Source organism: Oncorhynchus gorbuscha, linkage group LG22 (genome assembly GCF_021184085.1).
Source record: "Oncorhynchus gorbuscha isolate QuinsamMale2020 ecotype Even-year linkage group LG22, OgorEven_v1.0, whole genome shotgun sequence".
Classification (NCBI taxonomy): domain Eukaryota; kingdom Metazoa; phylum Chordata; class Actinopteri; order Salmoniformes; family Salmonidae; genus Oncorhynchus; species Oncorhynchus gorbuscha.
This window is the reverse complement of record NC_060194.1, coordinates 34,641,485-34,785,663: the sequence shown is the minus strand read 5'-3', so window position 1 is coordinate 34,785,663 and position 144,179 is coordinate 34,641,485. Positions and strand designations below refer to the sequence as shown.

Here is a 144,179-nt window from a genome sequence, read left to right as displayed (position 1 = left end):
ACTGTTTCATCATTGTTGGTGATAAGGCCTACCACTGTTGTGTCATCAGCAAACTTAATGAGGGTGTTGGAGACGTGCCTTTGCCGTGCAGTCATGAGTGAACAGGGAGTAAAGGAGGGGACTGAGCACACACCGCTTAGGAGCTCCCGTTTTGAGGATCAGTTTGGTGGATGTGTTGTTACCTACCATTACCACCGGGGGGCGGCCCGTCAGGAAGTCCAGGATACAGATGCAGAGGGAGGGGTTTAGTCCCAGGGTCCTAAGCTTAGTGATGAGCTTTGAGGGCACTATGGTGTTGAACGCTGAGCTGTAGTCAATGAATAGCATTCTCACATAGGTGTTCCTTTTGTCCGGGTGTGTAAGGGCAGTGTGGACTGCAATAGAGATTGAATCATCTGTGGATATGTTGGAGTGGTATGTAAATTAGAGTGGGTCTAGGGTTTCTGGGATAATGGTGTTGATGTAAGCCATGACCAGCCTTTCAAAGCATTTCATGGCTACAGATGTGAGTTCTGCGGGTCGGTAGTCATTACCTTAGTGTTCTTGGGCACAGGGACTATGGTGGTCTGCTTGAAACATGTTGGTATTACGAGGTTGAAAATGTCAGTGAAGACACTTGCCAGTTGGTCAGCGAATGTTCGGAGTACACGTCCTGACAATTTGTCTGGCCCTGAGGCCTTGTGAATGTTGACCTGTTTAAAAGGTCTTACTCACATCGGCTGCGGAGAGTGTGATCACAGTCGTCCAGAACAGTTGATGCTCTCATGCATGTTTCAGTGTTAATTGCCTCAAAGCGAGCATAGAAGTTAGTTAGCTCGTCTGGTAGGCTTGTGTCACGTGGGCAGCTCTCGGCTGTGATTCCCTTTGTAGTCTGTAATAGTTTGCAGGCCTTGTCACTTCCCACGAGCGTCGGAGCCTCTTTAGTACCATTCGATCTTAGTCCTGTATAGATGCTTTGCCTGTTTGATGGTTCGTCAGAGGGCAAAGCGGGATTTATTATAAGCTTCCGGGATAGAGGCTCGCTCCTTGAAAGCGGCAGCTCTACCCTTTAGCTCAGTGCAAATTATGCCTGTAATGATTAATCTATAAGCAGACCTTAATGTTATGTTAGCAATATGTTGAGTTTGATTACATTCCAAGCTGTTCTGCAAGGGCTTTGATAAAAAAATCTCCCCCACAGATTCTGTCTGGCCATACAGATACTATGATGATAGGTCAACTGATGATGTTTACGCACCACACTTTTAGAAAAAAAGGTGCTATCTAGAAACTGAAATGCTTCTTCGGCTGTCCCCATAGGAGAAAACTTTGAAGAACCCTTTTAAGTTCCATGTAGAATGCTTTTGGTTCCAGGTAGAACCCTTTTGGGTGCTATGTAGAACCCTTTCCACAGAGGGTTACACATGGAACCCAAAAGGGTTCTACTTGGAACTAAATAGGGTCCTACCTGGAACCAAAAAGGTTTCTTCTATGGGGACAGCCGAAGGACCTTTTTGGAACCCTTTTTTCTAAGAGTGCAAGGTGGCCAGGAAACTTGGAAAGTAGTGATAACTCTGGTCATAATATATATGAAAAATAAGATTATTACTAACCAGATTAATCATTGGTTATTATTAGAGTTGTGTTTTGTGTTGCTGTGGGTTTTTATCTGACAAGTGATGTAGCTACTCATTTTGTCAGCTCAGGTTATTTAGACCTCTCTGCGTGCACACACGCAAACACAAAGGATGGTGCTGCAGTGATACATTTTGTGTGTGTTTTTAAACTGATCCTAACGTATTTTGTACATAATGTATCCTCCATCATTTCATATGACCAAAAAACAGTTTCTGGACATCAGAACAGTGATCAATAACATTGATTTGGATGACAACTTCTACTTCAATGAGTTGACAGCTCTGTACATTCTGCTAACTCCGTACCAGGCCCATCCATGGGATTTGAAGGAGGAAGAAACAGCACAAGCGAGAAGGATGAGCCGGTAACCTAACAAAACTACACTGGTGAGCAAGTAAACCACCTTTACCTTACGTTCTATTGGCGAAACATTAGACAATAAACTGGACGTGCTCTGTTTGAGACTATCCTATCGAAGGGATCAGAAGAACTGTAATATTCAATGTTTCTGGCTGAATAAGGACATGGACAATATAAAATGTACAGTTTTTTCCATGCATAGTCAAGATCGGTCAGCAGCCTTGGGTAAGAAGGGGTAGGGGTGTGTCTCTTTATTAACAACAGCTGATGTGCAAATCTCTAATGTTAAGGAATTCTCCATTCTTTCTCGTCTAAGTTAGAATACCTTTTTTTTTTCAAATCAAATCAAATTTTATTTGTCACATACACATGGTTAGCAGATGTTAATGCGAGTGTAGCGAAATGCTTGTGCTTCTAGTTCCGACAATGCAGTGATAACCAACAAGTAATCTAACTAACAATTCCAAAACTACTGTCTTATACACAGTGTAAGGGGATAAGGAACATGTACATAAGGATATATGATAATAATAATATAATAATATATGCCATTTAGCAGACGCTTTTATCCAAAGCGACTTACAGTCATGTGTGCATACATTCTACGTATGGGTGGTCCCAGGGATCGAACCCACTACCCTGGCGTTACAAGCGCCATGCTCTACCAACTGAGCTACAGAAGGACCACAATGAATGAGTGATGGTACAGAGCAGCATACAGTAGATGGTATCGAGTACAGTATATACATATGAGATGAGTGTGTAGACAAAGTAAACAAAGTGGCATAGTTAAAGTGGCTAGTGATACATGTGTTACATAAGGATGCAGTCGATGTTGTAGAGTACAGTATATACATATGTATATGAGATGAATAATGTAGGGTAAGTAACATTATATAAGGTAGCATTGTTTAAAGTGGCTAGTGATATATTTACATAATTTCCCATCAATTCCCATTATTAAAATGGCTGGAGTTGGGTCAGTGTCAATGACAGTGTGTTGGCAGCAGCCACTCAATGTTAGTGGTGGCTATTTAACAGTCTGATGGCCTTGAGATAGAAGCTGTTTTTCAGTCTCTCGGTCCCAGCTTTGATGCACCTGTACTGACCTTGCCTTCTGGATGATAGCGGGGTGAACAGGCAGTGGTTCGGGTGGTTGATGTCCTTGATGATCTTTATGGCCTTCCTGTAACAACGGGTGGTGTAGGTGTCCTGGAGGGCAGGTAGTTTGCCCCCGGTGATGCGTTGTGCAGTCCTCACTACCCTCTGGAGAGCCTTACGGTTGAGGGCGGAGCAGTTGCCGTACCAGGCGGTGATACAGCCCGCCAGGATGCTCTCGATTGTGCATCTGTAGAAGTTTGTGAGTGCTTTTGGTGACAAGCCGAATTTCTTCAGCCTCCTGAGGTTGAATAGGCGCTGCTGCGCCTTCTTCACGACGCTGTCAGTGTGAGTGGACCAATTCAGTTTGTCTGTGATGTGTATGCCGAGGAACTTAAAACTAGCTACCCTCTCCACTACTGTTCCATCGATGTGGATAGGGGGTGTTCCCTCTGCTGTTTCCTGAAGTCCACAATCATCTCCTTAGTTTTGTTGACGTTGAGTGTGAGGTTATTTTCCTGACACCACACTCCAAGGGCCCTCACCTCCTCCCTGTAGGCCGTCTCGTCGTTGTTGGTAATCAAGCCTACCACTGTTGTGTCGTCCGCAAACTTGATGATTGAGTTGGAGGCGTGCGTGGCCACGCAGTCGTGGGTGAACAGGGAGTACAGGAGAGGGCTCAGAACGCACCCTTGTGGGGCCCCCGTGTTGAGGATCAGCGGGGAGGAGATGTTGTTGCCTACCCTCACCACCTGGGGCGGCCCGTCAGGAAGTCCAGTACCCAGTTGCACAGGGCGGGTCGAGACCCAGGGTCTCGAGCTTGATGACGAGCTTGGAGGGTACTATGGTGTTGAATGCCGAGCTGTAGTCGATGAACAGCATTCTCACATAGGTATTCCTCTTGTCCAGGTGGGTTAGGGCAGTGTGCAGTGTGGTTGAGATTGCATCGTCTGTGGACCTATTTGGGCGGTAAGCAAATTGGAGTGGGTCTAGGGTGTCAGGTAGGGTGGAGGTGATATGATCCTTGACTAGTCTCTCAAAGCACTTCATGATGACGGAAGTGAGTGCTACGGGGCGGTAGTCGTTTAGCTCAGTTACCTTAGCTTTCTTGGGAACAGGAACAATGGTGGCCCTCTTGAAGCATGTGGGAACAGCAGACTGGTATAGGGATTGATTGAATATGTCCGTAAACACACCGGCCAGCTGGTCTGCGCATGCTCGGAGGGCGCGGCTGGGGATGCCGTCTGGGCCTGCAGCCTTGCGAGGGTTAACACGTTTAAATGTCTTAATCACCTCATGATAAGATGCAGACCATACTATTTAGGAAAGAGTTTTCACCTATACTTTTCATAGCTGTCTATTTACCACCATAAACTGATGCTGGCACTAAGGCTGCGATCAATGAGCTATATAGCGCCAAAAGCAAACGCAGAAAATGCACATCCAGAAGCGACGCTTCTTGTGGCCAGTGATTTTAATGCGGTGAAATCTGTTTTACCTAATTTTTACTGGCATGTCACCTGTGCAACTAGATGCAACAAAACTCTAGATCAGCTTTACTCCACACACAGAAAAATACATGGCTCTCCCTCACGCTCCCTTTGACAAATCTGACCGTAACTCGATCCTCTTGATTCCTGCTGACAAGCAAACACTCAAACAGGAAGTACCAGTGACACGCTCAACACAGAAGTGGTCAGATGAAATGGATGCTAAGCTATGGTACGATTTCGCTAGCACATTAAATAACACTGTGGGGTTTACCACATCAGTCACGTGCTTCATTAATGAGTGCATCAATAACATCGTACCGACAGTGACCATACGCACATTTCCCAAACCGAAGCCATGGTTTACAGGGAACATCCGCACTCAGCTAAAGGTTAGAGCTACCGCTTTCAAGGAGCGGGAAACTAATCCGGACGCTTAAAAGGATTCCAGCTACATCTCCGACAAGCAATCAAAGAGGCAAAATGTCAATACAGGACTAAGATTGAATCCTACTATGCCGGCTCCAAAGCTCATTGGCTGTGGCAGGGCTTGCAAGATATCACGGATTACAAAGGGACACAGCTGCGAGCTGCCCAGTGACGCCAGCCCAACAGACAAGCTAAATGCCTTCTATGCATTTAGCAGGCAAAACTGAACCATGCATGAGAGCACCAGCTGTTCTGGACGACTGTGTGATCTCGCTTTCCGCAGCCTTTAAAGTAAGACCTTTAAACAGGTGAACATTCACAAGGCCGCGGGACGAGACAGATTACTCAGAGCATGCCATAACTAGATGGCAAGTGTCTTGTCTTCACTGGCACTCCTAGATGTCCCATAATCACTATTGGGTCTTTTTTTCGATTAAATCGGTCCATATATAGCCTAGATATCGTTCTATGTAGACTGTATGATAAACGGAAAAAAAGAGCGTTTCATAACGTAACGTCATTTTTTAAAATTCAAAAAGTCGACGATAAACTTTCACAAAACACTTCGAAATACTTTTGTAATGCAACTTTAGGTATTAGTACACGTTAATAAGCGATAAAATTCATCAGGAGGCGATGTAACTTCTATACTGTCGTCTGGAAAAAACATGGCCGAGAGAGCTCGACCAAAACATCCGGTCGGAGAACGGAGGGAAGGAGTTCCCTTGAACCGGTTAGACCAAGAATCAATTGCGAATCAAATGACAAGACTCTAGACAACGTGTGGTAGCTGTAGGCGCTGAAACCTCGGTTTCATGTAATTCGGTTCACTTTGAACAGTTCCTGGAAGTAAGCGCAAGGATATTTATTTCCATTTTCAGTGATCAGGTTTTCCTGCGCTATTCAATGAAACTCACGCTCTGTTAAAGTCACAGCCGTGTTTAACCAGTTTTAGAAATGTCAGAGTGTTTGTTATCCACACATACTAATCATATGCATATACTATATTCCTGGCATGAGTAGCAGGGCGCTGAAATGTTGCGCGATTTTTAACAGAATGTTCGAAAAAGTAGAGGGTCGACTTAACAAGTTAAAGAAGAAGTTACAGGTCTGTGAGAGCCAGAAATCTTGCTTGTTTGTAGGTGACCAAATACTTATTGTCCACCATAATTTGCAAATAAATTCAATAAATGTGATTTTCTGGATTTTTTTTCTCATTTTGTCTGTCATAGTTGAAGTGTACCTTTGATGAAAAATCCAGGCCTCTCTCATCTTTTTAAGTGGGAGAACTTGCACCATCAGTGGCTGACTAAATACTTATTTTTTTATATCAACAAAGAGGGGACCAACTCCATATTAATGTCCATGATTTGAAATGAGATGTTCGTCGAGCATTAGCAGTAGTGTATCTACCTCAATTATCTCGTGCCCCTGCACATCAAGTCAGTACTGGTACTTCATGTACAGTATATAGCCAAGTTATCATCACCCATTTTGTATTTATTATTGTTATTGTTTTTCTACAATTTTGGGAAGAGCTAGTAAGTAAGCAGTTCACACACACACACACACACACACACACACACACACACACACACACACACACACACACACACACACACACACACACACACACACACACACACACACACACACACACACACACACACACACACACACACACACACGAACACAGTGTTCATCCGACACTGGTGTGGTAGTGATGTGTCTGTGGTCACATGTTCTTTGGCCAGGCCCCCAGGTGTGACTCTGTAAGAACAGAAGACGCATGTGTTAGTGGAAGAGACAAGCTCGTCCTTTCCTTTACAAGAAAGGCAGTGGTGCGAGTATTGGTGATCGTTGTTGGTCAACTCAGTCATTCCATAATTCTTTTGCATAAAATAAGTACCAACACATTTAAAGAAGTAGGTACAGGAAGATATGTAAACAGCATTCACACTTTTGATTGACAGGCTTGTTTTCAAATTGCTGTGCGTTTTGTTGCTACCTGACAACTTTACGGGTTTCACTTTTTAATTACCGTTCATATATTTATTTTTTCCTCGACTTTTTCACTCCGGACGCTTTATCTGGACACGATTCGTCAGGACCTCCAACAGCCGAAGCTAAGTAGTAACATTAACATGATGCCTTCTAATTGCAGCCGCTGTGCTCGCCTTACGGCGAGGATAGCTGTACTGCAAGCCCAGCTTCAGACGCAATCGTTAGGCAAGGGTAATTTCAGTGTAGGAAAGGATGAAACAGCGTCTGTGCCACCAGTAAGTACAGATAGTAGTATAAATCCCCTGGCACAGTCCCCGCAGCCGGACAACTTTCTCACGGTTTCTGGAAGGAAATGCTGTAGGAACGCTCAACCGGTGTCGCTCATTCAGCAGACAGAAACTTTCAACCGGTTCTCCCCATTAAGCAGCGGGTCGGTGTCAGAGGCCGAGTCTTCTCTGGTCTCTACTCCTCCCGTTACGGGGTCTGAGACGCCGAAGCTTCCCACCATTAGCTCTGACAAATTGAAAACTCTAGTCATTGGCGACTCCATTACCCGCAGTATTAGACTTAAAGCGAATCATCCAGCGATCATACACTGTTTACCCGGGGGCAGGGCTACCGACGTTAAGGCTAATCTGAAGATGGTGCTGGCTAAAGCTAAAACTGGCGAGTGTAGAGAGTATAGAGATATTGTTATCCACGTCGGCACCAACGATGTTAGGATGAAACAGTCAGAGATCACCAAGCGCAACATAGCTTCTGCGTGCATATCAGCTAGAAAGATGTGTCGGCATCGAGTAATTGTCTCTGGCCCCCTCCCAGTTAGGGGGAGTGATGAGCTCTACAGCAGAGTCTCACAACTCAATCGCTGGTTGAAAACTGTTTTCTGCCCCTCCCAAAAGATAGAATTTGTAGATAATTGGCCCTCTTTCTGGGACTCGCCCACAAACAGGACCAAGCCTGACCTGCTGAGGAGTGACGGACTCCATCCTAGCTGGAGGGGTGCTCTCATCTTATCTGCCAACATAGACAGGGCTCTAACTCCTCTAGCTCCACAATGAAATAGGGTGCAGGCCAGGCAGCAGGCTATTAGCCAGCCTGCCAGCATAGTGGAGTCTGCCACTAGCATAGTTAGTGTAGTCAGCTCAGCTATCACCATTGAGACCGTGTCTGTGCCTCGACCTGGGTTGGGCAAAACTAAACATGGCGGTGTTCGCCTTAGCAATCTCACTAGGATAAAGACCACCTCCATTCCTGTCATTACTGAAAGAGATCATGATACCTCACATCTCAAAATAGGGCTACTTAATGTTAGATCCCTTACTTCAAAGGCAATTATAGTCAATGAACTAATCACTGATCATAATCTTGATGTGATTGGCCTGACTGAAACATGGCTTAAGCCTGATGAATTTACTGTGTTAAATGAGGCCTCACCTCCTGGCTACACTAGTGACCATATCCCCGTGCATCCCGCAAAGGCGGAGGTGTTGCTAACATTTACGATAGCAAATTTCAATTTACAAAAAAAAAATGACGTTTTCGTCTTTTGAGCTTCTAGTCATGAAATCTATGCAGCCTACTCAATCACTTTTTATAGCTACTGTTTACAGGCCTCCTGGGCCATATACAGCGTTTCTCACTGAGTTCCCTGAATTCCTATCAGACCTTGTAGTCATTGCAGATAATATTCTAATCTTTGGTGACTTTAATATTCACATGGAAAAGTCCACAGACCCACTCCAAAAGGCTTTTGGAGCCATCATCGACTCAGTGGGTTTTGTCCAACATGTCTCTGGACCCACTCACTCTCACAGTCATACGCTGGACCTAGTTTTGTCCCATGGAATAAATGTTGTGGATCTTAATGTTTTTCCTCATAATCCTGGACTATCAGACCACCATTTTATTACGTTTGCAATTGCAACAAATAATCTGCTCAGACCCCAACCAAGGAACATCAAAAGTCGTGCTATAAATTCACAGACAACACAAAGATTCCTTGATGCCCTTCCAGACTCCCTCTGCCTACCCAAGGACGCCAGAGGACAAAAATCCGTTAACCACCTAACTGAGGATCTCAATTTAACCTTGCGCAATACCCTAGATGCAGTTGCACCCCTAAAAACTAAAAAAATGTCTCATAAGAAACTAGCTCCATGGTACACAGAAAATACCCGAGCTCTGAAGCAAGCTTCCAGAAAATTGGAACGGAAATGGCGCCACACCAAACTGGAAGTCTTCCGACTAGCTTGGAAGGATGGTACCGTGCAGTACCGAAGAGCCCTTACTGCTGCTCGATCGTCCTATTTTTCTAACTTAATTGAGGAAAATAAGAACAATCCGAAATTCCTTTTTGATACTGTGGCAAAGCTAACTAAAAAGCAGCATTCCCCAAGAGAGGATGACTTGCACTTTAGCAGTGATAAATTCATGAACTTCTTTGAGGAAAAGATTATGATTATTAGAAAGCAAATTACGGACTCCTCTTTAAACCTGCGTATTCCTCCAAACCTCAGTTGTCCTGAGTCTGCACAACTCTGCCAGGACCTAGGATCAAGAGAGACGCTCAAGTGTTTTAGTACTATATCTCTTGACACAATGATGAAAATAATCATGGCCTCTAAACCTTCAAGCTGTATACTGGACCCTATTCCAACTAAACTACTGAAAGAGCTGCTTCCTGTGCTTGGCCCTCCTATGTTGAACATAATAAACGGCTCTCTATCCACTGGATGTGTACCAAACTCACTAAAAGTGGCAGTAATAAAGCCTCTCTTGAAAAAGCCAAACCTTGACCCAGAAAATATAAAAAACTATCGGCCTATATCGAATCTTCCATTCCTCTCAAAGATTTTAGAGAAGGCTGTTGCGCAGCAACTCACTGCCTTCCTGAAGACAAACAATGTATACGAAATGCTTCAGTCTGGTTTTAGACCCCATCATAGCACTGAGACGGCACTTGTGAAGGTGGTAAATGACATTTTGATGGCATCGGACCGAGGCTCTGCATCTGTCCTCGTGCTCCTAGACCTTAGTGCTGCTTTTGATACCATCGATCACCACATTCTTTTGGAGAGATTGGAAACCCAAATTGGTCTACACGGACATGTTCTGGCCTGGTTTAGGTCTTATCTGTCGGAAAGATATCAGTTTGTCTCTGTGAATGGTTTGTCCTCTGACAAATCAACTGTACATTTCGGTGTTCCTCAAGGTTCTGTTTTAGGACCACTATTGTTTTCACTATATATTTTACCTCTTGGGGATGTTATTCGAAAACATAATGTAAACTTTCACTGCTATGCGGATGACACACAGCTGTACATTTCAATGAAACATGGTGAAGCACCAAAATTGCCCTCGCTAGAAGCATGTGTTTCAGACATAAGGAAGTGGATGGCTGCAAACTTTCTACTATTAAACTCGGACAAAACAGAGATGCTTGTTCTAGGTCCCAAGAAACAAAGAGATCTTCTGTTGAATCTGACAATTAATCTTAATGGTTGTACAGTCGTCTCAAATAAAACTGTGAAGGACCTCGGCGTTACTCTGGACCCTGATCTCTCTTTTGAAGAACATATCAAGACCATTTCGAGGACAGCTTTTTTCCATCTACGTAACATTGCAAAAATCAGAAACTTTCTGTCCAAAAATGATGCAGAAAAATTAATCCATGCTTTTGTCACTTCTAGGTTAGACTACTGCAATGCTCTATTTTCCGGCTACCCGGATAAAGCACTAAATAAACTTCAGTTAGTGCTAAATACGGCTGCTAGAATCCTGACTAGAACCAAAAAATTTGATCATATTACTCCAGTGCTAGCCTCTCTACACTGGCTTCCTGTCAAAGCAAGGGCTGATTTCAAGGTTTTACTGCTAACCTACAAAGCATTACATGGGCTTGCTCCTACCTACCTCTCTGATTTGGTCCTGCCGTACATACCTATACGTACGCTACGGTCACAAGACGCAGGCCTCCTAATTGTCCCTAGAATTTCTAAGCAAACAGCTGGAGGCAGGGCTTTCTCCTATAGAGCTCCATTTTTATGGAACGGTCTGCCTACCCATGTCAGAGACGCAAACTCGGTCTCAACCTTTAAGTCTTTACTGAAGACTCATCTCTTCAGTGGGTCATATGATTGAGTGTAGTCTGGCCCAGGAGTGGGAAGGTGAACGGAAAGGCTCTGGAGCAACGAACCGCCCTTGCTGTCTCTGCCTGGCCGGTTCCCCGTTTCCACTGGGATTCTCTGCCTCTAACCCTGTTACGGGGCTGAGTCACTGGCTTGCTGGGGCTCTCTCGTGCCGTCCCTGGGGGGGATGCGTCACCTGGGTGGGTTGATTCACTGTTGTGGTCGGCCTGTCTGGGTTCCCCCCCACCCCTTGGGTTGTACCGTGTCGGAGATCTTTGTGGGCTATACTCGGCCTTGTCTCAGGATGGTAAGTTGGTGGTTGAAGATTTCCCTCTAGTGGTGTGGGGGCTGTGCTTTGGCAAAGTGGGTGGGGTTATATCCTTCCTGTTTGGCCCTGTCCGGGGTGTCCTCGGATGGGGCCACAGTGTCTCCTGACCCCTCCTGTCTCAGCCTCCAGTATTTATGCTGCAGTAGTTTATGTGTCGGGGGGCTAGGGTCAGTTTGTTTATCTGGAGTACTTCTCCTGTCCTATTCGGTGTCCTGTGTAAATCTAAGTGTGCGTTCTCTAATTCTCTCCTTCTCTCTTTCTTTCTCTCTCTCGGAGGACCTGAGCCCTAGAACCATGCCCCAGGACTACCTGACATGATGACTCCTTGCTGTCCCCAGTCCACCTGGCCATGCTGCTGCTCCAGTTTCAACTGGCCTGGGCCCTAGGACCATGTCCCAGGACTACCTGACATGAGGACTCCTTGCTGTCCCCAGTCCACCTGGCCATGCTCCTGCTCCAGTTTCAACTGTTCTGCCTTACTATTATTCAACCATGCTGGTCATTTATGAACATTTGAACATCTTGGCCACGTTCTGTTATAATCTCCACCTGGCACAGCCAGAAGAGGACTGGCCACCCCACATATGCTCTCTCTAATTCTCTCTTTCTTTCTCTCTCTCGGAGGACCTGAGCCCTAGGACCGTGCCCCAGGACTACCTGACATGATGGCTCCTTGCTGTCCCCAGTCCATCTGACTGTGCTGCTGCTCCAGTTTCAACTGTTCTGCCTTATTATTATTTGACCATGCTGGTCATTTATGAACATTTGAACATCTTGGTCATGTTCTGTTATAATCTCTACCCGGCACAGCCAGAAGAGGACTGGCCACCCCACATAGCCCGGTTCCTCTCTAGGTTTCTTCCTAGGTTTTGGCCTTTCTAGGGAGTTTTTCCTAGCCACCGTGCTTTTACACCTGCATTGTTTGCTGTTTGGGGTTTTAGGCTGGGTTTCTGTACAGCACTTTGAGATATCAGCTGATGTACGAAGGGCTATATAAATAAATTTGATTTGATTTGATTTATCCTATTCACACTGTAAATGCAAGTAAGGCAGACCATGTAGATACATACAGTGTAGGCATGCATGCATGTGTCTGTGTAGAACATAAATAAAGGATGAGAAAAAGAGAGAGTGAAAGAGAGAGAGAAAGAGAGCGAGAGAAAGAAAGCGAGAGAAAGAGAAAGAGAGCGAAAGCAAGCCTGTGAGAACAAGAGTGAAAGAGAGCAAGAGAGATCAGAGGACCGAGGTGTAGACTCACCACAAACATGTAGGCCCAGGTGAGTTCAGTGTGTAGGAGAGACTGGAACTCTATAGTCTGTTCTAACAGTCAGTGTTTGATCAAAGAAAAACTGCATGTTGCCCACACACACACACACACACAGGCTTCTGTTCCAAGGCTGGTGGTTGCGCTCTGGCTGAGAGACACAGAGAGTATAGCCTCGGGGTTAGTCTATGTTAATGTGCCTCCAGGCTACATTAGCTAAGTCAGATTTAACATATTACATGTGCAGAACAACTCAACTGCAATAGAATTATCGCTGGCCGTCTTTCATCATATAACAGTCTTTGTAACTGTATCTCCCTGTCTGTTCTAGTTCTGTCTGTCTTGGGATTCCTATGGTGGCATAGACATTAGGACACTGTGTGCATAACTTCCCCTCTATCTTTCTTGTCCTTCCCTCTCTACTATCTTTGTTGTTGTTATCAAATGTTTATTTTATTTACATTGAAAAGGGGTACAAAGAAAACAACTGAAACTGTGCACATGTGAACAAGCAGTATAACTCTTCCTGAAAATTGGAGGAGGAATAATGGTTTGAGACTGTTTTTAATGGTTCGGATTAGGCCTCTTAGTTACGGTGAAGGGAAATCTTAATGCTACAGAATACAATGACATTCTAGACAATTCTGTGCTTCCAACTTTGTGGCAACAGTTTGTTTCAGCATGACAATGCCCCCATGCACAAAGCGAGGTCCATACAGAAATGGTTTGTTGAGCTCAGTGTGGAAGAACTTGATTGGCCTGCACAGAGCCCTGACCTCAACTCCATCCAACACCTTTGGGATGAATTGGAATGCTGACTGCGAACCAGAACACATTGTAAATAAGAATTTGTTCTTAACTGGCTTGCCTAGTTAAATAAATAAAATTAAAATAAATAAATACAAATATATACTGCTTACACAGACACGTTATATTTACATGATTTAGCTCATTCATTATTCATAATTAATTAATTAATGTTTAATGACTGACCAATACCTCACAAGGCTTCTTCTCGCCAAGCTGAGACCTTGAAACTGAGATATCCCTTTCCATTCTCCCCCAAAAATCTGGGCGTACTGCCAAATTGCAGATACTTATAGTGAGGATTCCTCTCAGGCACGTTCAGTCAGTCACATGCATGAACACAGAAATTGGTTATTAGAAATGCACAAATGATCATGTGTTTGTATGTGGCTTCTATGAAAAGGATCAGGATTGTTGTCACGCCCTGACCATAGAGAGCCCTCAGGGGTCCCGCTCCATGGCCAGAGCCTTCCTCTGTGCCGGTGCCCAGTCTGGCCACGGCGTTCAGCCCGGCTCCATGTCTGGATTCGCAGTCTGAGCGGGTGCTACGTCCCGCACCCCAACCCTCCCCATCTAGTTTCTGGTTTTGCGGTCGGAGTCTGCACCTTTGGGGTGGGTGGGGAGGGGGGGGTGTACTGTCACGCCCTGACACAGGGGTTCTCTATGGTGTAATAGGTCAGGGCGTGACTAGAGGTGTTTCTAGGTATTATATTTCTATGTTGGTGCCTTCGATACTGTGAACCATCAGATCCTCCTCTCCACCCTCTCCGAGTTGGGCATTTCCGGCGCGGCCCACGCTTGGATTGCGTCCTACCTGACAGGCCGCTCCTACCAGGTGGCGTGGCGAGAATCTGTCTCCTCACCACGCGCTCTCACCACTGGTGTCCCACAGGGCTCTGTTCTTGGCCCTCTCCTATTCTCGCTATACACCAAGTCACTTGGCTCTGTCATAACCTCACATGGTCTCTCCTATCATTGCTATGCAGACGACACACAATTAATCTTCTCCTTTCACCCTTCTGACGACCAGGTGGCGAATCGCATCTCTGCATGTCTGGCAGACATATCAGTGTGGATGACGGATCACCACCTCAAGCTGAACCTCGGCAAGACGGAGCTGCTCTTCCTCCCGGGGAAGGACTGCCCGTTCCATGATCTCGCCATCACGGTTGACAACTCCATTGTGTCCTCCTCCCAGAGCGCCAAGAACCTTGGCATGATCCTGGACAACACCCTGTCGTTCTCAACCAACATCAAGGAGCTTGCTCCTACCTACCTCTCTGATTTGGTCCTGCCGTACATACCTACACGTACGCTACGGTCACAAGACGCAGGCCTCCTAATTGTCCCTAGAATTTCTAAGCAAACAGCTGGAGGCAGGGCTTTCTCCTATAGAGCTCCATTTTTATGGAACGGTCTGCCTACCCATGTCAGAGACGCAAACTCTGTCTCAACCTTTAAGTCTTTACTGAAGACTCATCTCTTCAGTGGGTCATATGATTGAGTGTAGTCTGGACCAGGAGTGGGAAGGTGAACGGAAAGGCTCTGGAGCAACGAACCGCCCTTGCTGTCTCTGCCTGGCCGGTTCCCCTCTTTTCACTGGGATTCTTTGCCTCTAACCCTGTTACGGGGGCTGAGTCACTGGCTTGCTGGGGCTCTCTCGTGCCGTCCCTGGGGGGGGGTGCGTCACCTGGGTGGGTTGATTCACTGTTGTGGTCGGCCTGTCTGGGTCCCCCCTTGGGTTGTACCGTGTCGGAGATCTTTGTGGGCTATACTCGGCCTTGTCTCAGGATGGTAAGTTGGTGGTTGAAGATTTCCCTCTAGTGGTGTGGGGGCTGTGCTTTGGCAAAGTGGGTGGGGTTATATCCTTCCTGTTTGGCCCTGTCCGGGGTGTCCTCGGATGGGGCCACAGTGTCTCCTGACCCCTCCTGTCTCAGCCTCCAGTATTTATGCTGCAGTAGTTTATGTGTCGGGGGGCTAGGGTCAGTTTGTTTATCTGGAGTACTTCTCCTGTCCTATTCAGGTGTCCTGTGTGAATCTAAGTGTGCGTTCTCTAATTCTCTCCTTCTCTCTTTCTTTCTCTCTCTCGGAGGACCTGAGCCCTAGGACCATGCCCCAGGACTACCTGACATGATGACTCCGTGCTGTCCCCAGTCCACCTGGCCATGCTGCTGCTCCAGTTTCAACTGGCCTGGGCCCTAGGACCATGTTCCAGGACTACCTGACATGAGGACTCCGTGCTGTCCCCAGTCCACCTGGCCATGCTGCTGCTCCAGTTTCAACTGGCCTGGGCCCTAGGACCATGTTCCAGGACTACCTGACATGAGGACTCCTTGCTGTCCCCAGTCCACCTGGCCATGCTCCTGCTCCAGTTTCAACTGACCTGAGCCCTAGGACCGTGCCCCAGGACTACCTGACATGATGGCTCCTTGCTGTCCCCAGTCCACCTGACTGTGCTGCTGCTCCAGTTTCAACTGTTCTGCCTTATTATTATTTGACCATGCTGGTCATTTATGAACATTTGAACATCTTGGTCATGTTCTGTTATAATCTCTACCCGGCACAGCCAGAAGAGGACTGGCCACCCCACATAGCCCGGTTCCTCTCTAGGTTTCTTCCTAGGTTTTGGCCTTTCTAGGGAGTTTTTCCTAGCCACCGTGCTTTTACACCTGCATTGTTTGCTGTTTGGGGTTTTAGGCTGGGTTTCTGTACAGCACTTTGAGATATCAGCTGATGTACGAAGGGCTATATAAAGAAATTTGATTCGATTTGATCAAGGCGGTGGCCCGTTCCTGTAGGTTCATGCTCTACAACATCCGCAGAGTACGACCCTGCCTCACACAGGAAGCGGCGCAGGTCCTAATCCAGGCACTTGTCATCTCCCGTCTGGATTACTGCAACTCGCTGTTGGCTGGGCTCCCTGCCTGTGCCATTAAACCCCTTCAACTCATCCAGAACGCCGCAGCCCGTCTGGTGTTCAACCTTCCCATGTTCTCTCACGTCACCCCGCTCCTCCGTTCTCTCCACTGGCTTCCAGTTGAAGCTCGCATCCGCTACAAGACCATGGTGCTTGCCTACGGAGCTGTGAGGGGAACGGCACCTCAGTACCTCCAGGCTCTGATCAGGCCCTACACCCAAACAAGGGCACTGCGTTCATCCACCTCTGGCCTGCTCGCCTCCCAACCACTGAGGAAGTACAGCTCCCGCTCAGCCCAGTCAAAACTGTTCGCTGCGCTGGCCCCCCAATGGTGGAACAAACTCCCTCACGACGCCAGGACAGCGGAGTCAATCACCACCTTCCGGAGACACCTGAAACCCCACCTCTTTAAGGAATACCTAGGATAGGATAAGTAATCCCTCTCACCCCCCCCTTTAAGATTTAGATGCACTATTGTAAAGTGACTGTTCCACTGGATGTCATAAGGTGAATGCACCAATTTGTAAGTCGCTCTGGATAAGATTGTCTGCTAAATGACTTAAATGTAAATGTAATGTAAATGTGTGTGTATGGTTCCCAATTGGAGGAAGCTGATAATCATTGCCTCTAATTGGGGATCATACTTAGTGTGTCCTTTTTCCCACCTGTGATGTGGGGTATTGTTTTGTTTTAGTGCCAATGTGCGCCACGTATTTCACAATTGTTATATCTTTGAAGTTTCACTATCATTAAAATGTGGAACTCTATTCACGCTGCGCCTTGGTCCAATTATTCATACAACGGTAGTTACAAGTGTATTCATTTCGCCAATTTTTCGGTTGAAAAACATTTCTTCAACGGAAGCAAACTGAACGAAATGGGGATAAACATACCTACATTTGTCCAATAGAAACTCTACTTTGCAACTTTTGGACTAATGATTACACCCTACATCAGCTAAATGCAGGCCAGGAAGTTTAAGGCGGTATTGAATATGTCACTGCACTGTCTCTCTATGAGGTTAAATCATTGACATAATGATTTGAGCGTGTAGAAAATATATATAGTTGTGAACACAATTTGCATGTGTGTAGCTGATGAGTTGTGAACATTAAATAATCTGTAGTTATAAACGTATTCTTAAATGTGTAACTGATGAGTTGTGAACATTAAATAATCTGTAGTTATAAACGTATTCTTAAATGTGTAGCTGATGAGTTGTGAACATTAAATAATCTGTAGTTATAAACGTATTCTTAAATGTGTAACTGATGAGTTGTGAACATGAAAAAAATGGATGTGTAGCTAAATATTTGCAAGCGATAATTGCATCTGTTCATCAGAGCATGTCAATTTCGCACGCTCAGACTGTTGACAGTGCTTTAGTGCCCTACCGTGACAAAAAGATTTGTAGATGTGCAAACAGCGATTTGCAAGCAAGGAGAGAGAGAAGGAGAGCAGGAGCTCTGGGATCTGGGACCTGTTTCTTCTAACCAATCAGATGAGGATTTCATAGACCAACAAACTCTGCACTTGTTGGTTGGTGACAGCTCATATTGGCTGTGTCGTCAGCCACAGCCACCTGTAAATAGTGACGTGCATTACCAGGTTACTACTGACTGATTTTGCAATATACACCAAAGAAGCCCAGCTGTTTGCTATCATGGTGGTTAAGTTTAAATGTCAAAAAATCAAATCAAACTTTATTTTTCACATGCGCCAAATACAAGTGTAGACCTTACCATGAAATGCTTACTTACAAGTCCTTAACCAACAGCGCAGTTCAAGAAGAGTTTAGAAAATATTTACCAAATTTACTAAATTAATAATAAAAGTAACCCAATAAAATAACAATAACAATGCTATATACAGGGGGTACCGGTACTTAGTCAATGTGCGGGCGTACAGGTTAGTCAAGGTCATTTGTACATGTATGTAGGGGTGAAGTGACTATGCATAGATAATAAACAGAGAATAGCAGCAGAGTACAAAACAAATGCAGGGGGTGTCAATGTAAATAATCTGGTGGCCATTTGATTAATTGTTCAACAGTCTTATGGCTTGGGGGTAGAAGCTGTTAATGAGCCTTTCGTACCTAGACTTGGCTCTCCGGTACCGCTTGCATTGCGATAGCAGAGAGAACAGTCTATGGCTTAGGTGACCGGAGTCTCTGACAATTTTTTGTGACTTTCCTCTGACACCAGGTCAGGTCCTGGATGGCTGGAAGCTTGGCCCCAGTGATGGACTGGGCCTTACGCACTACCTTCTGTAGCGCCCTGCGGTCAGATGCTGAGCTGTTGCCATACCAGGCAGTGATGCAACCCGTCAGGATGCTCTCGATGGCGCAGCTGTAGAACTCTTAGAGGATGTCTCTCTATGTCTCCTGAAGGGGAAAAGGTGTCATGCCCTCTTCACAACTGTCTTGGTGTGTTTGGACCATGATAGTTCGTTAGTGATGTGTTAAAACTACAGTCAGATTTTGTAGCTATGCAGGAATCCCTTGCTGATTTATCAAACTTCATTTGGCCAAAACTAAATAGATGTTGCTTTTAAACTTTTGTAGGAATTTTTCAGATGAACGACATGTTTACTTATTAGATGGTTCTCTAATGGAACATGTTCACACATATAAATACTTAGGCATTTGTATATATATGGATAATATGTTTAAAAAATATATAGTTGAGTTGGTTAAGAAGCTAAGATTTTAAGTTGGCTTTTTCTATAGAAACAGATTGTGGCTTTCTCTAAGCAGTAGGAAGCAGGTTCAGTCAACCTTTTATCTGTTCCTTACAATGGTGATATTATTTATCAAAGTGCAGCTGCTACTACTCTTAACACTTCAGATGCCATCTACCATAAAGCCCATCATTTTGTTACAGTTGACAGTTTTGATAATCACTGCATCCTGTATGAAAAGGTTGTCTGGACTTCACTAAAGACTCATAGATATTTCCATTACTCCCCTATTGTTTTCAATGCCCTACTTCATGAACTTCCGTCTTATCTAACTGTGCTGTTGAAGTACAGACACCTGAGTGGCCTAACCCGTTCACAGGATTGGTTAACTCTGGAGGTTCCTAGGGTCTCCACCAAGCTAGGGAAACCCGTTCACAGGGTTGGTTAACTCTTGAGGTTCCTAGGGTCTCCACCAAGCTAGGTAAACCCGTTCACAGGGTTGGTTAACTCTGTAGGTTCCTAGGGTCTCCACCAAGCTAGGTAAGTCTTCTTTCTATTTGAATGCACCATATCAATGGGACTAAATTCATTTCATCTTGATGTTCTGGTGCCGCTCGGGCACTTTAAAGTATTGATTGGTAAATTATTTGTGGAGGAATGTAACTGTTTTCTTGGAGATTTGTGGGGTTATTTATTTGTGCTTTATTTGTGCTTACCATGAACATGTTTTTTGTATTTTAATATATATATATACAAAAGTATGTGGACACCCCTTCAAATTAGGACTATTTCAGCCACACCTGTTGCTGACAGGTGTATAACATCGAGCACACAGCCGTGCAATCTCCATAGCAAACATTGGCAGTAAATGGCCTTACAGTGACGTTCAATGTGGCACCATCATAAGATGCCACCTTTCCAACATTCAGTTCGTAAAATGTCTGCCCTGCTAAAGCTGCCCCGGTCAAATGTAAGTGATTTTATTGCGAAGTGGAAACGTCTAAGAGCAACAACGGCTCAGCTGCAAAGTGGTAGGCCACACAAGCTCAGAGCATGGCACTGCCGACTGCTGAACCGAGTAGCGCATACAAATAGTCTATCCTCAGTTGCAACATTCACTACCGTAGTCTACCTAAATACATATTCTTCAGGTTCTCCACGGCTGAGGCAATCTGACTGTGTTGCAGGATGCAACCCGGCATATTTTACGTCCTTCAGGTTTTCAATGGTGTTGGTGCTTTGCCTCCAGTCATTGCTGACTTCTGCCAGGGAGTTCTGGATGTTCTTCACATCCCCCGGGGCATTGTGGAGCTGATGGAGGCCTAATGGACCCCATCTAAATGGGATTGGATTGCTGCCTGGAGAGTGGAGACAGACAATTGTAAATGGTTTAGCTGGGGCTTTAAATTAATCCAAGGCCAGTGCAGATTCATAGAATACAGCCAATGTCAAAGCTAAACAAATTATTTTCTACCTTCAGTCGTGCTTCCACTAAAACTCCATAGCTAGCAATTCTGTATGGATCCATACAGCATAAAGCTAGCTAGTTAGCTTAAAAAATAGCTTGCAAAATAACTTGACTTAGCTAATCGACTTCGGTAGCTAGTATCTGACAACAATGTTAGAGTTATAAACACTTAATAGCAATGACTTGGAAAATAGCTTCCAATGACACATTACAAAGAAGAAAAAAAAGTTTGCTACCTAGCCATAAAATAAACACATTTAAACACACTAGCCATGACAGCTAACAGTTGGGGTTTGGTGGACATTGCACATTCGGTCTCAGCGGTATCCTGGTAATGTACGTTGTGATTGACCGGTGGTTGTGCCAGACAACATGGACCATGTGAGCTGTCACCAACCAACCAGTGCAGAGTATTCTAGTGTACTGAAAGCCTCATCTGATTGGTTAGAAGAAAGAGGTCCCACCTTCCAGAGCTCCTGCTTTCTCTCGCCCTCTTTGCTTGCAAATCACTTTTCACATCTACAAATCTTTTTGTAATGGTAGGGTGTTAAAGTACAACCCAAGTCTTAGCACATGAAATTGACATGTGCAGGTGTACGGATGCAATTATTGCTTGGAAATGTGAAGTTAACAGTTTACAAATGCAATTATATCTATAAATGAGGTTTTTTTTCATGTTCACAACTAACCAGTTACAGGTTTGAGAATGTGTTTACAACTACAAATATATAAGCTCAAATCATTATAAACTTCATAAATCTCACATCAAGTTCCATTTTTATACATACCAACTTGTGTAAAAACTGGCGCATGCATGTTGTGGGGTATATTTCTTACGTACACAACATTTAAAAATGAGGCTCCTGAATGCAGAACCTTTACCCTCACACCTTAGTGTAGGTTACAATGTAGGTTTTTTAGTTTTTAGTCAACCATGTCCCTTAGTTTTATGCTACTTATCATTTTATCTATACAATATCTCACGCAACTAGTTACATCTATTTGTACTACTTTACACATTTATTTTGGGATTCCACCCCTGTAAACATCATTTGCACGATGACGTGGAAGTACCAGCACATTTGTTTCCACATTTCCTCTCCTCACCACCTCTCCTCAATTACCTTGAACCTTTTTCAAAAGGATCCAAGGAGAGGATGGAGGAGGGGACGAGAGGAGTCAAGCGAAACCAATTGAGAATCTGCCAAGGAAATACAAGTAAGATTCACCCATAGAGAATGATACTAGGACTCTAGTGCCCAAAAGCCCATTTTAGCATGGGCAGCACCATTGAGGACTTTCACCATTTTAATGTAGTCAATTGGGTGGGAATTCCAATCAGATAAGGGAGAGTCACATAATTCCCTCCATGTCATAAGGAGGGATCAGCCATTAATTATACTAGTGAGCAAACATTGCTTAACTGCAGGCGGCAGTAAATCTCCAACCTTGGCTTTAACCGGTTTAAACAACACACTAGAGGTGGCAGTAAATCTCCAACCTTGGCTTTAACCAGTTTAAACAACACACTAGAGGTGGCAGTTTGCACCCTTTCAGTTTGTTCAGCAACTCATAGAAGTACTAGATGAAAAAATGCACTACTTAAAAATGGAGATGGTCTCAACTGTGCTTCCATTGCGCTCAGACACACAAGGAGATCTACAGGACAGATACAAAGATGAGTCCTCTATGGATTCACCCTTTGTCTTTCCCGCAGGGAGGGAGGAGAGCAAGCCTAGAGTGCACCCTGGTGGCAGTGGTGCAATTCCCAATTCCCCACTCCTGCCCAGTCCTTCACCTCCAAGGCCAACAAACAGTGAATGGAGCAAGAGAGAGTTAAAGCAGCTTTGACTCTGTGGAAAATGTTAAAGGAGAGGACCTCTATTTTTAAGAGTAAGACAAATAAAACACTAGTGACAATAACATTGAGAATGTGTTTACACAATTACACAAACATACATGCTTAGTTGAATGGCCTATTTTGTCTGCAGAATTACCTTCTTAAAAAACTAAATCTATCTTATATTGACAATGAAGAGGTTATATGGAAGTATTGCCTCGGTGTGCTCATTAGCTAAAAGGGGTTGCCTACATGGGCAGAAATATTGCCCAGAAATGAACTCATTGGACAGAAAGGGGCACACCTACCCATGCCTATTAGCAAACACATATTGTTGGTCTAATAACTAAGGATTCTGCAGTTTCATGATTTGAAACATAGATTTTTGTTATATTACATATGAAACACAGGCAACACTCAAGCCCAAATGTGACGTAAACAATTAGCTGTTAAATTTCCACACAGCCTCTTTAAATGTTGTGTTGCTTGTTTCAGGTCCACATCTCTGGAGGATCCAGAGGACTAGTTATCTGTCCTCCCTCAACCCAGCCCTGATTAGACATTTCTGGATGGGGCTCCCACTGGAACCAACAAGATTGATGCCTTTTACGAGATGAAGAGCAACAGCTGGTAATCCCTCCCCATTTCAGTCTGTTCTCTTCCATTTGGTGCTGAGAGTCAGAGTTTAAAAAACATCAGAACTAAGCCATACTACAGTGGCTAATATCCTTATGAATGTGGTTGTTCTTGTGTTGTAAATCAAAGGTTTCCCTCCTCCTTTCTATGCCTGTGTAGGTGCTCAGTACTGGGTGTTCAAAGACGCTGTGGCCCTCCCCAGACCTCTGGCAGAGTAGGGGATGAGGTCCAACAATGACAAGGTGGTGGAGAGAGCGGAGGCTGCCTTTGTGTGGGCCCACAACAGGAACACCTACCTGTTCAGCATGGGCGAGTTCTGGACGTTCCGGGAGAGCCGCAGGGAGGATAGGAGGAAGCCGAAGAGGGGCTACACCAGAGCTGCCGGCCTCTAGAGAGGAGTGCCCATGGACACTGATGACAGCATCAGCTGGAGAAAGACTTGAGACTTGATGAGCTCAAGTGATAATATTGAAAATGTGACACCCCCAGACCCCACAAGTGCCCACACCCCACCTTCTAGCAAATCATCATCTATGTGGAAGAGACTAGAGCGGATCCTTGAGCAGAGCATCTGCAAGGCCCATTTGCAGTTGGCTGATCTGATACAAATACAGTGTCTCTCACCTTAGTATTCACCCACTGTAAGGGTTTTTCTCCTCTTCATCTGAAGAGGGGGTGTAGTAGCAAGGATCGGACCAAGATGTGGCGTGGTAAGGTTGTTTATTTAAAAACATCAACTGAACACTCAATGAATACAAAACAATAACCGTGAACAAAACCGAAACAGTACCGTGTTGCAAACAGACACGGAAACAATCACCCACAAAACAACAGTGAAACCCAGGCTACCTAAGTATGATTCTCAATCAGAGACAACTAACGACACCTGCCTCTGATTGAGAACCATACTAGGCCGAACACAGAAAACCAACCTAGAAACACAAAACATAGAATGCCCATCCAACTCACGTCCTGACCAACTAAAACAAACAAATAACACAATAACTAGGGTCAGAACGTGACACCCACTGGATTTGTTTTAAAGGTGCAACACGCAGAAATTGCTGCGGCATTTCGCTTCTTGCTAAAATTCTAATGGTTTGCCTAATTTCAGTTTATGTGACAAAACAAGCAATGTATAGTGTAAAGACTCAAAGTACCATCTGAACTGCTGTGAAATATATTTTCAATAACCAGAAATATTGTATTTTCAGCTGTTTGAAGCTGGTGTATAAAACTGAAAGTAAAAGATGCAAAAATGAAACTCAAGAATGGGAACCATAGAAATAGCGCACACAGAACATATATTCTTAGACTTACTTTCAATGAGAATGACAGATCTATAATTCACATTTCTATGTGAATTTGGTCGGGTCGTCCCAAAAAGGTACATACTGCAGCTTTAAATTAAAGAGTTGGTAGTGTAACACAGTCATGTCTACTCCTTTGGGGAATGTTGAATGATCATTTCAAATGGATGTTTTCAATAAAGAGGGATTCTCTCTCTCTCTTCTGTAGTCCTGCCCTTGTACCACTGGAGGGTAACATTGTCCTTCAAGGTAACACATAGGCAAATTTGCAAATTACTAATGATTTTTGAATGTATCCTGTCCTGGGGTGTGTTTCCTAATCTTTAACATTATTTATCTTAAGAGATATTTTAAAGTCCCCAAAAACATCTGAACCCTATGTTAACCCTATTTCATTTGGAGAAAAAACAAACATTTCAACCCCTCACATCATGCTTATATGGTTTCACTCTCCTACTGTGAAGCATTTTATTATATTGTGTGTAAAAGGTCATGTTTTAAAACAAGACAGAAACACTGCAGTCTCCCAACTCCTTAACAACAGCGTGGCCTTATGTTTGGGGCCCGATATAGCCATGTAGGACAGGTCTCAAGCCCTTTTCACACTATTGTGCAAACCTGAACCAAACTGTGCTGGCTAAGGTTCATCCAGCAACCAGTTATTTACTTTTGTTATTTTACCCAGTTTGCTGTCCCAGTCTCTCTCCTAATCTCTATTTTATTTATTTTATTTAATCATTCTTAGTCAGTTAAGAAAAAAATCTTATGACGGCCTACCAAAAGGCAAAAGGCCTCCTGCGGGGACGGGGGCTGGGATTAAAAATAAAAATAAATTAAAGAACAATAAAGGACAAAACACACATCACGGCAAGAGAGACAACACAACATTACATAAAGAGACCTAAGACAACAACATAGCATAGCAGCAACACATGACAACACAGCATGGTAGCAACACAACATGACAACAAAATGGTGGCAACACAACATGGCAGCAGCACAACATGGTAGCAGCACAAAACAAGGTACAAACATTATTGGGCAAACACAACAGCACAAAGGGCAAGAAGGTAGAGATAACAATACATCACACAAAGCAGCCACAACTGTCAATAAGAGGGTCCATGATTGAGTCTTAGAATGAGGAGATTGAGATAAAACTGTCCAGTTTGAGTGTTTGTTGCAGCTCGTTCCAGTCGTTAGCTACAGCGAACTGAAAAGACGAGCGACCCAGGGATGTGTGTACTCTGGGGACCTTTAACAGAATGTGACTGGCTGAATGGGATTTGTATGTGGAGGATGAGGGTTGCAGCAGATTTTTCAGATAGGGGGGAGTGAGGCCTAAGAGGGTTTTATAAATAAGCATCAACCAATGGGTCTTGTGAGAGGTATCAGAGATGACCAGTGTACAGAAGAGTATAGAGTGCAATGATATGTCCTATAAGGAGCATTGGTGGCAGATCTGATGGCCGAATGGTAAAGAACATCTTTCTGCTCGAGAGCACCCTTACCTGCCGATCTCTAAATGATGTCTTCGTAATCTAGCGTGGGTAGGATGGTCATCTGAAGCGGGGTTAGTTTGGCAGCTGGGGTGAAAGGGGAGCGATTACAATAGAGGAAACAAAGTCTAGATTTAACTTTAGCCTGCAGCTGTCAAAGATTCTCCCGCTTCTATAAATAACTGTAAACCTTCATTTTAAATCCGAACCAAGCCAGACTGTCCTTTCGGAAATACAGTGAAAACCAAATATAAATGCAACGTTAAACAATTTAAAATATTTTACAGAGTTAAAGTTCATATAAGGGAATTAGTACATTTTAATACATTTGTGGTTACAGATACCTTTAAAAAATAAGGTAGGGGTGTGGATCAGAAAACCAGTTAGTATCTGGAGTGACACATCTCCTTCCCATAGAGTTGATCAGGCTGTTGATTATGGCCTGTGGAATGTTGTCCCACTCCTCTTCAATGGCTGTGAAAAGTTGTTGGATATTTGCGGGAACTGGAACATGCTATCGTACATGTCAATCCAGAGTATCCCAAGCATGCTCAATGGGTGACATATCAGCTAAGTATGCAGGGCATGGAAGAACTGGGAGATTTTCAGCTTCCAGGAATTGTGTACAGGTCCTAGCGACACGGTGCTGTGCATTATCATGCTGAAACATGAGGTGATGTGGCGGATGAATGGCACGACAATGGGACTCAGGATCTCGTCACGGTATCTCTGCACATTAAATTGCCATCAATAAAATGCAATTATGTTTGTTGTCCGTAGCTTATGCCTGCCTATACCATAACCCCACCGACACTCTGTTCAAAATATTGACATCAGCAAACCGCTCGCCCACCCGACGCCATCTGTAGCGTAGAGTTGAAACCTGGATTAATCCGTGAAGAGCACACTTTTCCAGAGTGCCAGTGGACATCGAAGGTGAGCATGTGCCCACTGTTACAATGCAGAACTGCAGTCAGGTCAAGACCCTTGAGTACGACAAGCTTGCTTCCCTGAGACAGTTTCTGACAATTTATGCATAAATTCTTTAGTTATGCAAACCCACTGTTTCATCAACTGTCCGGGTGGCTGGTCTCAGATGATCCCGCAGGAGAAAATGCCGGGTGTGGAGGTCCTGGGCTGGCGTGGTTACAGGTGGTCTGCGGTTGTGAGGCCGGTTGGACGTATTGACAAATTCTTTAAAATGACTGTGTCTCTAACTGACAATGAATGGGTGACATAAACCAAACAGAAACTGATAATTGAGCACAACTTCAAAATTGAATTTTAATTAAGTTCAATTCCTCTGTCCTGCAGCGCACACCCGGAAAAATACACATATTTGTTTGTTACTACTTGTTAGTATTACTTACTAAAACTGTTATTAAAAGGTTTTAATTCTAAGAGTAATTTAGACTACAATTAGGGTGTGGGAATATTAGGATTACCTTGCTCTTACTGTAGTTCTGTAGCCTATTCCCTACAGCTCATGTTGTACATTGCCAGAGTAGTGCAGCGGTCTAAGACACTGCATCCCAGTGCAAACTGAATTGCTACAGATGCTGGTTCAATACCTGTCTGGCTGTGACTGGGAGACCCATGAGGTGATGGTAGGCTTTTTATTTCTCTCCCACTAAAAACAGAAATAAATCATTCTAACTAAAAAACTGCCCTAATTTACAAATTATTAACAATGTCTCACCCCGTGTTCGAGAAGGGCCTTTTTCTCGCTCACTTCACGTAATTTGAAAACAAAATAATATCCAAAAGATCGTTATTTTTAAAACAAAGCTATTATTGTTATTATTATTATTCATTCATTTAGAATTATATAAAAGCCCCTTAGATATTCTCACAGATATATTATTTACCCTGTTTTTCAGAAGCATAGCAGGCTGTGAATTCTTTAAACAACGTTTTTAACAGGACAATATACAGTGGGGAGAACAAATATTTGATACACTGCCGATTTTGCAGGTTTTCCTACTTACAAAGCATGTAGAGGTCTGTAATTTTTATCATAGGTACACTTCAACTGTGAGAGACGGAATCTAAAACAAAAATCCAGAAAATCAAATTGTATGATTTTTAACCTCTCTACGGTATGTGGGACAGGTTGAGGTTGCAGAGCGCCAAATTCAATTACAGAAATGCTCATTATAAAAATTCAGAAAACAAAACATATTTTACATAGGTTTAAAGATTAAATTCTTGTTAAACCAACCACAGTGTCAAATTTATAAAATGCTTTTCAGCGAAAGCATACCTAGCCCAGAACATACTTAGACCAGAACATACCTAGCCCAGAACATAGCCCAGTTGACAAATTATTACAAATAGTAACCAGCCAAGCAGAAGTGTTTCCAAACTCAGAAATATAGATAAAATTAATCCCTTACCTTTGATTATCTTCATATGGTGGCAATCAGAAGACATTCATTTACTCAATAAATGTTCATTTTGTTCGATGAAGTCTCTTTATATCCAAAAACCTCAGTTTTGTTAATGCATTTTCTTCAGTAAGGCTCAGGCTCAAACTCAGTCAAAACAATTAGACACAAAATCCTAATTGTATCTGTAAAGTTCATAGAAACATGTCAAACAATGTTTATATTCAATCAGGTTGTTTTTTTAGCATAAGTGATCTATAATATTTCAACTGGACAATAACGTTGTCAATATAAAAGGTAAACAAGAAATGCACATGCACCTGAAAAAACTCTGCATCACGTTAGGGTCCACTTGTTCAGACTGGTCTTACTCTAGAGGAAGGCATAGGAACTGCATGGAGTCCTAAATCAATGGATACTTTAATGGCATTGAATAGAAAACTACAAAACCACAAAAAGAAACAACTTCCTGAATGGATTTTTCTCAGGTTTTCACATGCTAAATCAGTTCTGTTATACTCACAGACACTATGTTATCAGTTTCGGAAACGTTAGAGTGTTTTCTATCCAAATCTACCAGTTCTATGCATATCATATCTTCTGGGCCTGAGTAGCAGGCCGTTTAATTTGGGCATGCTTTTCATCCAAAACTTCGAATGCTGCCCCCTACCCTAGAGAGGTTAAGTAATTAATTTGCATTTTATTGCATGACATAAGTATTTGATACATCAGAAAAGCTGAACTTAATATTTGGTACAGAAACCTTTGTTTGCAATTACAGAGATCATACATTTCCTGTAGTTCTTGACCAGGTTTGCACACACTGCAGCAGGGATTTTGGCCCACTCCACAGACTCCAGATCCTTCAAGTTTCGGGGCTGTCGCTGGGCAATACGGACTTTCAGCTCCCTCCAAAGATGTTCTATTGGGTTCAGGTCTGGGCTAGGCCACTCCAGGACCTTGAGATGTTTCTTATGGAGCCACTCCTTAGTTGCCCTGGCTGTGTGTTTCGGGTCGTTGTCATGCTGGAAGACCCAGCCACAACCCATCTTCAATGCTCTTACTGAGGGAAGGAGGTTGTTGGCCTAGATCTCGCGATACATGGCCCCATCCATCCTTCCCACAATACGGTGCAGTCGTCCTATCCCTGTTGCAGAAAAGCATCCCCAAAGAATGATGTTTCCACCTCCATGCTTCACTGTTGGGATGGTGTTCTTGGGGTTGTACTCATCCTTCTTCTTCCTCCAAATACGGCGAGTGGAGTTTAGACCATAAAGCTCTATTTTTGTCTCATCAGACCACATGACCTTCTTCCATTCGTCCTCTGGATCATCCAGATGGTCATTGGCAAACTTCAGAGGGGCCTGGACATGCGCTGGCTTGAGCAGGGGGACCTTGCGTGCGCTGCAGGATTTTAATCCATAACGGCGTAGTGTGTTACTAATGGTTTTCTTTGAGACTGTGGTCCCAGCTCTCTTCAGGTCATTGACCAGGTCCTGCCATGTAGTTCTGGGCTGATCCCTCACCTTCCTCATGATCATTGATGCCCCACGAGGTGAGATCTTGCATGGAGCCCCAGACCGAGGGTGATTGACCGTCATCTTGAACTTCTTCAATTTTCAAATAATTGCGCCAACAGTTGTTGCCTTCTCACCAAGCTGCTTATCTATTGTCCTGTAGCCCATCCCAGCCTTGTGCAGGTGTACAATTTTATCCCCGATGTCCTTACACAGCTCTCTGGTCTTGGCCATTGTGGAGAGGTTGGAGTCTGTTTGATTGAGTGTGTGGACAGGTGTCTTTTATACAGGTAACGAGTTCAAACAGGTGCAGTTAATACAGGTAATGAGTGGAGAACAGGAGGGCTTCTTAAAGAAAAACGAACAGGTCTGTGAGAGCCGGAATTCTTACTGGTTGGTAGGTGATGAAAATACTTGTCATGTCATGATGTCATGATATAAAATGCAAATGAATTACTTAAAAATCATACAATGTGATTTTCTGGATGTTTGTTTTAGATTCCGTCTCTCACAATTGAAGTGTACCTATGATAAAGTAGGTACACTTTAGGAAGGAAAACCTGCAAAATCGGCAGTGTATCAAATACTTGTTCTCCCCACTGTATATTGGTCATATTGGTCATGACTCCCGAGTAGCTCACAATGGGATTGCCTTGCAGTTATCCAGCTTTATCCACTGAGATAGTGGTAGGCACACGCGGTTCAAGGCATGAGGGCAGGAGGCACCTGACTGGCTGCATAGCAGCACACAGAAGACGGACCTACCCCATGGAGAAGGGAGGAGGAAGGGGGAAGTGGACCCCCACCCCGCCCCACTGGGTAGCACAGAGCAACACTTTAAGGGGCATGACATTAACTTTTTATAACTAGGGGGCAGTATTTTCATTTTTGGATAAAAAACATTCCCGTTTTAAACGGGATATTTTGTCACGACAAGATGCTCAACTATGCATGTAATTGAAAGCTTTGGATAGAAAACACTCTGACGTTTCCAAAACTGCAAAGATATTGTCTGTGAGTGCAACAGAACTGATGTTACAGGCGAAACCCAGATGAAAATACAATCAGGAAGTGCCGGATTTTTAAAAACCACCTCATGCCAATGACTCCCAATATGGCTGTGAATGAGCTACGCATGAGTTTACGTTTTCTACGTATTCCCCAAGGTGTCTACGGTATAGTGACGTCTTTTTACGCATTTATGTTAAAGAATAGCCGTAAGGGACCACATTTAGCAAGTGGTCACATGATGGCTCCCGCAGAAAATATTGCGTAAAGTACACAAGTAGCCATTTTTCCAATCGCTTCTTATGAGAAACCAATTGTCCCAATGGATATATTATCGAATATATATGTGAAAATTATTATGGAGCGAATTTGGAAAAAAGTTTGGCGTTGTAGAGACTGCATTTTCCGGTCGATTTCTCAGCCAAACGTGAAGAACAAACGGAGCTATTTCGCCTACAACAATAATAATTTTGGAAAAAAGGAACATTTGCTATCTAACTGAGAGTCTCCTGAGTGAAAACATCTGAAGTTCTTCAAAGGTAAATTATTTAATTTGATTGCTTTTCTTATTTTCGTGAAAATGTTGCCTGATGCTAGCATAGCCTAGCTGAAGACATACCCAAATCTAACTGCCTGTAGCTCAGGCCCAGAACCAAGGATATACATATTATTGGTTTCATTTGAAAGAAAACACGCTGAAGTTTGTATAAATGTGAATTGAATGTAGAAGAATATAACACAATAGATCTGATTTAGATAATACAATGAAAAAACATACATTTTACATTTTATTGTTGTATTATCATCTTTGAAATGAACAAGACAAAACAAACATTCAGATAGGATGATGGAGACAATTTCATAAGAGGGCAACAGTACTTGTGCAATGTTTCAGAATGATAACTTCCAAAATGAGTGTGCTACATGACATTTATCATGAAGTCACCCAGGTGTCCCACACAAGTAGCCCAAATGTACCCAAGTGGCCAAATTGGTGAAGTTATACATTTTGAATGGAATAACTATATACAAAATGCCAAAATGGTATTCTAACACCCCCCCCCCAAAAAATGGAGAAAAAACATGAAAAAAATATATATACATTTACAAAATAACACTTTCAATATTTGGAAGACCCTCACTCCTCTACTCAATATTGTGCTGCTGATGCCAGGTGCCATAGCAGTCTCTTTCTGCTGTAAAGCAGAGGGTCACCAAGCATGTGGTGCAGGTGATGGGGACTTCATTTTGCGAAGAACACAGCGACGCCTCCATGCTGTGCCCTTTTGGCCCTGAGGCACATCCATGCCTGCAGAAATACATTTGGGCAGATGAACACCACTTGTGGCAGGAGCAGAAGGGACAGAGGTAGAGGGGCCAGAATGTGGTGCAGTGGTGCTGTGGTGCTGTAGCCAGCAAGCTCCTTGATGAGCAGCTATCTGAAGGCTAGCATTGAGATGGGGGCTTTCCACATAAAACTGTGAAGGACCTCGGCGTTACTCTGGACCCTGATCTCTCTTTTGAAGAACATATCAAGACCATTTCGAGGACAGCTTTTTTCCATCTACGTAACATTGCAAAAATCAGAAACTTTCTGTCCAAAAATGATGCAGAAAAATTAATCCATGCTTTTGTCACTTCTAGGTTAGACTACTGCAATGCTCTATTTTCCGGCTACCCGGATAAAGCACTAAATAAACTTCAGTTAGTGCTAAATACGGCTGCTAGAATCCTGACTAGAACCAAAAAATTTGATCATATTACTCCAGTGCTAGCCTCTCTACACTGGCTTCCTGTCAAAGCAAGGGCTGATTTCAAGGTTTTACTGCTAACCTACAAAGCATTACATGGGCTTGCTCCTACCTACCTCTCTGATTTGGTCCTGCCGTACATACCTATACGTACGCTACGGTCACAAGACGCAGGCCTCCTAATTGTCCCTAGAATTTCTAAGCAAACAGCTGGAGGCAGGGCTTTCTCCTATAGAGCTCCATTTTTATGGAACGGTCTGCCTACCCATGTCAGAGACGCAAACTCGGTCTCAACCTTTAAGTCTTTACTGAAGACTCATCTCTTCAGTGGGTCATATGATTGAGTGTAGTCTGGCCCAGGAGTGGGAAGGTGAACGGAAAGGCTCTGGAGCAACGAACCGCCCTTGCTGTCTCTGCCTGGCCGGTTCCCCTTTTCCACTGGGATTCTCTGCCTCTAACCCTGTTACGGGGGCTGAGTCACTGGCTTGCTGGGGCTCTCTCGTGCCGTCCCTGGGGGGTGCGTCACCTGGGTGGGTTGATTCACTGTTGTGGTCGGCCTGTCTGGGTTTCCCCCTTTGGGTTGTACCGTGTCGGAGATCTTTGTGGGCTATACTCGGCCTTGTCTCAGGATGGTAAGTTGGTGGTTGTAGATTTCCCTCTAGTGGTGTGGGGGCTGTGCTTTGGCAAAGTGGGTGGGGTTATATCCTTCCTGTTTGGCCCTGTCCGGGGGTGTCCTCGGATGGGGCCACAGTGTCTCCTGACCCCTCCTGTCTCAGCCTCCAGTATTTATGCTGCAGTAGTTTATGTGTCGGGGGGCTAGGGTCAGTTTGTTTATCTGGAGTACTTCTCCTGTCCTATTCGGTGTCCTGTGTAAATCTAAGTGTGCGTTCTCTAATTCTCTCCTTCTCTCCTTCTTTCTCTCTCTCGGAGGACCTGAGCCCTAGAACCATGCCCCAGGACTACCTGACATGATGACTCCTTGCTGTCCCCAGTCCACCTGGCCATGCTGCTGCTCCAGTTTCAACTGGCCTGGGCCCTAGGACCATGTCCCAGGACTACCTGACATGAGGACTCCTTGCTGTCCCCAGTCCACCTGGCCATGCTCCTGCTCCAGTTTCAACTGTTCTGCCTTGCTATTATTCAACCATGCTGGTCATTTATGAACATTTGAACATCTTGGCCACGTTCTGTTATAATCTCCACCCGGCACAGCCAGAAGAGGACTGGCCACCCCACATATGCTCTCTCTAATTCTCTCTTTCTTTCTCTCTCTCGGAGGACCTGAGCCCTAGGACCGTGCCCCAGGACTACCTGACATGATGGCTCCTTGCTGTCCCCAGTCCACCTGACTGTGCTGCTGCTCCAGTTTCAACTGTTCTGCCTTATTATTATTTGACCATGCTGGTCATTTATGAACATTTGAACATCTTGGTCATTTTCTGTTATAATCTCTACCCGGCACAGCCAGAAGAGGACTGGCCACCCCACATAGCCCGGTTCCTCTCTAGGTTTCTTCCTAGGTTTTGGCCTTTCTAGGGAGTTTTTCCTAGCCACCGTGCTTTTACACCTGCATTGTTTGCTGTTTGGGGTTTTAGGCTGGGTTTCTGTACAGCACTTTGAGATATCAGCTGATGTACGAAGGGCTATATAAATAAATTTGATTTGATTTGATTTGATCTTAGCCATTTCCTTGTGTAGGATGAATGCATTCACCACAGCAATGTCGATGAAATGATAGAAGAAGGTCTTGTACCATTTCATCGTCTTATGGAGAACATTGTAATAGCCTATCAGAGCATCTGACAGGTCCACACCTTCCATGCTCTTGTTGTAGTCCTTTATTGCAGTTGGAATGAGGATATTTTTTGCGGTCCATGCCCTGAGACACCAGGTATAATAAACATATATATATAGAGTACAGGGAACATAAGGTTGAATATATTATTATAGAACTGCTCGATCTACTGTCTCATTTATATTATGACAGACCACCTAGATCTACTGTCTATTTTATATTATGACATTTCAGCTAGATCTACTGTCTCTATTATATTATGACAGACCAGCTAGATGTTATCAGGGTTATAATTACCCCATTGCATTTTTTGCCTAAATCATTATACATTTAGCAGTGTAGACCTCAATCAACCTGAAACCCCACCATAACAGTTTCAGACAAGACTAAATCATTTACGGGCACAGTTGACGCCCCCCCATCCACCGGCACTCAATCTTCTGGCATTTCTTCATTTTCTTCTTCAGATAGCTTCACAGTTCAAAGTGGATGGCCCATGACAATGTCTCAATTTGAATGTCTCACCTGAACCCAACCACAACTCATTATGTCTTGTCCATTTGCCAACCAGTATACCAGCAATATGAGAGAAGTTTGGAAGGGATCTTTCTCTATGCTCCCTTCACGTGGACTTCTGTTGCACTCCTGAGAGAAAAGACAGTCGATAACTTCAACTTGATGCTTTACACCGGTTGCTGGCTCAGACTCAGGTCTCTCGATAGAAGTGGTGCAGGACAAGGCCGTAGTGAATGCCATTTCTTCAGCCGGTTTCGAGGGGGTTTTGAGGTCCATACCGTTTTTGGTTAAATTGTCCCTGCTATTGCTCAAGACACCATCTGCAGTAACCTTTAGAGAGACAGCATATCAGAACAACAGTTTAGTTCAGTGCATTTCTGATTCAAGAAATCCAAACAAATTATCTACTGCATGACAAATTATTACTACTACCTCTTTTCCTAATGCAAATCTCTAAAGCACATGTCAACGAAAAAAATAACATAACATTATGTTGTTGAAACAATGTTTCAAATTTTTCTTAACTGACTTACCTAGTTAGATAGAGGTTAACAGGAACAATCTAAGGTGAAACAGCTATTACATATGTTGTTGGTCAGTGGTCTAGAAATGATGCCAAGATAATCTTACATGATTATGGTTATGGAAAAGAGAGACCAGTCATATAATAAGGGAATGAATTGTTAGACTCGGTGGCGAGATACATGTTGTCGTGTCTAAACTATGTATGATATGAGGGAGTACAGTGGGCTTATTGTTATCATGTTTTGTTTGTAGTTAGAACCTTTTGGTTTCCGATTATGATATTAGTATAGTGAATGCTAAAGCAATTGGCATTTATCTTCCAGGAGAATGGGGGTAATCAAATCAAATCAAATCAAATGTATTTATATAGCCCTTCGTACATCAGCTGATATCTCAAAGTGCTGTACAGAAACCCAGCCTAAAACCCCAAACAGCAAACAATGCAGGTGTAAAAGCACGGTGGCTAGGAAAAACTCCCTAGAAAGGCCAAAACCTAGGAAGAAACCTAGAGAGGAACCGGGCTATGTGGGGTGGCCAGTCCTCTTCTGGCTGTGCCGGGTAGAGATTATAACAGAACATGACCAAGATGTTCAAATGTTCATAAATGACCAGCATGGTCAAATAACAATAAGGCAGAACAGTTGAAACTGGAGCAGCAGCACAGTCAGGTGGACTGGGGACAGCAAGGAGCCATCATGTCAGGTAGTCCTGGGGCACGGTCCTAGGGCTCAGGTCCTCCGAGAGAGAGAAAGAAAGAGAGAATTAGAGAGAGCATATGTGGGGTGGCCAGTCCTCTTCTGGCTGTGCCGGGTGGAGATTATAACAGAACGTGGCCAAGATGTTCAAATGTTCATAAATGACCAGCATGGTTGAATAATAGTAAGGCAGAACAGTTGAAACTGGAGCAGGAGCATGGCCAGGTGGACTGGGGACAGCAAGGAGTCCTCATGTCAGGTAGTCCTGGGACATGGTCCTAGGGCTCAGGTCCTCCGAGAGAGAGAAAGAAAGAGAGAAGGAGAGAATTAAAGAACGCACACTTAGATTCACACAGGACACCTGAATAGGACAGGAGAAGTACTCCAGATAAACAAACTGACCCTAGCCCCCGACACATAAACTACTGCAGCATAAATACTGGAGGCTGAGACAGGAGGGGTCAGGAGACACTGTGGCCCCATCCGAGGACACCCCCGGACAGGGCCAAACAGGAAGGATATAACCCCACCCACTTTGCCAAAGCACAGACCCCACACCACTAGAGGGAAATCTTCAACCACCAACTTACCATCCTGAGACAAGGCCGAGTATAGCCCACAAAGATCTCCGACACGGTACAACCCAAGGGGGGGGGACCCAGACAGGCCGACCACAACAGTGAATCAACCCACCCAGGTGACGCACCCCCCAGGGACGGCACGAGAGAGCCCCAGCAAGCCAGTGACTCAGCCCCGTAACAGGGTTAGAGGCAAAGAATCCCAGTGAAAAGAGGGGAACCGGCCAGGCAGAGACAGCAAGGGCGGTTCGTTGCTCCAGAGCCTTTCCGTTCACCTTCCCAATCCTGGGCCAGACTACACTCAATCATATGACCCACTGAAGAGATGAGTCTTCAGTAAAGACTTAAAGGTTGAGACCGAGTTTGCGTCTCTGACATGGGTAGGCAGACCGTTCCATAAAAATGGAGCTCTATAGGAGAAAGCCCTGCCTCCAGCTGTTTGCTTAGAAATTCTAGGGACAATTAGGAGGCCTGCGTCTTGTGACCGTAGCGTACGTGTAGGTATGTACGGCAGGACCAAATCAGAGAGGTAGGTAGGAGCAAGCCCATGTAATGCTTTGTAGGTTAGCAGTAAAACCTTGAAATCAGCCCTTGCTTTGACAGGAAGCCAGTGTAGAGAGGCTAGCACTGGAGTAATATGATCAGATTTTTTGGTTCTAGTCAGGATTCTAGCAGCCGTATTTAGCACTAACTGAAGTTTATTTAGTGCTTTCATAGTCATGTTCTCTCTCTTAGAAACGTTTCCTGAGGCTATGGTCTTGGTAGAGCAGTGAGTGAAATTCTGCAGTGTAGTTAGTATAAAGGTATCCAGATTAGGCCGTAAACTAAGAAATGAAATACGGCCTGGCCATTTTTGTTTGTTTTTGCCATATGATTTACCACACACACACCAGCACACACACACACAACTTACTGGTTATGATATGGGTTAGTGGCGAGGTATTTGAAAGACACACACACATTGACCTCGTGAATGATTTTGATAAGAAATGTATTGAAGAAACTTACTATAAACGTGGGATACGAAATATATGAAATGATTTGACTGGATCAGTCTAAAACTTCGCACATACACTGCTGCCATCTAGTTGCCAACTTCTAAATTGTGCCTGGGCTGGAATAATAGATTATGGCCTTTCTCTTGCATTTCAAAGATGATGGTACAAAAAATATATTTTACCAGATTTAATGTGTTATATTCTCCTACATTCATTTCACATTTCCACAAACTTCGAAGTATTTATTTTCAAATGGAATGCATATACAGTATATATACAGTGGGGAGAACAAGTATTTGAAACACTGCCGATTTTGCAGGATTTCCTACTTACAAAGCATGTCGAGGTCTGTAATTTTTATCATAGGTACACTTCTGTGAGAGACGGAATCTGTGAGAGACGGAATCTAAAACAAAAATCTAAAACAAAAACCCAGAAAATCACATTGTATGATTTTTAAGTGATTTTTATGACTTTCTGTCATTTCCCCAAGGTGTCTGCAGCATTGTGGCGTATTTGTAGGCATATCATTGGAAGATTGACCCTAAGAGACTACATTTACCAGGTGTCCGCCCGGTGTCCTCCGTCAAAATTATTGCGTAATCTCCAGGTCCATGCGCGTTCCATTTTCTTCAGAGGAGAAACCAAACTGCCACGAATGATTTATCATCGATAGATATGTGAAAAACACCTTGAGGTTTGATTCTAAACAATGTTTGCCATGTTTCTGTCGATATTATGGAGTTAATTTGGAAAAACGTTTGCGTTGTAATGACTTAATTTTCAGGTTTTTTCTTACCCAAATGTGATGAACAAAACGGAGCGATTTGTCCTACACAAATAATCTTTTTGGAAAAACTGAACATTTGCTATCTCACTGAGAGTCTCCTCATTGAAAACATCTGAAGTTCTTCAAAGGTAAATTATTTTATTTGAATGCTTTTCTTGTTTTTGTGAAAATGTTGCATGCTGAATGCTAGGCTTAATGCTATGCTATGCTATCAATACTCTTACACAAATGCTTGTTTAGCTATGGTTCAAAAGGATATTTTGAAAATCTTAATGACATTGTTGTTAACAAAAGGCTAAGCTTGAGAGCTAATATGTTCATTTCATTTGCGATTTTCATGAATAGTTCATGTTGCGTTATGCTAATGAGCTTGAGGCGATAATTAAACTCCTGGATACAGGTTTTTTTCATAGCCAAACGTGATGAACAAAGCGGAGCGATTTGTCCTACACAAATAATATTTTGGGAAAAACTGAACATTTGCTATCTAACTGAGCGTCTCCTCATTGAAAACATCTAAAGTTCTTCAAAGGTAAATTATTTTATTTGAATGCTTTTCTTGTTTTTGTGAAAATGTTGCATGCTGAATGCTAGGCTTAATGCTATGCTAGGCTATCAATACTCTTACACAAATGCTTGTTTAGCTATGGTTCAAAAGCATATTTTGAAAATCTGAGATGACAGTGTTGTTAACAAAAGGCTAAGCTTGAGAGCAAATATATTTATTTCATTTCATTTGCGATTTTCATGAATAGTTAACGTTGCGTTATGGTAATGAGCTTGAGGCTATAAATAGGATCCTGGATACGGGATTGCTCGTCGCAACAGGTTAAGAACACTCTTATCAACTCTACTCAGTCCTGCTAGTCACCTCAGCTGTGGCCCTCTTAACCTCTTGCTCCTATCTGACACGCAGGTGTCCCATCTAGACATCTGGAAATGCAAATGCGCTACGCTACATGCTAATAGTACTAGTTAAAACTCAAACGTTCATTAAAATACACATGCAGGGTAATGAATTAAAGCTACACTCATTGTGAATCCAGGCAACAAGTCAGATTTTTAAAATGCTTTTCGGCGAAAGCATGAGAAGCTATTATCTGATAACATGTAACACCCCAAAAGATCCGCAGGGGACGTAAACAAAATAATTAGCATAGTCGTCGCTACACAAACCGCACAAATAAAATATAAAACATCCATTACCTTTGACCATCTTCTTTGTTGGCACTCCTAGATGTCCCATAATCACTATTGGGTCTTTTTTTCGATTAAATCGGTCCATATATATTGTCAGAGCATCTTACAGATTACTGCACCTGTACATAGCCCAACTATAATTTAGCCCAAACAACTACCTCTTTCCCAACTGTATTTAATTTATTTATTTATTTTGCTCCTTTGCACCCCATTTATTTATTTCTACTTTGCACATTCTTCCATTGCAAAACTACCATTCCAGTGTTTTACTTGCTATATTGTATTTACTTTGCCACCATGGCCTTTTTTGCCTTTACCTCCCTTATCTCACCTAATCTGCTCACATTGTATATAGACTTGTTTATACTGTATTATTGACTGTATGTTTGTTTTACTCCATGTGTAACTCTGTGTCGTTGTATCTGTCGAACTGCTTTGCTTTATCTTGGCCAGGTCGCAATTGTAAATGAGAACTTGTTCTCAACTTGCCTACCTGGTTAAATAAAGGTGAAAAAAAATAAAAAAAAAAATAAAATATAGCCTAGATATCGATCTATGAAGACTGTGTGATAAACGAAAAAAAATATCGTCTTATAACGTAATGTCATTTTTTTTAATGAAAAAAGTTGACGATAAACTTTCACAAAACACTTCGAAATACTTTTGTAATGCAACTTTAGGTATTACTAAACGTTAATAAGCGATCAAATTGATCACGAGGCGAAGTATATTCTTTAGCTGTCCGTCAGGAAATAATGTCCGGTAAATCCCAACCAAAATATCCGGTCGGTGACCGGAAGAAATGCGCTGCCTTGCGTCTGTTTGACCAAGAAACAAAGCCTCGGCAAATGACAAAACTCTAGACGACATGTGGAAGCTGTAGGTATTGCAACCTCAGCCCCATTAAATGTGGTTCACCTTTATCAATGGGTTCAAGTGGCGCATGGATATATTTTTCCATTTTCAGTGATCAGATTTTCCTGCACTTTTCGATGAAACACACGTTCTGTTATAGTCACAGCCGTGATTTAACCAGTTTTATAAATGGCTGAGTGTTTTCTATCCACACATACTAATCATATGCATATACTATGTTCCTGGCATGAGCAGCAGGGCGCTGAAATGTTGCGCGATTTTTAACAGAATGTTCAAAAAAGTAGGGGGTAGGAGTAACAGGTTAAGGAAGACCTCGCTCTGAGCGTACCCTCAACAAAGGCTTTTATTTATTTATTTTTATTCATACTTTCATCACTTATTGATAGATTGTCCAAGCCTACCTCTCTCAGTACTCTGTCCAGATCTGGTATCCACCCATGCCCCCTACCTCTCAGATCATAGGCGGGTGCAGCTGCTCAATAATAAACGTGGTTTACCCTGAGATCCCAATTTCTGATCCCCTGTGGACAGTAGTAAAACAGGTGAAGTTGCAGATCTCATCTTTGTTGCCAAAAATGTTGTGGAAATTCAGTACTGAGAGATACTTGGTCATTTCTTTAAAAACATCTTTATTTAATATCGATTCAATATTGCAATCATGAAAACGGCAGCCCAACAGTCTTGACTGTTAGGCTGAGACCCTACCCTTTTATATAGCTGATAACCAGAATGCTTGGTTCCACCCCTCCAATATGGATTGGGGGGCACCATAACCCACTTTGGGTTCATCCTCTGGTGCTGTCTCCCAAATGCCAGGATAATAAGAAATACTGAGGCCTTTCTTCTGTTCCTCCAAGACCTCGATCTCGGTTACAAGCACTCCACATCCTATCCATGGAATACATCTCCCACAATGCACCACTGATCATAGAATGGAATGTGTCTGTAAAGGTTTATCAACCTCTAGTAAAACCCATTTCCTCGACGCCCAGACTAGCTGCAGTAAGCTAGAGTGGACACCATAATAAATCAGCCTTAGCGGGCCAGTCTTACTCTTAGTTAAACATATTATTGTTTACTATTAATATCAAACAAAATCAGGTAAGTAGGTACATTTTTCTATCCCACGGGTTCGTCAGGTCGTCTGTTCACCCTGACATTTCCATTCCTCTTCTGACAACAGAACTTCACCAACTGTTCACCAGGCACAGAAGATTGTGTTGTGCAACCAGTGGTGGAAAAAGTACATTTTCATACTTGAGTAATAGTGAAGATACCTTCATAGAAAATGACTCAAGTAAAAGTGAAAGTCACCCAGTACAATATTACTTGAGTAAAAGTCTAAAAGTATTTGGTTTGAAATATACTAAAGTATCAAAAGTAAAAGTCTAAATAATTTCAACTTCCTTATATTAAGCAAACCAGATGGCACCATTATTTATTTATGGAGAGCCAGGGGTACACTCCAACACTCAGACATCATTTTCAAACGAAGGATTAGTATGCCAGATCAGAGGCAGTAGAGATGACCAGGGATGTTCTTTTGCTAAGTGTGTGAATTGGATCATTTTCCTGTCAAAATGTAACAAGTACTTTTGGGTGTCAGGGAAAGTGTATGACGTAAAAAGTACAATATCTTCTTTAAGAATGTAGTGAAGTAAAAGTAAAAGTGGCCATAAATATAAATAGTAAAATACAAATACCCCCCCAAAACTACTTAAGTAGTACTTTAAAGCATTTTTACTTAAAATGAAAATGAAATCATCTCCAAAATATTGTTAATTTTTATCATTATTATTATTGTTAATTATATAAAAGCCCCTCTCACAGATCAGATTTGCCCTAACAAAAAAATGCCCTTTAAATATTAATTTAGAATCCTCCAAAACTCTTATGCTTTTAGTACTATAGCCTACTCCCAACTGTCTCATTGTATAATGCCATATTTTCCTTTCCATCCTAATGGGAACCCTGAGGGTTTTGTTTTTAGTTTTTCTTGGAATAGAAACACCATAATATTAAATCAAATTAATTAAGCTAAATATCTTAAAATCAAACCCATATACTATGTTCTTACAAAAAGGTTTGAATTTCTCTAGTAATACCAATATTGAAGACACTTATCAAATTGATAACAGACTTTCAGCACGTTTATAGGGAAGGATATTCAACAAGCACGGCACTTCCATAAATGACTGATGATTGGCTGAGAATATTGATGATAAGTTTGTGGGAGATGTTTTGTTCGACTTCAGTGGGGCTTTTGAAATGATCGATCATAGTCTGCCGCGAGAAAAATGTATGTGTTATGGCTTTATATCCCCTGCTATATTGTGTGTCAATAGTTACCTGTCTAACAGAACACAGTGGGTGTTCTTTAATAGAAGCTTTCTAGGCCCTTTACTTATTTCAATCTTTACTAATGACATGCTTTGAGTAATGTCAGTGTGTCTATGTATACGGATGACTATACATGTCAGCTACTACAGTGAGTGAATTCACTGCAACACTTAACAAAGAGCTGCATTTAGTGCCAGAATGGGTGGCAATGAATAAGTTAGTCCTAAATATTTCAAAAACTAAAAGCATTGTATTTGGGAAAAATCATTCACTAAACCCTAAACCTTATTCTAATAAATAATGTGGAAATTGAGCCATTTCAGGTGAGTAAATTGCTTGGAGTAATCCTCGATTGTGAACGGTCATGGTCAAAACATGTTGATACAACAGAAGCTAAGATGGGGAGAAGTCTGTCCATAATAAAGCACTGCACTGCCTTTTTAAAGAACACTATCAACAAGTTAGGTCCTACAGGCCCTAGTTTTGTCGCACCTGGACTACTGTTCAGTCGTGTGGACAGGTGCCACAAAGAGGGACAGAAGGAAATTACAATTGGCCCAGAACAGGGCAACACGGCTGGCCCTTTAATGTACACGGAGAGCTAACATCAATAATATACATGTAAAACTCTCATGGCTGACAGTGGTGGAGTGTTGACATCCTGAATGCACCGAGGTGTCTGTTTAAACTACTAGCACACAGCTCGTACACCCATGCATACCCCACAAGACATGCCACCAGAGGTCTCTTCACAATCCCCAAGTCAAGAACAGACTATGGGAGGCGCACAGTACTATGTAGAGCAATGGCTAAATGGAACTCTGTTCCACATCAGGTAACTGATACAAGCAGTATAATCAGATTAAAATACACCTTATGGAATAGCTGGGACTGTGAAGAGACAAACACAGACACACATACACATGATAAGACAACCCTACACACACTTACACATTTTCTATTGTAGATATGTGGTAGTAGAGTAGTGGCCTGAGGGAGCACACTTAGTGTGTTGTGAAATGTAATGTCCTGTAATATTTTGTAATGTAATTTAATATTTTAATTTGTATATAACTGCCTTAAGGTTGCTGGACCCCAGGAAGAGTAGCTGCTGCATTGGCAGCGCATGGGGACCCTTAATAAATACAAAAAAAGGCAAATCACCTGAATGGGATGGTATTCCTCCTGGTTTTGGAATCAATTAGGTCCACTATTGCTCAAAATTACTAACATTCACAAAAGGTTAATTTGGGGAGATGCGAATACAGAAAGAGTTACGGTTCTATATAAAAAAAATGGCAAGGATTCCCACCTCAATCAGCCTGACTAACCGGTGTCTGTATGTATCCTCGCTTCTGTATATATCCTCTCTACTGTATATAGCCTGTCTTTTTACTGTTGTTTTATCTCTTTACTTACCTATTGTTCACCTAATACCTTTTTTGCACTACTGGTTAGAGCCTGTAAGTAAGCATTTCACTGTAAGGTCTACAACTGTTGTATGTGGCACACGTGACAAATAAACTTTGATTTGATTCGACCCATGTCCTCACTATCGCCCCCTGGCGTTGATAAACAAAGATATTAAACTGTTTCCAAAATGTTGCCATCCCGTCGCAAGACATTCTTACCCTTTTGGTCCACACGGACCAAAGCGGGTTTGCTAATAAAACTTTTATCATCGGATAACCTCCTTCGACTAGTAGATATCTGAAATGATTCATCAGAAACATTAGCTCCTTGGGCTGTTTTATCTCCTAATGCAGCAAACTATTTTGATAGACTAAAATGGTCATATCTCGGGTCTGTCTTGGAACATATGGGAATTGGTTTCAATTTCATTAATATTTATTAACATACTATATGCCAATAGTTATAGCCATAGTTATAACAAGCGATATCTGATCTACTCCGTTCAGAATCACTAGAAGACAAAGCAGTGAAGACATCAAAACTATAACAAATGTGAGACTCTTCAAAGTAGCCACCCTTTGCCTTGATGACAGCTTTGCACACTGTTGCCATTCTCCAAATCAGCTTCATGAGGTAGTCAACTGGAATGAATTTCAATTGCCAGGTGTGTCTTGTTAAAAGTTAATTTGTGGAATTTCTTTCCTTCTTAATGCGTTTGGGCCATTCAGTTGTGTTGTGACAAGATAGGGGTGGTATACAGAAGATAGTCCTATTTGGTAAAATACAAAGTCCATATTATGGCAAGAACAGCTCAAATAAGCAATGAGAAATGACAGTCCATCTTTACTTTAAAACATGAAGGTCAGTCAATCCGGAAAATGTCAAGAACTTTGAAAGTTTTGCAAAAACCATCAAGTGCTATAATGAAACTGGCTCTCATGAGGACTGCCACAGGAAAGGAAGACCCAGAGTTACCTCTGCTGCAGAGGATAAATTCATTAGCGTTACCAGACTCAGGTTGCAGTCCATATAAATGCTTCACAGACACATCCCAACATCAACTGTTCAGAGGACACTGCATGAATAGGCCTACATGGTCAAATTGCTGCAAAGCAACCACTAAAGGACACCAATAATAAAAAGATACTTGCTTGGGCCAAGAAACACGAGTAATGGACATTAGACCAGTGGAAATGTGGATTTTTGAAAGAACCCATATTGAATCATGTACTAACCAAAACAGTGGGGGACTGTGGGTTTTATGGGTTCTTTCATAGTTTTGATGTCTTCACTATTATTCTTCAATGTAGAAAATAGTACAAATTAAGAAAAACCTTGGAATGAGTAGGTGTGTCCTAACTTTTGACAGTACTGTATATATTCATATTTTTTTACCTTCTTTGATTTCAGATCCACAGGGAAGGGGTGGTATGGGGAGGGTTTTCTGGGGGACTGGGATGGGCACCAGAATGAGGCTTCGTTACATTTAAGAATCTTACTTGATATGCAACACGTAATCCTTTTAGTTTATTTTCTTTTACATACTAAACATATTCTAAAACAATTATAAACTCTGTAATGTACTGTATTTATCTGCCTTTTTCTTCTTTGTGAGTGGCAGCCCACAGGTAAATATTAAGTGATTACATAATTATATGAATTTGTATATATCACGGATCCCTCCGGAACTTTTGTTACGCACACCTGTCCCCTATTCCCACTGATTAGTAATTGTATAAGTGTGCCCTTTGTTGACCATGTTGCTGTTGACTATTGTTACTATGTCCGTTGGTGCGTGTGAGTGCCTGTGCTGTGTGTTTTGGCTTTCGTGCCATTGAGGATTTGCGCAGATGATTACATGTCCCGTCCCGTGTGTTAATCATCGTGCCCATGTGTTCTTTTTTCGGGGTACTCCTCTCTCTTTTGTTTGGGCTTCAACCCTGTGTTTTTGTATAGTGTTTGTTTGGTCTTTGTCCCGTGCCTTTACATGGCAAGCTGTAATGTGGGTACAATAAAAAAACTATTACGCATTCCTGCATCTGTCTCCTGGATTATTCATACCGAAGTGACAGTATATTATACCTGTAACCCCCCACCCCCAATGAAAATAAAGGACAAAAAAGGTCACAAAAATAAAGGATGTTTGCGAAAAATACATTTGTACACATTTCTGTTTTATCAATGATATTCAAAATCAGTAGTGAAAATGCGAGCAAGTTTAAGTTTGTTCCACCTGAGCGAGTCTGACAAGTCAGAGACCACTATATTGACACACCAAATCTGTTTGATGGATCCTTTTGATTTAGTTTGGAAAGTAATCAGATTACATTACTGCGTTTGGATAATCCAAACGTTACGGATTACAATTTTGGACAGGTATGGTAACTGTACGGTTGTCAGGTAACCTAGCGGTTAGAGCATTGGGCCAGTAAATTGAAAGTCACTGGATTGAATAACCGGGCCAACAAGGTGAAAAATCTGGCATCTGGCATAAAACAACACATTCCAAATCACCTATCTGGTGTATGTGACAATAAAACATATAAACATTTAGACAGTAACCTACTCAAGCCTGGCCTCCATTTCCTCAAGGGATATTGGTCTTTGATAACCGAGTTAATTGATTGTGTGTGTTCAAATTGCAGCCTTTTGATTCAAGACATGTCTGAATACAGCGAGGAATACCCAAACAGAGGGCCTGTCCCAAATAACACCCTACTCCCTATTTAGAGGACCACTTTTGACCAGGGCCTAATAGTGCTCTGGTCACAAGTAGTGCACTGTTGAACACTCATTTCCCAACCACATCATGAAAAGTTGTTCGCACCAGAAAAAGGCTTCTTTCCATTTAAGAATCCTACTTCAGATGCAACACGTAATCAAATTGTTATTGTCTACGTCATCGTAGATATCATTGTGGGATTGATTACTTAGCAAGCCAGCGAGGCAATGTAAAATATCACAAAAAGAGCTTGATAGAATAAACCAGAATAATAATATCCCACTAGGCACACATTGGTTGAATCAACATTGTTTCCACGTAATTTAATTTAAATTAAGTTGAACCAACATGGAATCGGTGTTTGACATCTGTGCCCAGTGGGATACTTGTTGAGCATAGCTATAGCCATCAATATTGTGTGTTTTCATGATCATCATTCACTCACTGATAAGTTTGTCAAAGTCCCAACATCAGTGTATATCAGTATCTGCTCCAGGGCTTTTTGCCTTCAATTGCAATTTAACTTTGAGCTCCCAATTATTTTGTCAGGATGTTAGATGGGCTGAAATCCGTGAATTCATTTAAAGGTGAATGATATTGAATGGTGTCGAAACCATTTAATTTATCTGAACATCATTGTTCTTGCTGACTTTTCCTGTTAGAAATGTTCGATAGAAAATGAGCTATAGTATAAAACATATGCAATAATGTAACAGGTGCTCCTGAGTGGCACAGCGGTCTAAAGCACTGCATCTCAGTGCTAGAGGTGTCACTAAAAACCCTGGTTTGATCCTGGGCTGTATCACAACTGACTGTGATTGGGAGTCCCATAGGGCTGTGCACAATTGGCCAGCATGGTCTGGGTTAGGGGAAGGTTTGGCCGGGGTAGGCCGTAATTATAAAATAAGAATTTTTTCAACTGATTTGCCAAGTTAAATAAAAAAAATAAACAGCAACATGAATTTACAGTGACTGTCTCCACTTGACAATAAACCCTTTCTCTAGCTCTCCCTCATGTTTACTATTCCTGAAGATCCATGTTTCCATTTTGTTGTGCAGACAAACTCTCCATTGTGTTACACATAGTGTTGTACAATAGTTGTTGCCTGCAGCCTCCTCAAATGTCAAAGATAACAAAACTGCCCAGACAACAAGGACATTCATATTCTTAACATTGTTCTACAGTGCTGATCAAAGGAGGGTAGAATATCCGGCCTCCCTCGTAGTGTCTGAAAACGTTTAACAACTGCTCATTTTGTAACTAAATTTTGCGATTAAAGAAATGCACTTGATAGTTCACCCAAATTATATACTGTTTTGTTCATTTATGTCCATTTTCATTCCATATATTTTCTAAACTGTAAGGGTTTTCTTCTGGTGAAAGAGAGGCGGACCAAAATGCAGCGTGGTGGTTATTCATGTTTTTAATAAAGACGACTATACATGAACAGACTATACAAAACAAGAAAAGTGAAAACCTAAACAGTCCTATCTGGTGCAAACACAGAGACAGGAACAATCACCCACAAAACCCAACACAAAACAGGCTACCTAAATATGGTTCCCAATCAGAGACAATGACTAACACCTGCCTCTGATTGAGAACCATATCAGGCCAAACATAGAAATAGACAAACCAGACACACAACATAGAATGCCCACCCAGCTCACATCCTGACCAACACTAAAACAAGGAAAACACATACGAACGATGGACAGAACCTCCCCCCCCTCCAAGGTGCGGACTCCAAACGCACAACCTAAACCTATAGGGGAGGGTCTGGGTGGGCATCTGTCCACGGTGGCGGCTCTGGCGCTGGACGTGGACCCCACTCCATAATTGTCTTAGTCCAACCTCCTTAGTGTCCCTTGAGTGGCGACCCTCGCCGCTAACCTTGGCCTAGGAAACCTAACAACGGGCCCCACTGGACTGAGGTAGCTCGGGACCGAGGGGAAGCTCGGGACCGAGGGGAAGCTCGGGACCGAGGGGAAGCTCGGGACCGAGGGGAAGCTCGGGACCGAGGGGAAGCTCGGGACCGAGGGGAAGCTCAGGCAGGTTGATGGATCTAGCAGATCCTGGCTGACTGGCAGATCCTGGCTGACTGGCAGATCTGGCAGATCCTGGCTGACTGGCACTTCTGGCAGATCCTGGCTGACTGGTGGATCCTGGCTGACTGGCGGATGCTGGCTGACTGGCGGATCTAACTGATTCTGGCTGACTGGCAGATCCTGGCTGACTGGCAGATCCTGGCTGACTGGCAGTTCCGGCGGATCCTGGCTGACTGGCGGATCCTGGCTGACTGGCGGATCCTGGCTGACTGGCGGATCCTGGCTGACTGGCGGATCCTGGCTGACTGGCGGATCCTGGCTGACTGGCAGTTCTGGCGGATCCTGGCTGACTGGTAGTTCTGGCAGATCCTGTCTGACTGGCAGATCCTGGCACACTGGCGGATCCTGGCAGAATGGCGGATCTAACTGATCCTGGCCGACTGGCAGATCCTGGCCGACTGGCAGATCCTGGCAGATCTTAGCTGACTGGCAGTTCTGGCGGATCCTGGCTGACTGGCAGTTCTGGCGGATCCTGGCTGACTGGCAGATCCTGGCACACTGGCGGATCCTGGCTGAATGGCGGATCTAACTGATCTTGCCGGATCCTGGCTGATCCTGGCCGACTGGCAGATCCTGGCAGACTGGCGGCGCTGGGCAGACTGGCGGCACTGGGCAGACTGGTAGCTCAGACGGCGCTGGGCTGACTGGCGGCGCTGGGCAGACTGGCGGCACTGGGGGCGCTGGGCAGACTGGCGGCACTGGAGGCGCTGGGCTGACTGGAGAAAAAGGCTCTGGCAGCGCTGGACTGAGGAGCACTGGTGCCTCTGGAATGAGGGGCTCTGGCGCCTCTGGCATGAGGGGTGGTAGCTCTGACAGCACCGGACAGGCGGGACGCACTGTAGACCTGATGCGTGGTGCTGGCGCTGGTATGCCGTGCATACTATGCCAAACCAACAGCTTTCTTTCTACTCTGTCCAATACATCCTCCACACTCTCAGACTCAGCTTCGCCGACAGCTCCAATTCCATCCATGACTCCTTACGGTAAACAGGGGGAGTTGGCGCAGGTCTGACTCCGCCACACTCTCCCTGTGTCCCCCCAAGAAATTTTTGGGGGTGCCTCTCTGGCTTCCAGCCGCTCTGCCATGCTAGCTCCTCAATGATGCCTCTCTGCTTTCGCTGCCTCCAGCTCGGCTTTGGGGCGGCAATATTCCCCTGGCTCCGCCCAGGGTCCTTTTCCATCAAGGATCTCCTCCCATGTCCATTTATCCAAATAGTGCAGCCTCTCCCACTGCTGCTGCTGCCTCTGTTGCTTCTCCTGCTGCTGCCTTTGCTGCTGCTGTTGCTCCTGCTGCACCTGTCGCTTCTCCTGCTGCTGCAGTTGCTGCTGCCTCTGTTTACCACGCCGCTTGGTCCTTGGGTGATTCTGTAAGGGTTTTCTTCTGGTGAAAGAGAGGCGGACCAAAATGCAGCGTGGTGGTTATTCATGTTTTTAATAAAGACGACTATACATGAACAGACTATACAAAACAAGAAAAGTGAAAACCTAAACAGTCCTATCTGGTGCAAACACAGAGACAGGAACAATCACCCACAAAACCCAACACAAAACAGGCTACCTAAATATGGTTCCCAATCAGAGACAATGACTAACACCTGCCTCTGATTGAGAGCCATATCAGGCCAAACATAGAAATAGACAAACCAGACACACAACATAGAATGCCCACCCAGCTCAAGTCCTGACCAACACTAAAACAAGGAAAACACATACGAACGATGGACAGAACGTGACATAAACAGTTTAATTTCAAATGCCAAACCACATTTTCTCATGAATCAAGAATAAATTTTAAAAAACGCACAATGTGGAATGATTCTAATCCTAAAACAATATATTGTATTGCCAAGCACGAAGCCCAGCTCTTCTCTTTGAGGTGCAATACTATTAATAAATGTTCTTAACATGTAATCCATTCTTATTAATTACATCAAAGGGATCAAGTGCATGAAAACAAAATCCATTTCCAAGCAAACAAAAACAACAAGGACAAATGAACCACCCACTATTGTCACTATAACAACAGACAGGAATTTGTTTTCGAGGTTTGAAATTGAACACCTTTTCCTTCACAATATTTAGCTGGTTGTCATGGGAGCTTTTGTTGAGGCATTGTTTCATGAACATTTAAAATCCCTTCTTTGAAAAGCTTATAGCAAGTATCTGGGTCATCCTGACCTGATGCTGATACTGGCTTGAATAGATTAAATAATGCATTCACGTTAACAATACCATTCAGATGAACAATGCCAACCATTGAAGTTGGGGATCCAACCAGAGGGGAATTTTTTCACCAGAATGGTATTTTATGATGAGCAGCCATGTTAGAAACCAGCGTTAAGAGCCCCAGTCTTGGTATAAGTGTCATGCGATGTAGAAAGGCCAGAGACAGGAACTCAGTTAAATGTCAAATGAGGACTCTCTTTGCAGGGCAGTGCTCCCTGTCAGATAACATTTAGATCAGAGGGATGAGTGCTCCCTACTAGCCACCCAACACTACTTTCAGAAGCATTTGGGTCGTATTCACTACTACTGTAGGCACCAAACGGAATACAAATTGAACGAAACAAGGAGGGTCAACCATAAACTTGTCTAAAAGGACCACTTTCATTTAGTACCTGGGACAGATTACTCGAGACAAGAATCAACAATCAATTACATAATTATTCAAAAATATTGAATAATTTTCACTTGTTTGTCCAGCATAGTAATTGTATACACAATAAAATACAATAAACAAGTAGTGCTGGTTCGGTAAGAAAGATAAAATCAATCAACATCAGCACCAACCTGTCTCTGGCAGGCTCACAGGCATTGCCACCTGGCCAGCCCACTGGCAACAGATGTCAATTCAATGTCTATTCCACATTGGTTCAACACAATTTCATTGCATTAACATGGAAACCATTTTGATTCAACCAGTGTGAGCCCAGTGGGAGGCGACTCAAATGATCCCTCTGAACAACAGGGTTGATCAGTGATTCACATAAAAGGGAGAAGAGTCTGAAATAAAGGATAATAGTACCTCCCTAATGCTGCGTTCATAACCAAGGAGGAAGTGGGAATATCCAACATACAACTGGGAAAAATCACTTGAACGACCCTCCAACGGGTAATTACGAGCGGGAAGATCATCTATCATCCCTGGGCTCCAACTTCTCCCACGTGCTGACATCACCTAATATAGAAATGTATACCATTTAGCAGACATTTTTTATGCAAAGCGACTCACAGTCATGCGTGCATACATTATAAATACGGGTGGTCCCAGGGATTGAACCCACTATCCTACCATTATAAGCACCATGCTCTACCAACTGAGATACTGGGAGGAACTGACCTCAATAACAGAATTTTCAACAGTTAAATGTAACAAAACATTCTTTATAAAAAGAAATATATGAATGTTTCTTTTACTATATAATTTCTTTACAAGCATGATAGATGTTCTTTTAGTTTATGGTTAACACAGCTTGTTGGCAATTAGCCAATCGGCTAAGGAGTTCAAAGCACGTGAATGCATCTAACTGGTATTTTTTCATTCCCAGCTCCCACTTGGCTACCAACACAGCATTACTAAATATACATAATTCATGGAGGCAATTGTGCAAATGTGGAAAATTAATTTAGGCACATTGACACTGCTGTTGACATAAGATGACCGTTTATGACAACTGGCAAAACTGCAATGACTAAAGGAATGGCTAAAACCGTTTTTGCCCATTCCACTTCACGAGAAATGGCAGTTTTCAAATGTTCATCAATTGGCTTGTCATTCTATAGCTGACATCGTTTCAACATCCCTTTAATCCTCAAGCTACCGACGGGTCATTTTGACCCAAGAAGCGTATATATTTTGATCATAGCCCAAAGGTGGTTTATTAAATTCTTCAAATTTCTCATGACTTTGTCAATCAACTTGTTCTTAACAAATCTATATAAAATTGTATAGTGTTTCTGTATCAATATGGACTTATTTTTTAAATTAAAGTACTTTGGGGTCATTTTTACCCCAGCACAAAACACACTAATTCAGCCGATAGCCATTTGATAAAAAGGAACTTCATTTGCATCAAGGTCTTTCTGGAGAAAAACTTTAATTACAAGTTATCCATTGCACCAGAGGGTGAAGGGCGACATGTATCAGTAAGAATTCACAGATATACAGTGCATTCGGGAAATATTCAGACCCCTTGATTTTTTTCCACATTGTAAAAGGCTGTAACGTAACAAAAAAATATCAAATTAATTCCTCAATCTACACACAATACCCCATAATGACAAAGCGAAAACTGTTTTTTATACATTTGTGCTAATAAAGAAACATTTAGATACAGAAATACCTTATTTACATAAGTATTCAGACCCTTTGCTATGAGACTCGAAATTGAGCTCAGATAAATCCTGTTTCCATTGATCATCCTTGACATGTTTCTACAACTTGATTGGAGTCCACCTGTGGTAAATTAAATGAATAGGAAATTATTTGGAAAGGCACACACCTGTCTATATAAAGGTCCAACAGTTGACAGTGCATTTTTGAGCAAAAACCAAGCCATGAGGTCGAAGAAATTGTCCTTAGAGCTCAAAGATAGAATTAATTCTTAAATGGAAGGAGTATGGAACCATCAAGACTCTTCCAAGAGCTGGCCGCCCAGCCAAGCTGAGCAATCGAGGGAGAAGAGTCTTGGTCAGGGAGGTGACCAAGAACCCAATGGTCATTCTCACAAAACTCCAGAGTTCCTCTGTGGAGATGGGAGAACCTTCCAGAAGGACAACCAACTCTGCAGCACTCTATCAATCAAGCCTTTATGGTAGAGTGGACTGACAGATGCTACTCCTCAGTAAAAGGCAATTGAAAGCCCACTTGGAGTTTGGCAGAAGGCATCAGACCATGATAAACAATATTCTCGGGTCTGATGAAACCAAGATTGAACACTTTGGCCTGTACGTCAAGCGTCACATCTGGAGGAAACCTGTACCATCCCTATGGTGAAGCATGATGGTGGCAGCATAATGCAATGGGGATGATTTTCAGCAGCAGGGACAGGGAGACTAGTCAGGATTGAGGGATAGATAAACGGAGAAAATTATAGAGAGATCAATGATGAAAACCAGCTCCATAGTGCTCAGGACCTCAGACTGGGGCGAAGGGTAATCTTCCAACAGGACACAGACACAGCCAAGACAATGCAGGAGTGGCTTGTGACAAGTTTCTGAATGTCTTTGAGTGGCCCAGGCAGAGTCTGGACTTGAATGTCTGGAATGTCTGGAATGTCTGGAAAGACCTGAAAATACACCACCATTCAAAAGTTTGGGGTCACTGAGAAACGCCCTTGATTTTGAAAGAAAAGCAAAAACATTGTGCATTAAAATAACATAAAATTGATCAGAAATACAGTGTAGACATTGTTAATGTTGTAAATGACTATTGTAGCTGGAAACAGCAGATTTCTTATGGAATATCTACACAGGCGTACAGAGGCCCATTATCAGCAACCATCACTCCTGTGTTCCAATGGCACGATGTGTTAGCTAATCCAAGTTTTTCATTTTAAAAGGCTAATTGATCATTGGAAAACCCTTTTTGCAATTATGTTAGCACAGCTGAAAACTGTTGTTCTGAATGAATAAGCAATAAAACTGTCCTTCTTTAGACTACTTGAGTGTCAGCGTTTGTGGGTTCAATTGCAGTCTCAAAATAGCCAGAAACAAAGAACTTTCTTCTGAAACTCCTCAGTCTACATTTGATCTAAGAAATGAAAGCTATTCCATGCGAGAAATTGTCAAAAAACTGATGATCTGATACAGCGCTGTGTACTACTCCCTTCACAGAACAGTGCAAACTGGCGCTAACCAGAATAGAAAGAGGAGTGGGAGGCCCCAGTGCACAACTGAGCAAGAGGACAAGTACATTATTGTGTCTAGTTTGAGAAACAGATGCCTCACAAGTCCTCAACTGGCAGCATCATTAAATAGTACCCGCAACCACCAGTCTCAACGTCAACAGTGAAATGGCGACTCTGGGATGTTGGTCTTCTAGGCAGAGTTGGAAAGAAAAAGCCACATCTCAGACTGGCCAATAAAAATAAAAGATTAAGATGGGCAAAATAACAGACCCTGGATAGAGGAACTCTGCCTAGAAGGCCAACATCCCAGAGTTGCCTCTTCACTTACATTGGAGTCATCAAAACTCGTTTTTCAACCACTCCACATATATCTTGTTAACAAACTATATAGTTTTGGCAAGTGGGTTAGGGCATCTACTTTGTGCATGACATGTCATTTTTCCAACAATTGTTTACAGACAGATTATTTCACTGTATCACAATTCCAGTGGGTCAGAGGTTTACAAGCACTAAATTGACTGTGCCTTTAAACAGCTTGGAAAATGGCGTTAGAAGCTTCTGATAGGCTAATTGACATCAGTTAATTGGAGGTGTACCTGTGGATGTATTTCCAAGCCTACCTTCAAACTCAGTGCCTCTTTGCTTGACATCATGGGAAAATCAAATGAAATCAGCCAAGACCTCACAAAAAAAATTGAGACCTCCACAAGTCTGGTTCATCCTTGGGAGCAAAAAGCCAGACTTGCGGTTTGCAACTGCAAATGGGGACAAAGATTGTACTTTTTGGAGAAACGTCCTCTGGTCTGATGAAACAAAAATAGAACTGTTTGGTCATAATGACCATTGTTATGTTTGGAGGAAAAGGGGGAGGCTTGCAAGAACACCATCCCAACTGTGAAGCACGGGGGTGACAGCATCATGTTGTGGGGCATCATGAGTGTCTCGACTTCCCCCAAAGTTGGCTCCTCTCCTTGATCGGGCAGCATTCAGCGGTCGACGTCACCGGCTTTCTAGCCATAGCCGCTCCATTTTTCAGGTATCCATTTGGTTTGTCTTGTTCTCTGCACACCTGGTTTTCATTCCCCAATCAATTCATATGAATGTATTCCTCTGTTCCCCATCATGTCTTTGTGTAGGATCATTTGTGTTACGTGTATTTTGATACGCGCATTACTTTTTGGCTATGTTCCATGTTTTGTGCACATTTATTATTTTGTATTTTGTGCTGTCATTTGGACCGGAATTAAAAAGTGCACCTGTTCACTACATTCTGCTCTCCTGCACCTGTCTTCGCCTCCAATACACACTCCTAACAATGAGGTAGGAAAATTATGTGGATATATTGAAGCAACATCTCAAGACATTAGTCAGGAAGTTAAAGCTTGGTCTCAAATGCGTCTTCCAAATGGAGAATGACCCCAAGCATACTTACTAAGTTGTGGAAAAATGGCTTAAGGACAACAAAGTCAAGGTATTGGAGTGGCCATCACAAAGCCCTGACCTCAGTCCTATGGAAAACTTGTGGGCAGAACTGAAAAAGCGTGTGTGAGCAAGGAGGCCTACAAACCTGACTCAGTCACACCAGCTCTGACAGGAGGAATGAGCCAAAATTCACCCAACGTATTGTGGGATGCTTGTGGAAGGCTAGCCAAAACGTTTGAACCAAGTTAAACAATTTAAAGGCAATGCTACCAAATAGTAATTGAGTCTGTGTGAACTTCTGACCCACTGGGAATGTGATGAAATAAATAATTCTGTCTACCGTTATGCTGACCTTTCACATTCTTAAAATGAAGTGGTGATCCTAACTGACCTAAGATAGGTCAGGAATTGTCAGGAAATGTCAGGAAAAACTGAGTTTAAATGTAATTGGCTGCGGTGTATGTAAACCTCAGACTTCAACTGTAGATATTCAAAATCAGCAGTTTCCAGCTACAATAATAATTTACAACTACAATAATCACTTACAATATTAACAATGTCTACACTGTATTTCTGATCAATTTGATGTTATTGTAAAAATTGACCATTTGTAAAATGTAATTTTAAAAAACAAGGACATTTCTAAGCGAGCCCAAACTTTTGAACGGCAGTGCAGGAAGTGCAGCGATGCGCCCCACCCAACATGACAGAACTTGAGAGGATCTGCAGAAGGGAGAATCTCCCCAAATACAGTTTTGCCGTCATACCCAAGAAATCCCAAGGCTTTAATTACAGCCAAAAGTGTTTCCACAAATTACTGAATAAAGGGTCTGAATACTTATGCAAATTTTATATTTCAGTTTTGTATTTTTATCAACTTGCTAAAATGCCTACAAACCTGTTTTTGCTTTGTCATTATGGGGTATTGTGTGTAGATCGATGAGGAAAATTAACAATTTAATCAATTTTAGAATAAGGGTTGTAACATAACAAAATGTGGAAAAACCGAATGGGTCTGAATACTTTCTGAATGTACTGTAGCTCCCCATGTAATTACCTAAAATTGTACTTTTATATACCACGCATCGTAAGTAAAAAACCAACATTATCTTGTTTTGTATATACAGTGGGGAGAACAATTATTTGATACACTGCCAATTTTGCAGGTTTTCCTACTTACAAAGCATGTAGAGGTCTGTCATTTTTATCATAGGTACACTTCAGCTGTGAGAGACGGAATCTATAACAAACATCCAGAAAATCACATTGTATGATTTTTAAGTAAATAATTTGCATGTGTTCTCCCCACTGTATAAAAATCTCCCAATAACGATTTCATAGAAACGCAATACAGAACTCCGATATACAGCTCTCTTTGTAGATTCAGAGCATTAGTGTGTATACTCCGAAAAGTAGCTATTCTCGGGGACATGCGTCTTTATTTGAATCCAAGTTTCTCTGGTTACATAACATTAAGTTATACAGATCATCAGATGGAGGTAGGACTGTATCAGTGATTTTGACCAGATAAACAGATCAACTGCAGAGAAGGAGCACCTTATGTACTGACCTATGGTTATAACTAGGTAAGACCGTGTACAAAATCAACACGACCTTAGATATACAATGGGGCAAAAAACTATTTAGTCAGCCACCAATTGTGCAAGTTCTCCCACTTAAAAAGATGAGAGGCCTGTAATTGTCATCATAGGTTACACTTCAACTATGACAGACAAAATGATTTTAAAAAATCCATTATGGTGGAAAATAAGTATTTGGTCACCTACAAACAAGCAAAACTTCTGGCTCTCACAGACGTGTAACTTATTCTATAAGAGGCTCCTCTGTCCTCCACTCGTTACCTGTATTAATGGCACCTGTTTGAACTTGTTATCTGTATAAAAGACACCTATCCACAACCTCAAACAGTCACACTCCAAACTCCACTATGGCCAAGACCAATGAGCTGTCAAAGGACACCAGAAACAAAATTGTAGACCTGCACCAGGCTGGGAAGACTGAATCTGCAATAGGTAAGCAGCTTGGTTTGAAGAAATCAACTGTGGGAGCAATTATTAGGAAATGGAAGACATACAAGACCACTGATAATCTCCCTCGATCTGGGGCTCCACGCAAGATCTCACCCCGTGGGGTCAAACTGATCACAAGAACGGTGAGCAAAAATCCCAGAACCACACGGAGGGACCTAGGGAATGACCTGCAGCGAGCTGGGACCAAAGTAACAAAGCAAGGGCATCGAAGATGAAACGTGGCTGGGTCTTTCAGCATGACAATGATCCCAAACACACCGCCCGGGCAACGAAGGAATGGCTTCGTAAGAAGCATTTCATGGTCCTGGAGTGGACTAGCCAGTCTCCAGATCTCAACCCCATAGAAAATCTTTGGAGGGAGTTGAAAGTCCATGTTGCCCAGCAACAGCCCCAAAACATCACTGCGCTAGAGGAGATCTGCATGGAGGAATGGGCCAAAATACCAGCAACAGTGTGTGAGAACCTTGTGAAGACTTACAGAAAACGTTTGACCTCTGTCATCGCCAATAAAGGGTATATAACAAAGTATTGAGAAACTTTTGTTATTGACCAAATACTTATTTTCCACCATAATTTGCAAATAAATTAATTAAAAAATCCTAAAATGTGATTTTCTTTTTTTCATTTTGTCTGTCATAGTTGATGTGTACCTATGATGAAAATTACAGGCCTCTCTCATCTTTAAGTGGGAGAACTTGCACAATTGGTGGCTGACTAAATACTTTTTTGCCCCACTGTATGCTTAGTTGCAGTCAAACCAGCTCATAAATGTCTGTCAATGTTATGAATACTTAGAACTGTAATACACAAACCAGCTATCCTCTGAATGGATACATAGTTTGCATTGGTGTGGATTCTCAGAAAAAAGTAAGTTTCTACTGAAAAGGTTATATAAATATCAGAATTCTTATAATATCCTACAATATTGTATATGTACAACATATTTTGGCATTGTGGATGCTATGCTATTATTTGGTTTGAACTGACAGAGGATTTGAGGGTGATTTCTGAAAAATGCTGCCATAGCACCCACCACACCCATTGTTTCACCAACAGTGATGCTGGTGCTGGCTGTGGAGTAAGTAAATAAAGAAAACTAAGCAATCTCTTAAGTCAACGTCTCTCAGGATCACTTTTTGAAGTGAATTTAATGACTTGGTGTCAATAAAATTAAGTATATTTAGAATTTGTGTACTACCCTTTTTAAATGGCAGTTGGTTTTACCAGATAAATATGAAAACATTCATATTTACTTACATTCTGAAAACTAAATTATACTTTTATCAAATTATGTTAAATTAGCATTGTATTTCCATGGAAATAATATGGATTGTACTTTGGAAAAAAACAGCACTTTATATACAGGAACATTTTATATTTTCTTTTAGGAAATCTAGCTAAAATAAGTACTATTTATTTCAGACAACATGAATTACATGTCTAAATAATGATGTTTTAATAAGATTGTATTTTTCTATGATTGTTGCTTTTTCCAATAGTTTCTCCTTTGGGTAAATTTGACCCAAGTTGGTAATTGGCGCATGTAAAATACGTTGGTTGCTTGTGGGTTAAGGGAGACATGGCAATGCACTTCAGTTAAGGCGTTACTCAGACACTAAACCATCAGCAGCATCCAGGCCAGGGCCATGAGGCCCAGAGAGGAGTTCGTTGTGGAGGCTCCCGACGGTGGCAGGGCTGTGGATGAGCTGCCCTGGGTTGTCACCACCCGGCCGTTGACAGGCTTTTTGTTTCTGAAGACGTTGGTCATCAAGTCAGAGGTGGAGTTGTGGTCAATGTGCAATGTTGTGCTGAATAGATCAATCTGAGTGGAAAAGGTTAATTAATTACTGGATCATAGACGTAAGTATGACATCAGGGTGGCCCAATGGTTTACCCACTGTCAGTTCAACATCTAGTTTCAGTTGATCTGCAAAGTAACGTGAAATCAACTGAGGCAAATTGCTCTCCAAATAAATAAATAGATCACAAAAACAACTTTAATGCATATCATTGCATTGGATCAAAACAAGACACATTTCTGAAATGTGTGTACAGAGGCCATATCTTAATTTGATCATCCTGCTGTTGTAGGATCCTTCCTGCAGAGTAAAACATGTAAACTTGTACGGTCTTCAATATTTTAAAAGGCTTATAAAGTTTAATTTCCACTTAAACATTTCAGAGTTGATTTTCCTTACAGAAAATTTACCAACCCCTATACAAAATGTATAATTCATATAACAATTAATACTTCCAGTTGATGCAGGACTATTTTCCTGCTGTGCGAAACTTGCTCAAATCATGTTCATGACTTCTTGCAGAGCCAATTAATAAAGTAAATCACATAGACCAGGTTTCCATCCAACCTAAAGTACATGTCAGATATATTGTTTCACGGCAGAAAAATGGGTCCGCACACTTTCCAAATATCAATAAAACATCATATGTTTGCCTATTAAGGATCTTCCATTTTTTTTTCAATTTTCACCTAAAATGAATCTAACTGCCTGTAGCTCAGGACCTGATGCAAGGATATACATATTCTTGATACCATTTCAAAAGGAAACACTTTGAAGTTTGTGGAAATGTAAAAATGAATGTAGGAGAAAAACACATTTTATCTGGTAAAAGATAATAGAAAGAAAACCATTTTTTTGTAAATGTTTTTGTACCATCTTTGAATTGCAAGAGAAAGGCCATAATGTATTATTCCACCCCAGCGCAATTCTGATTTTTGCCACTAGACGGCAGCAGTGTATGTGCAAAGTTTTAAACGGATCCAATGAACCATTGCATGTATGTTCTTTTCTTTAAAATCAAGACTGCCCAAATGTACCATTCAACAGTTTGGGGTCATTTTGAAATGTCCTTGTTTCCCATGAAAACATACATGAAATGAGTTGCAAAATGAATAGGATATATAGTGAAGATATTTACAAGGTTATAAATAATGATTTATAATTGAAAACACTGTTGCTTTCGTAAAATAATCCTCCATTTGCAACACTAACAGCCAAGTAGATCTTTGACATTCCAGTTGTCAATTTGTTGAGGTAATCTGAAGAGATTTCACCCGATGCTTCCTGAAGCACCTCCCACAAGTTGGATTGGCTTCCTGGGCACTTCTTTTTAAGTACCATAGGGTGAAGCTGCTCCCACAACAGCTCAATACAGTTGAGATCTGGTGACTGTGCTAGCCACACCATTATAGACAGAATACCAGCTGACTGCTTCTTCCCTAAAAATGTATTGTATATTTTGGAGCTGTGGTTTGGTTCATTGTCTTGTTGTATGAGGAAATTTGCTCCATTTAAGCACCGTCCATAGGGTATGGCATGGCGTTGCAAAATGAAGTGATAGCCTTCCTTCTTCAAGATCCATTTTACCCTTTAAAAATCTCCCATTTTACCACCACATTGCCTTCACCATGCTTGGCAGATAGCGTCACGCACTCCTCCAGCATATTTTCACTTTTTCTGTGTCTCCCAAATGGTATTCGTGATCCGAACACCTCAAACTTTGTCTGTCCATGACACTTTTTTTCCCAATCTTCCTCTGTCCAGTGTCTGTGTTCTTTTGCCCATCTTAATCTTTTATTGGCCAGTCTGAGATATGTATTTTTCTTTGCAACTCTGCCTAGAAGGCATCACAGAGTCGCCTCTTCACGTTGAGGCCGGTGTTTTCAGGTACTATTTAATGAAGCTGCCAATTGAGGACTTGTGAGGCATCTGTTTCTCAAACAAGACACTCTAATCTACTTGTCCTCTTGCTCAGTTGTGCAATGGGGCCTCCCACTCTTTCTATTCTGGTTAGAGCCAGTTTGCGCTGTTCTGTGAATGGGGTAGTACACAGCATTGTACGAGATCTTCAGTTTCTTGGCAATGTCTCACATGGAATGGCCTTCATTTCTTAGACAATAATAGATTGATGAGTTTCAGAAGAACGTTCTTTGTTTCTGGCCAATTTGAGCCTGTAATCGAGGCCACAAATGCTGATGCTCCAGTAGTCTAAAGAAGGACAGTTTTATTGCTTCTTCAATCAGAACGACATTTTTCCGCTGTGCTAACATAATTGAAAAATGGTTTTCTAATGATCAATTAGCCTTTTAAAATGATAAACTTGGATTAGCTAACACAACATTCAATTGGATGATAGGAGTGATGGTTGCTGATAATGGTCCTCTGTACTCCTATGTGGATATTCCATTCAAAATCAGCCATTTCCAGCTACAATAGTCATTTACAACATTAACAATGTCTACTCTCTATTTCTGATCAATTTGATGTTAATTTAATGAACAAAAATGTTAGATTATTTTTCAAAAACATGGACATTTCTCAGTGACCCCAAACTTTTGAAAGGTAGTGTAATATATAGTTATAAAATAAGTACATGGGTTCCAACATACTCACAAAAAGAACCAGCCGTTTATCTATCGTAATTTACGAGAAACTGTACAATTAGTGATGGTCAAAGTAATGTGTTTAACCAAAAAAAGTTACAGATCCAGTAGCGGTGTGTTCAGACGAAACCGTTAAGGTGGGTTTCGGAGCTCTACGAGCTAGGGTAGGCAACAACATCTCCTCCCCGCTGATCCTCAACACGGGGGCCCCACAAGGGTGCGTTCTGAGCACTCTCCTGTACTCCCTGTTCACCCACGACTGTGTGGCCACGCACGCCTCCAACTCAATCATCAAGTTTGCGGACGACACAACAGTGGTAGGCTTGATTACCAACAACGACGAGACGGCCTACGGGGAGGAGGTGAGGGCCCTCGGAGTGTGGTGTCAGGAAAATAACCTCACACTCAACGTCAACAAAACTAAGGAGATGATTGTGGACTTCAGGAAACAGCAGAGGGAACACCCCCCTATCCACGTCGATGGAACAGTACTGGAGAGGGTAGCAAGTTTTAAGTTCCTCGGCATACACATCACAGACAAACTGAATTGGTCCACTCACACAGACAGCATCGTGAAGAAGGCGCAGCAGCGCCTCTTCAACCTCAGGAGGCTGAAGAAATTTGGCTTGTCACCAAAAGCACTCACAAACATCTACAGATGCACAATCGAGAGCATCCTGTCGGGCTGTATCACCGCCTGGTACGGCAACTGCTCCGCCCACAACCGTAAGGCTCTCCAGAGGGTAGTGAGGTCTGCACAACGCATCACCGGGGGCAAACTACCTGCCCTCCAGGACACCTACACCACTCAATGTCACAGGAAGGCCATAAAGATCATCAAGGACAACAACCACCCAAGCCACTGCCTGTTCACCCCGCTATCATCCAGAAGGCGAAGTCAGTACAGGTGCATCAAAGCTGGGACCGAGAGACTGAAAAACAGTTTCTATCTCAAGGCCATCAGACTGTTAAACAGCCACCACTAACATTGAGTGGCTGCTGCCAACACTGACATTGACACTGCCTCAACTCCAGCCACTTTAATAATGGGAATTGATGGGAAATGATGTAAATATATCACTAGCCACTTTAAACAATGCTACCTTATTATTCATCTCATATGCATACGTATATACTGTACTCTATATCATCGATTGCATCCTTATGTAATACATGTATCACTAGCCACTTTAACTATGCCACTTTGTTTACATACTCATCTCATATGTATATACTGTACTCGATACCATCTACTGTATCTTGCCTATGCTGCCCTGTACCATCACTCATTCATATATCCTTATGTACATATTCTTTATCCCCTTACACTGTGTATAAGACAGTAGTTTTGGAATTGTTAGTTAGATTACTTGTTGGTTATTACTGCATTGTCGGAACTAGAAGCACAAGCATTTCGCTACACTTGCATTAACATCTGCTAACCAAGTGTATGTGACAATAAAATTTGATTTGATTTCTGTGATTTTCTGAAATCACACACGCTCATTCAACCCTCAAGTCAGTTCTTAATGTAAAGACTTAAAATTCTAAATTCTGTAAGAGCCTACCCCAAGGAGGATGTGTCCACTTTCAGCTTCCTGTGTCAACCGGAAGTGCCTTAAATTGGGGTAATATGGGCAATATGGGCTGTTTCGAAGGGTTAAAAAGGTCAGATCTTTCCTAAACTTCATATGTGTGATTAGGAAACCTTCATGAACTGTAAATCAGTCATTTCTCCCAACAGATGTACAAGAAAAAAAACACACACACACACACACAGCAAGGATGAAGTGACACAGTGTGGGGCTTACAGACACACAGAGCCTGCAATGGTTACCTTCGTTCAAACTATCAAAGCACCGTCAGACCTAGAGCTCTAAAACTTTAGAAACCTGTTCTAGAGCTCAAGTCGATAGTGCACAGTGAATTATGTGGCTCTAGAAGGTTCTCAGATGGAGAAACAGCCTCGCACATTTGCAATATCTTCAATTCATTTTGACCAATAGCGAAAATAACAACATTTAGAAAAATCCCAGCGTCGCAAGACTAGGTGCATCGAAACCGCCTCGGCCCATAGAGATGGACCCTAACGTTTCTGTCCGATAGCTCATTCAAGGCCCTCGTAGCAAAGCCCGGAAAAAGTGGATTTTCAGCACCAATTAAGGTGTCTGCTCGGGCGCCGAATGACCTTTTGGGCCGAAACTCGGGATTTGGGGTAGCCACAGCTACGCCTACATATAATGTCAGAACTGGATTTTCAGCTAAAATGTAACTACGTGTGTTATGTTTTATTATGGTTTACACAGAAGGCAGGCACTGTGAATTTTGGGCTTGCCCTGAAATATGTGATAGTTGGCTTCTAACCAGGTTGGACAAAGTGGGTTTGGTATTAGTTTGGTGTCAGAATGATATCTTATTGACTGATGGACGCTGACTTGCTGGCCGACTTTTGTACATTTGCAATAGGTTTAAACAGTGACAAAACATCACCAAAGGGACATGATGAAATCAACACAACGAGCGATGGAGAGGAACCACTATCACTGCCCGGCCATCCCGAGTTCATCGGGCCAGTCAATTTTGCATTTCTGAGCATGTCAAATTCGTGATGGTAATGCCCATTGAAACATATTGAAAATGGACAGCCGTGAGCCTGTTGAATGGAACGGGCTACCAGGAGCAAATTTTGAAACAGTTTTGAATGGCTTTAGGAGGGTGCAATGGTAGAAAGCACCCCCCAGCTGTGCCCATCCAATTGGGGGCGCCCCTGGTCATTTTGGACGTTTTTTTTTCATCGTTAAAAAAATACCCACTAATCCCTCATCATACATGAAAAATAGACCTTCTAGGTTGATTCATGCATGACATATATACCTTATAGGTTGATTCATGGCTTAACATTACCTTACCCAAACTGTTGCCACAAAGTTGGAAGCACAGAATTGTCTAGAATGTCATTGTAATATACTGTATAATAGTATATGCCATTTAGCAGATGCTTTTATCCAAAGTGACTTAGTGGCTTGCGAAAGTATTCACCCCTCTTGGCATTTTTCCTATTTTGTTGTATCATGTGATTTACACAAAATGCCTACCACTTTGAAGATGCAAAATATATTTTATTGTGAAACAAACAAGAAATAAGACCAAAAAAATTTAACTTGAGTATGCATAACTACTCACCCCCCCCCAAAGTCAATACTTTGCAGAGCCACCTTTTGCAGCAAATACAGCTGCAAGTCTCTTGGGGTATGTCTCTATAAGCTTGGCACATCTAGCCACTGGGATTTTTGCCCATTCTTCAAGGCAAAAGTGCTCCAGATCCGTCTAGTTGGATGTGTTCCGCAGGTGTACAGCAATCTTTGTCATACCACAGATTCTCAATTGGATTGAGGTCTGGGATTTGACTAGGCCCTAACAAGACATTTAAATGTTTCCCCTTAAAGAACACCAGTGTTGCTTTAGCAGTATGCTTAGGGTCATTGTTCTGCTGGAAGGTGAACCTCCATTCCAGTCTAAAACTTCTGGAAGAGTGAAACAGGTTTCCCTCAAAGAATTTCCCTGTATTTAGCGCCATCCATCATTCCTTCAATTTTGACCAGTTTCCCGGATCCTGCCGATGATTAACATCCCCACAGCATGATGCTTCCGCCACCATGCTTCACTGTGGGGATGTGTTCTCGGGGTGATGAGGTGTTGCGTTTGCGTCCGAAATAATGTTTGCCTTGACTGCCAAAAAGCTAAATTTTAGTCTCATCTAACGGGAGTACCTTCTTCCATATGTTTGGGGAGTCTCCCACATGCCTTTTGGTGAACACCAAACGTGTTTGCTTATTTTTTTCTTGAAGCAATTGCTTTTTTCTGGCCACTCTTCTGTAAAGCCCAGCTCTGTGGAGTGTATGGCTTAAAGTGATCCAATGGACAGATACTACAATCTCCACTATGGAGCTTTGCAGCTCCTTCGGGGTTATCGTTGGTCTCTATGTTGTCTCTGATTAATAATGCCCTCCTTGCCTGGTCCGGGAGTTTTGGTGGGTGGCCCTCTCTTGGCAGGTTTGCTGTGATGCTATATTCTTTAAAACATGTAATAATGGATTTAATGGTGCTCTGTGGGATGTTCAAAGTTTTCATGTATTTTTTAAAAGCCCAACCATGATCTGTACTTCTCCCGTGGTGGTTCATTTATTTACTATCAAATGAGGAGAGACAAACTTATCACACAAGCCAGAGTTACACTTAAACTAAATATTTAATAGTGAGAGCTTTGGAATAGCAATGGCTTGTCAATGAAACACCGTCTCTTTGATGATTCGTTGAGAGAGGCGAGACAAAAGTACAAAGGTCTTTCATAGCCAAGATCCACCCCCTAGTCAACATAACAAACCACAGATGTTTTGAACAGGTCACAAGGTAAGACGTTTTAAATGAGAATTGAGTATCACGTAGCCAGATAGCATTCGCTATAAATTATCATTCAGTTTGGCACCTAAGACGAGGTTCCATACTCGTTCCTGGTACTTCTTTGCACAAAAATACCAACTCATCCAATGGCATAAATCAATTGTCAACTCCAGATTCTCCCATCTCAAGTAAAACTACTTCTTGACCCCACTCCTGGACAAACTCACTGAGGGCAGTGAGCCTCTAGGTCATACACTATCCCAGGATAAGTGCAACATCAGAGATGACATACAATGGTTCCAGACACTGCCACACACATCCCCATGTCAAAGGAGGGAGTGACTGGTGCACAGACATTGTGGAGACAAGTAATTGGTTCCCCATTAATCACGCCATCCCTTCACATGGTTTACAAATAGGTAGACACATTCACATATGAAGACAATGTTCCCTCCTGTCCTCTTCCCTTTCTGATATTCTGCATAGCACCAGGGACATGTGAAAGATAAGTCCAGGTGACTGAGCCCCAGCTGAGGGAAGACATGCAACTGCCAACACCAGAGTCCGAAGGGATACATTCTAATAACAAGTATATCACATAAGCATATTATGCAGATAAGACATCTTAATTTTCTGTTACACAACTAATTCTGATTCTTCCGCCACACTCCACAACTTTGTCCCTGACCTTTTTGGAGAGCTCCATGGTCTTCATAGTGCCGCTTGATTGGTGTTGCCCATTGCTTGGTTGGGTTGCAGTCTCTGGAGCCTTTCAGAACAGGTGTATATATACTGAGATCATGTGACAGATCATGTGACACACAGGTGGACTTTATTTAACTAATTATGTGACTTCTGAAGGTAATTGGTTGCACCAGATCTTATTTAGGGGATTTTTAGCAAAGGGGCTGAATACATATGCACGCACCACTTTTCCGTAAAATAAATAAATAATTAAATAGGTAATTTTTTTCATTTCACTTCACAAATTTGGACTATTTTGTGCATTTCCATTACCTGAAATTCAAATAAAAATCAATTTCAATTACAGGCTGTAATGGAAGAAAATAGGAAAAACGCCAAGGGGGTGAACACTTTTGCAAGGCAATGTACAGTCATGAAAGCATACATTTGACAAATGAGTGGTCAAGGGACATGAACCCACTACCCTAATATTACAAGAACCATGTTCTACCAACTGATTTACAGTACAAAGCACCAGTAGCGTTAAAACTTCCCTTCGCTGGAACTAAGGGGCCTAGCCCTTACCATGAAAAACAGCCCCAGACCACTTTATTCTTCCTGTTTGGCTCTGTTCGGGGGTATCATCGGATAGGGCCACATTGTCTCCTGAGCCCTCCTGTCTCAGCCTCCAGTATTTATGCTGCAGTAGTTTGTGTCGGGGCCTAGGGTCAGTTTGTTATATCTGGAGTACTTCTCCTGTCCTATCCGGTGTCCTGTGTGAATTTAAGTATGCTCTCTCTAATTCTCTCTTTCTCTCTTTCTTTCTCTCTCTCGGAGGACCTGAGCCCTAGGACCATGCCTCAGGACTATCTGGCATGATGACTCCTTGCTGTCCCCAGTCCACCTGGCCGTGCTGCTGCTCCAGTTTCAACTGTTCTGCCTGTGATTATTATTATTTGACCATGCTGGTCATTTATGAACATTTGAACATCTTGACCATGTTCTGTTATAATCTCCACCCGGCACAGCCAGAAGAGGACTGGCCACCCCACATAGCTTCGTTCCTCTCTAGGTTTCTTCCTATGTTTTGGCCTTTCTAGGGAGTTTTTCCTAGCCACCTTGCTTCTACGCCTGCATTGCTTGCTGTTTGAGGTCTTAGGATGGGTTTATGTACAGCACTTTGAGATATCAGCTGATGTACGAAGGGCTATATAAATAAATTTGATTTGATTTTGATTTGATATTCCTCCATCACCAAACTTTACATTTAGCGTTCTCCTGGCATCGCCAAACCTAGATTAGTCTATCGGAATGACAGATGGTGAACCATGATTCATGACTCTGGAGAACACTTTTACGCTGCTCAAGAGTCCAATGGCGGAAAGCTTTACACCACTACAGCCGTTCGCTTGGAATTGCGCATGGTGATCTTAGGTTTGTGTGTGGCTGCTCGAATGGAAACCCATTTTTATGAAGCTCCAGATGAAAAGTTATTGTGCTGACGTTGCATTCAGAGACAGTTTGAAACTCGGTAGTGAGTGTTACAACCAGATGATTTTTACGTGCTACTCGCTGCAGCACTCGGCGGTCCTGTTCTGTGACCTTGGGTTGCTGAGCCATTGTTGCTCCTAGACATTTCCACTTCACAATAATTGCACTCACAGTTGACCGGGCATCTCTAGCAGGGCAGAAAATTAATGAACTGACTTGTTGGAAAGGTGGCATCCTATGACGGTGCCACTTTAAAAGTCACTGAGCTCTTCAGTAAGGCCCTTCTACTGCCAATGTTTGTTTTTGGAGATTGCATGGCTGTGTGCTCAATTTTATACACCTGTCATCAACGGGTGTGGCTGAAGTAGCCGAAGGGGTGTCCAAATACTTTTTTATATATAGTGTCTATATACAGCATATGTATACACAGTTCCTTCAGAAAGTATTCAGATCCCTTGACTTTTTCCACATTTTGTTACGTTACAGCCTTAAAAACATAATCATCAAGATGTTCCTACAACTTGATTGGAGTGATTTGGAAAGGCACACATCTGTCTATATTAGGTCCCAGAGTTGACAATGCATGTCAGAGCAAAACCAAGCCATGAGGTCGAAGGAATTGTCTGTAGGGCTCTGGCATAGGATTGTGTCGAGGCACAGATCTGGGGCAGGGTACCAAAACATTTCTGCAATATTGACGGTCCCCAAGAACAAAGAACCTTCCAGAAGGATAACCATCTCTGCAGCACTCCACCAATCAGGCCTTTATGGTAGAGTGGTCAGATCGAAGCCAATCCCCAGGAAAAGGCACATGACAGCCTGCTTGGAGTTTGCCACAAGGCACCTAAAGACTTTGGCCTGAATGCCAAGTGTCACGTCTGGAGGAAACCTGGCACCACCCCTAAGATGAAGCATGGTGGTGGCAGCATCATGGTGTGTGGATGTTTTTCAGCGGCAGGGACTGATATATAGTCAGGATTGAGACAAAGATGAACGAAGCAATGTACAAAGAGATTCTTGATGATAACCTGCTCCATAGCGCTCAGGACCACAGAATGGGGTGAAGGTTCACCTTCCAACAGGACAACAACCCGAAGCACACAGCCAAGACAATGCAGGAAAGACTTTGGGACATGTCTCTGAATGTCCTTGAGTGGCCCAGCCAGAGCCCGGACTCGGACCCGATCGAACATCTCTGGAGTGACCTGAAAATAGCTGTGCAGTAACGATCCCCATCCAACCTGAAAGAGCTTGAGAGGATCTGCAGAGAAGAATGGGAGAAACTCCCCAAATACAGGTGTGACGAGCTTGTAGCATCATGCCTAAGAAGACTCAATGCTGTGATCACTGCCAATGGTGCTTTAACAAAGTACTGAGTAAATGTGATATTTCCGTTTTTTTAATTATTTAAAAATATATATTTTTATATTGTGTAGATTGATGAGAGGAAAAAAACATTTTAAAATGTAAGCCTGTAACTTAACAAAATGTGGAAAAAGTCAAGGGGTCTGAATACTTTCCAAAGGCACCGTATAATATATATATATATATTTTTAAAACAATTCTAGGATGTATAAATGTTATTAAGTTTATTGTGAAATTGTTTCACAGACTCACCAAGTCCTGGCTGACTTTGATAGGGTCCTTGAACACGGTCCAAACCACAGCCTCGTTGCAATTTGGAGTGGTCAGTGATCCATTGTAACGGTAGTATTTGGTACGGTCCACCCCTTCCAGGAGCTCATCCAATGAAATAGCATGAGTAATGTTCACAATATCATCTTAACGAAGGAAGAAAGAAAAATGTATAATTAAATCATATGCTACTGAAATTGAACAATAAAATAACAAACTAACTAAATAACTAATAACTAAAATAATAATTTTGAATTCAAAGAGAAAAACAAATCCCTCTTCCAAACTTTATTTTGAGGAAGTAGTTCTTGATCGAATCATAACCAGTCAAATCTCTCCTTTCACCTTTTAGTGTGATGTTGGCCAAGTAGGATGTCAGAGTATTCCAGGCTGCTGGTGAACCAGTTGCATTGCCTGGTACGGGCTGTTGCAAAAACATGACTTTAAAAACAAAAAACAGCAATAAAACATTTAAATGCCCAATCTACAATTGAAAAATGAATGCCATTTCTATGAAGGTTAAAGCATCCTCTCACCTCTATGAAGAAGCCAAGAGCAGCGAGTCCCGTGCTGTCTGCAACGGCCATGGTCGTGTTACCGTTGTGCGAAGACTTTGCATTTACTATGTGCAACTGAAAGGTGAAGCATAATAGTTGATCTAAAAAGTTATCTGAATCCATTGGGAAATTCAAACGTTGTAATGATACATTTAAAAAGGTAGATTACAATCTGCCATATTTACAGCTATTCAAAGGTCATTTAAATTAATGATATATATGCCCCCTGATTCTTAAGGAATAGAACTTATAAATGCCTCATAAGTTCAGGTCAACCGTCAGACTATTGCATCTATGAAAATCTGAGAATGGTTACATTTACCCATAAGTCAGTTTTCTAGTAAACCAAGTTGCGTGGGGGGGTGGGATAATTCAGACTGTACTAAGCCTAAACAAATAACTTGACATTGATCCATGGCAGTATGGTATATGTACATCAGTGGAGGCTCCTCAGAGATGGAAGGGGAAGACCATCTTCCTCAGTGAATTTCATGAAAATAAAAAGAGTGAAAGATTTTAAAAGTTATCCTTTTTAAATAAAACTATACTCAATACAGTATATTCACATCACCAAATAATTGATTAAAACACACAGTTTTTCAATGCAGGTCTACATTAGCCTCAACAGCACTCTTTATGGTAGTACCATGGTGTAGCCAAAGGACAGCTAGTTTTCCTCCTCCTCCGGTTTTCACCTCCTTCTATAGACATACACAGTAATTATTACAACTCTCAACTCTCCAACCTATCAGAGCTCTTGCTCTGACATGTTGTCCACCCAATAAATGGATCAGAGAATTAATCTCGTACTGAAAGCATACGCTACATCTAGCTAACGCTGTAGTGCATAACATGTGGGGAGTAGTTTACTCAAAGAGAGAGAAAGACAATAGTTGAACAGCTTTGAAAAAATACATTTCTTCAAAAATGAAGGAGAAGAAAGAGAGAGAGAGAGCAAGCTAGCTGTTTAAAAAAAAAACAATTTCACATTCACTTTCACTTAGCTAGCAAATGCAGCTAGCTCGTTAAATCTACTCAAACAGAGAGGGATGTAATGTTAGCTAGCTGGCTATGGCTATCAAACACTGGAACTCTTCCAAGTCAAGGTAAGCTTTTGGTTTGATTAATTTATTGTAACTGCTAAACTGCTTTCTGACTGTACACTGTACTGCATGATTGCATGATTGCAGCAGGTTTACTAATGTTTTAGTTCTAGTAGCTATGCTGACTATGACATTAGCTAATATGGTGACAACGGTGTAGGCTGTGTGTAGTGGTTTAGCGGTTATGATATGAAGGTTTTTCTTAGAAAGGTTTTTTCGCCTGGTTACAGACAGCTGATGTGTTGTCCACTGAAATCCACAACCGAATAGAAAAGGTGAGTGGAGGAGAGCACTTAGATGTGCAAATGAGCAAATGAGTCATGCTGTTTATGTGGCTGCTTTGAAAGTGAACTGTGTTTATGTGCGATTAGGGGTGTATTTATACTGCCGATTCTGTTTAAAAAATGCTTCTTATACAGAAGCAAACAGAATGAAACAGGGCTAAAAAATACCTGAATTTGTCCAATAGAAACTCTCGTTTGCAACCTTTGGACTAAGGATTACACCCTAGATCAGCTATATGCAGGCAAGAGTGTGCAAGGCAGTATTGAATGTGTCACTGTCTGTCACATCTCAACATTTTCTCTCAACCTGTGCACCTACTGTACGTTGTAAACACTTTATTCATAGCGTAGATTGTAGCAACCTCATGATGTGTATAGGGAACAATTGAGTATCATGTAGTAGCCTAAACATATTGTGTTACATTGAGCTTGGTGAATGGAATATATACATGACGGTCATCCAATATGCTATAATAGAAATAAGGCCATGCTCATATTTTTTTTTACATCGTCCTCCCTCATCTTAAATGGCACCATCAGTATGAGAAGTGTGTGTGGGGGGGGGGGGTGAATGAGGGGACACTTCTGGAGAAAGGTAGAGAATCAGAACGCAGCAATGTCGTGTTGAACCTTCCAAATACCTCCATGGGGTAGCGGGTTCCATCCACTGTGTGCTCCGACCCAGGTACTGAGGTACCATTCCCCCAGTGGAGGTGAAAGTGCAGGCTGTCATAGGCCTCAGACAAGGCCCCGCCTGCAATCTGGACTCCACTTGTCAGCTTGACTTTGACTGAAAGAAAGAAAACACCAACAAAACGAAAGGAATTAGTTCAATTTCAAACAAATTCCATGTTTGGTACGTACAGTGCATTTTGAAAGTATTTAGATCCCTTGACTTTTTCCACATTTAGTTATTTACAGCCTTATTCTAAAAGATAATACATTTTTTTAAGTCCTCATCAAGCTACACACACTACCCATAATGACAAAGTGAAAACCGCTTTTTTGAATTTTGCAAATGTATTCAAAATTAAAAACTGAAATACCCTATTTACATACGTATTCAGACCCTTTGATATGAGACTCGAAATTGAGCTCAGGTGCATCCTGTTTCCATTGAGCATCATTGAGATGTTTCTACAAATTGAATGGTGTACACCTGTGGTAATTTCAATTGATTGGACATGATGTGGAAAGGCACACACCTGTCTATATAAGGTGCCACAGTTGACAGTGCATGTTGACAGTGAACGGTTGACAAACCAAGCCATGAGGTCGAAGGAAATTGTCATAGAGCTCCGGGACAGGATTGTGTCCAGGCACAGATCTGAGGAAGGGTACCAAAAAAATTCTATAGCAGTGAAGGTCCCGAAGAACACTGTGGCCTCCATCATTCTTAAAAGGAAGAAGTTTGGAACCACCAAGATTCTTCCTAGAGCTGGGTGCCCAGCCAAACTGGGCAATCAGGGGAAAAGGGCCTAGGACAGGGAGGTGACCAAGAATCCGATGGTCACTCTGACAGAGCTCCAGAGTTATTTTGTGGAATGGGAGAACCTTTCAGAAGGACAGCCATCTCTGATGCACTCCACCAATCAGGCCTTTATGTTGGAGTGGCCAAACGAAAGCCACTCCTCAGTAAAACGCACATGGCAGCTCAAAAGGCACCTAAAGACTGTCAGACAATGAGAAATATGATTCTATGGACTAATGAAACCAAGATTGAACTCTTTGGCCTGAATGCCAAGCGTCACAACTGGAGGAAACCTGACACCATCCCTATGGTGAAACATGGTGGTGGCCGCATCATGCATTGGGATGCGGTAGGGACCGGGAGAATAGTCAGGATTGTGGGAAAGATTAATAGAGCAAAGTACAGAGAGATCCTTGATGAAAACCTGTGAGAGTTATCAGGATCTTAAACTGGGGGCTATGGTTCACCTTCCAACAGGACAACGACCCTAAGCACACAGTCAAGACAACGCAGGAGTAGACAAGTCTCTGAATGTCCTTGAGTGGCACAGCCAGAGCTTAGACTTGACCCGATCTACTATCGCACCCCCATCGCACCCCCATCCAACCTGACAGAGCTTGAGAGTAACTGCAGAGAAGAATGGGAGGAACTCCACAAATACAGGTGTGGCAAACTTGTAGCGTCATACCCAAGAAGACTCGAGGCTGTAATCGCTGCCAATGATGCGTCAAGAAACTATTGAGTAAATGGTCTGAATACTTATGGAAATGTGATATTTCACTATTGTTTTTTTTATACATTTGCAAAAATGTCTGTTTGTTATGGGATATTGTGTAGATTGATAAGAGTAAAAAACTATTTAATCCATTTTAGAATAAGGCTGTAATGTAAGAAAATTTAGAAAAAGTCAAGGGGTCTGAATATTTTCCCGAATGCACTATTTGTACCAAACCAGGAATTTTCCTCAAGTGGGGACTTTCAGTCTATCGATTGAGAGGCAAGGCATCCATCCATTCTCCTCACCAGTTTTGCCAGTGTTCTTGATCTTGTTCATTGTATAATTGTCTCCGTATTTGGTGAAGGTGAAGGCAGTCAGGGTTTCATCGCCCACTGCTGATGCAGAGACGATGTTGATGGGAGACTGTCGCAATCCATTGCAATGTTCTGAGGCAATGGTGGACCAAGTGGTGTCATCTTAACATGTAATCAATCATACCACGGTGTCAATGTATCGTATGTTAATAAGGGTCACATTATATGCTAACACATTAATTCTATAGTCTGTTATCCACCACCATCACAATAATTTCAAAGCAAATGCTTCATGTACAATTTGTGAATAAAAACACTGTAACCAGTGGGTAAAACAAAAACTTACCACATCTAGGGTCATGGTAACACCACGCTGATAAAAAGGGAAAAAGTTTTGCAAAGAGTCACAAAAATAATAGTAGAAGAGAGTCACAGGGCAACAAAATAATATAATAATCACTTACAACCGCCTGCAGCACTGATTGCAGTGAGGACAAATAGAGCTGCATTGATAACCACAAGTCCATTCATCTGAAAGCAAGGAAAAGGCAATTATAAATGAAGCCGGACGTCCATTTGACTTTTATTTCAATATCCACAGACGCACAGTTTTGATCCATTATGGACCAGCCTTCATTTCAATGTCCACAATATCCACAACGTCCAAAAACATAGACGTCTGTGATTGGTTCAGATTTGGTCCCGTCCGGACCATCCTTGATTTGACGCAAACATAGACGTCTATGTTTGTGGATGTTGCGGACATTATGGATGCTAAAATCAAGGCCATCTGTGGATGTTGAAATCAAGTCCAGGTTGGACTGACCCAATTTCAACCACCTTTTAAACATCCTTGGCAAGTTTGGACTCTACTCAACTATGCTCTACTGTACTGTCATGTACTGTACTAACTGTTTAAACACAGACATTTATGATTGGTTCAGATTTGGTCAACCAAATTTGGTCTTGTTCGGGGGTGGAGCTCATTAGTATAATACGCAGTGTACTTTGCAAGAGTTTATTTTACATTTACATTTTGGGCATTTAGCAGACTCTCTTAACGAGAGCGACTTACAGTCAGTGCATTCAACGGTAATGCTTCATTTAAGAGGTCCTGATTACAGTGCAATTACCCATTTACATCATACTGTTCAGGAAGGAGACACGTTCTGTCTCCTAGAGATGAACGTACTTTGGTGCGAAAAGAGCAAATCAATCGCAGAACAACATGAAGATCCTGGAGGAAACAAGTACAACACTATCTTTTTACCTTTATTTAACTAGGCAAGTCAGTTAAGAACAAATTCTTATTTTCAATGACAGCCTAGGAACAGTGGGTTAACTGCCTGTTCAGGGGCAGAACGACAGATTTGTACCTTGTCAGCTCGGGGGTTTGAACTTGCAACCATTCGGTTACTGGCCCAACGCGTATCCTGCGTTGGCAAATTGCGCTGTTAAGACACTGATGCCCTTTGCAACCACCTACCTATGTGAGAGTGGATTCTCAGCCCCCACAAGCAGGAAAACTAAATAAAGGCACAGACTGTGTGTGGGAAATGATTCAAGCCTGAGACTCTCTCCAATACAACCCAACATTGCAGAGTTATTTGCATCCATTCAAGCACACCCTTCTCATTAACCTGTGGGGAGTTTTTCACAATTTTCCATGAGCAAATGAAGTTTTATATGTAAGATGGCTAAATAAAGAGAAAAATAATTGATTATTATTATTATATTATTTGTGTCTTGGTCCTATAAGAGCTCTTTGTCACTTCCCACGAGCCGGGTTGTGACAAAAACTCACACTCATTCTTATGTTTATAAATGTATCGTATAGTGTGTGTGTGGCCGGCTTATAATGATGGCAAAAAACAACATTTGAGAGAGTGCTGACCCTTGTGCTGACCCTTGTGCTGACCCTCGTGCTGACCCTCGTGCTGACCCTCGTGCTGACCCTCGTACGCAGCCGGAGGTTGAATGTTTGAAGGGGTACGGGACCATAAAAAGTTTGGGACCCACTGTATTATATGGACATGTCGATTGACCGCTCTAACAATGGAATTACGTGTCCTCAAAGATTCTAACCAATGAGAGGGCAGATACACAACTCTTCCTCTCCGCTACAGTTCAAAACCCCTCGTTGCCTCACTGGGTGAAGAAACACTAAGATTTAGAAGCGAAGCAAATAGATTTAACATTGATTAAACAATTAAAATACACAGACAGCCCCCAATTTCTAATTTAACAGATGAACTAGGATTTTTAAGCATTTGGTCATTCTTTTAATGTTTTATTGTAATACATGATGACTTCTGTCGGATATAAAGCATTGTATAAATGTCATGTAGATGGCTATTCCTATGTGTTATAAAAGACAATCTAATGACATATTAGGCTATATTCAGGGGCGGACTGGGACAAGTTCAGCCCTGGCATTTCAGCCAAGTATTCCCCTTCCTAACTGCTTTACATTCCCAAAGACCAACCTGAAATGTTTCCTTAGCCAAATATTCCAAGATTTTCATTAAACAGCCACACGTGGTCTTTTGTTTCTGCATGACCAAATGTTCCGCAAGGTAAAAGAGTAGGCTACATGCGCTTCAATTAGTTGGTTTGGTGCCGTGGGAGTAGGGGTGTAGTGCTTGAGCTTATAGACACTCAGCCACTTCTCACACTGGTGCTCTTTTAGTAAAGTTAGATCATTGCTGAATCAATTGTCTTAGAAGATCAGATAAAGATTAATTCGTGTTCTATATAACATAACCCAATATAAAAGCATAGTAGCATAGTATAACGTTACTGTTACATCAAAAACACCACATTAGTAATTTCTTATGAGATTTTATGAGGATTAGCTGTGTAGTCCCCCCCAAAAAGTATTATGTGGCCAAAACTCAAAAGCACACATCACTAGACAGATTTAGCTTGGATTGAAACAGAATACAGGAAGGCTATAGTTTGTTAGCACCATCTGCTCTAATGTATCATCACAAAAAAGTAATTGAAGGCCCCCTGTTACTTACACACAGATGAAGTAATTCTAATGACACATAACATTAACAACTATAGTTGTATAGAAATTTGACCAGTGACCAGTGAAACATAGTCCTCTTTTCAACCTTCTCATGTTTAAGACTAATACAACATGTAAAAACACCACTGGAGATACAACTCACCACTATAACTGGGCCTTTATTGCCTCCTTGTTGTGCAGTCTGAATCTTATCTGCTTTCACTCTGTCTGTCTGTCTGTCTGTCTGTCTGTCTGTCTGTCTGTCTGTCTGTCTGTCTGTCTGTCTGTCTGTCTGTCTGTCTGTCTGTCTGTCTGTCTGTCTGTCTGTCTGTCTGTCTGTCTGTCTGTCTGTCTGTCTGTCTGTCTGTCTGTCTGTCTGTCTGTCTGTCTGTCTGTCTGTCTGTCTGTCTGTGTCATGTTTGTCATTTATTATCATGTCTTGTCCCTGTGCTCCCCATGCTATTCGTTTCCCTCTGCTGGTCTTATTTGGTTCTTTCCCTCCTATCCCTCTCTCTCCCCCTCCCTCTCTCACTCTCTCGCTCTCTCTTCTCTCTATCGTTCCGTTCCTGCTCCCAGCTGTTCCTATTCCCCTAATCATCATTTAGTCTTCCCACACCTGTTCCCGATCCTTTCCCCTGATTAGAGTCCCTATTTATTCCTTTGTGTTCCGTTCCTGTGCCGTCGGTTCCTTGCATTGTATTCACCATGCTGTGATTGCGTTTCGCCCTGTCCTGTCGTGTTTTTTGCCGTGATTGTGTATCACCCTGTCCTGTCGTGTTTTGTGCCTTCATCAGACGCTGCGTGTGAGCAGGTGTTTCAGTCGACTACGGCCTGCGCCTACCCGAAGCGACCTGCAGTCTGTGGCCGCTTCTCCAGTTGTTTTCCCTCTACAAATCTAGAGGATTTCAGTTATTCTGTTTTGAGCATTAATAAACTCTGTTTCTGTTAAGTCGCGTTTGGGTCCTCTTTCACCTGCATGACAGAAGGAACCGACCAAGGAATGGACCCAGCGACTTCAGACGCTCGTTACACTGCCGTCGAGATCCAAGGAGCCATGCTCGGCAGACACGAGCAGGAATTGTCTGCTGCTCGCCATGCCGTGGAGAACCTGGCCGCTCAGGTTTCCGACCTCTCTGGACAGTTCCAGAGTCTACGTCTCGTGCCACCTGTTACTCCCTGGCCTGCCGAGCCTCCAGAACCCAGGGTTAATAACCCACCTTGCTACTCCGGGCAGCCCACTGAGTGCCGCTCCTTTCTCACGCAGTGTGAGATTGTGTTCTCTCTCCAACCCCACACATACTCTAGAGAGAGAGCTCGGGTTGCTTACGTCATTTCACTCCTTACTGGCCGGGCTCGAGAATGGGGCACAGCTATCTGGGAGGCAAGGGCTGATTGCTCTAACAGATTCCAGAACTTTAAAGAGGAGATGATTCGGGTTTTTGACCGTTCAGTTTTTGGTGGGGAGGCTTCTAGGGCCCTGGCTTCCTTATGCCAAGGTGAACGGTCCATAACGGATTATTCCATTGAGTTTCGCACTCTTGCTGCATCTAGTGAGTGGAACGAGCCGGCGCTGCTCGCTCGTTTTCTGGAGGGACTCCACGCAGTGGTTAAGGATGAGATTCTCTCCCGGGAGGTTCCTTCAGATGTGGACTCTTTGATTGCTCTCGCCATCCGCATAGAACGACGGGTAGATCTTCGTCACCGGGCTCGTGGAAGAGAGCTCGCATCAACGGTGTTTCCCTGCTCCGCATCGCAACCATCTCCCTCCTCTGGCTTTGAGACTGAGCCCATGCAGCTGGGAGGGATTCGCATCTCGAATAAGGAGAGGGAACGGAGGATCACCAACCGCCTGTGCCTCTATTGCGGAGTTGCTGGACATTTTGTTAATTCATGTCCAGTAAGAGGCCAGAGCCCATCAGTAAGCGGAGGGCTACTGGTGAGCGCTACTACTCAGTCCTCTTCATCTAGATCTTGTACTACTATGTCGGTCCATCTACGCTGGACCGGTTCGGGTGCTACATGCAGTGCCTTGATTGACTCTGGGGCTGAGGGTTGTTTCATGGACGAAGCATGGGTTCGGAAACATAACATTCCTTTCAGACCATTAGACAAGCCTACGCCCATGTTTGCCTTAGATGGTAGTCATCTTCCCAGTATCAAATTTGAGACACTACCTTTAACTCTCACAGTATCTGGTAACCACAGTGAGACTATTTCTTTTTTGATTTTCCGTTCACCGTTTACACCTGTTGTTTTGGGTCATCCCTGGCTAGTATGTCATAATCCTTCTATTAATTGGTCTAGTAATTCTATCCTATCCTGGAACGTTTCTTGTCATGTGAAGTGTTTAATGTCTGCCATCCCTCCCGTTTCTTCTCTCCCTACTTCTCAGGAGGAACCTGGCGATTTGACAGGAGTGCCGGAGGAATATCATGATCTGCGCACGGTCTTCAGTCGGTCCCGAGCCAACTCCCTTCCTCCTCACCGGTCGTATGATTGTAGTATTGATCTCCTTCCAGGGACCACGCCTCCTCGAGGTAGACTATACTCTCTGTCGGCTCCCGAACGTAAGGCTCTCGAGGATTATTTGTCTGTGTCTCTTGACGCCGGTACCATAGTGCCTTCTTCTTCTCCGGCCGGGGCGGGGTTCTTTTTGTTAAGAAGAAGGACGGTACTCTGCGCCCCTGCGTGGATTATCGAGGGCTGAATGACATAACGGTTAAGAATCGTTATCCGCTTCCCCTTATGTCATCAGCCTTCGAGATTCTGCAGGGAGCCAGGTGCTTTACTAAGTTGGACCTTCGTAACGCTTACCATCTCGTGCGCATCAGAGAGGGGGACGAGTGGAAAACGGCGTTTAACACTCCGTTAGGGCATTTTGAGTACCGGGTTCTGCCGTTCGGTCTCGCCAATGCGCCAGCTGTTTTTCAGGCATTAGTTAATGATGTTCTGAGAGACATGCTGAACATTTTTGTTTTTGTCTATCTTGACGATATCCTGATTTTTTCTCCGTCACTCGAGATTCATGTTCAGCACGTTCGACGTGTTCTACAGCGCCTTTTAGAGAATTGTCTCTACGTAAAGGCTGAGAAGTGCTCTTTTCATGTCTCCTCCGTTACTTTTCTCGGTTCCGTTATTTCCGCTGAAGGCATTCAGATGGATTCCGCTAAGGTCCAAGCTGTCAGTGATTGGCCCGTTCCAAGGTCACGTGTCGAGTTGCAGCGCTTTTTAGGTTTCGCTAATTTCTATCGGCGTTTCATTCGTAATTTCGGTCAAGTTGCTGCCCCTCTCACAGCTCTTACTTCTGTCAAGACGTGTTTTAAGTGGTCCGGTTCCGCCCAGGGAGCTTTTGATCTTCTAAAAGAACGTTTTACGTCCGCTCCTATCCTCGTTACTCCTGACGTCACTAGACAATTTATTGTCGAGGTTGACGCTTCAGAGGTAGGCGTGGGAGCCATTCTATCCCAGCGCTTCCAGTCTGACGATAAGGTTCATCCTTGCGCTTATTTTTCTCATCGCCTGTCGCCATCTGAGCGCAACTATGATGTGGGTAACCGTGAACTGCTCGCCATCCGCTTAGCCCTAGGCGAATGGCGACAGTGGTTGGAGGGGGCGACGTTCCTTTTGTCGTTTGGACAGACCATAAGAACCTTGAGTACATCCGTTCTGCCAAACGACTTAATGCCCGTCAAGCTCGTTGGGCGTTGTTTTTCGCTCGTTTCGAGTTTGTGATTTCTTACCGTCCGGGTAGCAAGAACACCAAGCCTGATGCCTTATCCCGTCTGTTTAGTTCTTCTGTGGCTTCTACTGATCTCGAGGGGATTCTTCCTTATGGGCGTGTTGTCGGGTTGACAGTCTGGGGAATTGAAAGACAGGTTAAGCAAGCACTCACGCACACTGCGTCGCGCGCGCTTGTCCTAGTAACCTCCTTTTCGTTCCTGTTTCCACTCGTCTGGCTGTTCTTCAGTGGGCTCACTCTGCCAAGTTAGCTGGTCATCCCGGTGTTCGAGGCACTCTTGCGTCTATTCGCCAGCGCTTTTGGTGGCCGACTCAGGAGCGTGACACGCGCCGTTTCGTGGCTGCGTGTTCAGACTGCGCGCAGAAGAAGTCTGGTAATTTTTTTCTGCTTCTGCTCCTGGTCTTGCTGGGTCTCAGTCTGTTCCCTGCCATCGCATCTCTCCTGTTCTTGTCCCTGCCCTTGCTGTGTCTCAGTCTGTCCCTAGTTCTCATTTTTTTTTTAGAGTAGTACCCTAGTTTCCCTTTTTATCGTTTTTCGTTACGGTCCTGAGGAGAGGAGTTGGGTTCTTTCTCGGGACGTGCTGGACCGTTTGATCTATGATTTCCTCCGTTGCTGCCAGTGTTCCTCCTCGAGAGCGCCAGGAGGCGCTCGGTGAGTGGGGGGGTACTGTCATGTTTGTCATTTATTATCATGTCTTGTCCCTGTGCTCCCCATGCTATTCGTTTCCCTCTGCTGGTCTTATTTGGTTCTTTCCCTCCTATCCCTCTCTCTCCCCCTCCCTCTCTCACTCTCTCGCTCTCTCTTCTCTCTATCGTTCCGTTCCTGCTCCCAGCTGTTCCTATTCCCCTAATCATCATTTAGTCTTCCCACACCTGTTCCCGATCCTTTCCCCTGATTAGAGTCCCTATTTATTCCTTTGTGTTCCGTTCCTGTGCCGTCGGTTCCTTGCATTGTATTCACCATGCTGTGATTGCGTTTCGCCCTGTCCTGTCGTGTTTTTTGCCGTGATTGTGTATCACCCTGTCCTGTCGTGTTTTGTGCCTTCATCAGACGCTGCGTGTGAGCAGGTGTTTCAGTCGACTACGGCCTGCGCCTACCCGGGGCGACCTGCAGTCTGTGGCCGCTTCTCCAGTTGTTTTCCCCTCTACAAATCTAGAGGATTTCAGTTATTCCGTTTTGAGCATTAATAAACTCTGTTTCTGTTAAGTCGCGTTTGGGTCCTCTTTCACCTGCATGACAGTCTGTCTGTCTGTCTGTCTGTCTGTCTGTCTGTCTGTCTGTCTGTCTGTCTGTCTGTCTGTCTGTCTGTCTGTCTGTCTGTCTGTCTGTCTGTCTGTCTGTCTGTCTGTCTGTCTGTCTGTCTGTCTGTCTGTCTGTCACTCCTAAGTGTTGCTGTTACATAATATAGCCAACATATTGGTAAGGGAAATTAATTTCAGTAAAGTGACAGATAAAACATTTTGAATAAGAATGGCCACTCCACCACTTCTACCCTGTCTGTCAGCTCTGAACACATTATAACCCTCAATATTGATATGATTGCAGAATGTCCCCTGAGATCCAAGTTTCAGTCAATAGAAGAATGTGCGATTTTGTCTGCATAGCTGTCACGCCCTGGTCGAAGTAATGTATGTTTGTCTTCATTTATTTGGTCAGGCCAGGGTGTGACATGGGTTTTTGTGGTGCGTTTTTGTCATGGGGTTTTTGTGGGGTGTCTAGCATAGTCTATGGCTGTCTGGAGTGGTTCTCAATCAGAGTCAGGTGATTATCGTTGTCTCTGATTGGGAACCATATTTAGGCAGCCATATTCTTTGAATATTTCGTGGGTGATTGTTCCTGTCTCTGTGTTAGTGTTCACCAGATAGGCTGTATAGGTTTTCACATTTCGTTTGTTGTTTTTGTATTGTTCGTGTTTTTTTTCTTCATTAAAGATGTATTGAATTAACCACGCTGCATTTTGGTCCGACTCTCCTTCAACGGAAGAAAACCGAAACAATAGCCCAGATCTTGATGTATTTCACTTTAGCAAGTAAGCCCCTAATGTTCAGATGTATCAACCCAAGCTCTTTACAAAGTTACATGTTGTCTCCAACTCAAATGACAACACCCCTATCAGTATAGACAACAGTACAACGATAACACTTAGAAAGGATGGGAGGTATTACCTGAGAGGGGTTTGGTCTGTATCTGAGTCAATATCTTAATGTGGCATTGAAATGTGAAGAGAGGGTCCATGATCATTTGATTTATGCATTATGACATTTTATTGATTGTTTGTTCTTGCATTTTCATTCCAGCACATGCTGAATAAATTTACTCACCAAGGGTGAGGCTAAGGAATAGCCAACTCTCAGTGTCCTTCCTTCTGCCAAAACATCTTACCGTGGTTCACCTGTTCACCAATTTTCTCCTCCTGGCCTAACCAGTCACCCAAGTGCCCAAACTCATTTTCAAAAAATGATTCTGTAACTGTTACTGAGAATGTGGTTGTAGTTAAATTGTTCTGTTTTTTTTTCTCCTGCAATCTTATTTGTAATTCCATTCTGCAATATGATTTTAATTGGAAATAAAACTTTTGAATGTGACAAGTTTTTTAAAGTGAAAGTAGCGAAAGGAAATGTATTTAAGGCTAAAAATAGGCCATATAAACAATTAATCCCCCAAAATAAGTATTTTTAACATCAGGAAAAGTATTTTAAATGTCCAAAAACAATGTTTTTTCAACATTCGGAATAGACCCCTTTTAAAATGTAATTCAGAACTGAACCAGTACGTGATTTTATGTCTAGAAAATAGATATTTTCAACATAATTTGGCTCCCTGGGAGATGATGAAAATGCAAAGCAACGTAATTGTCTACATAGGCAAAAATAATTCCAGACTCCATAATTTATCAAGGGTATATACGACTGTATGAGTAGCTACAACAAGGAGTGGGAAATGCCCAGTGGTGGAAAAAGTACCTAATTGTCATACTTGAGTTAAATATACTTTAATAGAAAATGACTCAAGTAAACGTGAGTCATCCAGTAAAGTACTACTTGAGTAAAAGTCTATGAGTATTTGGTTTCAAATATACTTAAGTATCAATGGTAAATGCAATTTCTAAAATATACTTAAGTATCAAAAGTAAATGTAATTAAGCAATTAAGCAAACCAGATTGCGCAATTTCATTTTTAATTGACAGCTCAGACATCATTTACAAACGAAGCATGTGTTTAGTGAGTCCGCCAGATCAGAGGCAGTAGGGATGATCAGAGATGTTCTCTTGATAAGTGTGTGAATTAGTCCATTTTCCTGCCCTGCTAAGCAGCTAAGTAACGAGTAATTTTGTATTCATTCCTTTACACTTGTGTGTATAAGGTAGTTGTTGTGTAATTGTTAAGTTATATTACTTGTTAGATATTACTGCATGGTCGGAACTAGAAGCACAAGCATTTCGCTATGCTTGCATTAACACCTACTAACCATGTGTATGTGACAAATACATTTGATTTTATTTAATTTAATTTTGGGTGTCAGGGAAAATGTATGGAGTTAAAAGTACATAATTTTCTTTGGGAATGTAGTGAAATAAAAGTAAAAGTTGTCAATAATATAAATAGGAAAGTACAGATACCCCCCAAAAAAGACTTAAGTAGTACTTTAAAGTATTTTTACTTTACACCACTGGAAATGCCATTCCTAATGTGACCATAAAGCAATGAATGAAGGTGTGAAAAAGGTATGCTAACCCTTATTCATTACTCCAATTCCATTGCATTACATTGAGCCATTGGATGTCCCCTTTAGCCTTGTAAGGAAAACGCTTTGACACTCAGACTCTGCCCAAAAGCTGCCTAAATGGGAATACGTCTCCCACACTATACAGTATTGAAAACATTTGGAACTTAACTTTCATATAAACGAGAAATAATTGTCCTAATACGAAAGATACACTTACTATACACAGTTTAGGAAAGTTGCACCCCGCTGTATTCTCAAGAACACCGCCTCCAACTGAAACTTTACTTCATCCCCTCCAATTTCTGCTTCAAACGTCTCCAATGGAGCATAACTGGATGGGAAGCTTTGTACCTCGGCTGTGGGGAGTGATTTTCTTTCTCCTGCGGGTGCAACCAGGATGCAACTTTGCTAAACTGCATATAGTAAGTGTATATCGTTTCAAAACGTTAAAATAGAGCGTTGGGATTGTAGTTTACATGTAGCCAGCTTTCCTCCATACCATCAGCTGAGAACCCAAGAGGACCGGATGTAAGCCCCCTTGGGTTCTCTAGAGTAGGGCTTCCCCTGGGTGCACGTTTTGTTTTTTGTCCTAGCACTATATCGTGCACCCAGGGGGGGCCCCAGGACGAAGTTTGGAAACCCTGCTGCAGAGCTAAGGTAGATTAATTCCTTAGACTTGAGACCCCAACCTCACACTCTCTGCAATGCCTTGGTAAAATACTAGGCAGCATGAAAACAAAAAATTAATCAAGCCACTGCTTTTCCATCACATGATTTGGCATAAATGCCGTGAAACAGATCTACCATATCAGCCTAATCAATGAGATGTGCGCGACTTCAAACATATCTTAAAAGCAGGGCATATTGTGCCATAAATGTCTGTTTGCGTCAATGCCAGAATCATCTTACCTTGAAGTTGCACCTGTCTTCACTTCTCCGTCCTGTATGCTCAGCCTCTGATGCTCTCACTCTATTTATTTAGTTGCACACCTCAACAAGGTAAGCTAAACACGCCTCTTTTATTCTCCCGGATGGAGGGTTTCAAGTTGTAGGTTCAAAGTTGTGTAGTACTGTAACAAGAACGCCCATTTGACAAGACAGAACGTTACGTGACTTTTGCCAGGAAAGTTTTTCAGTTCCTATGGCAATAAGAGTATTTCAAGGCTAAATGGGACCTTAAGAAAAGTGAAACAGTGCAGCTTTAACCAACTCCAAAATCTTGACTTCAGAGTAGTCCTCATAGTGACCCAGTCAACCTAAATAAAGTGACATGATTTGACAGTACACTATTTGGGCTGAAGTTCATAACAGTATTTTAAACAATACAGCTGCAAAATACATCCACAATGGCACTTTATTTACAACCTGACTTAGAGACAAACTAAATAGATGAATATAGATGAGGGGAATATCTTCACATCTTTGACTCCCTATTGGATAAAAGCATGTTTGCTCTCTACACAAGAAACAGTGTTGTTAATTCTTCTTTCACATTCTATGGTAAACGATGACTACAGTCTGTGTCTTGCCCGCACTGTTGCATGCAATCAATAGAAATCATGCAACTTCGATTTGCTTTCCTTCCCAGCGAACACATTTCATTCCTTGGAAGTTGTGCGCTCGTGTGTTTTTGGATTTCACATTGGTTGTGGGAATGAAGTTAGTAAAACTGGGAAGTTTTTTATATATCTGAGAACAAAAGTGAATATTTCACCTGTTCTGGGAACATTTATTTTTAGGTTGCAGGGAGAACATTTTATTCTGGTTCTTTCAAAGTTTTCCTGGGAGGTTTAATTAACACTGGAAATGGAAATTGTAGGTTATTTTGAGGTTTTTGAATAACTTCCTTAAAACCTTCACTGAATGTTTCAATAAGACTTAATAACACTGTTAGCTTATTTTGGATGAAACTTTCTTGAACTCCAAGCATAGATAGGAAACATGGAATGAATTTCCTTGGCGTTACTCAAGCAAACACATCTGTTTTATTGTGACATGGCATCTGTTAGATTCTGTATAATCTTCTGTTCTCTATCCATGAAAATTAGTCAGGATGGAGCTATTATGCTATGTTTTCTACTCATACAAGCATTTCATTTTAGTCTATTCAAACAGACCACATTTCAAAGGTAACAAGCACTCATTATGATCAGTGGTGTAAAGTACTTAAGTAAAAATACTTGAATATACTACTTAAGTAGTTTTTTGGGGTATCTGTACTTGACTATTTATATTTTTGACAACGTTTACTTTTACTTCACTACATTCCTAAAGAAGACTATGTACTTTTTACTCCATACATTTACCCTGACACCCAAAAGTACTAGTTACATTTTGAATGCTTAGCAGGATAGGAAAATGGTCAAATTCACACACTTATCAAGAGAACATCCCTGGTCATCGCTACTGCCTCTGATCCTGCAGACTCTCTAAGCACATGCTTCGTTGGTAAATGATGTCTGAGTGTTGGAGCGTGCCCCTGGCTATCCGTAAATTTAAAAAACAAGAAAACGGTGCTGTCTGGTTTGCTTAATATAAGGAATTAGGTAATGATTTATACTTTTACTTTTGATATTAAACTATATTTAAAACCAAATACTTTTTACTGGGTGACTTTCACTTTTACTTGAGTCATTTTCTATTAAGGTACCTTTACTTTTACTCAAGTACAACAATTGGGTACTTTTCCCAGCAATGATTATGATTAGGTGTGGCCAATTAGGAGGCGCTGTGAATACAACTGAACAAACAAAAGAATATAGAGCAGGGGCATCAAACACATTCCATGGAGGGCCTTAATCTGTTACACCCTGATCTGTTTCACCTGTCATTGTGCTTGTCCCCACCCCCCTCCAGGTGTCACCCATCCTCCCCATTATCCTCAATTTATTTATAGCTCTGTTCTCTGTTTGTCTGTTGCCAGTTTGTCTTGTCAAGCTTATCAGTGTGGTTTTCCATGCTCCTGTTTGCCTAGTCTCTGTTTTCTAGCCCTCCTGGTTTTGATCTGTTCTGCCTGCCCTGACACTGAGCCCGCCTGCCTGACATTTCAGAATGCTCTGACATTGAGCCTGCCTGCCCCCTGTACCTTTCAGACTCTGATCTGGTTAATGAACTTCTGCCTGTCATCGACCTTCCTATTGCCACCCCCTTGTATTTTAATAAATATCAGAGACTCAAACCATCTGCCTCCTGTGTCTGTGTCTGGGTCTCGCCCTGTGTCGTTATATAATGCCTACTGGTTTTTGTTTTTTCCTTTCAATTAAGCCCTAGACAACCAGGTGAGGGGAGTTCCTTACTAATGAGTGACTTTAAAACTAGTTAGGGATAAGCGGGACGCAAATGTCTCAACTGGCCAATTGCCAAATACTATAAAATACAAACTTTCATTAAATCACACATGTAAGATACTCAATTAAAGCTACACTCGTTGTGAATCCAGCCAACATATCAAATATTAAAAATGCTTTTCGGCGAAAGCATAAGAAGCTATTATCTGATAGCCTGCACCATCTGCACCAGCAGTAAACAAAGGGGTTAGCATATTTCAACCCTGCAGGCGCTACACAAAACGCTGAAATAAAAAATGAAACATGCCTTACCTTTTACGAGCTTCTTTTGTTGGCACTCCAATATGTCCCATAAACATCACAATTGGTTCTTTTGTTCGATTAATTCCGTCGATATACAGTATATCCAAAATGTTAATTTATAAAGCGCGTTTGATCCAGAAAAAAACAGTTTACAAAAAACGCATCGTCACTACAAAATATTTCAAAAGTTGCCTATGAACTTTACCAAGATATTTCAAACTACTTTTGTAATACAACTTTAGGTATATTTATACGTTAATAATCGATCAAATTGTAGATGGGGCAATCTGTGTTCAATACAGGAATGAAAACAAACCAGCGCCACTTTTCACGTCTTGCGCAACTCACAAAAGTGTACCCAGTTCCTAGTTGGCCTACTTCTTCATTGCACAAAGGAATAACCTCACCCAAATTCCAAAGACTGGTGACATCCAGTGGAAGCGGTAGGAACTGACAAAAGGTTCCTAAGAAATATCCCTTAGCAATAACATGTCAGGGAACAGAGAGAGGCAAAAAAATAATTCTGAACAGTTAGTCCTCGGGGTTTTGCCTTCTGCATAAGTTCTGTTATACTTACATACATGATTCAAACAGTTTTAGAAACTTCAGAGGTTTTTCTATCCAAATATATGAATAATATGCATATCTTATATTCTTGGCATGAGTAGCAGGAAGTTGAAATTGGGCACACTATTTATCCAAAAGTGAAAATTCTGCCCCCGAGCCCCAAGAGGTTAACGTTCTCTGAACTATATGAGAACATTCCCAATGACAAACCAGTTGGAGAACATTCCTAGAAAATTACAACAATTGAAACAAATGTAACTTTTTCAACTTCTGGGAAACCTTCTGTTAAAGTAATGATACACCACAAAGAAAATGTACGCTGAGAATTTTCCAAACCCAAGCAACTATTCTGCACTATTCCCAGAATGTCCTGGGAAGGTTCTATGCTAAATAAGCTGCAAGAAACATGGTTCTCAGAACATTAGGTGCTAGCTGGGTTGTCTCTCCACCTTTTCCATTACAACCTACACCACTCACTGATAGAAACTGTGGGGAGAATTGAAATAACATATTGAAATAGAAACAAGGAAACTCAGGCGAACACCATTATATGCCATGTGAATCAATCATCCCTGAGGTTTACAAAAAATGGTTCTCGGCTAAAATTTGTAGATCCTAATGAAGATGCATGTCAATGGTGGGGACCCAGATGTCATAAGCAATGTGTCACATTTGTTGTCGGAAGGAGTGTGAGTAGAGTTCCACATAATTTTTATAAATCAAAACTCACTGAACAAACCAACAAAACACAATACAAAATCGTGCTGACAGGCAACTACACATAGTCAAGATCCCACAACACAAATGAGGGAAATGGCTACCTAAATATGATCCCCAATCAGAGACAACGATAAACAGCTGTCTCTGATTGGGAACCATATCAGGCCAACATAGACATACAAAAACCCTCCCTAGACATACAAAAACTAGAGTACCCATCCTAGTCACACCCTGACCTAACCAAAATATATAGAAAAACAGATATCTAAGGTCAGGGCATGACACCATGGCAAAATGTGTAGAATTGCAGGAAATTAACTTTAACGGTCGACTTTAGGCACAAAAACGGTCCAACTTCTCCTCTTTCTCAATATTTTTTATTTGCAGAATTGCAGGAAATTTGCTTTAAAACTGCTAAAATTCTTCTCAGATTCATGATAAAAAGTTTAGAATAGCATAATAAAAACTGCAGTTACTTTAAAACTACAACATTTTCTCTTTGCCCTCCGGCAAAATGTAATAGAATTGCAGGAAATGCGTTATAAAATCTGCGGATGACTCCCCGGGACACCATCTACTGTTCCTCCACCCCAATATCTACACCACAATTCCACATTTGGTACATCTTCCTCCTGCAGACCAAGTCCCTCTAGTTGTCAGGACTGGAAATATATTAATCCAATTAATGATGATAGTGATTATTATTATACCATACAAAATAATTACATAATCCACCATAGTATCATTTATTTCAGCTAAAGTATACAGATTGCAGTCTAAAAAATAAATAATAAATTGAAAATAAATCTGGGGATGACAAAGGACAATCAAAACAAGAATTAGATTTGATTTTCATAATTCCATGTATTGGCTGTTTTAGTTTTTGAAAGCAATATTTTTTCTTGGCTTATTGTATTTGAGGTGATTGGATCATTTAAACAACAACACAAATACATGATGCTACAAATACATTTCATACATTTCCAATGTGCATAACCCCTCCATCGTTCAATAGCCTGCATGCACACACACATCCACTATTTGTTTGCTGTTGTATTTGTGCTGTTGTCTTCTGTCTGTGTTGGCCATTTTGCCTTAACATTTTTGCTTCTTTTTTTTATTCCATCCCCCTGACCCCAGAGGAGGCCTTCTGTCTCTTGCCAGGCTGCCATTGCAAATAAGCCTTTATTCTTAATTGACTTGCCTGGCTAAATAAAGGTTAAATAAATAATAAAACCTCCAAATGCAGTTATCTTGCTCTCTCTTGTGTTCACCCATCCATTTCTTCCCATCACTTTCTTTAATATCATCATAGAGGTACATTGTTTGTTCAAATACACCCTGTCGTTCTCAACCAACATCAAGGCGGTGGCCCGTTCCTGTAGGTTCATGCTCTACAACATCCGCAGAGTACGACCCTGCCTCACACAGGAAGCGGCGCAGGTCCTAATCCAGGCACTTGTCATCTCCCGTCTGGATTACTGCAACTCGCTGTTGGCTGGGCTCCCTGCCTGTGCCATTAAACCCCTTCAACTCATCCAGAACGCCGCAGCCCGTCTGGTGTTCAACCTTCCCAAGTTCTCTCACGTCACCCCGCTCCTCCGTTCTATCCACTGGCTTCCAGTTGAAGCTCGCATCCGCTACAAGACCATGGTGCTTGCCTACGGAGCTGTGAGGGGAACGGCACCTCAGTACCTCCAGGCTCTGATCAGGCCCTACACCCAAACAAGGGCACTGCGTTCATCCACCTCTGGCCTGCTCGCCTCCCTACCACTGAGGAAGTACAGCTCCCGCTCAGCCCAGTCAAAACTGTTCGCAGCGCTGGCCCCCCAATGGTGGAACAAACTCCCTCACGACGCCAGGACAGCGGAGTCAATCACCACCTTCCGGAGACACCTGAAACCCCACCTCTTTAAGGAATACCTAGGATAGGATAAGTAATCCCTCTCACCCCCCCCTTTAAGATTTAGATGCACTATTGTAAAGTGACTGTTCCACTGGATGTCATAAGGTGAATGCACCAATTTGTAAGTCGCTCTGGATAAGAGCGTCTGCTAAATGACTTAAATGTAATGTAAATGTAAATAGTTTTCACACTATTTTATACAAATTCTCAAACTCATTGTTATAATCACTACATATAGTGATTACGTCTTTCTTTGAATTAAGAAGTAATTGTTTGGAGAAAGTCAGTTGCTCTACTGGCAGTTACAATAATTAAATTGTCAGTCTATTGACTCCTATTAGCCTTTCACATTATCTTGCCTACCAATACTGCTCTGAGCTGGCTCAGCTATTTCACATTCGCATTGTCCTTTCCAGCATTGTTCCAGCATACATAACCAGACGAGTGCAAAACAGCTTCATTCAGCTCTGCATAGCATGGTTCAGTAGTGAGAAAATGTACAAATGTGATGTCGAAGCGAACGGGGCGGAAGGCGGACGTTACTACTTCACAGGAGAGGCATTTGAAACATTAAATATATATATTTTAATCAAAATGCATATTTTTTGGAAGAAAAAACATGTGAACTGTCACTGTGGAAAGAATTCATCATCTGGTTGATGCCTAGTGGGAAGGATATGATGAAAGTGTGTCAGTCTGCCATGACGAATGATAATCAATAGATATGTAGGTCAGACTCTACAGTTAAATAGTTTGCTAGCTGTTGTGTATAGTAACTGAAGACTTTACTCAGTAACAAAAGGTCCAGGCAGAGAGGTAAGTTTTAACATGGCTTCACCTCTTTATCCATACAAGTAATTCATCTTGACCTTTCTAACAGTGACACCTAGTGGTGAACATATTAAGTGAAAACCCTTACCTTAAAACAAAGTACATTTCTGAAATGTGTGTACATACGCCATATCTTTTGATCATCCTGTTGTTGCAGGATTTGTTTAAAACTATTCCTATGTTGTCATTTCCCTTCTTGTGTAATCCCTTACAAAGCTCATGTTGGGTACTATATTTCTGAATCATTGCTTTAAAAATGTTTCAAAAGCAGAATGGAGCATTAAAATACGTTTGGATATACAGTACCAGTCAAAAGTTTGGACACACCTACTCATTGAAGGGTTTTTCTTTATATTTACTATTTTCTACATTGTAGAATAATACTGAGACATCAAAACTATGAAATAAAGAGAAGAATTACGGAGTAAAGGGTCTGAATACTTATGTAAATGTGATATTTCCATTTTTAATTTGTAATATATTATCAAACATTTCCAAAAACCTATTTTTGCTATGTTATTATGGGGTATTATGTGTAGATTGATGAGGGAAAAAAACAATGTAATCAATTTTAGAATAAGGCTGTAATGTAACAAAATGAGGAACAAGTAAAGGATTTCTGAACACTTTCCGAAGGCAATGTATATTAGTTTGTTAGTGTCTGCAAATTGACTGTACTTCTGTTTTGGTATTTCATTTTTTTTTTTTTATAATATTAATTACATGTCTAAATAATGATGTTTTGATACGAAATAAGTTTATATTTTGCTATGATTGTTGTTTTTTCCAATAGTTTCTCCATGGGGTCAAAATGACCCATGTGGTAATCAATGTACAGTATTTAGCTTTAGGGTTAATGGAGACATGGAAGTGCGCTTCAGGTGAGGCATTACTTGCCGACACTAAACCCTCAGCAGCATCCAGGCCAGGACCATAAGGCCCAGAGAGGAGCACTTTGCGGAGGCTCCTGACACTGGCGGGGCTGTGGTTGGGCTGCTCTGGGTCGTCACCATCCTGCCGTTGACAGGCTGGATGTTCCTGAAGACGTTGGTCATCAAGGCAGAGGTGAAGTTGTGGTCAATGTGCACTGTTGTGCTGAAGAGATCAATCTGAGGGGAGAAGTTTAATTAATTGCAGATTGGATCATAGACATAAGTGTGACATCAGGTTGGCCCAATGGCTTTACCCACTGGGCACAGACGTCAGTTCAACATCTAATTTTATTTGAGATGCCAAGTAACGTGAAATCAACTAAACTTTGTGGCAAATTGCTCTCCAAGTAAATAAATAAATCACCCCCCAAAAAACTTTGAGGCATGTAATTGCATTTTGATTAAAAGTTAGATTAAAACCAGACAAATTCCTGAAATGTGTGTACAGTTGAAGTGGGAAGTTTACATACACTTACATACACAACCACTCCACACATTTCATCTAGTGGGACAACTTCCGTTGAAACACTTTATTATATACAGTGCCTTGCGAAAGTATTCGGCCCCCTTGAACTTTGCAACCTTTTGCCACATTTCAGGCTTCAAACATAAATAAATAATAATAAAGATATAAAACTGTATTTGTTTGTGAAGAATCAACAACAAGTGGGACACAATCATGAAGTGGAATGACATTTATTGGATATTTCAAACTTTTTTAACAAATCAAAAACTGAAAAATTGGGCGTGCAAAATTATTCAGCCCCTTTACTTTCAGTGCAGCAAACTCTCTCCAGAAGTTCAGTGAGTATCTCTGAATGATCCAATGTTGACATAAATGACTAATGATGATAAATACAATCCACCTGTGTGTAATCAAGTCTCCGTATAAATGCACCTGCACTGTGATAGTCTCAGAGGTCCGTTAAAAGCACAGAGAGCATCATGAAGAACAAGGAACACACCAGGCAGGTCCGAGATACTGTTGTGAAGAAGTTTAAAGCCGGATTTGGATACAAAAAGATTTCCCAAGCTTTAAACATCCCAAGGAGCACTGTGCAAGCGATACTATTGAAATGGAAGGAGTATCAGACCACTGCAAATCTACCAAGACCTGGCCATCCCTCTAAATTTTCAGCTCATACAAGGAGAAGACTGATCAGAGATGCAGCCAAGAGGACCATGATCACTCTGGATGAATTGCAGAGATCTACAGCTGAGGTGGGAGACTCTGTCCATAGGACAACAATCAGTCGTATATTGCACAAATCTGGCCTTTATGGAAGAGTGGCAAGAAGAAAGCCATTTCTTAAAGATATCCATAAAAAGTGTTGTTTAAAGTTTGCCATAAGCCACCTGGGAGAAACACCAAACATGTGGAAGAAGGTGCTCTGGTCAGATGAAACCAAAATGGAACTTTTTGGCAACAATGCAAAACGTTATGTTTGGCGTAAAAGCAACACAGCTCATCACCCTGAACACACCATCCCCACTGTCAAACATGGTGGTGGCAGCATCATGGTTTGGGCCTGCTTTTCTTCAGCAGGGACAGGGAAGATGGTTAAAATTGATGGGAAGATGGATGGAGCCAAATACAGGACCATTCTGGAAGAAAACCTGATGGAGTCTGCAAAAGACCTGAGACTGGGATGGAGATTTGTCTTCCAACAAGACAATGATCCAAAACATAAAGCAAAATCTACAATGGTTTTAGAATGGCCAAGTCAAAGTCCAGACCTGAATCCAATCGAGAATCTGTGGAAAGTACTGAAAACTGCTGTTCACAAATGCTCTCCATGTCATGTTTTGTCTTATATTGTCTTGTCATTTTGCTTTTCCTTCTGTTCGTTTTCCCCCTGCTGGTCTTTTTAGGTTCGTTCCCTTTTTTCTCTCTCCCTCCCTCTCTCTCTTCTCTCTATCGTTCCGTTCCTGCTCCCAGCTGTTCCTATTCCCCTAATCAATCATTTAGTCTTTCCACTCCTGTTCCCTATCTTTTCCCCTGATTAGAGTCCCTATTTCTCCCCTTGTTTTCCGTTTCTGTCCTGTCGGATCCTTGTATATTGTTCACCGTGCTGTGTCTTTGTATCGCCCTGTCGTGTCGTGTTTCCCTCAGATGCTGCGTGGTGAGCAGGTGTCTGAGTCTGCTACGGTCAAGTGCCTTCCCGAGGCAACCTACAGTTTATGATCGAGTCTCCAGTCTGTTCTCGTCATTACGAGTGGAATTGTTTTTTATGCTTTATTTACCGCTCCGATTTGTCTAGGAGTATTGCATATTTCCTTTACTGGATTAAAGACTCTGTTTTCGCCAAGTCGCTTTTGGGTCCTCATTCACCTGCATAACAGAAGGATCCGACCAAAGAATGGACCCAGCGACTACAGACGCTCGTAACACTGCCGTCGAGATCCAAGGAGCCATGCTCGGCAGACACGAGCAGGAATTGTCTGCTGCTCGTCATGCCGTGGAGAACCTGGCCGCTCAGGTTTCCGACCTCTCTGGACAGTTCCAGAGTCTTCGTCTCGTGCCACCTGTTACTTCCTGGTCTGCCGAGCCTCCGGAACCTAGGGTTAATAACCCACCTTGTTACTCCGGGCAGCCCACGGAGTGCCGCTCCTTTCTCACCCAGTGTGATATTGTGTTCTCTCTCCAACCCAACACATACTCTAGAGAGAGAGCTCGGGTTGCTTACGTCATATCACTCCTTACTGGCCGGGCTCGAGAGTGGGGCACAGCTATCTGGGAGGCAAGGGCTGATTGTTCTAACAATTACCAGAACTTTAAAGAGGAGATGATTCGGGTTTTTGACCGTTCAGTTTTTGGTAGGGAGGCTTCTAGGGCCCTGGCTTCCCTATGCCAAGGTGATCGATCCATAACGGATTACTCTATAGAGTTTCGCACTCTTGCTGCCTCTAGTGACTGGAACGAGCCGGCGCTGCTCGCTCGTTTTCTGGAGGGACTCCACGCAGTGGTTAAAGATGAGATTCTCTCCCGGGAGGTTCCTTCCAGTGTGGACTCTTTGATTGCTCTCGCCATCCGTATAGAACGACGGGTAGATCTTCGTCACCAAGCTCGTGGAAGAGAGCTCGCGTCAACGGTGTTTCCCTGCTCCGCATCGCAACCATCTCCCTCCTCTGGCTCAGAGACTGAGCCCATGCAGCTGGGAGGTATTCGCATCTCGACTAAGGAGAGGGAACGGAGGATCACCAACCGCCTGTGCCTCTATTGCGGACTTGCTGGACATTTTGTCAATTCATGTCCAGTAAAAGCCAGAGCTCATCAGTAAGCGGAGGGCTACTGGTGAGCGCTACTACTCAGGTCTCTCCATCTAGATCCTGTACTACTATGTCGGTCCATCTACGCTGGACCGGTTCGGGTGCTACATGCAGTGCCTTGATAGACTCTGGGGCTGAGGGTTGTTTCATGGACGAAGCATGGGCTCGGAAACATGACATTCCTTTCAGACAGTTAGACAAGCCTACGCCCATGTTCGCCTTAGATGGTAGTCATCTTCCCAGTATCAGATTTGAGACACTACCTTTAACCCTCACAGTATCTGGTAACCACAGTGAGACTATTTCTTTTTTGATTTTTCGTTCACCTTTTACACCTGTTGTTTTGGGTCATCCCTGGCTAGTATGTCATAATCCTTCTATTAATTGGTCTAGTAATTCTATCCTATCCTGGAACGTTTCTTGTCATGTGAAGTGTTTAATGTCTGCCATTCCTCCCGTTTCTTCTGTCCCCACTTCTCAGGAGGAACCTGGCGATTTGACAGGAGTGCCGGAGGAATATCATGATCTGCGCACGGTCTTCAGTCGGTCCCAAGCCAACACCCTTCCTCCTCACCGGTCGTATGATTGTAGTATTGATCTCCTTCCGGGGACCACTCCTCCTCGGGGTAGACTATACTCTCTGTCGGCTCCCGAACGTAAGGCTCTCGAGGATTATTTGTCTGTGTCTCTTGACGCCGGTACCATAGTGCCTTCTTCCTCTCCGGCCGGGGCGGGGTTTTTTTTGTTAAGAAAAAGGACGGTACTCTGCGCCCCTGCGTGGATTATCGAGGGCTGAATGACATAACGGTTAAGAATCGTTATCCGCTTCCCCTTATGTCATCAGCCTTCGAGATTCTGCAGGGAGCCAGGTGCTTTACTAAGTTGGACCTTCGTAACGCTTACCATCTCGTGCGCATCAGAGAGGGGGACGAGTGGAAAACGGCGTTTAACACTCCGTTAGGGCATTTTGAGTACCGGGTTCTGCCGTTTGGTCTCGCCAATGTGCCAGCTGTTTTTCAGGCATTAGTTAATGATGTTCTGAGAGACATGCTGAACATCTTTGTTTTTGTCTACCTTGACGATATCCTGATTTTTTTCACCGTCACTCGAGATTCATGTTCAGCACGTTCGACGTGTTCTCCAGCGCCTTTTAGAGAATTGTCTCTACGTGAAGGCTGAGAAGTGCTCTTTTCATGTCTCCTCCGTTACTTTTCTCGGTTCCGTTATTTCCGCTGAAGGCATTCAGATGGATTCCGCTAAGGTCCAAGCTGTCAGTGATTGGCCCGTTCCAAGGTCACGTGTCGAGTTGCAGCGCTTTCTAGGTTTCGCTAATTTCTATCGGCGTTTCATTTGTAATTTCGGTCAAGTTGCTGCCCCTCTCACAGCTCTTACTTCTGTCAAGACGTGTTTTAAGTGGTCCGGTTCCGCCCAGGGAGCTTTTGATCTTCTAAAAGAACGTTTTACGTCCGCTCCTATCCTCGTTACTCCTGACGTCACTAGACAATTCATTGTCGAGGTTGACGCTTCAGAGGTAGGCGTGGGAGCCATTCTATCCCAGCGCTTCCAGTCTGACGATAAGGTTCATCCTTGCGCTTATTTTTCTCATCGCCTGTCGCCATCTGAACGCAACTATGATGTGGGTAACCGCGAACTGCTCGCCATCCGCTTAGCCCTAGGCGAATGGCGACAGTGGTTGGACGGGGCGACCGTTCCTTTTGTCGTTTGGACAGACCATAAGAACCTTGAGTACATCCGTTCTGCCAAACGACTTAATGCTCGTCAAGCTCGTTGGGCGTTGTTTTTCGCTCGTTTCGAGTTTGTGATTTCTTATCGTCCGGGTAGCAAGAACACCAAGCCTGATGCCTTATCCCGTCTTTTTAGTTCTTCTGTGGCTTCTACTGATCCCGAGGGGATTCTTCCTTATGGGCGTGTTGTCGGGTTGACAGTCTGGGGAATTGAAAGACAGGTTAAGCAAGCACTCACGCACACTGCGTCGCCGCGCGCTTGTCCTAGTAACCTTCTTTTCATTCCTGTTTCTACTCGTCTGGCTGTTCTTCAGTGGGCTCACTCTGCCAAGTTAGCTGGTCATCCCGGCGTTCGAGGCACTCTTGCTTCTATTCGCCAGTGCTTTTGGTGGCCGACTCAGGAGCGTGACACGCACCGTTTCGTGGCTGCTTGTTCGGACTGCGCGCAGACTAAGTCAGGTAACTCTCCTCCTGCCGGTCGTCTCAGACCGCTTCCCATTCCTTCTCGACCATGGTCTCACATCGCCCTAGACTTCATTACCGGTCTGCCTTTGTCTGCGGGGAAGACTGTGATTCTTACGGTTGTCGATAGGTTCTCTAAGGCGGCACATTTCATTCCACTCGCTAAACTTCCTTCCGCTAAGGAGACGGCACAAATCATCATCGAGAATGTGTTCAGAATTCATGGCCTCCCGTTAGACGCCGTTTCAGACAGAGGCCCGCAATTCACGTCACAGTTTTGGAGGGAGTTCTGTCGTTTGATTGGTGCGTCCGTCAGTCTCTCTTCCGGGTTTCATCCCCAGTCTAACGGTCAAGCAGAGAGGGCCAATCAGACGATTGGTCGCATACTACGCAGCCTTTCTTTCAGAAACCCTGCGTCTTGGGCAGAACAGCTCCCCTGGGCAGAATACGCTCACAACTCGCTTCCTTCGTCTGCTACCGGGTTATCTCCGTTTCAGAGTAGTCTGGGTTACCAGCCTCCTCTGTTCTCATCCCAGCTTGCCGAGTCCAGCGTTCCCTCCGCTCAAGCGTTTGTCCAACGTTGTGAGCGCACCTGGAGGAGGGTGAGGTCTGCACTTTGCCGTTACAGGGCACAGACTGTGAGAGCCGCCAATAAACGTAGGATTAAGAGTCCAAGCTATTGTTGCGGCCAGAGAGTGTGGCTTTCCACTCGCAACCTTCCTCTTACGACAGCTTCTCGTAAGTTGACTCCGCGGTTCATTGGTCCGTTCCGTGTCTCCCAGGTCGTCAATCCTGTCGCTGTGCGACTGCTTCTTCCGCGACATCTTCGTCGCGTCCATCCTGTCTTCCATGTCTCCTGTGTCAAGCCCTTTCTTCGCACCCCGTTCGTCTTCCCTCCCCCTCCCGTCCTTGTCGAGAGCGCACCTATTTACAAGGTACGTAGGATCATGGACATGCGTTCTCGGGGACGGGTCACCAATACTTAGTGGATTGGGAGGGTTACGGTCCTGAGGAGAGGAGTTGGGTTCCGTCTCGGGACGTGCTGGACCGTTCACTGATTGATGATTTCCTCCGTTGCCGCCAGGATTCCTCCTCGAGTGCGCCAGGAGGCGCTCGGTGAGTGGGGGGTACTGTCATGTTTTGTCTTATATTGTCTTGTCATTTTGCTTTTCCTTCTGTTCGTTTTCCCCCTGCTGGTCTTTTAGGTTCGTTCCCTTTTTTCTCTCTCTCCCTCCTCTCTCTCTTCTCTCTATCGTTCCGTTCCTGCTCCCAGCTGTTCCTATTCCCCTAATCAATCATTTAGTCTTTCCACTCCTGTTCCCTATCTTTTCCCCTGATTAGAGTCCCTATTTCTCCCCTTGTTTTCCGTTTCTGTCCTGTCGGATCCTTGTATATTGTTCACCGTGCTGTGTCTTTGTATCGCCCTGTCGTGTCGTGTTTCCCTCAGATGCTGTGTGGTGAGCAGGTGTCTGAGTCTGCTACGGTCAAGTGCCTTCCCGAGGCAACCTACAGTTTATGATCGAGTCTCCAGTCTGTTCTCGTCATTACGAGTGGAATTGTTTTTTATGCTTTATTTACCGCTCCGATTTGTCTAGGAGTATTGCATATTTCCTTTACTGGATTAAAGACTCTGTTTTCGCCAAGTCGCTTTTGGGTCCTCATTCACCTGCATAACACTCCATCCAACTTCACTGAGCTCGAGCTGTTTTGCAAGGAGGAATGGGAACAAATTTCAGTCTCTCGATGTGCAAAACTGATAGAGACATACCCCAAGTGACTTACAGCTGTAATCGCAGCAAAAGGTGGCGCTACAAAGTATTAACTTAAGGGGGCTGAATAATTTCGCACGCCCAATTTTTCAGTTTTTGATTTGTTAAAAAAGTTTGAAATATCCAATAAATGTCGTTCCACTTCATGATTGTGTCCCACTTGTTGGTGATTCTTCACAAAAAAATACAGTTTTATATATCCTGAAATGTGGCAAAAGGTTGCAAAAGGTCGCAAAGTTCAAGAGGGCCGAATACTTTCGCAAGGCACTGTATCTATATCTATACACATGTAAATGAACAACAATATTCATATTCATATCAATTCAAATAAATAATCATGAATATTATGGGTGTTAAACATTTATGTACATATGTGTCTTATATCGGCTGAAATATAAAATTCTTATGCATTAGGGGGCGCTATTAAAACTTTTGGATGAAAAACGTTTCCGTTTTAATCAAGATATTTCGCCACGAAAAGATGCTCGAGTATGCATATAATTGACAGCTTTAGAAAGAAAACACTGACATTTCCAAAACTGCAAAGATATTGTCTGTGAGTGCCACAGAACTGATGTTACAGGCGAAACTCAGATAAAAATCCAACCAGGAAGTGCCACATTTTTTAAAACTGCCTCATGCCAATGACTCCTTATATGGCTGTGAATGAGCTACAAATGAGCTTACGTTTTCCACGTATTCCCCAAGGTCTCTACAGCATTGTGACGTCTTTTAGACATTTCCATTGAAGAATGGCCGTAAGGGACCATATATAGCATGTGGTCACATGGTGTCTCCCGCAGAAAATCTCGCGTAAAATACTGAGGTAGCCATTTTCCCAATCGCTTCTTATGAGAAACCAATTGCCTTGACGGATATATTATCGAATATATATGTTAAAAACACTTTGAGGATGGATCCTAAACAACGTTTCCGTGTTTCTGTCGATATTACATGGAGCAAATTTTGAAAAAAGTTTGCCGTTATAGTTGCAGCATTTTCCGGTCGATTTCTCAGCCAAGCATGATGAAGAAACGGGAGCCATTTTGCCTAAAAAAATATTTTGGGGAAAAAAGGAACATTTGCTATCTAACTGGGAGTCTCCTGATTGAAAGCATCTGAAGTTCTTCAAAGGTAAATGATTTCATTTGGTTGCTTTTCTTATTTTCGTGAAAATGTTGCCTGCTGCCAGCAGAGCCTAGCATAGCATTATGCCATGATAAACTTACACAAATGCTTGTCCAGCGTTGGCTATAACGCATATTTTGAAAATCTGAGATGACAGTGTTAACAAAAGGCTAAGCTTGTGTTTGAATATATTTATTTAATTTCATTTGCGATTTTCATGAATGGGAAAAGTTTCTAGGGGTATTTATGTCCGCTGCGTTATGCTAATGCATTTGAGGCTATGATTACGCTCCCGCATACGGGATTGCTCGTCGCAAGAGGTTAATCTAACTGCACTGTCCAATTTACAGTATCTATTACAGCGAAAACATGCCATGCGATTGTTTGAGGATGGAGCCCCACTTCAAAATATTTTTCCACCGGCACAGGTTTCAGAAATTCACAAATAACAATTAAATATTCACTTAATTTTTTTTTCACTTAAAATCTTCCTCTAATTTGTCATCCAAAGGGTCCCAGTTATAACATGTAGTGTTTGTTTTAGATATAATCCTTCTTTATATCCCAAAAAGTCAGTTTAGTTGTCGACATCGATTTGAGTAATCCACTCTGAAAATCTACCCTTAAACTTTGTTTCAACAATTCAAAATATGTTTCTATTTACCCCTCAGATACCCTAAAATGTAATCAAACTATAATATTTCTAACAGAAAGAAGAATGTTCAATAGGAAACCGATTTTAGCAGGTGTGTCCTGTCTTCTGTTGGGGATTAATCAGAATTAGTTGGGTAACATAGATAAGATGTTTTATTTTCATTATATGCTTGTGAGTTACTTCTCTTTAGAATGTATTTTGTTGTACTATAGTGGTGGCCATTTGCAGTCATCTGTTCTCTGTCAGGGTTAACCGGTTAAGACTCTAGGGGCAGTATTTCATTTTTGGATAAAAAGACATGCCCGTTTTTAGCGCAATATTTTGTCACGAAAAGATGCTCGACTATGCTTGGAATTGATAGTTTTGGAAAGAAGACACTCTGACGATTCCAGAACTGCAAAGATTTTCACTGTGAGTGCCTTAGAACAAAACCTACAGGCAAAACCAAGATGTTTGAGCGACCAGGAAATCAACAGGATTTCTGATGGCACGTTTTCCATGATCGCCTTATATGGCTGTGAATGCGACAGGAATGAACGGACACTTCCTATCGTTTCCCCAAGGTGTCTGCAGCATTGTGACGTATTTGTAGGCATATCATTGGAAGATTGACCATAAGAGACTACATTTACCAGGGGTCCCGCACGGTGTCTGCGTGGAAATTGGTGCGCAAAAGTCAGGTACCAGTATTTTTCCATCCGAATCTGAGAACAATGCAGGCTTCCAGGAATGGCATTTCAATGAAGAGATATATGACAAAACACCTTGAGGATGGATTCAAACAACGTTTTCTATGTTTCAGTCGATATTATGGAGTTAATTCGGAAAAAAGTTTGACGTGTAGGTGACTGAATTTTCGGTTAGTTTCGGTAGCCAAATGCATAGTAACAAAATGGAACGTTGTGTCCTACACAAGCATCTTTCAGGAAAAACTGGACATCTGCTATGTAACTGAGAGTCTCCTCATTGAAACATCTGAAGTTCTTCAAAGGTAAATTATTTTATTTGATCCCTTTGCTGGTTTTTGTGAATATGTTGCGTGCTAAATGCTAACGCTAAATGCTAAGCTAGCTATCACCACTCTTACACAAATTATTGATTTTCTCTGGTTCTAAAGCATATTTTGAAAATCTGAGACAACAGGATTGTTAAGAAAAGGATAAGCTTGAGGATAGGCATATTTATTTCATTTCATTTGCGATTTTTAGAAATCGCTAACGTTGCGTTATGGTAATGAGCTTGAGGCTATGATTACGCTACCGAATACGGTGTGGGTAGGACTAACAGGTTAAGCTACTTGGGCCGCAGAAAGGGGAGAGGTCAAGCTTGTCATCATGTGTAAACATATATTTTAAACCATGTGAAGGGATGATTGATGGGGAACCAATTATCTCTTGGCTCCACAATGTCTGTGTGCCAGTCACTCCCCACCTTTCCCAATCGGGGAGAGGAGGATGGCAGTGTTTGGAACCATTCTATGTTCCCTCTCTCTTAGAGCCGTCCTGACACTGAATTGATCACAGTGGGGATTGGTGCGGTCTGTGGGGTGAGGGCCAGGGAACTGTGTATTCTGTGTGAAACATGGCACTTGGTGAAGCCCTATTGGAAGAAGGACCTCATTCTGTGTGTCTGTGTGATTGTCTAAGTGACCCTCAGAGGTGGTAAATTCCAATTATTTTAAATGTGCTAGCCAGGTATGCCCTTGGTTACTCTGTGTGAGTATTTTGCTTTGTAGGAGCGTTCTGTGTGGGTGCGGTAGGTTGACTCTGTGTGGGTAACCTTTTTTATGTTCTGATGTTCTGTGGAGACATCTGACCAGTTCTGTGTGGGTGATCAGTAAAATTATGTGTGAAGTACTTAAGGTATTTCTGTTGTAACACTTTGCGCGAGTGCAAAGAACCAGGCATTCCGGACCCTCCTACTGGAGCCTTGAAGTTTATGGTAGATAAATGGGGTAGGGTGGTTTTCCTTTGACAGGGACACTAAGTATGACGCTGTTAGATGAGATAAGACAGAGATTGGTAGAGAAGGAAGGTAAACTAGGAAAAAAGGATCAAATTGACTGGGTGAAATTCAGGAAATGGGAAAGGGAAGCTGACAAATGGAAGAAAAGACAGGACACATTTCTGGGAAAACCCTGTCAGAATATGTAGTTCAGACTGAGGAAGGAGAAAAGAAGGGGAAAGATGAAACAGTGAGAAGGACTAGGAAGGATGATGATGACAGAGACTGTCCCCCTCCCTACTGTACTCCTCAAACTCTCTACCCGGTGTTGCCGGACCTCCCTCCTCCTCAGGCGCCTCCTGTTGATCCGCTGGATGCAAGACCACTACAACCTGCAGCCCCACCCCCTGTCTCTTCCAACACCACGGTGATTGATCGTCTGGCACGGAGCCTGGCTGAAGTCCTGGCAGGGTCTGGAGTGACTCCGGCCAGTCTCACTGGAGGCGCAGTGGGGGGAGCACGCCAGAAGGGAAAAAAATCAACAATCCTTTTCTCAAGGCTCCTCCACTCAGCTCCAGTGAGGAAAGTGAGGACGGAGGGACACCCCAGCTGACTCACCCGTAAAAGGACTGTCTATGGGCCAGGACGGAGAGGCGTGTCTCTACCCCCTTCCAATATGACCCAGCATCAGACATGTATCATCAATACCCTCTGATGGCCTGTCCTAACCCTCAGCCTCGACCTGTTGATGCTAATGCTGCTGCCGCTGCAGCATGGAACCCCATTGTGTATGTCCAGAGGACGTGGAGACATGATGAAATCAAAGACATTGTAGAGGACCTACCAGACCCAAGTAAGGACGCTGTGAAATATTCAGCAGAGATGAGGGTGTTCGTGGGTCAATACAAACCATCTGCTGCTGAGATAGCCCATATCTGTAAAAAGAAACTGGGACTCAGGTGGGCGGATGTACGGGGACAGTTTGATTGCAACTACCTGTGGGCTGAGAATGGCGCATATCAGGACCAGATAACAGCGCTGCTGGCCAGGATTGTGGAGATGTATCCAACTAAAACTGACTGGACTGCTATCAGAGAATGCACTATGAAGAAAGATGAGGGCCTGGAGGCTTTCAGAAAGAGACTTGAGACCTGTTTCAGGCTACACAGTGGTATCAGACCAAACGAACATGCATATGGGGATCTGCTGAAAGACGCCCTGGTGAGGGGTCTGACACCGGGCCTGGAGAAAGCTGTGCAGCCTACCTGCATCAGTTGGGAGACTGAGCCATTAGCAACGGTGGTACAGCACTGCAAGCATGCTGAGGGACAACAAAGTACTCAGAAGGAAGAAAAAATAAAGGCATAAAAAGTAAAGACACAGAAACTACAGGCTGCTCAGATGACGTTTTACCAGGGAGCAGCCCCAGCAGGGACAGGACGAGGGGGTGGAGTGCACAGGTGCTACAACTGTGGGAAGCCGGGTAAGTTTGCTGCTGACTGCTCTGAGCCAACGAATCCACAGAGAAACAAAGGCAGGGGCGGACCGAGAAGAGGGGCCCGAGAGGAGGGGGCAAGAGGAGAAGGAAAAGGAGCACATGCATGGACAGCCCCATTCCAACAACACCCGTCGCAGCCACCTCCCAACCAATGGCAGGTCGGGCCACCTCACGGGGTCCAGCAACAGCAACAGTGGGGACCACAAGGGGTCCCTCCAGGCAGAGGACAAACTGGAGCCTGGCAGACGAGGCCGCCGGCACAGACGACCCTGTACAATCCAGGACAGGGGGAGGAGTATTGACATGATGAGAAGACAGGGACAGTTGTGCTAAAATCCTCAGAGCAACAAGAGCATTTGTTTTTAAAGTGTCACACCCTTCCGAGAGTAGAGCCAACAGTGGAGGCTTGCGTCAATGGTGAGTCATTAATATTTCTTGTTGATAGTGGGGCTGCTATGTCTGTCATTAACTGCAAGCCTATGATAAAACCTCCCATGTCTAATGAAATAGTCAAAACTGTAGGGGCTTCAGGCCTCCCACTCAGAGAGCAGGTAACTATGCCTTTTGTGAGGAGAAGTGTCAACATCAATTTCTCTACTCTGACCACTGTCCTGTCAATCTGATGGGCAGGGACCTCCTGTGTAAACTTGGCATCAACATAACATGTGGCCGAACCGGTTTAACTGTTATTCATGAGGAAGAGGAGAAAGTGGGGGAGCAATTGATGTTAATGTCTAAGTGTTGTGACTGGTATTATGCATGGGATGTTGATGATGAGGTGCCCAATATTGCTCGTGTTTTCTCAATGGCCAAAACCCATTGGGGCCACGAGGGCAGTTTCATGTCTGCAGCAGGCTTACATTGCACCTCCCATTTTTCACCATTGACAAGAGACATCCATTATGAGAAACAATGGCTGTGTGATACATTACAGAATGGGTCAGTGCAGTGTGAGGGTATATACTGTAGCAGTGATTTCTGTGCTTTAGGGGTTAATCTAACCCCTGCACAGAAAGAGCTCTACCTGTTTGAGGATAGCGCACCACATGTGTTCCTGGCAAAATCAGACAGAGTAGAATGGGTGGATACTGTAATTTGGATGAAATGCTTGGTTGATGCTACAGACTGGGAGATGTGCCCTGATGGGTCAACTTATTCACCCAGCACAATGACAAGTTGTTACCCACTCAGTTGGGGAACACCAACTGAGAGGGGTGTGCATGGTGTTTTTCTTTTTCTACCAATATCATGTTGTTGAGTGAAGACTCACCCCTCCTGAGAGGCGTCCCTGAATGACTATGGGCAAGGGACAAGTATGATTTTGGGAGAATAAAGGGAGCTGAGCCAATGGTAGTCACTCCTAAAGATACCAGGCGCCCATCTAGAGCACAGTATCCACTCAGTAGGCAAATAGCAGGTATTACACCTGTTCATGCATCCTTGTTAGCTAATGGTGCTTTAATTCCCTGTCCAGAATCACCCTGTAACACCCCTATCTTGCCTGTTAGAAAAACTTCAGGTGATTGGAGATTTGTCCAGGACTTAAGACCTGTGAACGATGCAGTTTTTGCCCGTGCCCCGGTGGTTCCTAATGTTACTACACTGTTGGGGACGGTACCACCCACAGCAGAGTGGTTCTCTGTGATTGATTTGACAAATGCATTTTTCAGTATTCCAGTGGCACCAGAATCTCAGTTCTGGTTTGCTTTCACGTTTCTACGAAAGCGATTTACTTCGATTTACTTTCTAAACCTTTTAACCTGTTACTCCTACCCCCTACTTTTTCGAACATTCTGTTAAAAATCGCGCAACATTTCAGCGTCCTGCTGCTCATGCCAGGAATATAGTATATGCATATGATTACTATGTGTGGATAGAAAACACTCAGACGTTTATAAAACTGGTTAAATCACGGCTGTGACTATAATAGAACGTGCGTTTCATCGAAAAGCGCAGGAAAATCTGATCACTGAAAATGGAAATATATATCCATCCGCCACTTCAACCCATTGATAAAGGCGAACCACAATAAATGGGGCTGAGGTTGCAATACCTACAGCTTCCACACGATGTCAACAGTCTTGTCATTTGCCTAGGCTTTGTTTAGCATTTAGCGTAGCGCATTTGCATTTCCAGATGTCTAGATGGGACGCCTGCGTGTCAGGTAGGAGCAAGAGGTTAACCTCTTTGTTTGTGAGAAAAATGGTTTTATGTCATCTGTTTTAACACAGGAACATGGAGGAAAGCAGCGCACAGTTGGGTATTATTCCAAACAGCTGGACAGTGTGGCCAGAGGTCTGGTTTGTTGTTTGAGAGCTGTGGCTGCTGCTACTGAAGCTGTGTTGGCTTGTGCAGACATTGTTGCCATGTGTGAACTCACTGTACATGTTCCTCATGCTGTACATGCTCTTATTTCACGGGCAAAGACGGCCCATCTAACACCAGCTCGACTGCTCCATTATAAGAATGTTCTTCTGACAATGTGTCATGTAACCCTGAAGAGGTGCACTGTGTTAAATCCTGCTACTTTGTTACCCACTGAGGATGATGGAGAGCCGCACGACTGTGCTGAACTGTTGGAGCTTGTCTCTAAACCAAGGTCGGATTTAACTGATGTCCCTTTGCAAAATGCACATTTGGAACTGTTTGTAGATGGCTCTGCTCAGCGTTCTGAGAAAGGAGAACCATTGGTTGCATATGCGGTGACTACTGCCTCAACCACACTGGAAAGTGCTAAATTACCCTCCCACCTTTCTGCTCAAGCAGCAGAACTCTTTGCACTCACTAGAGCTTGCATATTAGCTAAAGGCCAGTCTGCTACAATCTATACAGATAGCAGATATGCCTTTGGTGTGGTACATGATTTTGGTACTCTGTGGAAACGGTGCGGCTTCCTGACCTCCTCTGGTAAGGCGATCTCTCATTCAAAACATGTTGATAACTTGCTAAAAGCTATTTTGCTCCCTCCTGAAATTTCTGTTTGTAAGTGCCTTGCTCATGCTAACTCTTCCGACCCTGTCTCCAAAGGTAATGCTATGGCTGACTTGGCAGCTAAGGCAGCAGCTGTCTCCTTAGAGGCCCCTGTGTTACAGATGGTTTTACCTTCTGATAATAACCTCTTCTCTCCCACTGATATCTCTGACTTGCAATCCTCTGTAGGTCCCGTTGAGTTGAGGAAGTGGAAACGACAGTCTACATATGACCAGTCTTACCACGTTCATGTTTCCCCTACTTAGTTAAGTTGTCACATGGAAGGGATCATGTGTCAAAGGGGGAGTTGTTGATTTTGTAAATACATTTTGGTTTGCACCTGGGTTTTCTGTGTTTGCTGAACAATTTTGTGCAAAATATGTGATTTGTATGACTAACAACATGGGAAGAGGGATTCCCATACCACTGCCGGCTCATCCGACCCCTGAAGGACTATTAAAACACATAATGATGGATTTTATTGAACTCTCTCCTTGTCAAGGTTACAAATATTGTCTGGTGATAGTGGATGCCTTCTCCAAGTGGGTAGAGGCATTCCCATATCGACATTCCACTGCTATGGCAGTAGCCAAGAATCTCCTTAGGGAGATCATCCCAAGGTGGGGGTTACCATCTAAATTAACCAGGGACAATGGCTCACACTTTGTAAACCTAGTGATACAGACCTTGTCTGAGAGTCTGCAGATAGACCTCAGGACCCATTGTAGCTATAGGCCGCAATCCGGTGGTTTAATTGAAGGCGCTAATCAAACCCTGAAATCTAAGGTGGTGAAGCTTATGGCAGAGACGGGGCTTTCTTGGGTCACTGTGATCCCCCTGGCTCTGATGTACATACGAGGGAGGCCCCACAGAACCACGGGATTGGCTCCTCATGAGGTTCTGACAGGTAGACCAATGAGGATGATTAATTCTCCCTTCCCACACAACAAGCTGACACTGATGGGCTGTGACGATGACATGGTAAGTTATTGTACTACTCTAAACAATGTTCTGAAGGCTATTTTTCCCAGGGTGAAAGCGGCTCTACCCCAGCCACTGGTGGGGATCCTGCACAAACTGCAACCAGGTGACTGGGTGGTGGTGAAAGACCTGAGATGAAAGCATTGGAACCAGCAGAGGTGGACTGGACCATACCAGGTGATGCTGATTGCCCCCACTGCTGTTCACGTAGCTGAGAGGTCTACTTGGATCCATGCCAATCACTGCAGGAAGGTGCCATACTGCCCACCAGAACCTGAGGATGGAGGACCAGAGATGCCGGAAGTCACCGACTAGATGGAAGGATCAGGCCCAGACTCTACGCATCATGTTTCTTGCTCTGGTCTTGAGCCTTCTCATTACAGTTGCCATATGGACAGTGACTCAAGGACAACCGGTCCTGGAAAGACAACATGGTACGGACTAATAACCGTTGAGTCCCACTGCGGGACTTAAATAACAGCCACTCCAGCTCGAGCCAACAGCAGGCTCAGGACAGGAGTCCAGCAAACAATAGCCACTCCCATATCGAAAAAGAAGAAGGTCAATGCATCCACTAGATGAGCATCACAGTAGGAATCACGAGGGAAACACATGGTGGTCACTGCTTAACTATACAGTAAAGACTGAACTGATGTTAGGAAATACCTCCTGTTATGTATGTAGCTTGTTTCCACATTCAGCAATCTCCCCATTCTTACAGTATTCAGTAGAGTTCAGCATTAATGACACTATGTGCACTAGAGGCACTCTTGTCAAATGAGAACACAGGGGGTCAACCTTCACTAGGTAGAACACTGAGGGATAAATGCAGTAATGGTAATTTGTCATCAACAAAATATTTACGGGGGGGATTTGATTGTTCACATTGGTGTAGTTGAATCATCTTAGAACCTAGATCCCGTGTACCAGAACCTATTCAAGTCCAACCCCGGCGAACCCCATTTAGGACCTGTCATTGTCACAATCCAAGCAATATTTCCATACCACAATTGAATGAATCCTATCTGGGAATGTCAACATGTATCAATTATAGTGTTTTCCCAATAGGATGTAGCTGGAAGAAGGGAACATGCAGCTCTGGATACCCCATTAAACTGAGGGTGGGACACACCATTATTGATGCTGAAACTGACGATCGTTCTCCTCATCAATTTGGCTCGGCAACATTTACTGATCATTATTGGATTTGTGGGGATAAAGCTTATCTCTACCTACCCACAAATTGGACAGGGTGCTGTATTTTTGGTAAACTAAACATCTCCCTTGTGGTAATGCATAAAACTAATTCCTCTATTCCAAGCAGGTTAAGACTAATTAAGAGGGACATCTCACAATACAATAATGTCCCTAGTGCCTCTCAACGATCCTTGAAATTGGAAAAGTTCTGGCGTGGTTTAATCTCCTGGTATGGGGCATCAGATAATGCACATGGATAGGCTAGGATAGGCTAGGATATCATTTGGAATCCCTGGTAAATTTGACCACTGCAGGGTTTTCTATGACAAGACCAAAATTACAAGCCACTCAACTCATGGCAACACAAAATAAGGTGGCACTTGACATGTTGCTAGCACGTGAAGGAGGGGTGTGTCAAATTATAGGAGATCACTGTTGTACATTTATACCCCAGGGAGATGACAGTTTGACTATTGTAGTGGAACATTTGAAAGAGCTTAGGGGTGTTATCGAAAGGGAACACCAGCCTGACATCAACTGGAATCCGTTAGGATGGATTCAGTCAGTGTTTGGTGCTTGGGCTGCGACCATTTTCCACTGGTTCATCTATGGTCTAATATTACTGATTGCTCTGTTGCTAATTATCATTTGTGTGAAGAAATAGTTTAATAAAGTGGTTGATGTTGTTCTTACTATGCCCTTGCTTGCAAATGAAGTAGGTGTAGATGAGGAATCTGAGATTGATGGACAACAATCAGGTGAACACAGTGAAATATTCTCACTGGACAGTGTAGATAGAGAGGGTTCACTGTATATGAATGATTTCCCTGACCTAGTCCCTATTCCTGACTATATTCTAAGCATGATGACTTAGAGGGATGACTATCCTGTAGGTTGTAATGAGGCCTGCGTTTAGACACTGGTTCTCTTGTAATTCTGGGAGCATTTATATGTTTTGTTAATTTTATTTTTACTCAAAAAATGTATTATTCTATATGTTTAAACAGGTGCAAGTCTGTATTATGGTATAAACATTGTAAACTCAGTTTCTGAAGGGTGAATACTTACATTGAAGGGATTTGATTCTTTATTATCTTTCAATTTTGATTATGGATTTTTAAATTGTATTATATACTCTGCAACTACTGTTAGTAAGGTACCAGGTTACTATTCTGATTCTTCAGAAAGGACTTGGTCCCTTGAGAGGGGCATGTTGGGGATTAATCAGAATTAGTTGGGTAACATAGATAAGATGTTTTATTTTCAGTATATGCTTGTGAGTTACTTCTCATCAGAATGTATTTTGTTGTACTATAGTGGTGGCCATTTGCAGTCATCTGTTCTCTGTCAGGGTTAAGCTACTTGGGCCGCAGAGAGGGGAGAGGTCAAGCTTGTCATCATGTGTAAACTTATTTTTAAACCATGTGAAGGGATGATTGATGGGGAACCAATTATCTCTTGGCTCCACAATGTCTGTGTGCCAGTCACTCCCTACTTTTCTCATTGGGGAGAGGAGGATGGCAGTGTCTGGAACCTAATGGCTCACTTTCCTCTCCGTGAGCTTGTCCAGAATTAGTTGTATTTGGGATGGGAGTGTCTTAGATGACAATTGATATATATCATTTGGTGGGGGTAATGTCTTGGTACCATTTTGTACCAAGGACAGGATAAGAGCTTTGTTTAGGAGACCAAACTGAACGATAATTTATAGCCAATGCTGTCTGGCTAGGGGGAACTCCTCTCTGAAGTAAAGTCTTTCTTTGTGTAAGTTCCTAAGTCCTGTGGTTTGTCATGCCGTCTAGGGGGGTGGATCTTTGCTATAAAAGATTCCAGTTGCCATTATGTTGACGACTCTCAACTTTTCATTAGAGATACTGAAATGTTGAAAGTCAAAATGCTATTGCAAAAGCTTAATTATTATTAAAGGTGAAGATTAAGCATAACTCTGACTGGTGTGTGATTTGCTCTTTCATCATTTGGTAATTAAGGAAATTTCCACGACACTTCATTCTCTTACGTTTCTAAGAGGATGGTCTCTCAAAAAATATGTCAGGTTGGTTTTTCTTTGGATTTTCTCCATATCCATATACCATATCTACTATGTTATATTCTCTTACATTATTATAACATTTCCACAACCTTCAAACGGTTTTCTTTCCAATTATATGCATATCCTGGCTTCAGGGCCTGAGCTACATGCAGTTTACTTGGGCTCGTCATGCAGACAGGAAGAGAAGTTTTAACAAATTATAGTTTTGGCAAGACGGTTAGGACATCTACTTTGTGCATGACACACGTCATTTTTCCAACAATTGTTTACAGACAGATTATTTCACTTATAATTCACTGTATCACAATTCTGGTTGGTCAGAAGTTTACATGCACTAAGTTGACTGTGCCTTTAAACAGCTTGGAAAATTCCTGAAAATTATGTCATGTATTTAGAAGCTTCTGATAAACTAATTTCCATTGGTTTTGTCTTGTCTTCCCACACACCTGTTTTCAATCCCATTCATTACCTGTTGTGTATTTAACCCTCTGTTTCCCCTCATGTCTTTGTCAGAGATTGTTTTATGTCAAGTGTTGTTTTAGGTTGTATAGGTGCGCGACAGGTCCTCGTACCCATGTTCGTTTGTCTATGTACGTATTTAGTGTTTGGAGCATGTTAAGCGGACTTATATTAAAAGACTCCATTTACACTCCGTTTGACTCTCCTGCGCCTGACTTCCCTGCCACCTATACACACAACTCTGACAGCAAGAGTGTGGTTGTCCTATGATTATTTTACATACAAACTTCCCACAACTTTCTGGGAATAGTGCATTTGGAACATTCTCAGCACATTTAAGGAACCTTTATTTTCTTGGTATTTCATTACTTTAACAGAATGTTTGTTAAAAGTTCAAACTTGGTTACATGTCATTTAAATTTTCGTCATGTTCTAGGAACGTTCTCCAACTGGTTTGACATTAGGAATGTTCTCAAATAATTCAGAGAATGTTAAGGCAAAAAAATGCTCTTTACCTGACTCTCTTTTCAAAGATGTCTAGAAATGCAGACGTGTGCTCTTCTAAGAAGCAATCACTCCCCCATTGCTGACTACAAACTATCTATAAATGGGCTAATAACTCACTAACTAACAAAGGATATTAACAAATGTGCACAGGTTGCTACATGTTGCTCTCACTTTGATCTCAAAACAAGCACATCGACTCACAACCGCTCATGCTGTAAAAACAGTCCCGTTCAAAGTAAATGGCACAGATCCATATATGGCATTGGTCGATTTTCATGTAGGCCTACTGCAGCTCTGATTGGTTATGGCGCACCAGACCGCACCTAGAGTGTGGGCCTGAGTCGTGCCTGTCAATGCAATAGAATTCTACTATGATGCCTTCTGCCTTCTGCCTACACGGACCAGGATGTCTTGCTCCCAGGCAGACTAAATAACTTTTTTGCCCGCCTTGAGGACAATACAGTGCCACTGACACGGCCCGCAACTAAAACATGCGGACTCTCCTTCACTGCAGCCGACGTGAGGAAAACATTTAAACGTGTCAGCCCTCGCAGGGCTGCAGGCCCAGACGGCATCCCCAGCCGTGCCCTCAGAACATGCGCAGACCAGCTGGCCGGTGTGTTTACGGACATATTCAATCAATCCCTATACCAGTCTGCTGTTCCCACATGCTTCAAGAGGGCCACCATTGTTCCTGTTCCCAAGAAAGCTAAGGTAACTGAGCTAAACGACTACCGCCCCGTAGCACTCACTTCCGTCATCATGAAGTGCTTTGAGAGACTAGTCAAGGACCATATCACCTCCACCCTACCTGACACCCTAGACCAACTCCAATTTGCTTACCGCCCAAATAGGTCCACAGACGATGCAATCTCAACCACACTGCACACTGCCCTAACCCATCTGGACAAGAGGAATACCTATGTGAGAATGCTGTTCATCGACTACAGCTCGGCATTTAACACCATAGTGCCCTCCAAGCTCGTCATCAAGCTCGAGACCCTGGGTCTCGACCCCGACCTGTGCAACTGGGTACTGGACTTCCTGACGGGTCGCCCCCGGGTGGTGAGGGCAGGCAACAACATCTCCACCCCGCTGATCCTCAACGTTCTGAGCCCTCTCCTGTACTCCCTGTTCACCCACGACTGCGTGGCCACGCACGCCTCCAACTCAATCATGAAGTTTGCGGACGACACAACAGTGGTAGGCTTGATTACCAACAACAACGAGACGGCCTACAGGGAGGTGGTGAGGGCCCTCGGAGTGTGGTGTCAGGAAAATAACCTCACACTCAACATCAACAAAACTAAGGAGATGATTGTGGACTTCAGGAAACAGCAGAGGGAACACACCCCTATCCACATCGATGGAAGAGTAGTGGAGAGGGTAGTACGTTTTAAGTTCCTCGGCGTACACATCACAGACAAACTGAATTGGTCCACCCACACAGACAGCATCGTGAAGAAGGCACAGCAGCGCATCTTCAACCTCAGGAGGCTGAAGAAATTCGTGCTGTATCACCGCCTGGTACGGCAACTGCTCCACCCGAGCCACTGCCTGTTCACCCCGCTATCATCCAGAAGGTGAGGTCAGTACAGGTGCATCAAAGCTGGGACCGATAGACTGAAAAACAGTTATCTATCTCAAGGCCATCAGACTGTTAAACAGCCACCACTAACATTGAGTGGCTGCTGCCAACACACTGACTCAACTCCAGCCACTTTAATAATGGGAATTGATGGGAGATTATGTAAAATATATCACTATTCACTTTAAACAATGCTACCCAATATAATGTTTACATACCCTACATTATTCATCTCATATGTATACGTATATACTGTACCCTATATCATCTACTGCATCCTTATGTAATACATGTATCACTAGCCACTTTAACTATGCCACTTTGTTTACATACTCATCTCATATGTATATACTGCACTCAATACCATCTACTGTATCTTGCCTGTGCCGCTCTGTACCATCACTCATTCATATATCTTTATGTACATATTCTTTATCCCCTTACACTTGTAGTTTTGGAATTGTTAGCTAGATTACTTGTTGGTTATTACTGCATTGTCGGAACTAGAAGCACAAGCATTTCGCTACACTCGCATTAACATCTGCTAACCATGTGTATGTGACAAATCAAATTAGATTTGATTTGAAATTTGATTTGATTTGATTACCACAAAATATTTTGCATAGTTTATTTTCCATACTAAGTCTTGCATAGTTCGTTATGTTTCGGTATGTTGCATTGAAAGTGGCTAAGTGGGTTGTACCGTGTCGGAGATCTTTGTGGGCTATACTCGGCCTTGTCTCAGGATGGTAAGTTGGTGGTTGAAGATTTCCCTCTAGTGGTGTGGGGGCTGTGCTTTGGCAAAGTGGGTGGGGTTATATCCTTCCTGTTTGGCCCTGTCCGGGGGGTGTCCTCGGATGGGGCCACAGTGTCTCCTGACCCCTCCTGTCTCAGCCTCCAGTATTTATGCTGCAGTAGTTTATGTGTCGGGGGGCTAGGGTCAGTTTGTTTATCTGGAGTACTTCTCCTGTCCTATTCGGTGTCCTGTGTAAATCTATAAGTGTGCGTTCTCTAATTCTCTCCTTCTCTCTTTCTTTCTCTCTCTCGGAGGACCTGAGCCCTAGAACCATGCCCCAGGACTACCTGACATGATGACTCCTTGCTGTCCCCAGTCCACCTGGCCATGCTGCTGCTCCAGTTTCAACTGGCCTGGGCCCTAGGACCATGTCCCAGGACTACCTGACATGAGGACTCCTTGCTGTCCCCAGTCCACCTGGCCATGCTCCTGCTCCAGTTTCAACTGTTCTGCCTTACTATTATTCAACCATGCTGGTCATTTATGAACATTTGAACATCTTGGCCACGTTCTGTTATAATCTCCACCTGGCACAGCCAGAAGAGGACTGGCCACCCACATATGCTCTCTCTAATTCTCTCTTTCTTTCTCTCTCTCGGAGGACCTGAGCCCTAGGACCGTGCCCCAGGACTACCTGACATGATGGCTCCTTGCTGTCCCCAGTCCATCTGACTGTGCTGCTGCTCCAGTTTCAACTGTTCTGCCTTATTATTATTTGACCATGCTGGTCATTTATGAACATTTGAACATCTTGGTCATGTTCTGTTATAATCTCTACCCGGCACAGCCAGAAAGAGGACTGGCCACCCCACATAGCCCGGTTCCTCTCTAGGTTTCTTCCTAGGTTTTGGCCTTTCTAGGGAGTTTTTTCCTAGCCACCGTGCTTTTACACCTGCATTGTTTGCTGTTTGGGGTTTTAGGCTGGGTTTCTGTACAGCACTTTGAGATATCAGCTGATGTACGAAGGGCTATATAAATAAATTTGATTTGATTTGATTTGATTAATATTGCGTTGATTCCATCACAATTCCCACAGTAAAGGGAAACGTTGATAGTGTTAACTGAAGGGAAAACTCTAGAAAGTTGAGTGAAGTTCAATCTCGTGCTTCTCTGCACATGCTGATATTTCTTCTGGGCAGCAGTCCCCGAGGGAACCTTGTGGTCTAGACACATCATTAAAAGAAACCTCTTATGTTCCTTGGACAGAGCACCTATGCATCACACCCAAAAGTGAGAAAATCACTGTTCAACTGTGCAAATATTGAAAATGAGGTTATATGATAACACATAAGGGTTAATCTTATAAGCATTTTCTAAGTGCATTTATTAATGGTTAATAACTGGATGTAAATACTAGCTCAATATTTTGCAAACACTGACCAGTTATTGCACTATTTTGACCAATTCGATATAACTTTTCATTGGTTTATAAAGCATTTACAAATTATTCAACAATTGTTAATAACATTTATAACTCCTTTATAAACTCTTTACAAATGGAACCTTATTTTAAAGTGTTACCGATATGGGATTATAGTCCATGGTGTTGAGTTTATGGTATAATTGTTGCACAAACTCACCAAGTCCTGGCTGACTTTGATAGGATCCTTGAACACGGTCCAAACCACAGCCTCATTGCAATTTGGAGTAGTCAGGGAGCCAAGGTAACGGTAGTATTTGGTACGGTCCACCCCTTCCAGGAGCTCATCCAATGAAATAGCATGAGTAATGTTTACAATATCATCTTGAGGAAGAGAGAAAGAAAAAACGTATATAAAATTATATGCTACTGAAATTGAACAAGAAAATTACTCATTTTGAATAAATAGAGAAAAAAATCATTACAAACTTTATTTTGAGAAAGTAGTTCTTGATCAAATCAGAACCAGTTAAATCTCTCCTCTCACCTTTTAGTGTGATGTTGGCCAAGTATGATGTCAGAGTATTCCAGGCTGCTGGTGAACCAGTTGCATTACCCGGCATGGCCTGTTTGATAAACAAAGACTTTAGTCATCAAAAACAGCAATAAAACATTAAAATGCCTAATCTACTGTGGACAAATGGACGCCATTTCTATGAAGGTTAAAGCATCCTCTCACCTCTATGAAGAAGCCAAGAGCAGCGAGTCCTGTGCTGTCTGCAACGGCCGTGGTCGTGTTACCATTGAGCGAAGACTTGGCATTTACTATGTGCAACTGAAAGGTGAAGCATAATAGTTGATCTAAATAGTTATCTGAATCCATTGGGAAATTCAAACGTTGGAATAATACATTTAAAAATAATACATTTACAATCGGCCATAATATACAGCTCTTCAAAGATCACTAAGACCTTGATATTGACCCATTGCAGTGTGGTATATTTGCATTAGTATAAACATTCACCACATGTAACATGGGCTACATTCAGATTCTCTTCTTTTCGCCCGAAGTACACTCATACATTTCTCCTGATGAATTTAAAAGGACCACAGGAAGAGTAGCTGCTGCTTCAACAAAAGCTAATGGTGATTCAAATAAACAAACAAATGTAACGGACTAGTATTTGGAATATGGTGGAAACTCCCTCCAGCCATGCATGCTCCAATCCATGAAGGGTGGTGGGGTGGGTTGCGTTGAACCTTCCCATACCTCCATGGGGTAGCGGGTTCCATCCACTGTGTGCTCCGACCCAGGTACTGAGGTACCATTCCCCCAGTGGAGGTGAAACTGCAGGCTGTCATAGGCCTCAGACAGTGCCCCACCTGTAACCTGGACACCACTTGTGAGCGTCACTTTGACTGAAAGAAAGAGAGGAGGAACAAAAAGAGAGGAATTGGTTACATTTCGAACATTAAGGTTCCTGGTTTGGTACATACAGTACAAGTCAAAAGTTTGATCACACTTACTCATTCCAGTTTTTATTTTATTTTATACATTGTTGGATAATAGTAAAGACATGAAAACTATGAAACAATATAATCATGTAGTAACCAAAAAAGGGATAAACAAATCAAAATATATTTCATATTTGAGATTCTTCAAAGTAGCCACCCTTTGCCTTGATGACAGCTTTGTCTAATGAGAACATCCCATCCCTGGTCATCTCTGCCTCTGATCTGGCAGACTCACTAAACACAAATGTTTCCTTTATGAATTTTGTCTGAGTGTTGAACTGTTCCCCTGGCAATCCTTAAATTTAAAAAAATACTAATAATTGTGTTGTCTGGTTCTTAATATAAGACATTTTAAATGATTTATACTTTAAAACTAAATACTTGTGGACTTTACTTTACTCAAGTAGTATTTTACTGGGTGACTTTCACTTTTACTTGTGTCATTTTCTTTTAAGGTATCTTTACTTTTACTCAACTATGAAAATTGGGTACTTTTTCCACCACAGATGGATTGAGAAGGCAAGTCATCTATTCAATCTCCTCACCAGTTTCGCCAGTGTTCTTGATATTCTTCATTGTAGAGTTGTCTCCGTATTTGGTGAAGTTGAATTCAGCCAGGTTTGCGTCGCCCACTGCCGACGTGGAGATGATGTTGATGGGAGACTGACGGGATCCATTGCAATGTTCACTGGCAATGGTGGACCAAGTAGTGTCATCTTAACATGGAATCAATCATACAATGGTTACAATATACCATTGTTTTATAAGTGTCATATAATATGCTAATATATAAATTCTATAGTCTCTTATCCACTGCCATTACAATCACTTCAAGCAAATACTTAATGTACAATTTGTGAATAAAAATTACACTGAGTACACAAAACATTAACACCTGCTTTTTCCATGACAAAGACTGACCAGGTGAATCCAGGTGAAAGCTTATTTATAGCACTTGTTAAAATCGCTTCAATCAGTGTAGATGGGGGGGAAGAGACAGGTTCAAGAAGGAAGATACAGGTTAAAGAAGGTTTATTATGCCTTGTGACAATTGAGATTGTGTATCATTCAGCGGGTGAATTGGCAAGACAAAAGATTGAAGTGCCTTCAAACAGGGTATGGTAGTACGTGAGAGGAGCACCGGCTTGTGTCAAGAACTGCAAAGCTGATTTGTTTTTCATGCTCAACAGTTTTCCATGTGTATCAAGAATGTTCCACCACCCAAAGGATATCCAGCCAACTTGACACAACTGAGTCAACATGTGTCACGCCTTGGTCATTGTATCTTGTGTTTTTGTTATATGTTTGGGTAGGCCAGGGTGTGACATGGGTTTATATGTTGTATTTCGTATTAGGGTTTGTATTAATTGGGAGTGTGTATTATTAGGGGTGTGTCTAGTTAGGCTTGGCTGCCTGAGGCGATTCCTAATTGGAGTCAGCTGATTCTAGTTGTCTCGGATTGGGAACCGTATTTAGGTAGCCTGAGTGCGCGTTGTATTTCGTGGGTGATTGTACCTGTCTTAGTGTTAGTCACCAGATAGGCTGTATTTTGTTTCACTTGTTTGTTGTTTTTGTATTTTCAATTATTTCATGTACCACTTTATTTATTATTATTATTTATTAAAGGTCATGAGTAACCTACACGCTGCATTTCAGTCTGCCTCTCTTCTAACAGCAGACAAAGATCATTACAACATGGGCCAGCATCCCTGTGGAATGCTTTCGACACCTTGTAGAGTCCATGCCCCGATGAATTGAGGCTGTCCAACTCAATATTAAGAAGGTGTTCCTAATGTTTTGTATACTCAGTGTACACTGTAACCATGGGGTTAAAATCAATACTTACTACAACTAGGATCATGGTAACACCACACTGTTAAAATTGAAAAGGGGAAAAGTTATGCAAAGAGTCACAAAATGTATAGCAGAAGACAGTCACAGGCTAACAAAATAATAAAATAATCACTTACAAACTTCTGCAGCACTGTATCCAGTGGGGACAAGGATAGTCGCAATGATAACCACAAGTCGATTCATCTGAAGGTGAGATGAAGGCAATTATGAATGGAGAGCCCACTGAGCAGCGACTGACGCTGGACGTCCATGGACGTTAAAAAGTTGTTCAAATTTGGTCAGTCCCCCCTGGCTTTGATTTTAACATCTTCAAATGCAGATATTTGGTCCGGTACGGACCGGCCTTGACTTCAACGTCACAACGTCCACAAAGATAGATGTTTATGATTGGTTCAGATCTGTCCCGGTCCGAACCGGCCTTGATTTGACCTAAAAGTAGACGTCTACATTTCACATGTTCGGGAATCTACCGTACTCCACTATACTTTACTATGCTCTACTGTATTGTACTGTGCTGTACTATGCTTACTAAACTTCTATGATTGGTTCAGATTTGGTCCAGACTGACCAAATTTGGTCTTGTTTAGTAGTGAAGCTCATTAGTATAATCCCCAGTGTGCTTTGCAAGTGTTCCTTTTACATTTACATCTTGGTAATTTAGCAGACACGTTATCCAGAGTGACAGTCATTGCATTCAAGTAAGGTAGATAAACAACCACATTTTAACGGCTTGCTGGGAGCCTGAACCTCTCACCTTGAACTCAAAAGGGAATTGGATAACATGAATGAAGGCAAATCACCTGGTTGTGATATTATTCCTCCTGAGGTCTATTTAAAATTTTGGAACCAATCAGGTCCACTGTTAGTTGAAATGATAAGCATAGCCGTTCATTTGAAATGGATGTAAATACAGCACTAATTTCGCTTTCATAAAAAAAGGTAAGGAGGCCAACAAGTGCTCTCACTATCGCCCTTTAACTTTGATAGACACAGATATTAAACTATGTTCTCAAATCATGCCGTCCCGTCTCAAAACTCAAAACCCAAATTGGTACATCCGAACCAAAGCTGGTTTGTAAAAAACGATTATCCCCGATAATCTCTGTTGTCTATTACATATCTAACATGCTTCATCAGAAGCCAAAGCTCCTTGGGCAGTTCTCTCTCTCAACGCAGAAAAAGCTTTTGATGAATTAGAATGTTCACATCTTTGGTCAGTTTTGGAACGTACAGTATGGGACTTGGCTCCAATTTCATTGATATGATTACAATACTGTATGACAATCCCTCAGCCATAGTAATAACAGGCAATACCTGCTCTGTTCTGTTCCAAATAACTAGAAGTAGCAGGAAAGGTCATCCCATCTCACCACTGTTTTTTTATTGTCTATGGAACCGCTGGCCTAGGCAAATTTGACAATTGAAAGAAATTACACTAATATCTCTCAATTCTGCAGATCACATCATCTCATTATACAGCGATGATATCTTTCTTTATCTAGACAATATATCTCAATCCCACCCAAACGCGGTTTCAAATTCAGTTCCATCTCAAGTTATAAAATAAATCCAACCAAATCTGCCCTACTGCCTCTTAATTAAGACCCAGATGGAGGACTAAATTTCTACTTTAAATATTTGGGAATAGATATATTTCCTTCCTTAGATACAAGCATTGCTAGAAACTTTTACAATTCTCTCCATGGGACGGTTGAGCTAACATGAGCTAATGTGATTAGCATGAGGTTGTAAGAAACATCTGATATGAGCAGAAATCTTAAATTATTGTTAATCTAACTACACTGTCCAATTTACAGTAGATATTACAGAGAAAGAATATCATGCTATTGTTTGAGGAGAGTGCACAGTTATGAACTTAAAAATTTATTAAATAACGAATTAGGCACATTTGGGCAGAAATGCAATGGTTCATTGGATCAGTCTAAAACTTTGCACATACACTACTGCCATCTAATGGCCAAATTCTAAATGGTGCCTAGAGTGGAATAATAAATTGTGGCCTTTCTCTTGCATTTCACAGAGGATAGAAAAAATCTGATTAAAAAAAACATTTTTTCCCTTTGTATTATACCAGATCTTTTACCAGATCCAATGTGTTGTATTTTCCTACATTCGTTTCAAATTTGCATAAAGTTCAAAGTGTTTCCTTTAAAATGGTATCAAGAATATGCATATCCTTGCTTCAGGTCCTGAGCTACAGGCAGTTACATTTGGGTATGTCATTTTAGGTGAATATTGAAACAAAGGGTCCGATCCTTAAGGTTTTTTTAATCTAACTGCACTGTCCAATTACAGTAGCTATTACAGTGAAAATACACCTTGCTATTTTTTTAGGAGAGTGCACAACAACAAAAAACATTTATCACGGCAACTGGTTGGATACATTCACCTCTGAAAGTAAATAATGTACTTACATTCAATAATCTTACTCTGATTTCTCATCCTGAGGGTCCCAGAGATAAATTGTAGCATAGTTTTGTTAGATAAAATACATGTTTATATTCCAATGAAGGAACTGGGTTCTGGAGTTTGAACCCCTGCTGCCAGCATCCCGGATTCGCCTCTTCACTGTTGACGTTGAGACTGGTGTTTTGGAGGTTACTATTTAATGAAGCTGCCAGTTGAGGACTTGTGAGGTGTCTGTTTCTCAAACTAGACACTCTAATATACCTGTCCTCTTGCTCAGTTGTGGCCATTTTGAGCCTGTAATTGAACCCGAAAATGCTGACGCTCTAGATACTCAACTAGTGTAATGGAGGCCAGGTTTATTGCTTCTTTAATCAGAAAAGCAGTTTTCAGATGTGCTAACGTAATTGCGAAAGGCCTTATAAAAATGATCAACTTGGATTAGCTAACACAACGTACATTGGAACACAGGAGTGATGGTTGCTGATAATGGGCCTCTGTACGCCTATGTAGATATTCCATAAACAAATCAGCCGTTTCCAGCTACAATAGTCATTTACAACAGTAACAATGTCTACACTGTATTTCTGATCAATTTGATGTTATTTTAAATGGACAAAAAAAATGGATTTTCTTTCAAAAACAAGGACATTTCTAAGTGACCCCAAGCTTTTGAACGGTAGTATGTTTTCAGTATATACCGAACAAAAATATAAATGAAACATTCAAAGTGGAAATTACAAACTTTAGAAGCCTTTTTAAACCTCAAATACACTACAAAGGTTTCAATCTCCTGCAACAGGGTGATCAAATTTAGATCCTGTCCGTAAAATCACATCATGGCCCCATTTCCATCATGACCACCTAATCATGCCCCTCATTCCATATTGGCAAATAACACTCCTCACCTCTCCACCTGATAGCTGATGTGTGGTGCGTGTTCTGGCACAGATGGTTGCCATGCATCACCCAAGTGGGTGCTACACATTTATGGTGGATGAGGTGAGTTTGCCCCCCATTTTCAGCACTTTGAGCAGCTGGAAAGGCAATATATAAATGCAATCAATTCAAATGATTTAGTTATTATAGCAAGTTAAGCGTATTATAGTAGGTATAACTCAACAGAGCTTGTGTTACAAAGGCCAAAATGTGGTTATGGCACTTTAAGAGCTGCTAATGCTCCTATGACTTAATAGGCATGTACTGTACCTCCGCCCAAGGATTTCTGACGCATGCCAGCTCTTACAACGCCTTGATAGGTATTTTATGTATCAGCTATCCACATCAATGACACAGTAGTACCCAATCATTGGTTGATGCATGCCACGTCTTAGCAGGGGAACATGGCCACAATGTTTGTCGGGAAAGGCTGGCATTAAAACTCCACCTTCACCTGTTGTTGGGTATCTTCCAGCTTCTAGTGCAAAACTCAATTAATTTTTTTAGTTTCCTTTGTGTATCCCAGCAGCAAACGTGAGTAAATATACATTTGTTTAGACTGTTTTCCCTGATGTGGCTCTAAATGGCATAAATGCATTAAAACAGATGTTACTTCTTAGCCCAGCCTAGTCAATGAGATGTGTGCCACCTCAAACATGTCATATAGTAAAAGCAGGGTATATTGTGCCATAAATGTCTGTTTGCATGAATGCCAGACTCCTCTTACCTTGAAGCTGCACCTGTCTTCACCTCTCCGTCCTGTGCACTCAGCCTCCCATCCTCCCTCATTTTATTCAGTCGTACACCTCAACTAGAAACGATAAACACGCCTCCTTTTTTCAATAGGCTTGGGGGGTTTCAAGTTGTGTAATACTGTAAAAAGAACACCCATTTGAAAAGCAGAAAGTTAGGTGAGGTTTGCCAGGAAAGATATGCAGTACCTAATGAAAGACTAACTTGGACCTTAAGAATTTTTTTATGAAAATCAAAATATTGTCTTCAGAGTAGTCCTCATTTATTTTTATTTTACTAGGCAAGTCAGTTCAGAACAAATTCTTATTTACAGGGGCAGCCTAGGAACAGCAGGTTAACTGCCTTGTTCAGGGGCAGAACTACAGCTTTTTCCTTGTCAGCTCGGTGATTCGGTCTAGCAACCTTTCGGTTACTAGTCCAACGCTCTAACCACTAGGCTACCTGCCGCCCCTCATAGTGACTCAACCAGTCAACCTAGATAAAGTGACATGATGTAACAGTAGGCTATTTGGAATACAGTTCATCATAGTGTTTTAAACAGTACAATTGCTCCAGACAAAATACATCACAAATGGCACTTTATTTGCAACCTGACTGAATAGATGAAAATATAGATTGGGGGAATCTGGATAAAAGCATGTTCTTTCTTCAGAAGAAAAACTGTCCAAGTTCAAAAGAAGCATTCTTTCCGGCCCTCACTAGAACTCAAACTCTGGTTACGTCTCTGCCTGTAAAAAATGTTATGCTGAAGTACTGAAATTCCCACAGAAGAACATTGTTTCTTAACGTTCTCTGAACTATTTTAGGACATTCCCAATGTCGAACCAGTTGCAGAATTGATAGAGGAAAATATGGTTGGAATGACTAATTATGTATACATTCCAATCAGAAACTGACTAGTCCAAATGCTATAATGTACTGTACATATGAGTTTTCTCTCTTGCTCCCTTTCCCAATTGTATATAATGTAGTCAGGAGTTAGTAACAATGAAGGTCTGTTCCTTAGTTCATTCAGTTGTACAAATCTCCAGGTGGTGGGAACGGGCCATCTCCAGATGGTCGGGAATGTTGATTTATGCTGACTGGCCTTGACTTCGTGCTGATAACGCGAAGGCTCGAGAGCTAGAGGGGCCCTCTGTTTGTGAAATGGAACGTTTGGAAAACACTGACGTCATTTTCAGTTTATAACCTGTGGAAATGTGTGTAAGCATTCAGTACTCATCAAGAATAAATGCTGAACTTGTTTTTAAGACTGGTCTCTTGCTAATTCATGCAAATGATAAACTTACAACTTATCATGAATTAGAAATGAGTGCGAATTGAATTGGTTTTGGCAATAAAACATAAAGGAATTTAAAATTCCTCTATCAATTTGGTCCTTCGAACCGGATCTAAATACCTCTCTCTGTGCCTGGAGGTAGTAAGCTGGAAAATCGTGCACGGACGAGTTTGACTCGTTTTACTAAAGACCTGACCTCTGAATTGAGGTTAAAATTGAAACAGGCCTGCATATTATCACAGAGGACAGAGAGAGTGACTAGATACAACGAACATTGCTTTCCCAGTCGGCGATAAGCTCAGTAATTTTTATTCTTGATTAAGGGGGAATGATTTAAATTATCATAGAGTGGATTTAAGTTGTTCTCAGTTTGAAAGTCAACTCTACAAATAGGCTATGCTTGGAGCGACATTGTAGTTCAAAGTCCTATAGAGAACAGGGATTACTGTATAGTCCTACAGTGATCACTGTATACGGGTGAAAACTAGTGTCAGATCGGGCGATGAATGGACGGGGGGTCTTTCCCGGTTTTTAGTAGTCGGTGTTCTTGATAGTGAAAAGTGATCGTGTGGTTGAGGTTCCGTGGGAAGAAACGGAACAGGTGATTTTATGCCATCAGCTTTCAAGAATAGACACTGCAGGATTGGTTTTGGGACTGGCCTCGGTCCATTTGTTTTCGGTCAACTTTACAAGTAGGCTATGTTTGGAGCGACATAGTTTAAGTTAAAAGTCCTATAGGAACGATGATTACTGTATACGGGTGAGTTAAATGTCAGATTGAACAATGTATCCAGCGGAAAGACGGAACAAGTGACCCCATAGATATATAGATCTTGGTAATAGACACTGCAGGTTGGTGGTCTTTATTTAGATTATGGGGAACAATTGAGTTGCTTTTCCGTTGGTCATTTTCAATCAACTCTACAGATTAAGCTATATTTGGGGCGATATTTTAGTTCAAAGTCCTATAGAGAACAGGATTACTGTATATTACTGCAGTGATCGCTGTATATGGGTGAAAACTAGTATCAGATTGAACGACGAGTGGACGGAGACTCTTGAGACTCGGTCTATTTGTCTTCGGTCAACCCTACAAGTAGGCTGATTTGGAGCGACAATCTTAGCAAAAGTCCTAAAGGAACAGTAATGTATTGTATACGGGTGAGACTTAATGTCAGGATGAGGATCCCAATAAAAGAGATATTAACCATAAGGTGTTAAAAATTGGACTTACTAGGCGTAAGTAGATAAGGATTCCAATAAAGAGAAATTAACATAAAGGGTTGAAGATTGGAATTATTAGGAGGGGAAGGAATTTATTATAATGGGTAGTAACCCTTCTAAACTGCTTTCTGAAGAGACGGAAGATTACCATTATATGAAACAAAAAGATAGAAGGAATGTAGATTTCTGTCCTAAATGGGGAAAAGGTATGGTTTTGACGGACGTCTAAATGTAGAAAAGCTAGAATCCCTTAAAAAAACAGATACATAAGGAATGTGGTAATAATGTGAAAAGCAGAATAAACAGGGGTTATACACAGCCGGAGTTTGGCTTTCGGAAGCAAAAAAAAAAGAGAACGAGACGCGCAGAAAACGAGAATTCTAACTGAGGGAAAACAAAGGGTGTTAAATTGGGGCTATTTTCTGTTGTCTAGATGTCGGAGTAACAAATACAGATAACTGTAAAAATGGGTATATTTGCGGAGAGTCTCGGTCAAATTCAGAGCGCTGTTAGTATAGTGGTGAGCACAGCAGTCTCACCAACGGTAATCCATGTTTAGGTTCCCAGCCGAGGCGTTTAACTAAAATTGATTTTAGATCGTAATTGACCTATTTGTATGTTTTGCCTGAAAAATACGGTCGCCAGTGTTTGCAAAAGATATAACTGAACGGATATTATGTGTTCTAGATAGAATTGATAAAATAAGTTATTAAAAATAATGGCGAGACAATTTCGATGTAAAACGCTATTTCGCCCAAAATGATCTGGTGGAATAATGTATTGAGATGGGTGTCGTAATTAAATAGATGTATCATAGAAGAGAGAGAGTTACCTAAAGTTAAATGGAGGGGATAACGGAGAGATACGATACAATTCCAGCCTGCCCTGACATTATGTCTATTTATGAATCAATTGACATGAGAAGTTTAGCACAAAAACAGGGCTTATTTTTATTTATTTATTTCACCTTTATTTAACCAGGTAGGCTAGTTGAGAACAAGTTCTCATTTGCAACTGCGACCTGGCCAAGATAAAGCATAGCAGTGTGAACAGACAACACAGAGTTACACATGGAATAAACAATTAACAAGTCAATAACACAGTAGAAAAAATGGGCAGTCTATATACAATGTGTGCAAAAGGCATGAGGAGGTAGGCGAATAATACAATTTTGCAGATTAACACTGGAGTGATAAATGATCAGATGGTCATGTACAGGTAGAGATATTGGTGTGCAAAAGAGCAGAAAAATAAATAAATAAAAACAGTATAAAAACAGTATGGGAATGAGGTAGGTGAAAATGGGTGGGCTATTTTCCTATAGACTATGTACAGCTGCAGCGATCGGTTAGCTGCTCGGATAGCTGATGTTTGAAGTTGGTGAGGGAGATAAAAGTCTCCAACTTCAGCGATTTTGCAATTCGTTCCAGTCACAGGCAGCAGAGTACTGGAACGAAAGGCGGCCAAATGAGGTATTGGCTTTAGGGATGATCAGTGAGATACACCTGCTGGAGCGCGTGCTACGGATGGCTGTTGCCATCGTGACCAGTGAACTGAGATAAGGCGGAGCTTTACCTAGCATGGACTTGTAGATGACCTGGAGCCAGTGGGTCTGGCGACGAATATGTAGTGAGGGCCAGCCGACTAGGGCATACAAGTCGCAGTGGTGGGTAGTATAAGGTGCTTTAGTGACAAAACGGATGGCACTGTGATAGACTGCATCCAGTTTGCTGAGTAGAGTGTTGGAAGCCATTTTGTAGATGACATCGCCGAAGTCGAGGATCGGTAGGATAGTCAGTTTTACTAGGGTAAGCTTGGCAGCGTGAGTGAAGGAGGCTTTGTTGCGGAATAGAAAGCCGACTCTTGATTTGATTTTCGATTGGAGATGTTTGATGTGAGTCTGGAAGGAGAGTTTGCAGTCTAGCCAGACACCTAGGTACTTATAGATGTCCACATATTCAAGGTCGGAACCATCTAGGGTGGTGATGCTAGTCGGGCATGCGGGTGCAGGCAGCGATCGGTTGAAAAGCATGCATTTGGTTTTACTCGCGTTTAAGAGCAGTTGGAGGCCACGGAAGGAGTGCTGTATGGCATTGAAGGGTACGTTAAATGTTAGGGTATATTAAATTGAGAAGTTCGGTTGGGTTTACTCTGAGGATTAGAATTTAAAACTGAACTCAATCTGAATAGGGAATATATAGATTTTACAAAGGCGGGCAGATTTGTGTCTATGGCCAGCAACGCTTTGCTAGATACTCAATGGGGCTATATAGTGCAACGCTTTGGACTATAAATTAGGTGAGAATAGTTTAATCGTAAGAAGTTGTGATTGTTTTTCTGATTATTGATTTTTGGTTAAGGTAATGCCAGTAAATTTGAACAAAAGGTAACGTATTCTAAAAACGATCTGCTTTCCGTCCTCATTGCGGGGAACAAATACAATGTCTTATCTTAAAGGGACAGTGCACGGTAATCACAGTGGTTTGAGTGTATGACAGTGGGAAAAATATTGTGGGACGACAAATAATAAAAATAAGTTATATGATACCTCAAGGGATTTAAAACAAACAATGTGAGGGAATTATCATAATTATTAGGTTTTGTTTTTGTAGTAAACGTTTGGGTTAAGGTTCCCAGAGACAAGGGATTTTTAAGGCGTGCACTCACTAATGCTGGTCTGAGTTTGTAATTAGACAAGTGAATAACGTATTGGGAATAGAGTTGTAATTAAAATACTAAGTCAAAGACGAGACAGGTATTTAGAGCAAAATGGATTCTAAATGATAACAAAGAGACAATTATAATTTATGCCCATCGAAAAGCTTTTATAAAATTAGCGAATTTAGAGATGTTGGGTGGGGTGGTAAATTACAATTCAGGATTTGAACAGATGTGATAAATTAGGTTTGGTTAATCGAACAATAATTATTTACAATTCATTTGACGAATTGGCAGGTTGAGCGCTTGATGATGACGTCACTAGCGAGACACTTTTGTCACCAGGGACTGGGGATAACGGAACAAAATGTATGGCTGTTAGTGTGTGTATCGGGGTTTCGAGTAACTTTTGAGAATTTGATATAAAAATGTTTTGGTTATTTGTTTACTGGTTATGGTCAATTTTAGGGGTTGATAAAACTGTAACAGTGTGTTCTGGCGGTTTTAGATAGAACTCTTTGTTCCGGGACGGAGGGGAGTTACCCAAAATAAGTAAATTAAAGGAGCCATGAGAGAATGCGAATGCATATTTATTAAATATCGGGGATTAAATTACGGATTCCTTACACTATGAAATGTACGACATTTGCGGCAGAGAGAAAAAGTAATGCATTGGATGATAATGTTATCGGGTTAATTGTATCTAAAGGTAGCATGGTAATTTAAGTAAACATATCCGTAGACGATGTTTAAAACTTATGATTCATGATTTGAGTCAAAGGGGAATTATCATTAGGTTTTAGTTATAGTTCACTTATTGAGTTTCTGATTCGAGGTAGCATTAGTGAATGGGAGTTAGGTGTGTGGTGTCTCACTTTTAGAGGCCTCCTGGGATTATAACTTTGGGGAGAGAGCAGCTTTAAACGACCAAATTGAAAAAGGTCTGCAAATTATACACATGGAACAACTGTTAGAACTGTTTGTTTTAGTGCAAGAGTATTTTAAAGAGGCACGCTCACATATGGAACCTTATGAGATGTTATTTTATGGGTTTTAATTACACGGGCAACTATTTCTATTGTAAGGATAAAGGGTTCTTTATGTCTAATATGGTATGACCTTTTGACCTTATGGCTTCTGGCTTCTGAGGTCTGATCAGCCTCGGGGGAGAGTCATTTGTATAATGAATGGGGCCATATTGAGTTACTAGTGTTAAGGTAAATTCATTAGAAATTAAGCAGTTTTGGTTGAGAGCTTAGAATTACTGTTTGAACCGCAAATGAGAAAGTGGTTCAGGATTCTGTTTTATAACATTAGCTGTGAAGTTTTTTTGAATGGGCTATTAGGGATTTGGTATTGTAACAGAGAGAAAGTAATATTTATCATTGAGAATAAATAGGGGAAGATTACATGATAACCAACTTGGGACAGTTCTGGGATTGGAGAAGAGGATATCCTTATAGCATTAGGGGATCCCACAAAGGTGGATAGGTTTTCCATGATATGGGGGAAACCTGGGAGCACTGTTGAACTTTGTAAAGGTGATGAAATCCTACTAACCATCAAAACTATTAAGCTCTCTGATGCAGGCACTTACACCCCCGGACTACAAAGGACCGGGACAGACACGATGGGTGTGTTTTCTATTAAGGTACTGCCAAAACCAGAGGTCACAGACGAACCAGGGCCAGGCACACTCCTCTACCACCCCTGTCACCACTGTGTTAAAAATCCTATTCAGGTAATTTATGTTAGACTATTCAGCTATTGATCAATTAGGCACGGAGACTGGTTTTGATGGTAGGGACAATTTGTGGCTGTCTTATACAGAATAGACTTGCTTAGGATATGCTTCTTGCTAGTCAGGGGGGCGCCTGCAAGATGTTCGGTGAACAATGTTGCACGTATATTCCTAATAACACCAGTCCAGATGGTAGTATATCTAAGGGCCTTAATGAGCTTGATGCACTATCTGCTGAGATGAGATCATGGCAGTGGGTGGAGGAGTCTGACTGTCCTCTTGTTCGGGAGCCTGGTTTGGTAAGTATACTGGTATGGTGGTTACTGGATTTCTGACCCTAATTCTGTTATGCAGGTGAATGAGGACCCAAAAGCGACTTGGCGAAAACAGAGTCTTTAATCCAGTTTAAGGAAATAGCAATACTCCTAGACAAATCGGAGCGGTAAATAAAGCATAAAAACAATTTCACTCGTAATCACGAGAACTGACTGGAGACTCGATAATAAACTGCAGGTTGCCTCGGGAAGGCACTTGACCGTAGCAGACTCAGACACCTGCTCACCACGCAGCATCTGAGGGAAACACGACACGACAGGGCGATACAAAGACACAGCACGGTGAACAATAAACAAGGATCCGACAGGACAGAAACGGAAAACAAGGGGAGAAATAGGGACTCTAATCAGGGGAAAAGATAGGGAACAGGTGTGGGAAGACTAAATGATTGATTAGGGGAATAGGAACAGCTGGGAGCAGGAACGGAACGATAGAGAGAAGAGAGAGAGGAAGGGAGAGAGAAAAAGGGGAACGAACCTAAAAAGACCAGCAGGGGAAAACGAACAGAAGGAAAAGCAAAATGACAAGACAATATAAGACAAAACATGACAGTACCCCCCCACTCACCGAGCGCCTCCTGGCGCACTCGAGGAGGAATCCTGGCGGCAACGGAGGAAATCATCAATCAGTGAATGGTCCAGCACGTCCCGAGACGGAACCCAACTCCTCTCCTCAGGACCGTAACCCTCCCAATCCACTAAGTATTGGTGACCCCGTCCCCGAGAACGCATGTCCATGATCCTACGTACCTTGTAAATAGGTGCGCTCTCGACAAGGACGGGAGGGGGAGGGAAGACGAACGGGGGTGCGAAGAAAGGGCTTGACACAGGAGACATGGAAGACAGGATGGACGCGACGAAGATGTCGCGGAAGAAGCAGTCGCACAGCGACAGGATTGACGACCTGGGAGACACGGAACGGACCAATGAACCGCGGAGTCAATTTACGAGAAGCTGTCGTAAGAGGAAGGTTGCGAGTGGAAAGCCACACTCTCTGGCCGCAACAATACCTTGGACTCTTAATCCTACGTTTATTGGCGGCTCTCACAGTCTGTGCCCTGTAACGGCAAAGTGCAGACCTCACCCTCCTCCAGGTGCGCTCACAACGTTGGACAAACGCTTGAGCGGAGGGAACGCTGGACTCGGCAAGCTGGGATGAGAACAGGGGAGGCTGGTAACCCAGACTACTCTGAAACGGAGATAACCCGGTAGCAGACGAAGGAAGCGAGTTGTGAGCGTATTCTGCCCAGGGGAGCTGTTCTGCCCAAGACGCAGGGTTTCTGAAAGAAAGGCTGCGTAGTATGCGACCAATCGTCTGATTGGCCCTCTCTGATTGACCGTTAGACTGGGGATGAAACCCGGAAGAGAGACTGACGGACGCACCAATCAAACGACAGAACTCCCTCCAAAACTGTGACGTGAATTGCGGACCTCTGTCTGAAACGGCGTCTAACGGGAGGCCATGAATTCTGAACACATTCTCGATGATGATTTGTGCCGTCTCCTTAGCGGAAGGAAGTTTAGCGAGAGGAATGAAATGTGCCGCCTTAGAGAACCTATCGACAACCGTAAGAATCACAGTCTTCCCCGCAGACAAAGGCAGACCGGTAATGAAGTCTAGGGCGATGTGAGACCATGGTCGAGAAGGAATGGGGAGCGGTCTGAGACGACCGGCAGGAGGAGAGTTACCTGACTTAGTCTGCGCGCAGTCCGAACAAGCAGCCACGAAACGGCGCGTGTCACGCTCCTGAGTCGGCCACCAAAAGCGCTGGCGAATAGAAGCAAGAGTGCCTCGAACACCGGGATGACCAGCTAACTTGGCAGAGTGAGCCCACTGAAGAACAGCCAGACGAGTGGAAACAGGAACGAAAAGAAGGTTACTAGGACAAGCGCGCGGCGACGCAGTGTGCGTGAGTGCTTGCTTAACCTGTCTTTCAATTCCCCAGACTGTCAACCCGACAACACGCCCATAAGGAAGAATCCCCTCGGGATCAGTAGAAGCCACAGAAGAACTAAAAAGAGGGGATAAGGCATCAGGCTTGGTGTTCTTGCTACCCGGACAGTAAGAAATCACAAACTCGAAACGAGCGAAAAATAACGCCCAACGAGCTTGACGAGCATTAAGTCGTTTGGCAGAACGGATGTACTCAAGGTTCTTATGGTCTGTCCAAACGACAAAAGGAACGGTCGCCCCCTCCAACCACTGTCGCCATTCGCCTAGGGCTAAGCGGATGGCGAGCAGTTCGCGGTTACCCACATCATAGTTGCGTTCAGATGGCGACAGGCGATGAGAAAAATAAGCGCAAGGATGAACCTTATCGTCAGACTGGAAGCGCTGGGATAGAATGGCTCCCACGCCTACCTCTGAAGCGTCAACCTCGACAATGAATTGTCTAGTGACGTCAGGAGTAACGAGGATAGGAGCGGACGTAAAACGTTCTTTTAGAAGATCAAAAGCTCCTGGGCGGAACCGGACCACTTAAAACACGTCTTGACAGAAGTAAGAGCTGTGAGAGGGGCAGCAACTTGACCGAAATTACGAATGAAACGCCGATAGAAATTAGCGAAACCTAGAAAGCGCTGCAACTCGACACGTGACCTTGGAACGTGCCACTCACTGACAGCTTGGACCTTAGCGGAATCCATCTGAATGCCTTCAGCGGAAATAACGGAACCGAGAAAAGTAACGGAGGAGACATGAAAAGAGCACTTCTCAGCCTTCACGTAGAGACAATTCTCTAAAAGGCGCTGGAGAACACGTCGAACGTGCTGAACATGAATCTCGAGTGACGGTGAAAAAATCAGGATATCGTCAAGGTAGACAAAAACAAAGATGTTCAGCATGTCTCTCAGAACATCATTAACTAATGCCTGAAAAACAGCTGGCGCATTGGCGAGACCAAACGGCAGAACCCGGTACTCAAAATGCCCTAACGGAGTGTTAAACGCCGTTTTCCACTCGTCCCCGTCTCTGATGCGCACGAGATGGTAAGCGTTACGAAGGTCCAACTTAGTAAAGCACCTGGCTCCCTGCAGAATCTCGAAGGCTGATGACATAAGGGGAAGCGGATAACGATTCTTAACCGTTATGTCATTCAGCCCTCGATAATCCACGCAGGGGCGCAGAGTACCGTCCTTTTTCTTAACAAAAAAAAAAACCCCGCCCCGGCCGGAGAGGAAGAAGGCACTATGGTACCGGCGTCAAGAGACACAGACAAATAATCCTCGAGAGCCTTACGTTCGGGAGCCGACAGAGAGTATAGTCTACCCCGAGGAGGAGTGGTCCCCGGAAGGAGATCAATACTACAATCATACGACCGGTGAGGAGGAAGGGAGTTGGCTCGGGACCGACTGAAGACCGTGCGCAGATCATGATATTCCTCCGGCACTCCTGTCAAATCGCCAGGTTCCTCCTGAGAAGTGGGGACAGAAGAAATGGGAGGGATGGCAGACATTAAACACTTCACATGACAAGAAACGTTCCAGGATAGGATAGAATTACTAGACCAATTAATAGAAGGATTATGACATACTAGCCAGGGATGACCCAAAACAACAGGTGTAAAAGGTGAACGAAAAATCAAAAAGAAATAGTCTCACTGTGGTTACCAGATACTGTGAGGGTTAAAGGTAGTGTCTCAAATCTGATACTGGGAAGATGACTACCATCTAAGGCGAACATGGGCGTAGGCTTGTCTAACTGTCTGAAAGGAATGTCATGTTTCCGAGCCCATGCTTCGTCCATGAAACAACCCTCAGCCCCAGAGTCTATCAAGGCACTGCATGTAGCACCCGAACCGGTCCAGCGTAGATGGACCGACATAGTAGTACAGGATCTAGATGGAGAGACCTGAGTAGTAGCGCTCACCAGTAGCCCTCCGCTTACTGATGAGCTCTGGCTTTTACTGGACATGAATTTACAAAATGTCCATCAAATCCGCAATAGAGGCACAGGCGGTTGGTGATCCTCCGTTCCCTCTCCTTAGTCGAGATGCGAATACCTCCCAGCTGCATGGGCTCAGTCTCTGAGCCAGAGGAGGGAGATGGTTGCGATGCGGAGCAGGGAAACACCGTTGACGCGAGCTCTCTTCCACGAGCTTGGTGACGAAGATCTACCCGTCGTTCTATGCGGATGGCGAGAGCAATCAAAGAGTCCACACTGGAAGGAACCTCCCGGGAGAGAATCTCATCTTTGACCACTGCGTGGAGTCCCTCCAGAAAACGTTCCAGTCACTAGAGGCAGCAAGAGTGCGAAACTCTATAGAGTAATCCGTTATGGATCGATCACCTTGGCATAGGGAAGCCAGGGCCCTAGAAGCCTCCCTACCAAAAACTGAACGGTCAAAAACCCGAGTCATCTCCTCTTTAAAGTTCTGGTAATTGTTTGAACAATCAGCCCTTGCCTCCCAGATAGCTGTGCCCCACTCTCGAGCCCGGCCAGTAAGGAGTGAAATGACGTAAGCAACCCGAGCTCTCTCTCTAGAGTATGTGTTGGGTTGGAGAGAGAACACAATATCACACGGGGTGAGAAAGGAGCGGCACTCCTTGGGCTGCCCGGAGTAGCAAGGTGGGTTATTAACCCTAGGTTCCGGAGGCTCGGCAGACCAGGAAGTAACAGGTGGCACGAGACGAAGACTCTGGAACTGTCCAGAGAGATCGGAAACCTGAGCGGCCAGGTTCTCCATGGCATGACGAGCAGCAGACAATTCCTGCTCGTGTCTGCCGAGCATGGCTCCTTGGATCTCGACGGCAGTGTTACGAGCGTCTGTAGTCGCTGGGTCCATTCTTTGGTCGGATCCTTCTGTTATGCAGGTGAATGAGGACCCAAAAGCGACTTGGCGAAAACAGAGTCTTTAATCCAGTTTAAGGAAATAGCAATACTCCTAGACAAATCGGAGCGGTAAATAAAGCATAAAAACAATTTCACTCGTAATCACGAGAACTGACTGGAGACTCGATAATAAACTGCAGGTTGCCTCGGGAAGGCACTTGACCGTAGCAGACTCAGACACCTGCTCACCACGCAGCATCTGAGGGAAACACGACACGACAGGGCGATACAAAGACACAGCACGGTGAACAATATACAAGGATCCGACAGGGCAGAAACGGAAAACAAGGGGAGAAATAGGGACTCTAATCAGGGGAAAAGATAGGGAACAGGTGTGGGAAGACTAAATGATTGATTAGGGGAATAGGAACAGCTGGGAGCAGGAACGGAACGATAGAGAGAAGAGAGAGAGGAAGGGAGAGAGAAAAAGGGGAACGAACCTAAAAAGACCAGCAGGGGGAAAACGAACAGAAGGAAAAGCAAAATGACAAGACAATATAAGACAAAACATGACAAATTCTTGTATTATTTGTTATTGATGTGATGTGCTGCTTGCATCATACCGTGTTTTAAGAAGTCTGTTACAGATGTGGTGAAGGCTTCAGGCATGATGCCTTTGCTTGATGCTCCAGTTGGAGAGGCTGAGGTGAAGCATGCTTTCAGGGGAGGATGACCCATGGATGTTTGTTCTCCCTGTCGTGAAGGGTGGCATGGTGCCCACCTGGTGCAGGATAGGAATAGCTGAGAGGACCAGATGGGTTATATAGAATGCTTTGTTCTGCTTTACTCTGTTTTCCATGACCAAAGTTTTATTCCACACTTTGCAACACATATTAAACCCATGTTATTGTCAGATAGAATACTGAGGGTCCCCAAGGAGAGGGCTTGTTAGTGTAGGAAGGATTTTTTAAATGGTTGGCATTTATTAGACCTTGATTGATTATTATGAGTTTTTGAATGGTGTTGCATTTAGCAGGAATGTAGGACATCTGTGATGATTTAGGATTATTGTTAGGATTAATATAGATTGATTGAGGACATGTGGGGAATTTGGAGAAAAGCCGCTCATAGACATGTTTTTTTGTTCTAAAAGAGGGTCCATGGGTTTGGATGGAGCCAAACAGTGAGACATGTAGTTCAAATTTGGAAAACATGAGAAATTATAGCTATAGACAGATAGGGGAACAGGCAGACAGAGGAGCCCTCCCCCGCACTGCAGAGACCTTGAAGGTTGGAGAGCAGAGAAGTTTCAGGAGGGGAGACAGGACGAGCAAAGATAACATAGTGTGTTGATAAACAGTTACTGAGTGGAGACCAAAGCAAGAATTGGACATGTGGAAAATGAAAGGGACACTCCTAAATGAAAACGTCAGACATTGTGACAATATACTAATCTTACCTAAGTCATTATTTAGAGTAGGTAAGGTTGTTACCTGGGCAGAGCCAGGTAACAAAAAGGGGGATGGGTAAATGGTGTTCTAGAATAGGATAAAAATAAATAAATAAATATTTTTTTAGCTAATAAACAGAACGAATAAGAAACTGTTTTATTAACCAAATCTGTATGTCCAAGATTTTATAAGGTTTTTGGTAGACCCTATAGAATGCCCCAAATAGGGCGATTGGAGGAAGCAAATGTAGAAATAGAAAGCAGTATGGTGGAACACATGAGGAGGTTGTTCATTAATCAAACCCATATGTCAAAAGTTTTATGCCCAGCAGGAGAACTACAGAGGGAGGTGGCACACGAGATTCAACCAGGAGACTGGATCTGGGTCCAATCACTAAAGAAAAAAAACTGGAAGCAGCCTCGGTGGGAGGGACCATTCCAAGTACTACTGGTGACTGCCTTCACTGTGAGATTAGCCGAAAGAGCTACCTGTGTACATATCACACATTGTAAGAGGGTGAGTCACACTAGCATTGTCGGACAATCACAGGAGTAGGAGAGGAACCGTGACCCATATGGAACGGGGGTCAAACTCCTTCTGAAGATTCCCTATACCCGACCTTTCCCCAGCTGTGAGCGTTCATAGAAGTGAAGTGATGGCTTGGCCTCTGGCTGTTGATATGTTCTCAGGAAGAGGGTGGGGCTTCACGTGCGCACTGACCGTCCTGAGCTGTTTTACTGTGGGGGCCATATTCCTGATTCACCATGATCCCCCGGAGAGTGCCAAAGAGGATAATTTGACTCATGTGCTAGATGAGGGAAATGGGATGTTACCTAAGATTCTCAAAAGGTCACTGAAACAAAATAGTAAGGAAGTGAGGGTGGAATTGGGCAAGGATCTCTCAGTAGAATTTTGTGTAGACCAATTGCGGTCATTCACCCCTTGGCAGTCTAGAACCATGGGACTCTATGGGAAGTATTTGTGTAAATCACCGTGTAAGTCGTGGAGCCAAGTCATAGCTCACACTGAAAGGGATGGCTACGTAAACCCATACACTCAATTTGGGACCAGGTGGAGTATAGTAAGGGTTGGCGTTTTGGAGCAGAGGAGGGAATTGTATAAAGGTGCGAATTAACATTAAGGTGGTCAATACTCAGGATCTCAGGTTATGGTATGTGGGCTTCTACCAGTTTTCAACTGATACTATGGTACCGTTCCAGGTGGCAGAAGTTAGAGTCCATAAGGAGAAAATGATTGGCCGAAGTTCAACCAATCCCTCTAAAACACATATGTCAGAGTCAAGGCCCGCGGGCCACATCCGGCCCGCGAGAAGGTTTTTTACGGCCCCTGGGATGATCTTGATTTGTTATTAGAACCGGCCCGCAGACCGCAGCAAGCCGGCAGCCCGCAGATCTTTTACACGCACCAATACTACATTTCCCACAATGCAACGGTGACGCACCGAGCAGTAGGCTGCTTCATTTCAATATTTATTGGCACAGCAGTTGTCAGCATCACAGTAAAATTAACTTTCAGATACCCATCAAAAATGGCAAAACGGAAGGTGGACACTGAGAACCGGGGGTTTCAAACAAGGTGGGAGTCGGAGTATTTGTTCACGGAGGTAGCTGGAAAACCTGTGTGTCTTCTGTGTGGAGAAAGTGTGGCGGTACTGAAAGAGTATAATCTGACACGACATTATGAAACGAAACACGCGGACAAAAACAAGAATATGGACATGGAACAAAGGCTACAAAAGGCAGAGGAATTAAAACGAGGCCTCAAATCTCGACAGGCTCTGTTCAAAAAGCCAAATCACAAGGCCAGGCTGCTGTCAAGGCCAGTTTTATTTTGGCAGAAGAGATCGCTAAATCAGCCCGGCCATTTACGGAGGGGGATTTCATCAAAAACTGCATGATTAAAGTTTGTGACGAAGTTTGCCCAGAAAAAAGGCAACTCTTTTTAAATGTGAGTCTGAGCAGAAACACCATTGCCGAGAGAGTAGACCAGTTGTCCATCAATCTAAAAGAGCAGCTTGTGAAAAAGGGAAAAGATTTCATTGCATATTCCTTGGCTGTGGATGAGAGCACCGACATTTCTGACATTGCCCAGTTGTCAATTTTCATCCGCGGAGTGGACTCCAGCCTAAGCGTGACAGAGGAGTTTTTGGCTTTACGTCCTATGCATGGCACAACTACGGGGCATGATTTGTATGAAGAGGTGTCAAGATGTGTAAATGAGATGGAGCTGCCTTGGGAAAAACTCGTGGGTTTGACAACCGACGGAGCACCTGCGATGTGTGGACACAGGAGCGGACTGGTGGGGAAGATACGGGAAAAGATGCAAGAGGAAAACACGAGAGGTGAGCTGACAGCTTATCATTGTATCATACACCAGGAAGCGTTGTGCGGTAAAGCCTTGAAAATGGAGCATGTAATGAGCATCATCACGCGCACAGTTAACTTTATCAGAGCCAAAGGTTTGAATCACCGCCAGTTCAAGGCATTTCTGACGGAGTTAGAAACGGAGCATGGTGATTTGCCTTATCACACAGAGGTGCGATGGCTAAGCCAGGGAAAGGTGCTTCAAAGATGTTTCGAGCTTCGTGAGGAGATTTGTCTGTTCTTGGACAGCAAAGGGAAAGACACAACACAACTCCGAGACTAAATGTTTCTGTGTGAAATGGCTTTTCTGTGTGACATTACGAGTCATCTGAATGCAATGAACTTGCAGCTGCAGGGTCGGGATCGTGTCATCTCTGATATGTACAGTACAGTGAAGGCATTTAAAACCAAACTGACTCTGTGGGAGACGCAGATGCGGAAAGAAAATTTGAGCCACTTTCCCAGCTGCCAGACCATGAAAGAGAAGCTCTCTACCAGTGCGTTCCCGAGCGCACAGTTGGCTGATAAAATAGGTATGCTTGCCGCTGACTTTCGACGCCGATTTGCTGACTTTGAAGCACAAAAAAGCAGGTTGGAACTGCTCGGTAACCCATTTGCTGTTGACGTGGAAAGCTCACCACCAAACCTCCAAATGGAGTTGATTGACCTCCAATGCAATGATGCACTGAGGGCAAAATATGCGGCAGTGGGTGCTGCGGAGTTCGCCCGTTTCCTCCCCGACACAATGCCCCAGCTGCGCATCCAGGCTGCTCAAACGTTGTCTATGTTTGGCAGCACATACCTGTGTGAACAACTGTTTTCTTTGATGAACTTGAACAAAACATCACACAGAAGTCGACTTACTGCTGAACACCTCCACTCAATTCTGAGGATTTCCTCAGCTCAGAGCCTTACCCCGAACATTGATGAACTTGTGGAAAAGATGGGACACCACCAAGTATCACCCTCAACCTCAAACAAGTGAACATTACTGTGCAATGACATATTTAGAGTTTTTACTCAGTTCAAGTTTAAAAGTTAAAGTTTAATATTTGTTTTCACTGCATGTTACTTCTCCTTAAACAAAGTGTTGTTTTTGATTAATAGATTTTTGCACTTTATTTTATTGTATTTCAATCCAATTATATTTTAAAAATATTTCAGTTGAGTGGATGATAGAAAATTGCTATTATTGTTTTTTTCTTTGAAGTAAATTTAGCCCACTTTTGCTAAAATAGAAAATATAGGCTACTGATGGTGCCTTGAATACCGGTTTCTTTCATTTAATGTTCATGTTATGGGGATTTTTATATAAAGGAAATTTGTCTTTTGTGTCTGTTGAAAATTAAAGATTACTGACAGAGCCATAAGAAAATATTGCTTTATTTATCTGATCATATTGGAATATATTTGTTAGGTTTTCAGTAGGTTCAATTAGGTTCACTAGACTATATGCGTCATTTAAAAAAATTTCAATGAACATTCGAACAGTCCGGCCCTCGGCTTGTAGCTAAATTTTTTATTTGGCCCTCCGTCCATTTGACTTTGACACCCCTGCTCTAAAACAACGGCTATTCCTAGTGTAATCATCCAGGGTAAAGGAATATTACCACTGACGAGACCATGTCTGATTTGACAGGCTGGTTGAACTCTGGGGATTTCAATATGTTGAAGTGGGCCAGGGCGACATCTGGTGGTTGTGCGGGGGAATGAGTTTGTGGCCAGTATTGCCGACTGATTGGACTGGTTAGGAATGCCTTTTACACTCATACAACACCAAGACATGAAGTTAGACAAACGAGAGAGAAGAGAAGCTCCATCTGGGTCTTTTGACGACAGAGTATATATGGATAACATTGGGGTTCCACGAGGTGTGTCGGATGAGTTCAAGGCAAGAAATCAGATATTAGCAGGATTGGAGTCAAGCATTTTCTGATAGTCTACTCTCAAATAAGAATGTAGACTG

General features: G+C 42.8%; 2 protein-coding genes and 1 long non-coding RNA gene across 4 annotated transcripts; all 3 read right to left on the bottom strand.

Moving 5' to 3' along the window:
* Positions 1 to 20,068: 20,068 nt before the first annotated feature.
* LOC124009373 lies at positions 20,069 to 23,868 on the bottom strand. 2 transcript variants are annotated; one of them, XR_006834289.1, is made up of 3 exons: positions 23,692 to 23,868; positions 23,364 to 23,505; positions 20,069 to 20,481 (listed from the first exon to the last, which is right to left on the bottom strand). It is a non-coding gene; the product is annotated as an uncharacterized LOC124009373 (long non-coding RNA). The 2 variants fall into 2 exon arrangements; XR_006834288.1 differs by having other exon boundaries at positions 23,364 to 23,494.
* A 35,312-nt stretch (positions 23,869 to 59,180) lies between these two features.
* LOC124009283 (carbonic anhydrase 4-like) lies at positions 59,181 to 86,888 on the bottom strand. Its single transcript, XM_046320919.1, has 9 exons — positions 86,867 to 86,888; positions 75,943 to 76,009; positions 75,825 to 75,851; positions 75,470 to 75,640; positions 73,617 to 73,765; positions 71,568 to 71,663; positions 71,377 to 71,455; positions 71,014 to 71,177; positions 59,181 to 60,240 (listed from the first exon to the last, which is right to left on the bottom strand). Exons 2-9 carry the CDS (start codon positions 76,007 to 76,009, stop codon positions 60,034 to 60,036), a joined length of 960 nt encoding a protein of 319 aa, XP_046176875.1. The 5' UTR covers positions 86,867 to 86,888; the 3' UTR covers positions 59,181 to 60,033.
* A 7,136-nt stretch (positions 86,889 to 94,024) lies between these two features.
* LOC124009195 (carbonic anhydrase 4-like) lies at positions 94,025 to 126,378 on the bottom strand. Its single transcript, XM_046320757.1, has 9 exons — positions 126,345 to 126,378; positions 122,368 to 122,434; positions 122,244 to 122,270; positions 120,943 to 121,113; positions 120,153 to 120,301; positions 119,622 to 119,717; positions 119,430 to 119,508; positions 119,103 to 119,266; positions 94,025 to 94,680 (listed from the first exon to the last, which is right to left on the bottom strand). Exons 2-9 carry the CDS (start codon positions 122,432 to 122,434, stop codon positions 94,474 to 94,476), a joined length of 960 nt encoding a protein of 319 aa, XP_046176713.1. The 5' UTR covers positions 126,345 to 126,378; the 3' UTR covers positions 94,025 to 94,473.
* Between the last annotated feature and the right edge of the window lie 17,801 nt (positions 126,379 to 144,179).

What these genes read in the sequence shown, in the direction of transcription:
- LOC124009283 (XM_046320919.1), bottom strand. Translation starts at nt 76,009, where the DNA reads ATGAATGGACTTGTGGTTATCAATGCAGCTCTATTTGTCCTCACTGCA. An exon ending in CTCTTGGCTTCTTCATAGAG is followed by an intron (nt 71,456 to 71,567) that starts GTGAGAGGATGC and finishes TTTTTGCAACAG; the next exon opens with CCCGTACCAGGCAATGCAAC. An exon ending in TCAAAGTCAGCCAGGACTTG is followed by an intron (nt 60,241 to 71,013) that starts GTGAGTCTGTGA and finishes TTTTCCACTCAG; the next exon opens with ATTGATCTATTCAGCACAAC.
- LOC124009195 (XM_046320757.1), bottom strand. Translation starts at nt 122,434, where the DNA reads ATGAATCGACTTGTGGTTATCATTGCGACTATCCTTGTCCCCACTGGA. An exon ending in CAAGAACACTGGCGAAACTG is followed by an intron (nt 120,302 to 120,942) that starts GTGAGGAGATTG and finishes TCTTTCTTTCAG; the next exon opens with TCAAAGTGACGCTCACAAGT. An exon ending in GAACCCGCTACCCCATGGAG is followed by an intron (nt 119,718 to 120,152) that starts GTATGGGAAGGT and finishes TTCACCTTTCAG; the next exon opens with TTGCACATAGTAAATGCCAA.